This window comes from Oncorhynchus keta, chromosome 35 (genome assembly GCF_023373465.1).
Source record: "Oncorhynchus keta strain PuntledgeMale-10-30-2019 chromosome 35, Oket_V2, whole genome shotgun sequence".
NCBI classification, from domain to species: Eukaryota; Metazoa; Chordata; class Actinopteri; order Salmoniformes; family Salmonidae; genus Oncorhynchus; species Oncorhynchus keta.
The window spans coordinates 67431855-67540125 of record NC_068455.1 but is presented as its reverse complement, the minus strand read 5'-3'; the positions used below and the strand labels follow the sequence as shown (position 1 = coordinate 67540125).

General features: G+C 43.4%; 3 protein-coding genes and 1 non-coding gene across 8 annotated transcripts; 1 reads left to right on the top strand and 3 right to left on the bottom strand.

The window, feature by feature from the left end:
* Nucleotides 1–2173: 2173 nt before the first annotated feature.
* Nucleotides 2174–11747, bottom strand: LOC118368895 (microfibrillar-associated protein 3-like). The gene is made up of 4 exons (XM_035753359.2): nt 11483–11747; nt 10240–10660; nt 4319–4614; nt 2174–4120 (listed from the first exon to the last, which is right to left on the bottom strand). Exons 2-4 carry the CDS (start codon nt 10511–10513, stop codon nt 3452–3454), a joined length of 1239 nt encoding a protein of 412 aa, XP_035609252.1. The 5' UTR covers nt 10514–10660; nt 11483–11747; the 3' UTR covers nt 2174–3451.
* A 14546-nt stretch (nt 11748–26293) lies between these two features.
* Nucleotides 26294–33699, top strand: ino80b (INO80 complex subunit B). Of its 2 annotated transcripts, none has more exons than XM_035753357.2 (5): nt 26294–26841; nt 29438–29711; nt 29983–30137; nt 31607–31785; nt 31997–33699. In XM_035753357.2, the coding sequence occupies exons 1-5, from the start codon at nt 26799–26801 to the stop codon at nt 32462–32464; spliced, it is 1119 nt and encodes a 372-aa protein (XP_035609250.1). In that variant the 5' UTR covers nt 26294–26798; the 3' UTR covers nt 32465–33699. The 2 variants fall into 2 exon arrangements, with proteins under 2 accessions (XP_035609250.1, XP_035609251.1); XM_035753358.2 differs by having other exon boundaries at nt 26295–26841; nt 29983–30125.
* Nucleotides 33037–78961, bottom strand: intu (inturned planar cell polarity protein). 4 transcript variants are annotated; one of them, XM_052497362.1, is made up of 17 exons: nt 78424–78961; nt 73090–73673; nt 71831–71916; nt 55073–55279; nt 45427–45545; nt 44896–44985; nt 44437–44514; nt 44004–44187; nt 43305–43358; nt 42980–43042; nt 42075–42314; nt 41605–41819; nt 39567–39876; nt 39288–39382; nt 38909–39098; nt 35682–35806; nt 33037–34579 (listed from the first exon to the last, which is right to left on the bottom strand). In XM_052497362.1, the coding sequence occupies exons 1-17, from the start codon at nt 78516–78518 to the stop codon at nt 34468–34470; spliced, it is 2847 nt and encodes a 948-aa protein (XP_052353322.1). In that variant the 5' UTR covers nt 78519–78961; the 3' UTR covers nt 33037–34467. The 4 variants fall into 4 exon arrangements, with proteins under 4 accessions (XP_052353322.1, XP_052353323.1, XP_052353320.1 ...); XM_052497363.1 differs by having other exon boundaries at nt 35682–35803; XM_052497360.1 differs by lacking the exon at nt 78424–78961 and adding an exon at nt 77546–77862.
* A 2579-nt stretch (nt 78962–81540) lies between these two features.
* LOC118369356 (small nucleolar RNA U3) lies at nt 81541–81749 on the bottom strand. The gene has a single exon (XR_004822594.1). It is a non-coding gene; the product is annotated as a small nucleolar RNA U3 (small nucleolar RNA).
* Nucleotides 81750–108271: the final 26522 nt, after the last annotated feature.

The following is a 108271-nucleotide window of genomic DNA, read 5'->3' as shown; positions in this document are numbered from 1 at the left end:
ATATGTAAAGATTAAACATTTTGTTTAATTAAATGTGAATTGCAAAAAAAGTGACTGGGTTCTTAAATGTTTTAAACATTTAACAAGCATGTACTGAGGTAAAAGGCTGAACACACCTCAGTTACTGTCAGGCCGGTATTCTGCTATACAACTAAAATGTGTCAAGCTTTTCCAGTGACTGATTAAGTTGACGGTACAGTACACCTAGGAACAAATATCCAGATAATCTCTGTTCCCAGCAGTACACTAAACACCACCTATCTTTTCACTGGTGTAGAAGAGACAGAGAGCAGGAACACTGGTGTAGAGAGAGGATGGGTTCTGTCACCAACCCAAGGAGGCCCTATAGCAGCACCTAGATCTTCTGCACAAATTCTGTCAGACCTGGGCCCTGACAGTAAATCTCAGTAAGGCAAAGAATAATGGTGTTCCAAAAAAGGCCCAGTTCCCAGGACCACAAATACAAATTCCATCTAGACACAGTTGTCCTAGAGCACACAAACTATACCTCGGCCTAAACATCAGCACCACATGTAACTTCCACAATGCTGTGATCGATCTGAGAGACAAGGCAAGAAGGGCCTTCTATGCCACCAAAAGGAACATAAAATTCAACATACCAATTAGGATCTGGCTAAAAACACTTGAATCAGTTATAGAATCCATTGCCCTTTATGATTGTGGAGGTCAGAGGTCTGCTAACCAACCAATAATTCACCAAATTGAGACCATGTAGAATTCTGCAAAAATATGTGTACAACTTAACACCAAATAATACATGCAGAGCAGAATTTGGCCGATATCCGCTAATTATCAAAATCCAGAAAAGAGACATTAAATTCTACAACCACCAAAAAAGAAGCGATTCCCAAACCTTCCATAACAAAGCCATCACCTACAGAGATAAACCTGGAAGAGTCCCCTAAGCAAGGTGGTCCTGGGGCTCTGTTCATAAACAGACCCCACAGAGCCCCCAGGGCAGTAACACATTTAGACCCAACCAAATCATGAGAAAACAAAAATATAAAATTACTTGACACATTAGAAAGAATTTACAAAAAAAGAGCAAACTAGAATGTTATTTGGCCCTAAACAGAGTACACAGTGGCAGAATACCTGACCATTGACTGACCCAAACTTAAGGAAAGCATTGACTATGTACAGGACTCAGTGAGCATAGCCTTGCTATTGAGAAAGGCTGCCATAGCCGGTCTTGAGCCAGGTCAGCCTATGTGCACACTACCCACAACATGTGGAAACAGCTGCACTTCCTAACCTCCTGCCAAATATGACCATAGAGACACATATTTACCTCAGATTACACAGACCCACATCACAGCAACAATATTTGTGACCGGTTGCCACAAGGGCAACCACTGAAGAACAAACACCATTGTAAATACAACCCATATGTTTATTTTCCTTTCTGTACTTTAACTATTTGTACTAATGACATCTCTTCATTCTTCAGGAACTTTTGTGGGTGTAATATTTACTGTATATTGTTTGTTTCTCTATTCCACTTGCTTGAGAGAAAATAAACACTTGGTTAAAGAACAGAAAGAGGGCCTATGCCACCCAGACTTCCAACACAAACCAGTCTCTGTGAAGGCCTCCTTTCCTGTGAGAGTTGGAAGCAGTACAAAGCCTAAAGTCAGCTTCTAATGCCAGTCAGTTTACACTGTCAGCTCTCTCTCTCTCACACACATCTCCTATTACAGGGATCGTTCAAGCTCTGTCAGTCACTGGCCTAGGACTGGTTTTCCATTCAAATTCTTATCTGCTCTACAAGCCTTTGTGCCTGTCCTTTTAACATCCACTGGGCTATTTCTATGCGTGTGTGCACACTGCCCTCGGTATGCGTCACATTACGCATGCTTAGGTTAGTTTGCTTCCCTTGAACATTCCTTCCTGCCAAGATGAGCAGTGAGCTAAAACAAATGGTTTCTTGCTAGCTTGCGACCCATCTATAATGACCACCAAAACTATGGTTACAAGAACAAAATGGGTGCCTTTTGTTTTGGTGTAGTGGGAGCCGGCGAGGCTGATTGGGGGAATGAATCAGGTGACGATTAGGTGTCCTTGGTCCTCAGAGAAAGAGCGAGGGAGGGAGAGGCCTAGGATGGCCCATAATGTTTTGTTACTGCACAATTCAAACCAAACTGGAGGAAACCATGGTAACACACAGATTTTATTTTCACTTCAAAAAAAGAGAGCATAATTTAAAGCAGAGCAACATCAACCCCCACCCAGACTATTAAGCAGATAAAGTATTTTAGTCCTGTTAAAAGACTAATCCCAATACGTCGCACTCATTTCACATGCATCAGACTGTCAATGAAGCCTCTAATTTCAAACACGTACAGAGAGGAAGGAGGCTGGGGTTTGAGACCCAATTAAAACGAGATAAGAAAATTCACATATTACAAAAAGGAAATGGGAGAAAATAAGATGGAAATATTGGAAACACAGACCGTATAAAGGCGGCAACATTGTAAAACGTCTAACATCTAGGAAGTCAAAACACCACAGGGGCATCATAATAATAATAAATGTCATTTCTCAAAATGTTTCAATGAACCACACTAGAAGGCTATAGTGGCTATGCAATTGTTAATTACGTGCATCACAGACCAGAAGGCCTGAAACATCTAGGTCTTCAATCATCCCCTGAAATATTATTCGTGATCCAATAATTCAGCCGTTACAGAAGTTATATCAGTATATATAAATCACTTGTATAGAGTTTAACTGACTAAATTTGACTATAGACCACACTTTCAAATCCATATTTTTTCTCAGAGTCCAGCATGCATTTGACGTACTATAACATGACACTGAAACTTCAGGTCGGTTGGTTGTAACAGTGGTAGGATAATGTGCAGTCTTTTCAAGCTGAAACAAAAGAAGCCTTGGTGGTCTGTTTAGTAACAGTGATTTGCACAATGTCAGCTTGAAGAGCTAATTGATGAATTTATCATAAAACGGAATAATACTGCAAAGAGATAAAAGCATAACCGTCAACAAGTCGATCGTTTTTTTTCTTCCTGAAATCGATTGAGGAAATGCTTGAAACGAAAAAACAAACAGCTCTTTCGTCTGCTTACTAATACTAATTAAATGGCCCTTTACAATGCTTTATACTTACGCATATCGCTTGTTGGTTATCCTCTCCAGCCACAATATATTCAACATGAAGATCCATAAGCATGAAGGATGATGATTATACTCAATGTCTTATCAAGTTGATTTATTGGAATCCAGACTAGGTTATTAGAATATAATCCAGATGGACCTACATACGTAGTATCTAGGTTCCAGTTTTAAACTAGTTCTGTTGAGAAGTGAAATAAAATGACCTTTTCTTGACATATTCTATGTTTTTGAGGGTGGGGGAGGGAAATGCATAGGACAGGATCGTTCATCCCATTCTTTTTTCCCCTCCTGTTGTTTACACATAGCTTTCGTAAATCACCTGACCAGGCTGTAGCTTAGTAGTAACCTCTGGATCTGGCTCCCCCTCCAGCTCCACCCCCAATGCCGCCTCCTCCACTGGCTCCTGCTCCGGCTCGGAACCCTGCTCCTCTTGCTCCTCCTCTAGGTGCAGGGGAGCCAATGGCGGAGGAGATGAAGGCGTGGCCTCGGCCAGAGCCGGGGCCTCCATGGGCAGCGGGGGGTGGATGGACACCTGGATGGCGATGTGCTGAGGCTGCTCGTGCAACGACGCGTCGTCAGAATCCGCTGCAGGGGATCCAGAACGCTCCCTCTCTCGCTCCCTCTCTCTCTCCCGGAGGATGGTGAAGACGTCGCCGGGCCCCACCCCGACCAGGGCCCCCTGCACCAGGACCGCCCGGCATCCCAATGCCCCGCCCATGTGGTGCCCCTCTGGGGCCTGTCGGAGGAACGTGTGCCTCATCTCCTCAACCCCCACCACTTCCAGGATCTCCTCCATGAAGGTGCGGCAATTCATGATGAGCGGGGGCAGCGGGATGCTGCGGGCCAGCTCCTCGATGTAGCGGGCAAACTCCATGGTCTTGAACTGGGTCACCTTGGCCAGCTCCAGGGTCTTGGCTGACGTGATGATGGGGATACGCTTGGCGATTTCAAACGCCTTCTGGAGCTTTAAATAGGAGAGAATAGATTGGAATTTAACTTTATTGGACATTAATTATCATGGATGGAAATGTTTTGATTCTTATTTTATTAAAAACATCACCTATGTACATTCAAAACAGTTACACACTCACTCACCCACCCACAAAGTTACTAGCTATGTCTTTGTACGGTCCTCACAAGTATAGCCAAATGCGACACAAACCTTCTCGGCGCCCTCAGTGCGGAAGAAGTCGTTGATGGCCTTCTCAGTTTTCTTCAGGTGGCTGCTCATCATGCAGAGGCGCGTGATGTTGAGGATCATGATGATGGTGAAGGTGACGAGGCACACGACCACGTAGTAGGCCCCCAGGTCCCCGCTGTGCAGGACCACGCGCATGGTCACCGTGCAGTTGGCGCTGCCGTGCACGTTGGACGCCATGCATGTGTACTTGCCACGGTCGGCGAATGTGATCTCTGTGATGTTGAGGATGCCATCGTCCGTCAGCAACCACTTGTCACCTTTCGGAGGAGAAGGAGACAGACCGAGACAGTCATTTAGAGGACTGTAGCTTCAAAATCGGTCCCCACCAATTAAACCCAAAATTCACCCAAACCAACTGTAGGTTTTTCACATTAACAATGGTAAAGGACAGACTTAACTAGAACAGCTCATGATACATTGCTACAGAAAGAAATATCATACCATAGAACTATGTGTTTGATGCCATTCCATTAACACGAGCCCGTTCTCCCCAATTAAGGTGCCACCAACCTCGTATGATTCAAGGTTAGTGCAATATGCATTTCCTGGTTGCAAAGACAGCAGCCAGGCCCAGGCTATGCTAGACGGGAAGGTATCTACTAGTTTTTCCAAGACAGTCACATGCAACAGCTTTTTATAGCTAGCTACCATGCTTTCTGAGAAGGCCTTTGGGTTTGCACTGCATAGAAAGAAAATTAATAGAAATTCCCATTCAACCCCCCCACCCCCAAATTCTAAAATCGTTCTATTTTTATGCTTCCACTGTACTTCTTGGGTCCTGAAGCCACTTTATAGCTCTCCCTCATCACGTTACTTTTGGAATCAGGCTAGGCCACTAATGAAATGCATGTTTTTGGCACAGAGCTCGATTCATTCATTATCCCCCATAATCTAGGCCTATAAAGGACTCCTGTAATTAATTTATTGCAACAAATAGCGATTCATTAGGTTGCATAATTGATATTATTGAGTGATAATATTATGCCAACTGCAGGACTGTCCTCGAGCCTGCAATCCAGCAACCAGCTATTTTTAAACATACTTTGGATTGGAATCCTCGAACCCCCCGAAGCGGACCAGTCTTCCTTTTTATTAGTTACTGAGAAACCATCTTTGTTTCATTCGTCCACTGTTGATACAGTCCAAAAACATGTTGCATGTCAACAATCAAGTTTTCTAGATATAGAACTTTCAAAATACAGTGTCACAGTACGATGCGTTTTGTTCCTTGTTTATTTAAAATTCTCCATTCCAAATGGCACCCTATTCCCTATTTAGTGCACTACTTTTGATCAGGGCCTATAGGGCTCTGGTTAAAAGTAGTGCGACTTAATCATAATAAATGGGCCTTTGTAGTGCTTTTCAAGGACCCAATGTCGCTTTAAAATGTATAGAAATTAAAAAGAAAACAGGAGTCAAAACAAGAATAAAGAGAGGGTTGGGCTCAAAGAAGGGAAAGGGTAGGCCTTTTCAAAGAGGTGGGGCTATAGGAGGGACAAAGATAGTGATAAACGCCGAGTCCCAGATGGCTAGAGGGAGGGAGTTCCAGAACCTAGGAGCAAACCTGGAGAAGGTCCTGTTTCCGAAGCTTCAACCTGGGGATGACAAGGTGAATAGAGAATAGGGTGCCGTTTGGGATGTAGACTGGTCAATATTTAAATAGAGAGTGGGGCTGAGGGAAGCTGCATTCAGTCTGGGAAAATACCATGTGGTGCTTGCTGGTGAACAGGGAGACAAACGCCTGGAGCGGAACACGTACAAACAAGCTATCATGTAAATGTTGAACCAAGGAAGTAGCCAGCCACACATTAAAGCGTGTTACAAACATCTGTCGACTGTCGAAATTGGTTCGTCTTCCATTACTACTAGGCTACTGCTGATACAACTAATCTTGGTATAATATCCAATTTATTAAGAAACTCTTTTGTTATACCTATCAAGGCTAAATATCCTGAACAAAAATATTAACGCAACATGCAACAATTTTACTGAGTTACAATTCATATAAGGAAATCAGTACATTTAAATAAATGAATAAATTAGGCCCTAATCTATGGATTTCACATGACTGGGTAGAGGCCCACCCACTGGGGTGCCAGCCCAGACAATCAGAATACAGGAGTAATGAATACTCCTCAGTTTCATCAGCTGTCCGGTTGCAGGTCTCAGACAATCCTGCAGGTGAAAAGCCAGATGTGGAGGTCCTGGGCTGGCGTGGTTACATCTGGTCTGCAGTTCTGAGGCCAGTTGGACGTAATTCCAAATTCTCTAAAACAATGTTGGAGGCAGCTTATGGTAGAGAAATTCACATTAAATTATCTGGCAACAGCTCTGGTGGACATCCTTGCAATCAGCATGGCAATCGCACGCCCCCTCAAAACTTGAGACATCTATGCATTGTGTTGCGTGACAAAACTGAACAATTTAGAGTGGCATTTTATTGTCCCCAGCACAAGGTGCACCTGTGTAATGAGCATGCTCTTTTATCAGTTTCTTGATATGCCACACCTTTCAGGTTGGATTATCTTGGGAAAGGAGAAATGCTCACTAACAGGGATGTAATCAAATTTGTGCACAAAACTTGAGAGTAATACAATATTTGTTCTTATGGAACATTTCTGGGATTCTTTTTATTTCAGCTCATGAAACATGGAACCAGCACTTTAATGTTGTGTTTATATTTTTTGTTCAGTATAAATGTCATCCCGGCTATATTTCACCATGGTCTACATTGACCACTATTCTCCTGTCGCTGCATGAAGTGGCATCATCTGACATTGCGTTAGAACATCAACGTACGTAGGCATGTGGTGAGACAGTGGATGGATGGATGACTTCGCATCTCTCTCTCTCTCCAGATTCTGACAGCTCATCCTGAGTGGGTGGGTGACTCAGAAAGAGAGAGTCTATCACAGAATGCGAGAGAACATGAAACCAATTCTGGAGGCGAGTAGTGTTAGGCTTAAGACAGAGCATGAATAGACTAGTACACACACACCTTCGCTTCCCACACACTTAAATCCATCAAGCCTCCAGCCTCTCTGTCGTGTCTCTAAAAAAACTGAATGCGTAAAGGAAATGTACCGGGGAACCTGGACATCAATTTAATTCCATGAGACTAGAGAGACTAAGCGTATACACCCCTGCCCCCGTGTGAAGTGTTTCAAGGCTTCCTTCGAAAGTACGTCAGTGTGTGGAAAGCAAAAGCTCTCTAAAAAACAGGTGTTGACAGCTATAAAAGAAAAGTAATGCGCAACAGGGAAGAAACAACTGTTGTGTATGTCATAACAGGTCTGTGACAGAGCCTTGTGGAGCATGAAGTCTTCTACTGACTGGCTCACCGTCATCCATGAGTAAAATAGCCCCAGCTATGACCACAACAAACATCAATCTAAACATTGACAAATGTAATAATGTTGTTTGCATGCTACAGGTAACAGGCCCTAGTGGTTCAATAATGATTGTTGTGCCAGAGCAAGTTCCAACAGGTCTGTTCAAAATGGAACCCGCAATGCTCATTTAGCATTCCTGTTTTATAGCAGGTGACTCACACGGTTAAAAGCTTAGACCCAGACAGACAGTATTCTCTACATCTTTTCTACCCAGACAGTATTCTCTCTACATCTTTTCTACCCAGACAGTATTCTCTCTACATCTTTTCTACCCAGACAGTATTCTCTCTACATCTTTTCTACATACAGTATTCTCTCTACATCTTTTCTACCCAGACAGTATTCTCTCTACATCTTTTCTACCCAGACAGTATTATCTCTACATCTTTTCTACATACAGTATTCTCTCTACATCTTTTCTACATAGACAGTATTCTCTCTACATCTTTTCTCAACTCCCCCCAATCTCCTCTTTTCTCTTTCCAATCTGCCTCCACATATAGCAGATAGATTAGGACTGAATGAAAGAAATTATCCTATTAGTATCCTACCTGTTAGTATGCTATTAGTATCCTACCTGTTAGTATGCTACATGTTAGTATCCTATTGATATCTTACCTGTTAGTATCCAATTAATATCTTACCTGTTAGTATCCAATTAATATCTTACCTGTTAGTATCCTATTAATATCTTACCTGTTAGTATCCTATTACGCCCTCCCACCTGTTAGTATCCTCCTATTACCCCCTCCCACCTGTTAGTATCCCCCTACTACCCCCTCCCACCTGTTAGTATCCTCCTATTACCCCCTCCCACCTGTTAGGATGATCATATTACCCTCCCACCTGTTAGGATGATCCTATTACCCCTCCCACCTGTTAGTATCCTCCTATTACCTCATCCCACCTGTTAGTATCCTCCTATTACCCCCTCCCACCTGTTAGTATCCTCCTATTACCCCTCCCACCTGTTAGTATCCCCCGATTACCCCCTCCCACCTGTTAGTATCCCCCGATTACCCCCTCCCACCTGTTAGTATCCTCATTTACCCCTCCCACCTGTTAGGATGATCCTATTACCCCTTCCCACCTGTTAGGATGATCCTATTACCCCCTCCCACCTGTTAGGATGATCCTATTACCCCCTCCCACCTGTTAGGATGATCCTATTACCCCCTCCCACCTGTTAGTATCCTCCTATTACCCCTCCCACCTGTTAGTATCCTCCTAATACCCCCTCCCACCTGTTAGTATCCTCCTATTACCTCCTTCCACCTGTTAGTATCCTATTACCTCCTTCCACCTGTTAGTATCCTATTACCTCCTCCCACCTGTTAGGATGATCCTATTACCTCCTTCCACCTGTTAGTATCCTATTACCTCCTCCTTACCCCCTCCCGCCTGTTAGGATCCTACTAGTATCCTGTTAGTCTCCTGCCTGTTAGAATCCTGTTAATCTCTTGCCTGATAGTATCCTACCTGATAATTCTATCCACTAGTATTCTACCTGTTAGTATGCTAATTGGATCCTCCTACCGGTTAGTATCCTATTAGTTTCCTACCTTTTATTATCCTATTAATATCCTACCTGTTAGTATCCTACCAGTCCCCTACCTGTTAGTATCCTACCAGTCCCCTACCTTTCAATCTCCTATTAGTATACTATCCGATGCCATTCATATTTACTAACAACCTCCCTCTTTTAAGACCTATATTCAGCTCAATACTGTATTATGTATCTACAAACAGTTAGGTAGTGGCAGTGACCACCGATCTGCCTCCATATAGGTACCAGTAGATTGTTTTCTCTTTCAGTTGTAATCTACGACAATAGTATCCTATCAATGCCAGCAATATTATGTACTTTATCTAGTATCTGAAGTTAAGTAGTGGCTGTAACTTTTTAACTCTGAGGTTTTGAAAAAAAAAAGAGGGGACAGACCAGCTTGTTTGGTTTGTTATCATCATGGCTTTGGTGTATGATTATGCTTATCTGCTGGGTTGGCATTGCATAATCGCAGCAAATAATCCCCCTTATATATATATATATATCATCATAGTCTGTCATAATGCAACTACTCAATGTGACCTTCCTATGAAATCCCCCCACCCCTCTCTGTTCTTCCTCCCTCCGTTGTACACAGCACACTTTTTTTTTTTACTGTAGTCTACAAATGCTGCCCTTTGGCCATACAAAAACTTAAATACAGAGGGATTTAGTCAGTAGTTTACAGAGATTGAGGCGGTTTTAACTATAAAACATAATTCTAGCTTTTTTCATGACAGTTTGTGTTAATGCCTGTCATCCTCTGCGTCAGACGGTCTGCATAGTCACACGATTTATTTCATAATGCCTTATTATTGAAATAGAACTTGAATGGTAATGCCGGACACTGGCAGTTCAACTTGGTGTTGAGAGCTGCTGATTCTGTGGCTAAAGCCACATCAAGGACATTATTGATAACTGTACATTCAATTAGCTTGACTTACTTGTCTCCGTGTCCAGCAGGTCTCCATGCGAGTTGAACCACTGTATATTCGGTACAGGCTCTCCAGTGACGTTGCAATCAATCAGCGCGCAGTTACCTTCGCGGGCGATGATCTGGCTTACTTTCGAGAACACCAGGGGGACAAATCCACCATCTGCCACCGTGCCGTTTTCTGTGCTGTTTCTATCTGAAACCGCCGATAGAACCCCGGCGGTGTAAAGGCTGATAGTGGACAGTAGCAAGAGGCTAAAACCGTAGCCACTTGACCGAGTCATTTTTTCCCCTTCTTCCTGACGGTGGCTTTCCCCCGAGGATAGTTTGTCATGCCACTCGCGTCTTCATGTTCAACACATACTGGTTATCTCCTGATTGCGGTAATGAAAGGCAATTTGGTATTCTGCTCCAAATCTTGAAGCATTCCACTGGAAGAGGGAAACAATTAAAGAAAGAAAAGCACTCATGAACATTCTGAACAGTTGGTTTGTTTAGATAGTAATGATTTCTCTGCTGAACCAAAAGATAAGGCCAGGGACCTTCGGTTGGTAAATGACTCCCCGACCCAATAGTCTTTGACTCCGACAACAACAAAGAAACACTACCAAATACAATACGTTTTTTTTTTTTTACTGTAAAGCCAACAATGAATGTAATATTGTCGTTACAGCAACAGTATCTGTTAATGCATTGTTACAACATAGAGCTGCAATGTTACAGACATGATAGAATTATAATAATATTGACGCCTACATAATATTTATTTTCGGTCTATTTTTATTAGCTAACGTTAGGCCTAACGTATTGTCTAAAATCAGTTGCTTGATAACAATAAATGCTGTTAGTTAGTAGTATAAATATATTTATTTGACCGACAATTTGAATGCAAAAAAAGTAGCTAACCTAGCTAGCTATTCTGGGCTATTTGCAATAGTAAGCTAATATTGGTCTGGATGCAAAATAGCGGAGGCTTGCTAGCAATCTAACACAACGGGTTGGCTAACTAGCTAGCTTCTTTGATATAGCTAAACGGCCAAGTAGCTCGCCTAGTATAGTTCGCTAGTTAAATGTAATGTTTAATGTAGTAACGTTAGCTATCTAACAGAAAAATAATCAACCGTTACTGTAGCTAGTAACGTTACTAGCTACAGGGAATGATGAATGCTAACGTTAGTAGCTAACCATCTTCATAGCTAACGATAACGCTATCTCGATTAATAACGTTTTCCAACATCTGATTGCATACTTACACAATAGTCGTCCACTGTTATGTTTGCGGAGCTAGTTACTAAAGATGTTTTATCGTTATGCGGTTAAGAAGGAGAACGCCGTCTGTCTTTCGGACACCGCTGCGTTCCGCTATTTATTCGACATCCTCAAATCTCTTGTCTTTTGCTCAGCTGGCGGCTTGACACAACATTCGTTCGCTGCAGCGTTCAGCTTCCCTACCCTAGTCAAATTACAAGCAAGCAGCAAGAAAACTAGGACGGTCATTGGCAACGCACCAACTTTATTTGATCCGACCTGAAGGGGTGCACATGGCAATCATGAATGTGTCATTAGTGGAATTAAATGTAGCTAGAAAAGTATGATATTTATTTTTTTACCAATTTTTTTTTGTTGCAATAATTGAAAAGAACACCATCACTTCTTTTTATTTTTTATTTAAATAGGCAAGCTTGTTAATAACAAATTCCCTGGCCAAACCCAGACACTGTGCCAATTGTGCACCGCCTACAGCCTGGAATCAAACCAGGGTCTGTAGTGACACCTCTAGCACTGAGATGCAGTGCCTTAGACTGTTGTGCCACTCGGGAGCCCAAGCTTCTTCCAAGAACTAAAACACAGCAACTAAAACATGTCGTTTTTTCATGAATGAATGAAGTGCATTTATGAACTAAACTGTAGGCTACATTTAGGGCTTACTGCTTTGTGTCTGCCCTTTGTCTTTCTATGAAGTCTAGTACATTAACATACAGTTCTCCAGACAGTAAACAGAGGCCAGTGTCTCACTCTCTCTGAGATCCAGGCAGTTTTCCATCATCAACCACTGCATTGTTCAATCTGATGGATGTAACTACAGTCCTGAAGACTGACGAAGAGGCCAAATGTGGTTCTATTTAATCCTCGGCCTTCCCTTTGTATATATAAATGACCAATGAGATGAGTTGTATTCAGAACACGACTAATTTGAATAGGCAAAATAACTACTCTCTCCATCTATCCCTCTCTCTCTCCATCTATCCCTCTCTCTCTCCATCTATCCCTCTCTGTAGCTCAGTTGGTAGAGCATGGCGCTTGTAACGCCAGGGTAGTGGGTTCGATTCCCAGGACCACCCATACGTAGAATGTATGCACACATGACTGTAAGTCGCTTTGGATAAAAGCGTCTGCTAAATGGCATATATTATTATTATTATTATATTATTATTATATTAACTAGGATACAAACACATTAAATCAATGCTATCAGTAGCTTACTGTATACATTGCAGGCACACTCTCTTCACACATTCTCTCTCCACACACTCACACACAAACGGTTGTAGTTTAAAGAGAGCGTATAAAGTTCAGGTAAAAATAACAAACTGTTTGGCTCAACGCAAGTAGGTCATATCTGCCTTCCGGAGTGGATTATTGACCGACCTTGTCGGTGCTTTAAAAGCATGAATCAATCTCTGAAATGGACACATGCTATTAAAAGACTCCATTCATTAATCCATAACCCTAGCTATCTCGCATTAGCAAGCGTTGATATTGTGGAAAAAGTGTTAATTTCCCAATAAATATACACAGCAGAGTTTCAATGAACAGCAAATTCAATTCTAAGCAGGAGTGAGACATAGGGGTTGCTTCAGATGAAACACAAACACATGGCCAGCTGCCGAGGTGCCTCTCAAGTTAGAAAAACATTTTAAAACAATTAATATTTTTTTGTTCAGAAATGCTTGGCTCAAATAATGCTGATTTAGTTGCAAAGATGTTAACAGAGTTACACAGTGCTAGCTACTAAACTAGGCTGATGTCTGCCACATGGTGATTACATTTACAGTTATCTCCAAGGCAAAATGCGTATCTTGTCCGAGGTAAGTTAGCGTCTCTGTGATTCAAGTATGAATTAGTGTACAGTATTTGAAATATATATATATCTCCGTCAATGAAAATAGTTAATATTTTTGTTATCTGAAGTACTCCTTACAAAGCTTCCTTGATGAGTGCAGAGCCTCTTGAAAGCCAATGTAAAAAGAGAGAGAAGATATATGTATTACTCATTTATTGAATTCAAGTGTGCGTGTGTGTCTGTGTGTGTGTTTCTTCACCTCACCGATCTGTTGCGGTGTGGAGAGGGAGAAGGCCGCTCTGACATAAGGACAAGGGTCTGAGCTGTTGATCATGAATACACCTCTAGGGACGAGCAACATCTAGGACAACAGACAATATTCAACACACCAGGACCTACATACCAAATCTCATGACAGAGCCAAAACTGTGGTGATGGTGTGGTGATGAACTTATATCATAGCCCGGAGACTCCATTTGCCCTCACACTCTCACACACACACACACACACACACACACACACACACACACACACACACACACACACACACACACACACACACACACACACACACACACACACACACTTATCTTGAAGCTCAGAATTATGTGTCTTAAAACTGCTGCTTATAGATTCTGTGTGCTGATATTAGAGTTGTGCTTTGTTTCTTCCTCTCCCAGTCCCACTCTGCACATAACAAGCCTAATAATCTACTGCAAAAAGCTTAAATTGTTTCGTGCTGTGAGGGAAAATCCCGCATGTTAGATTATAAAATAAAATCTGAAAGTGTTCCCTGCTATTTTCACATAGAAACAGACCAATCGGAGTGGATTTGGAGTGTTCTCGTGTGGGAGGGGAAACGGTGGGTTTTTAAATCCGTTTGCCTTGGTGAATACTGGCTGTTTTCCATCCTATCCCACATCCTATTCCTGACAACACTAGCCCCGCCCTGCAAACCTCCTGCTGCTGATCATGATGCATGAGTAGAACTAGAAACCTAGACAACCAAATAGCACAAGACACACAGTAGGGTTACCTGTAGCCAACCTGTCCTTAATATCCAAAATATAGATCATTTTAATGACAGGAACCTCTCAAAGATGCATGACTTCAGTATAAATGGACAATTTTAGAACCCCAAGCATAATCTCATTCAGTCAAACAGGCTGTATTAGTTTAGTCAGTGTATGTGTCAGCTGTGGTGAGCCTGAGGTAAGGTGTGTGCGTGTGTTTGTTTGTGTGTGCACCTTCTCCTCCAGAGCTTTCTAAATGATTAGATGCTGGGTGTCTGCAATGCCCTTCAGTTTGATCCACAGGAACATGCCTGCAGCTGGAGTGCGCCACTCTGTCACATCTACACACACACACACGCACGCACGCACGCACGCACACACACACACACACACACACACACACACACACACACACACACACACACACACAGGAAAGAGAAACAGAATGGTTGGGTCTGGGTGCAGGGATTGTTTCTTGTATTATGCCTTTAGCAAAACGCTAATTTCTCTATAGACTTTTTTAGTTATAACCTTTTAACAAGCTCCTAGCACTGTGTTATGTGATGGCTTTATCATAATGTTAGGCTTTGATGGGTTTGGATTTCTGAACTTTAATAATTATTAATCATTAGTTGTAATAGAGACCTGAGGGGTGCCATAGCCGAGGGGCTATGCCAGAGGTGAAGGGTTATCTGTAGGGGAAGGTCCTGAGAATAGGAAAAGCAATCCCGTGGCAGGCATTGATAAGGGGAGAGAGCCATGGATTAATGATGAAGGGGGTCCAGGTCAGGTCAGGTCACGTTAAGGGAGAAAGAAAAGTTTATGGCCCATATCACTTAGTTTCCTGCCTAGCAATACAGATCCAACATCGCTAAACATTGTGTTCTGAGAATATGAAACATACTTATTCATGTCACTGAGGGAGAGAGGGTAATGTATAACGTTTACATTATGTCGGGATATGTTGTTGTTAGCCATCAGGGATCCTATAGGAGGGATCCTCTGGGAGGAGAAGAGACACAGCCTGGAACTAGTCACCATGACAGCCGTGAGTTGGGGAGGAGTGAGAACTTTGGGTTAGAGGTCAGGTCAGATGAAGTGAGGGAGAACAGATATCACTAAGGTTCTGTCTAGCAACAGAGATGTATTGGCTGTTCAGATGTGTAGGAGGAGACTCAGCATAGGAGAAAGGGTTAAATATCAATGCTTGTGTGAATTTCCTGAAACAACAGGGTGATCAAATTAAGACCCTACATCTGTAGGTGTGTTATTTATTCAGGTGACATTGGTATGACCTTTGACCTACCCATCTATGTTGTTGAGGACACCATCCTGACCCCAGCCATGCAGCAGTTGGGACACAATGAGCTGGAGAGGGGAGATGGAGAGAGAGATAGAGCGAAAGGGAGAAATCGAGATAGGAGACTGAGAACCAGGCCAGGGTGTAGTAGTCAAAGGTAGAAGTCACGACAATAAATATATATATATATATATAAAAATAAAAATAAATATACCAGGCCAGGGTGTAGTAGTCAAATGTAGAAGTCACGACAATCTCTACACCAATAACCAAATCTCGTGCGCACGCTGGCCAGCTACATTTGAATGTTTTGGTAGTCATGCGAGACTTCTCACCAGCCCCCACTGAGCAATAATGTAAGGTACTACCAACCTTTGAGAACTTGACCATGGAAAAGGAATATACAGTATAGCTATGTCATGACAGTATTTTTGATTTATTTTCTTCTCTCACATTGTAAACAAATGGAATGAACTCTTTCTACATTCCATATTGTCTATAACATTCCATACTTCTGTATCATGTACATGTACTGAGGAGAAACTGAAGTGACGATCAGACCGACCGATGTAATTCCATCTATTCTAGGGCGCTAGACAGTGTGCTTTAATCACACATCCTCATTTATCTATTCCCTAACTTCCTCCTGCGTGTGAGTGAATAACCCACAAGTGTCACGATGACATGCCGTTGGTCTACAAAGAGCAGGCAGTGACTGAGTGGGACTGGCTCTTCCAGCCAGTTCATGAAAGGTGAATTAGCATTGTGTTAACCTCGGTGATGACACTGATTAAACTACCAACACTTTCTGTCTACTCTCATCTACAGGGAAACGTGGGAGTGTCCGCCTATTGGCACACTATTCCCTACACAGTGCACTACTTTTGACCACCCTGGTAGGTGCCATTTGGGAGTAGGGTGCCATTTGGGAGGTAATTACAGACAATTATGTCACTAATCTATACTGAGAATGTTACAGTACATTCACACAATTAAATGGAACACTTGTAAATCTCTCTCTCGATGATTGCATTTGTCTCATTAAAACCCAGTCAAATGGTCTCTTCTGGGAAAAGCACTTTAAAAGGTTTTTTAATCTTGGTGCTATTCACTAGGAACCAAAGGGAAGCAAATGGACCAAAATGGGGAGGGACTACCTAAACTTGTCCAATAAGAAATGCTTGTTCTCGTTTTCTGTTGCGAAACATGTTCCGACGGTGTGCACTGATGAATATCACCCAGGAGCTTTCCAGTTTTGCTCTTATTACAGTCACAGGAAAGAAGACTCTTATGGTATTTAAAAAGTGACTCGAGACTAGACACAAAGTAGAAAATACAATCACATGAAATGAAAGATGGCTGAAGTTTTCATTACTACCTACCATGCATTTTAAAGGCGGGTGGTAATGAAAGTTTACTAAGACATGCATGCTACATGTACATAATAGTAGTTACTTGTTTATTTCTACATTTATTTTAAAGGGGATGGTGGGGTAGTTTACTACATTTTACATTTACATTTAAGTCATTTAGCAGTTTCCAGAGCGACTTACAAATTGGTGCATACACCTTATGACAACCAGTGGAACAGCCATTGCATCTTTTGTTGGGGGGGTGAAAGGATTACTTACCCTTACTTACCCTATCCTAGGTATTCCTTGAAGAGGTGGGGTTTCAGGTGTCTCCGGAAGGTGGTGATTGACTCCGCTGTCCTGGCGTCGTGAGGAGTTTGTTCCACCATTGGGGGCCAGAGCAGCGAACAGTTTTGACTGGGCTGAGCGGGAACTGTACTTTTCAGTGGTAGGGAGGCGAGCAGGCCAGAGGTGGATGAACGCAGTGCCCTTGTTTGGGTGTAGGGCCTGATCAGAGCCTGGAGGTACTGAGGTGCCGTTCCCCTCACAGCTCCGTTAATATAATAATAATAATAATAATAATATAATAATAACCATGGTCTTGTAGCGGATGCGAGCTTCAACTGGAAGCCAGTGGAGAGAGCGGAGGAGCGGGGTGACGTGAGAGAACTTGGGAAGGTTGAACACCAGACGGGCTGCGGCGTTCTGGATGAGTTGTAGGGTTTAATGGCACAGGCAGGGAGCCCAGCCAACAGCGAGTTGCAGTAATCAAGACGGGAGATGACAAGTGCCTGGATTAGGACCTGCGCCGCTTCCTGTGTGAGGCAGGGTCGTACTCTGGGATGTTGTACTACTAGGCCTACTTTTAAAGGGGAAGGTGGGATAATTTATTACGACATGTATTTTAAAGGGGGTGTTGGGGTTGGAAGTAGAGGTTCATTCACCTGTGTGAAGGTGCTGGTGTGCATCGTAGAAGCCTGGATGTGTAGTACCACTCTGTCCACCAGCAGCTTGGGCCCACAGAGCCTATTCTCAGCACACACACACACACACACGCACACACACACACACACACACACACACACACACACACACACACACACACACACACACACACACACACACACACACACACACACACACAAACACACACACACACACACACACACACACACACACACACACACACACACACACACACACACACACACACACACACACACACACACACACACACACACACACACGTCCCTGTGGTCCATATTGACTAATACTGAAGGGAACACTCTCTGCTTTTGCATCCTGTGTGTGTCTGTGTGTGTGCAATTAAATTGTCAAACATAAACTGGAATATCAAGGTGCCACTAACCAGCTGTTTACACACATTCTGACTTAATCCCTCTGTAAACAAGTTCAGACGTGTAAATAGACAACCACATAGCCAACGTGTCTCATTGAACACTCTGACCTCAGAGGGAGAGAGACTACTACAAAATAGTTACACTGATATAACTAGTAATAGTGTAATAACTGAAACTAAACAGTTATCTTTTTTAACGATATTTTTAAAGTCTTTGTATGTTTATTGGATAAAGGGAGATAGAGGTGAAAAGTAGGAGAGAAAGTGCTGATTCGAATCCATTCTGGCAGTGGTACAACTGACCTCTGCTCCAGAGGCAGCAGCATAGACCACTAGGCCACCCCAGACTACTGAACAGGCCTCTCTTGCCAAATAGATTGTTATCTCAATGAGATGAACCTGCATTAATAAAGGTTCAATGAAAACAGTTAACTTCCTACTTCCTCCCTGACTTCTAACCCCACATGGTTGCTTTGGAGATCTGACCGTGTGCCTCACCATAACGACAGGACCTTTGAGAAGGAGTCTGTCCTGATGATCCACCCGTCAAAGTCCATGGAGAAAACGTGAGAGCACCGGGCGACAGACAGACAGACAGGCAGACAGGCAGGCAGGCAGGCAGACAGGCAGACAGACAGACAGAAACACATGAGCAGCCTGTTTATGATATACAGTAGGGGTGATGCCAGTGCTGTGTCCCACTAAAACACACAAAGTCAAAATACATGAAACAATTACACCATTTTTACCTTTTCAAACTGTAGGAAGTAATAGGGGTCATCCTCGATAATAAGGAGGTCATACTGTCTGGCAAGCTGTCAAAACGAGAACAAAAGCTGATTAGTTCTGGTGAATTAGACCTTTAGGGAAATCAATTTTCCACTCAAGTCAGAAAAGAACAAGCACAATCATTTCGCTCCCATATGCATAAGTCATTGTTTCAGTGTCAGTAGTTTTTACTGGCCCTGTGACCTGACCAGGACCGTGTCAAACTCCAGTCCCGAGTCATAGGATGGTCAACATGAATCAGACCGTTAGGGAAATCATTAATGAGAACTAGAACAATGGATTAAGATTGGTTCCCTCTTTTCTTGGCTAATGCATAGCCCTGTTTAAATACTTTATAAATCCTTCCTTCCTTGTTTCCTTGAGGTAAGCACTGATTTATAACTGATTCAATAGGTGAAAGCAAGGTTACCAACTTCTTACTTTCACCAATTCAACCAATTCAAATCTGTGATTACTTCAAGGAAGGAAGGTAGAAAGGAAGGGTGCATTTTCAAGTATTTGAACAAGGCCTATATTCTCAGAAAAGGAGTGATATGTGGCACCACTTGTCCTCTTAGGGGATCCCTCTGAAAAGATAGCTCCAGATAGAACCATTTAAGATCAGATAGAACTCTTTCTGGTTCCAAATAGCACCCTTTAACAGGTTCTATTTGAAACCCAGGTTCTATTTAGAACACAAAAGGGTTCTCTCTGACCTGAAAAGGGAAGCCTATTTTCAAGGGGTTCTCCTACAGGGCTCCCGTGTGGTGCAGCGGTCTAAGGCACTGCATCTCAGTGCTAGAGGTATCAATACAGACACCCAGGTTTGAATCCAGGCTGTATCACAGCCGGCTGTGATTGGGAGTCCCATAATAGGGTAGCGCACAATTGGCCCAGCATCGTCTGGGTTTGGCTGGTGTAGGCCGTCATTGTAAATAAGAATTAGTTCTTAACTGACTTGCCCTGGTTAAATACAGGGACAATTGGTGTTACTTGGCACTTTTTTCTGAGAGTGTATGGGTCTGCACCTCCCTCTTCCTCTGGGTGGTCAAGGAGGCCCCGGTGGGGTTTCCTCCATTGGGGATGGTGTAGAGGACCCTGGGTACGGTGCTGTGTGGCTTGTGGACATCTGCCAGGTCCCAGCGGGACAGCACCTCCTTCAGACCCCCCAGGATCATACCGTGCTGATCACCGGAGGGAGGAAGGGCAAAATGGTGAACGAGAGGGAGAGGGAGAGAGAGTGGGAGGGGGACAGAGAGAGAGAAAGAGAGTAAGAGAAAGAGAAGTGCTTCTTACTGCAGTGAGAGTTCCAGAGTAGGTAGATGCGTGGAGTAGAACGTCTCCAGGATTGACAAGCATTTCAAAAACCTACCAAAAAAAGGGAAAATAATGATCCCGTACCCAGAATCAAAACATTCCCTTCAACATAGACAAAAGTATACTGAACGCAAATATAAAAGCAGCCTGTAAAGTGTTGGTCCCATGTTTCCTGAGCTGAAATAAAAGATCCAAGAAATGTTCCATACACACAAAAAGCTTACTTCGTTCAAATTTTGTGCACAAATATATTTACATCCCTGTTAGTGAGCATTTCTCATTTGCCAAGATAATCCATCCACCTGGCAGGTGTGGCATATCAAGAAGTTGATTAAACAGCATGATCATTACACAGGTGCACCTTGTGCTGGGGACAATAAAAGGCCACTCTAAAATGTTCTGTTTTGTCACACAACACAATGCCATAGATGTCTCAAGGCTTGAAGGAGCGTGCAATTGGCATGCCGACTGCAGGAAAGTCCACCAGAGCCGTTGTCAGAAAACTGAATGTTCATTTCTCTACCATATGCCGCTTCCATGTCATTTTAGAGAATTTGGCAGTATGTCCAATTTGGCAGTATGTCACAACCCCAGATCACGTGTAACCACACCAGCCCACGACCTCCAGATCCGGCGCCAATAATTAATTGCAATATGAGTGAAATTGAGTGAAATTGTTTTCCTTCCAAAAAACATTGTAATTAAGTTTGTTAGAAAGCAGCTTTTCTGTGTTGGAATGGTGTGGACGTACCCCAACATCAGAATGGTGTGGGCATCTGTCATGAAAAATATTAGGAGAATGACATCATCCTATATGAGGAAATAGAAAGCATTTTTTGAACAGTCTGAAGTGTTTTTTCTCCAATTTATACTTTGGCCACAAATACGAGTATAAGACGAGAGTCAACAACATTGCTTGGGTATGAGTTAACAGAATATAAACTTTCAAAAGTCAGATTTTCACTGGGACAGTTACTTTGACCTTTCCATTCATAGGGGCGAATTCTAAGTTTAGTTGAATTTTTATTTAAGTCAATGAGAGGCGAAGTGAAGGACGTGAAATTGGAGGTTAGGATTCATTCCATTCAGAATAACCTACAGTTACAAAACCTCACCCAATTCTCTTATCTTTTTTTGAAACAAGAAATAGGCCTAATCATTAATAATTACATTTGTATAGCAGCCAAGGTATGGATTAATAACATATTCAGTATTTGATGTGTGTATTGGATCCTGGGCTGCATAATAGGATGCCATTTGAGACTCAACCTTGGCTTTATTGTCCCGGCATCTCTTATCAGCTGTGATTGAACCAATGCAGACCACACACACACGCACACGCACACGCACACACACGCACACACACACACAGGTTGAGAGATATATAGACCAATACGAGACACTATTTATACAGATAGTAATAAAGCTAGATAAGGAGCCATTAGAGAGATAACCTCCCTTCTAACACTGCCATTGACTAGTATAGGTGTCATGTTGTCCTAACCTTTTCAATGTTGAACAGCACTGTGACAGGTCAACAGTTTAAACAGGCCAATGATTTTACATTGTAAACTTAGCCAATTCCTGACCATATGAATTGTGTGTTAGAGCTAGCCATGTACTATATATTATACTCTGTTTGTGTCAAGGGGAGATTTTGGAGGCTATGTTCTTGTTGACTCTCCTATATTGTAGCAATACGAGGGTAGCCCTGACCAGGACACGAACCAGTAAATGTCAACCCAACACCTTAGCCGTTACGCCAAGAGATCCGAACCTCTTGACGAGGTCACTAGGTGTTGGGTTAAGGTTGTTACAATATCATGCTCTGAAGAAGCTTCCAGGATCTTTTAGAAGACTAGCCCTTTCGTGGGCTAAAATACTTAAAGGGGGTGTGGTATATGGCCAATATACCACGGCTAAGGGCTGTTCTTAGGTATAAACCCCGAGATGCCTTATTCCTATTATAAACTGGTTACCAACGTAATCAGAGCATCAAAAATAAATGTTTTGTCATACCCGTGGTATATGGTCTAATATACCACGGCTTTCAGCCAATCAGCATTCAAAGCTCGAACCACCCAGTTTATAAATCATAATAAACAATATCCTGGTCAAAAGTAGTGCAGCATATAGGGAATTGGGTGTTGTTTCGTACACATGAATAAAATGAAATAAAATGAAATACATTGAACTATGGATCAAACCTGAAAACTGACAAAGAACCATGACTTACTCAACATTCGGATGATGGAGGGCTTCCGAGCTGCACTTACAGCTGTCAAAAACCGAGCGTTGTTCATGGCTCCTGTAAAATCAACACACAGGTAGGTTTCGAACAATTAACACTGACAGAGCAGTCTTTCCTGTGGTATGTCAACATTCCTGAGGAATAGAGATATACAATGTGACAGTGTACGATTGTTAACAGCAACACATGACATCATGCTGCATGATGACACATTTGACATAATTTACATTTGAGTCATTTAGCAGAAGCTCTTATCCAGAGTGACTTACAGTTAGTGCATTCATCTTAAGATAGCTAGGTGGGACAACCACATATCACAGGCATAGAAAGTACATTTTCCCTCAATAATGAAGCTGGGGGGGGGGCAGGTCGACGTGAGGAGGATAATTATCTAAGATACTATTTGAAGAGGTAGGGACATATGGACAGATAGGGTATTTACATGCTGTCTACTAATGTTGATTGTTGGGTCAAGTTACAACAAGACATAAAGACATAGTAAATACTGTTCACCCATCCCATGTGAATCATCTTCAGAAAAACGTGATTATGGTATAATGATGAGATGTGTTATACTATGTTTAGTTTGAGTGTGATATCCTTGGCACGTTGATAAAGTACCTTGTATGTTACTGGCAAGACAAGTACAGTAGTAGGTTGTGAACTAAACTCCTAAGTAGATAAGGTTACTATGTTGTCCTGCTCCTGCATACAGCAGCACTGGAGTGGATTATCTTGCAATAAAGGCAGCGCGAATAGAGAGCAATAGTAATGGAGTATTTTTGTAGGCACTAACTCTGCCATGGTTGGTTGGGCAAAGCCTATGGGAAATTGAATGGCGTTTTTGTAGGGGTTTTCGATAAATGCCAGAAACAAGGTCTGTGGTGAACACAGGCTGAGGAGAGTTTTGTTCTGTGAGATACAGTTAGAGGACCATTTTCTTTTCATGGGCCTGGTTTTATTTCTATAAGAGCATATCGGATGACTCTCATTCATATTCCAATCACCCAGTTCAATGTAACAGTGATAGGTTTAGGCTACTATGATACTCAAATTTTCCCTATATCCACCATGAGGTTGCTGCAACCTAGCCTATGAATGAAAGTTTACAATGTTGGTGCGCACACAGGCCGAGAGACAAATGCAAGGCACTCTTGCCTGCATCTAGCTGAAATAGGGTGTAATCATTAGTCCAACAGTTGCAAACAGGTATGTTTATCTCCGTTTTGTTCCATTTGCTTCCGTTTAAGAAACGTTTTTCAACAGAATCAGCAACATGAATACACCTGATCACGGGTTAACAGAGTTCACTCTCATAACAGTGTGAACGTTGTAATCATTTCAATTCAATTTGCTTTATTGGCATGACGTAACAATGTAAATATTGCCAAAGCTTACTTTAGAGATTTGCAATATTAACATTATAAAAATTATAAAAATAAATGTTGTCAACGGGACAACAGTAACAACAATAATCAAGGGTCAAAATAACCAAACGCTGAACAATAACAATAATAATAGAGGACATGTGCAGGCTAGTTTGTGTCACTCATCTTATGCTGCTTGTGGACTTCAATGCACAACAAATCAGCTGCATGTGACCAGGCGAGAAAACCTTTCCAAGCCAAACCTCTACAAACAGTTTACATCGTTGTCACCATATTAGCTCAAGTAACCTCATAGTCAGTATAGTTAATCTTTGAGTCAACTACTCACCACATGTTATACACCGCAGTGTTAGCAATCTGTAGTTTATGCTTTCTGTACTAGATTAATTATCTGATCCCTTGATTGGGTGGACAACGTGTCAGTTCATGCTGCAAGAGCTCTGACAGGCTGGAGGACGTCCTCCGGAAGTTGCCATATTTACTATGTAAGTCCATGGAAGGGGGTGAGAATCATGAGCCTCCTAGGTTTTGTAAGGAAGCCAATGTAACCAGAGGAGGATGGAAGCTAGATGTCTTCTGGCTACACCAGGGTGCTACCCTACAGAGTGCTGTTGAGGCTACTGTAGACCTTCTTTGCTAAATAGTGTGTTTCAATCAGTTATTTGGTGACATTAATATATTTAGTATAGTTTTATCGAAAAAGGATAACTTTTAAAATCTTTGACAATTTCAATTTTTATGAAATTCACTGAGGAGCATGGTCCTCCCCTTCCTCTGAGGAGCCTTCACTGATGAGATAATCTTCATCAGCAAACGACACTAGAATTTATGTAATAATAAAAAGACACAGAAAGCACAAAGACTTCATAATTCATAAAGCTCATGTTAACTGACTGATATGATCTCATAGAAGAAAACATATAAAATATCCTAAACCTGTGTTGACCTCAGACCTTATTTTCAGCATTTATCCCAAAACCCTTTTCCTTCCCCATTTATTTTTAACATAGGAATGGCTGAACGAACCAGAGGTAACTTATTTCCGGGTTTTAGGAATGTTTTATATATATATGGGGATACAACCATCCCAGCTCTACAGATTTTGCTGCAAAGAGACATAATCATTAGATCATTTGTTTTGGTACTGTCCATATGTACCTTGTTTTTGGTTGCAAGATCGGGAATGGCTGAAGAATAGCAACATTTATTTGGAGCTAACTCTGCAAATAGCACTGCTGGGTGATTTAAAAAGTCATAGTCAATCGATCAACAATATAAGACAACTCTTAGCAAAAATGTTTATTTACAATATGTATAATCTATGAGAATAGAAAGGTTCAGCACTTTTGTGAAACATCACAGGACAGTTGAAAAATATATGGCAAATAAGAAATATAAACTGAATGGTGTTCAGAGATAGATGGACGGGGTTGAGTCGAGCTGAAGGATGGGACTAAAAACAAACAAAAGATAACTATCTAAAATATTCTGTGTCCGTAAAATGTATATAGTATGTATAAGCTGGAAGTAGAAGCCTAAGAGTTGCTCACTATTAGTTTACTCCAATTAGGGGCGGGGTGGTAGGGTTAGGGGAAAATAATAAAGGAAAATATATATAAAATATTTACAAAGAATATATATGGGGGATTGGAAATTATGCAGACCATTAAATTGATTGAAGCCGCAATCTATCTGCAATATTAAAGAGGATCTACCCTCCCAACAACAACAAAAAAATATATAAATTAAAATAAAGAACATAATGCACGGATTAAACCTGAAATATAGTGCACAAAAATCATATAATAGGAATACATTTGAGCAGACGAACAACAGATTTATGTATACAACCACGTTTGTTTCATGACTGACCTTAAGCATTTGACACTTAAACGTACAGTGGCCACTGGATAATGTAGTTTTCACCGCATTAGTCCACTGGAGTCAAACCAAATCAAATGTTATTTGTCACATGCCCCGAAGACAACAGGTGTAGATCTCACAGTAAAATGTTTACTTTCAAGCCCTACATTACCCAGGGGTCAAAATAAGTATATCATTTTGAGATTACTGTACAAGTAATTAATTATACGTATATCAACTAACTGCATGATGCAAAAAAAAGAATCCCTGATAATAAAATCGTAACAAATGATCTCCGATAATTTAATACTGAACCAGATCAACGTAACAGTCAAGGCTAGACAGTACTTCCACCGCCGCACCGGTGGGTGGCGGCAGCGTACCCGAATACACGTAAATAATCATATTGAAACCCGCGAGGAAAATCTCCCATTGCTGCTAGCACGTAGCTAGCTAGCTATTTGTTTTGATTTCTCTGGCTTGTGTATTTTCAAATAATAACTCAGTCATTACTGTTCCGTTTGTACAAATAACTAGCAACTTAACCGAAGGAAAGCAGCTGCATCCGCACCGTGAATAAATTTGTGAGCAACTCATTTATCTAAAGGCTAATGTTAGCTACAGTAGATAGCTAATCATTCCATCTAGCTCGTCAGTTGTTATTTGTCACATCAAACGTGCTTGCAACTGCGTTAGCTAGCAAAGTAGATGATTTTCAATTTACCAGGCTAACAAATCGTGTGAAAACTCGAGTAGGTTGCTCGTGCGTCGAGAGGCTATCGCGTTTGATAACACGACTTTTCCGCATATAGCTAGATCAAGGCCAACGACCTTGCTGTGATGTAAACTTGCAGAACATCTTTGCTTGTTTTGATTTACATATAGTCGTTTTAATGGGGAAAAGGAAAGACATGATCCACCCAAGGTTTCTTTTAGGTGAGTTTTTATTTTACTGTTGATGTTATGCTCCCACGACGCAAGCATGGCTGTTTTTATTTTAGTCCCCACCCCCCCTCTCTGTTACTGATCTAACCTGTAATCATCTGGATACGAATGCCTGGTTGGTTGTTTGTGAATTGAAGATTTGACACCATCATATTCACTTGCCATAAGAAGCCATTAGGAACAGTCCAGAAGCCACTTGTCATTATTTTGAGTCATACATGGCATTATTATAATAATATATGCCATTTAGCAGACACTTTTATCCAAAGCCACTAACAGTCATGCGGTAGGGCTGACCCTGCTTAGTCGACTGGTCAATAAGCTGAGATTTCCTTAGTCAAGCATTCTCAAAAAAACTCCATGGTGCACAAGACACTTAACTCAGTGGACTAATCCATTGCGAAGGTCATGGGGATGGCACAGTCCATCACTCTAAGAGAACATTTATGCTTGATCCGAAAATGTGGTCCGAGGCGCCATATTGATGGTGTGACGCAATTGCGGGGAGGTATAAACACAAATTGACTTCCATCACAAAAGCTCTGCACTGCTCCGCGAAGCGCAAGAAGTATGAATGTCCTGACTTCTGTAGAGGCCGTATCACCGTAAATGTTGCACGGCCAATGCAGATTTCGGATTGACCATGCAGGGGCTTTTAAAGCCAATTTATGTTTGATCTGTGATTGCGGAGCCATGCAGAGGTCAAATCAAGCTCTGTACTGCATTGCTCTGTGCCTCTCAAATTTTGTAACAATGTGGAGAGCTCCGTATTGCTCCTCATTGACATTATTGGTTGACGGAAGGCGGGGTCAGGAGGTCCTGTATAAACACAAACTCACTTCCTTGACAACTTCCTTCCCAACACCTCTGCTCCACGAAGTGCAAAAAGTATATTTGCTCTGACTTCTACGGAGGCCGTATCGCAGCAAATGCTGTACAGCCACTGCAGATGTTGGACTGACCATGTAGAGCCTTTTAGACATGTGCTACTAAAATTGTAAATTGTTATATTATGTAAGAATAATGGTGTAACAAATGCGCTTTTGTCCTGCGTTGCATCACGTTTGCTGTCAGCGGTTCTGAAACTTAATGTTCAGTGCACTGTTGAATTGGCGCCTTTCCCTATATGACCTACAGTACCAGTTAAAAGTTTGGACACAACTACCTACTCATTCCAGGGTTTTTCTTTATTTGTATTATTTTCTACATTATAGAATAATAGTGAAGACATCAAAACTATGAAATAACATGGAATCATGTAGTAACCAAAAAAGTGTTAAACAAATCAAAATAAATATTATATTTGAGATTCTTCAAAGTAGCCACCCGTTGCCTTGATGACAGCTTTGCATTCTCTCAACCAGCTGCATGAGGTAGTCAGCTGGAATGCTTTTCCAACAGTCTTGAAGGAGTTCCCACATATGCTGAGCACTTGTTGAACTGCTTTTCCTTCACTCTGCTGTCCAACTCATCCCAAACCATCTCAATTGGGTTGAGGTCTCTGATTTTACTTATCAGTTATATCATGTTGTTTACACTGTTCCAAACGAGCAGAAAACTAATTTTGTAATCTAACAGCACCTGCTTGTCTCACATAATATGCACGCAGCTCTCGCTCCTATGCCTGCCCTTTTCTTGATCTTCTTCCCCTATTACAATTATTGTTATGATCATCATTATAATAGGTAATGTCATTATCATTAGTTGGTTTCTTGTCCTCTTTAGTCTTAGTACTGTAACTTACTTAGGCTTATTTCAATAAATAGGATGCCGTATCAATCAATGAATCGTTCGCTCATGTCATCATACAAGTCATTCACGCTTTGAAATGCAATTTAGCATTTTAGTTTTAAAATTAAATAAAAAAGGAGCGAAACAATAAATAAACCGCAATTCACGAATGCATGCAACTGTTTATAGTCTGCTGTAATAAATGCTTCATATTGACTGGTACATTTATACTTTATTTAGTGTAATTTACACTGTTCCAAATGGTAAGAAAAAAAATATATATTTTGATCTAAAAGCACCTGTTTGGTACCCGTGGTGTGTTACGGTGTTTGGAGTTGGTTATAACCAATTTATTAATGTGATTATGATAGGTCAGGCCCTATTAGTCAAGTTCATATAATGCATACATGTTTTACATAAAGAGAGTAGGGGTTGAGGGAAGAGGGAATGATGTTCCTAAACAAATTATGTATTTTTGGCCATTGGACTCTCCCTTGAGTCATTTGTGTGTCTTAGTTATTTCATCACACACTGCGCTTAAAGCATCAGACAAGCTCAGTGCATATAGTTGATTTATTCAAACACATAGGGTGTGTCTATATATGAAGAAAAAAACAACCGAGCCCGAGCCCATACACCAGTGGAGGCTGCTGAGGGCTCATAATAATGGCTGGAACGGAGTGAAACCATGCGTTTGATGTATTTGATACCATTCCACCTTTTCTGCTCGAGCCATTACCTCGATCCTGTTCTCCCTGATTAAGATGCCACCAACCTATGAACAACACTTCTAAATAGGCCTGATTGTGTTTGTATCTATTTTGTCTACATATTTATTGGTTATCTGTGACTACAGGTGATGGAGACCACCTGGGGTTACACAGCCTCCATAGGAGGAAACACAAGAAGCATAAGAAGCACAAGAAGAAGCATCACCGTGACGACGGGCACAGCTCCTACTCGGAGGCCCTGGAGTCATCTTCTGGCATCCTGATCAAGCCCCCCACGCAGCTCCGACTCAAACCCCCCACGCAGCTCCGACTCAAGCCCCCCACGCAGCTCCGACTCAAGCCCCCCACACAGCTCCGACTCAAGATCAAACTGGGAGGCCAAACGCTGGGGACCAAAAGGTGAGACCTCGCTGGCTTCTATTTTAAGTGACACAGAGACTACTGAGCTTAACAAGGGTTTCTCAGAAAACATAAATATCATGGTTTGCCCATTGCCTACCAATGGTTTTAACATGGTCTTAGTGCTAAAGATATTCTTTATATTTTGGAGAAACTCACCCGGGTCCTGATCAGTTCCTATTGACTTCTGATGCAAAATATAGGTCCAGCGTTCACGTGACCTGAAACTCTAACCTCATTCTCGTTCTCTCTCCTTTTCTTAATGAACCAGTGTGCCAACATTCAGTGTGGTCCCTGGTGTAGCCCGCTCCCCGTCTCCTCTGATGATCGTGGACGATGACGACGACTCGGATGATGATGACGATGAGGAGCCTTCTGAGGGCGTCCCACTCGAGCAGTACCGGGCCTGGCTTGGTGAGTGCCAAGGTCTGTCTCTTACTCTCATCATGTCCAATCAATATAAAAGTCATTTCCTGTTTAAACTTATTGATTTACTATACACAGTGCCTTTAGAAAGTGTTCACACCACTTGACTTATTCCACATTTTGTTGTGTTACAGCCGGAATTCAAAATGTATTAAAAAAAATTAAAAAACTCACCCATCTACCCAATAATGACAAAGTGAAAACATGTTTTAAGAAACATAAGTATTCATACCCCTGAGTCAATAAATGTTAGAAACACATTTGGCAGTGATTATTGTGAGTCTTTCTGGTTAAGTGTCTAAGAGCTTTCTACACCTGGTTGTTGATCATTGCTAGACAACCACCGAATCGTGCCATAGATTTTCAAGCAGATTTAAGTCTAAACTGTAACTCGACCACTCAGGAACATTCACTGTCTACTTGGTAAGCAACTCCAGTGTAGATTTGTGTTTTAGGTTATTGTCCTTCTGAAAGGTGAATTCATCTCCCAGTGTCTGTTGGAATTCTTACTGAACCAGGTTTTCCTCTAGGATTTTGTCTATGCTTAGCTCCATTCCATTTATTTTTTCTATCCTGAAAAACTCCCCAGTCCGTAGAGATTACAAGCATATCCATAACATGATGCAACCACCACTATGCTAGAAAATATGGAGAGTGGTACTCAGTAATTTGTTGTATTGGATTTGCCCAAAAACATATTGCATTCAGGACAAAAAGTTAATTGCTTTGCCACATTTTTTCAGTATTACTTTTTTTTGCAAACAAGATGCATGTTTTGGAATATCCTTTATTCTGTACAGGCTTCTTTCTTTTCATTCTGTCAATTAGGTTAGTATTGTGGAGTAATTACAACATTGTTGATCCAGCCTCAGTTTTCTCCTATCACAGCCATTAAACTCTGTAACTGTTTTAAATTAACCATTGGCCTCAGGGTGAAATCCCTGAGCGGTTTCCTTCCTTTCTGGCAACTCAGTTAGGAAGGACACCTGTATATTTGTATTGACTGGGTGTATTGATATAAAAGTATAATGAATAACTTCGCCATGCTCAAAGGGATATTCAATGTCTGCTTAGATTTAATGTTTTTACCCATTTACCAATGGGTGCCCTTCTTAGCGAGGCATTGTAAAACCTCCCTGGTCTTTGTGGTTGAATCTGTTTGAAATTCACTGCTCGACTGAGGGACCTTACAGATAATTCTATGTGTGGGGTACAGAGATGAGGTAGTCATTCAAAAATCATGTTAAACACTATTATTGCACACAGAGTCCAATAAGTCCATGCAACTTATTGTGATACTTAAACACATTTTTACCTCTGAACTTATTTAGGCTTGCTTTAACAAAGGAGTTGAATACTTATTGACTGAAGATATTTCAGCTTTATTTGTAATTAATTTGTAAAACTTTGGATCGCAGCCATGTCATTGTAATATCTTGACCATGCACTTGTCTGTTTCTTGTCTCTAGATGAGGACAGTAACCTGGACCCGTCTCCTCTGCCAGACATGGACTCTGACTCCCTGGGGGGACTGGGGGGGCCGGTGGACGAGGAGGAGAAGTGGCTGGACGCCCTGGAGAAAGGAGAGCTGGACGACAACGGAGAGCTGAAGAAGGAGGTCGATGAGTCACTGCTCACAGCCAGACAGGTAACAGGGTCCAGACAGGCCTAGGCTAGTCTGACATGTAGAGTTCTGACTTTTTCCTCCACCATGTGATTTAAGGTTACGATATGACCTGAGAAATTGCTAGTGGTTATAAACTTAGGTTACAGAAATGCCCTAACCCTATAGATTTAGGTCTACATTCTACTGTACCTGACTGTGTGTTTGTGTGTGTGTGCTTGCTTCTGTCTTACAGAAAGCCCTCCTGCATAAGCAACAGAACCAGCCTCTCCTGGAGCTGCCCATGGGCTACAAGGAGAAGGAGATGACCGCTGAGATGATGCAGAAGAGGGAGGAGCGTGCCCGCAAGAGGCGCCTGCAGGCTGCCAAGAAGGCAGAGGAGAACAAGAACCAGACCATTGAGAGGCTCACCAAGACCTCGAAGGCCAAGATCAAGAGCATGAGGGAACGCAAGTCCAAGCAGGCCCAGTGTCCCATGGTCCGCTACTGCGACTCAGCCCAGGGAATGGGGATTTCCTTTCCCAAGGGGGTGCTAGCCCCCACCCCTGCTCCCCCGTGCCCCCCTCCACCGGCACCGGTAGGGTGCGGAGTAAACGGGTGCAGTAATCTGAAGAGGTACTCGTGCTCCAAGACGGGGATCCCGCTCTGTAGTCTGGAGTGCTACAAGAAGAATCTGGTCCTTGTTGTGGAGAGAGCCACTTGAACTTGACCTCTTTGGAAGGTTTTGGCTTGCTGGCCATACAGACTCTAGGGCTAAATCAAAGGACAAGGTTGATATTTTTTATTTAGCAGATTATAAAAATGCTTTCTTTTTTTTCTTGATATGTCCAGTAATTGGTCATTTCCTCTGCATTTCTGGTGGCAAACTAATGACATAATTATGTGTACTTACAAAAGAGATGAATGTTGTTCAAATCAATGCATCAGTCAGTCAGTCAAATTTAGCCCTGATAACACGCATCATAATAATGGAGGCTACAGCCACATTAGCCAGTTTGTATTTCATTTCTAGTTCCTCTGTTTGTGGAAATCCACGTGATGTAGATTGTATAAGAATTTAACAAGGTAACCTTGTTTTGTGAAATGAATCAGCTGAAGTAAATCAGCTTTTTCCTAAAATTACAGTGCTCTTTTGCCTGTTGATCATGAAGGACTTTCATTTGTGTAGATATATCGTTAATGGTTTTGTATTCATTTAGGAAGCTGTAAAGCACTGTATAGCATCATGTTAACATGTTACACACTGTTTGATAAATTGAGAAAATTACCCCAGGAAACCAAAACAGGTTTTTATTTTAATCAACAGACTCAAAGGTGCATTTGTATCACAAATTATTTGACTTCTATGCAAAATACTGTACATCTTAAATACAATACCCCCCCACAATCAACAACATATAGGAATTTAACTCCACTTAAGGCGGTTGCCATGCCAATGTGGAGAGGCTAGCAAGCAAGAGCAGTCACATTATTTGGTCAGGCACACTTAAAAGGTGCTACACATAGGATTTTTGCACTGCAATTTCAGCTGTCAGATGTTTGAGCTGGTGGACCAAAACCCAAAGTAAAGGCTCAAGTGCAATTCTCTGCCATGTTACGGGGAAATGGGATGAGGGGGAGTTTTGTTTTGAATGCAGCCTTATGCTAGGTGAATTGCAAGATATTTCACAGCAATTTAGATTGTACAATGATTCCCTACACTATCCAGTGCTTGTTTTCACGCGAACAGTGTAGAATTTTTGCAACCAGGAAATGACAGAGCGATTTCCACTAGATAACACAGCCAAAGTCAGATGCTGCTCTGGCGGGCCAAAATCAATAGGCGAATATCACAGCCAATCATAACACTGGTGGGTAAGTAGTACTGTGAAACACTGTCATTCCACTATTACTGCAGATATATTATGGACATTTTCAGAAATTAAAAAGTAAAAATCCTATGTGTAGCACCTTTAAGTGAACAGCAATGTCAGAACCACTGAACTAGAATGAGATATTTCTACAGTCAGAACAGCAGCAAAATGCTTTCCCTGCAGCCTGTTTTCTGAGGTATTATTGAGTTTAGTGGCTTGTCCTACATGGCACACTATTCCCTACATAGTGCACTACTTTTGACCAGATTCAAAAGCTGTGCACTCAATACGGAGTAGGGTGCCATTTCGGACACAAAATTGTTGCATCCAGTAAACCCAGGGCTTCGTTCAGTAGGCAAGTGTAGTGAGACGTTACAGATAGAAATGCAATGAATAGAGCTGATGTGATTCCTTACAATAATATTCTACATATCAGCCATGTTTTTTCTATCTGAATGTTCCACAGCGTTGTCCCCTGCTGTTCCACTGGAGCTGGTCCAAGTCTAACAGAGAACAACCTTGGTCGTTCCTTTTATCTGCTGTCAGGTGATCAATGTCTGTCTGGAACAAGACAAGTCTTAGTTCCCGCAATATCTCAGACAGACAGTAAGCAGGCGTTGAGGTCGACTATGAAACGTTGAAGACCAGGGTCGTGTTCATTAGGGTGTACTGTTGTAAAATATTTTGTGACGGGAAACAAACAAGCGGTTCTTATTGGAGTTCAGGTAGCCCCTCCCTGTTTCTATCAGTTTTCTCCCATTTGATGCCTAATGAAAAGAACCCAGGGTTGTGCACCGCTGTCTGTAGGTAGTAGTGTTATCAGAGTTCATTAAGAGACTAGGCAGACGGCTCGTCACAAGGCCAGGCCGAAAGATAGGCGGAAGGCCATCTCCACGGGAACCTCTGCCACGGAGTCATGAAAACACACATAGAATTCCTGAGGGACGGGTTCTAGAAGCATCCGGCTGGAACACAGAGAGACAACAGAGCTTCAAAGTGAGAAAGATGAGGAAAATGGCAGAGTGGGTTTCTGGGGCATCCTAATAATATCTACATTCTCCTGAAGTGTGCACTTGTTCACTTCCCTTCATGGATTTTAAAGGAATTGACTGGTATATGGAAACGCTCTTCTGCCTACACCAATCCTATGCTATTCATTTTGTGGGGAATATTGAAAGAGTGCACACTTCAGGAGAAAGGAGATATTATTGGGCCGCACCCAAGGCAGAGGAGCATGGGTAGGCAGGACATAATTGCGAAGTGATTAAAAAAATTGAACAAAAAGCCCTAGAGGTCAGGAGAGTAGGCAATACAGGACCACCTTGATAAATTAAGAGCTCTCTGCCCAGTATGCGTCTAACTGCCACTGAAACCTAAAACCCAGCTGTTACATGGTGGTCTGCTACTCCAAGCCTCTCACTCAAAGTTAACTCCAGTGTTTTACTTCTCTTCTTTACTCTACCACCCAGACAGTTTTACTTCCCTTCTTTACCACTCAGACAGACCTCTCCGCCCGAGGGCCACCTGTAGTCTCACACACACACACACACACACACACACACACACACACACACACACACACACACACACACACACACACACACACACACACACACGAGGGCGTCCAAAATCAACAGCCCGAGACAGAACCAAAGTGCCATCAGTCATTTCTACAAGGACAGACCACCATCCCTACACTACAAACCCTACATTCATTACAGACATCACTCATAATGCTGCCAACGCACACAAAGCCATAATTCATAACACTGACCCTGTATAGCAACAGAGGCTAAATAAATATAATAGGAGACTCAATCATATACAGTGGAGTTGGGTGGGCTGCCACACTATGTAAGCACAGACACAGTTGGCTTAGTCTTAATTTGGCACCCTATTCCCCATATAGTACACTGAGCCGCTCTGGTCAAATCTAGTCTACAGCATATAGAGAATAGGGTACGTGAGAAGACAAAGTGTTTCCTCATATAGTATATTGGCTAGGTCTCTAAATTGTGCACTACATAGGGAACAGGGTACCATTTAGTATTTTGCACTGTCATATACCCTATCACCCAGTAGGTCATGGTGGGAGCAGGCTTCCTCTGGTCGGTCCAGTTCTCAGGTTTACACTGGAACAGAACCCCGTGTTCCTTCACTGGGCCCAGTCTGTCTGTACCCCGCCTACCCTGCTAACAGAGATAAAAACACATTTATATAGACAGAGAAGTCTATGATTTTATACATAAACATTTAAGTCATTTAGACACTTACATTTACATTTAAGTCATTTAGCAGACGCTCTTATCCAGAGCGACTTACAAATTGGTGCATTCACATGACATCCAGCGGAACAGCCACTTTACAATAGTGCATCTAAATATTTTAAGGGGGTGAGAAGGATTACTTTATCCTATCCTAGGTATTCCTTAAAGAGGTGGGGTTTCAGGTGTCTCCGGAAGGTGGTGATTGACTCCGCTGTCCTGGCGTCGTGAGGGAGTTTGTTCCACCATTGGGGGCCAGAGCAGCGAACAGTTTTGACTGGGCTGAGCGGGAACTGTACTTCCTCAGTGGTAGGGAGGCGAGCAGGCCAGAGGTGGATGAACGCAGTGCCCTTGTTTGGGTGTAGGGCCTGATCAGAGCCTGGAGGTACTGAGGTGCCGTTCCCCTCACAGCTCCGTAGGCAAGCACCATGGTCTTGTAGCGGATGCGAGCTTCAACTGGAAGCCAGTGGAGACAGCGGAGGAGCGGGGTGACGTGAGAGAACTTGGGAAGGTTGAACACTACCTTTGTTGTTACAACTCTAGTCTCGCATTGCCATACATCCCAAAAATAATCGTTGTCATACCTCCCTTGAAATTTGTATTGCAAAAACGGTTTGAATTGTTTGCTGGCTCCCAACTGCAAGATGTGTTTTTTTTTTTTGTACAATATATTTATTGGCATTTCTTTTTTTCTTTTTACAATTTAACAAGCATCAAAATATGACACAGATCATGCCCTGTTATTCCTCAACTGCAAGATTTTGATAGGATGTTAGATTTCAAGAACCCTCCCCCACACACCCATAGAAGGGGTGCTGTGTGTTCTGTGCATCACTGTTTTCCGTCGGGGTAGTTGTTCCCTATGCTAGTTTCAAGTGCTATTTTTTAAGTTATCAAGTGTGGCCGACAGTCTGCGATTTATATATATTGAAATTGAGAGTGGATTACGCTGGTAAAGTCAAACGTCCTAGCACCTTCTAAACCGGGATCGAACCAGGGTCTGTAGTGACGTCTCTAGCACTGAGATGCAGTGCCTTAGACCGCAGCGTGCTACAACCGAAAATATCGTAAAGATTGTCCATTATTTTGTTTTTGTAAGAACCAAAAAAACATGCAACGGGAGAACCTACTCAGGTAAGTAAATACAGTTTTTAAATGTTAAAAACAATGTATTATTAGCTAGCTAGCCTGCTATAGTAGGACACTTTGCAGGCTAACTCGACTGAGCTGTCATCTAGCTAACTTTGCACACTGTTTAGCTAAGTTAATCAAATGTCATCAGCTGGCTAAATTCCTATTAGATCCCTATCTTGATTTAATCAGCTGTCAGTAAAGGCTACTGGACAGGGCAGGTCATTTTGTGGGAGGACATTATGAAAATATTCTCCCGTTCCAGTCCCTAGAGAGGACAACTTTGAGGAGAGAGATAATAGCAACATAATATTCAGTGCTGTCTAATTGGAGTATTCTGAAGCCTGTTTCTTTGTGATGTTTTCTGTCCACAGATATGGGAAGCTGTGAAAGCATGTTTGCAGATTAATAGAGGTCCCAATGAATATCCCAAGAGACTAAGGGTATATCCTATATGTTAGCAAATGTTGTATACAAAATACAGTTAAAAATCACACACAATGTATAAACCTATTAGAATTGGAGCAGGGCAATCCTGCTAGAGGTCTGCTGGGTGTGCAGGGTTCTGTTTCAGCCCAGCAATAATACACCTGATTCAACATATCAAATCTAATGAGTTGATAATCAAGTGTGCTATTGCTGGGTTCGAATAGAAGTCTGCTCACCCAGTGGATCAGGGATCAGTGGAGCAAGGTTGGCCAACGCTAGTATAGGGGATGCGCATTACAGGTAGCATTGTATTTTTTTATACATTTCTGACTTACGGCACCTGGTATTCCCATGCGGTCTCCCATCCCAGTATTAACCAGGCCCTGAACAGGTGTGTGCTGCTACTTCTTATCACCCTGCTCGCTTAACCCGCAGCGATCTAATAGGAAGTTAGCTAGCTGATGACATTGAATTAACTTAGTTTAACAGTGTGAAAGGTTAACTCGATAGCAGCTCAGTTGAGTTAGCCTACAGCCGCAACAATGTGTCAGAGGAAACACTGTTCGACTGAGGTCCGGGTTCAGCTTGCAGGCGCCCTGCCCTGTCACAAGGAGTCGCTAGAGAACAATGTACCAAGAAAATCCCCACCGGCGAAACCCTCCCCTGCCCCGGACTGCGCTGGGCCATCCTATGGGGCTCCTGGTCACAGCCGGTTGTGAAACAGCCTGGGATCAAAACCCAGGCTGGAGTGGCGCCTCGGCACTGCAGTCATTCATTCATTCATTTTAGGAATGTTACATGCAAAATGATTGCAGTTGTTCCCATAGATAGACAGCACATGGTATCACTGACCCTGGATAAGCTAGCGACCGGACGAATACAGCTGACCTTTTAGGTCAATAATATGCTGTTTTTATAAAAACAATGTGTAGGCTTTATAATGTTGAGAGAAATCTAACTACCTAGGTAGCTTACAAGGTTAGCTGACTTTATCAAAACAAACCGCATTGTGGCTAGCTATTTATTGTCCCTCATGCTTTCCCTCAGGTCAGCATTGTAGGCCATTTCTCCCCTCTTGCTGCAGCTTTAGCACATCTCGAAATAACAGAGAAAATGTTGTCCCTACGTCACTAATTTGATTGGTTTGACGTGTTGCAAGGCGTCACTGATTTACAACGGGTTCCGACCCCTCTAGATGATTTCTGCCATGGAACATCCCCAGGCTTCCCATTATAGGGAAGCCTAGTTCGCGACGAGGCTATTACAACTCAGACACATTGTTACATATGAGAATGTGTGTGTGAGTGTGAGTGTGAGTGTGAGTGTGAGTGAGTGAGTGAGTGAGTGAGTGAGTGAGTGAGTGAGTGAGAGAGAGAGAGAGAGAGAGAGAGAGAGAGAAAGAAAGAAAGAGTGTGTCTGGGTATGTGCGTGCATGTACACACCCATGTGTGTGTGTGTTTCGTATCTCACCCTGGACGGTAGACTCTGCTGGAACGTGGCCCGTATGGAGAGGCAGCAGTGGTGGAAGTTACGTATGAGCTGAGGGTGGATGGAGCCGCTGAGCTGGGCCAGCTCCCTGTGTGTAGGAGCTATGAAGATGCCCTGTACTGTCTCCATCAGCACATAGTGGAACAGAGTGTTTTCTGCCCCAGATGTCAACCTGGGAACACAGCACAGAGAGAGAGTGGAATGGGATAGAATAGTAGAGAATGGATGGAATAGAAACGAATGGAATAGAATGGATGGAATATAAAATAATGGAATGGTATAGAATGATAGAGACTGGAATAGAATGGGGTGTTAGACAAGGATAAACTAACTTCTAACATTACTGGCCTGTTTCACTCACTTAATGGTGTGGTACATCTCCTCTGTCTCTCTCTCTGTCAGACTCTTCTTCAGGGTGCCCAGGTAGAATGGGTTAGGGTGCTTCATCTTGGGAATCTAGGGGAACAAATAGACAACAAAAGGTCCATTGGTAAATGACAAAAGCCATAGATTCCCACGCATACTGTGCTCACTAAAAACTATATTTTCCCCTAGTTGTGTATGCGTGTCTAACAAATGTAAGGTATCAAAGTCAATACAGCTGATGGAACCTTAGCAAGGGGGAAGGTTATGACGATACCTTGAAAATACTTCCACTGGCTCCACTCCCATCAGATCCACCCGAACCCAACGAGTCTCTCCGCCCGTCCAGCTTCCGGGCTGAGTCCGGGGTGGAGTGTGGACTGAGCCCTGTCTGCCCTCCTACACCCCCCTCCGGCTGTCCCTCGCTCCCACTATCCGACTGACTCCTCTGGGGGCTAGGTCTCCGGGCACCCCCTCCGAAGAGGCTCCTGCCCACTCCCTTCCCCCCTCCCTGGGCGGAGGACGGTGGCTTCACAGCCCCAGCCAGCTTACTGAGGACAGGGGACGATGCAGCCATGGTGTCCAACCTGAGGACCACAATGGAAGTAAGTATTCTGACCACTTTGTCTCATCCTGGAGGATTTTATACCAATGTCGGATCTTAATTTAATCACCCTTTTGCAGTATAACTTCCCTGCAATGCAGGAAATGTAAAACGTTTAGTGTAACAGTGCATTTGGAATGTATTCGGACCCATTCACTTTTTTCACATTTTGTTACGTTACAATCTAAACCCAATACTCGATAATAACAAATCAAAAACACGTTTTTTAAATTTATTTTGCAAAAAAAAATACTGAAATATCACATTTACACAAGTATTCAGACCCCTTACTCAGTACTTTGTTGAAGCACCTATGGCAGCGATTACAGCCTCGAGTCTTCTTGGGTATGACGCTACAAGCTTGGCACACTGTATTTGGGGAGTTTCTCCCATTCCTCTCTGCAGATCCTCTCAAGGTTGGATGGGAAGCGTTGCTGCCACTCCTGCGTTGTCTTGGCTGTGTGCTTAGGGCCGTTGTCCTGTTGGAAGGTGAACCGTCGCCCCAGTTTGAGGTCCTGAGCACTCCGGAGCAGGGTTTCATTAATCTCTCTGTAATTTCCTCGGTTCATCTTTCCCTCGATCCTGACCAGTCTGCCAGTACCTGCCGCTGAAAAACATCCCCACAGCATGATGCTGCCACCACAATGCTTCACCATAGGGATAGTATTGGCCAGGTGATGAGCGGTGCCTGTTTTCCTCCAGACGTGACACAATTCTGGCCAAATAGTTCAATCTTGGTTTCATCAGACTAGATAATCTTTTTTCTCATGGTCAGAGTCCTTTAGGTGCCTTCTGGCAAACTCCAAGTGGAGTGGCTACTGTCTGGCCACTACTATTAAGGCCTGATTAGTGGAGTACTGCAGAGATGGTTGTCCTTCTAGAAGGTTCTCCCATCTCCTCAGAGGAACTCTGGAGCTCTGTTAGAGTGACCATCGGGTTCTTGGTCACCTCCCTGACCAAGGCCATTCTCCCCCGATAGCTCAATTTCTTGGTGGTTCCAAACTTAATCCATTTAAGAATGATGGAGGCCACTGTGTCTTTTGGTACCCTTCCCCAGATCTGCGCCTCAACACAATCCTGTCTTGGAGCTCTACGGAAAATTCCTTCGACCTCATGGCTTGGTTTGGCTCTGACATGCACTGTCAACTGTGGGTTTACCACAGGTGGACTCCAATCAAGTTGTACAAACATCTCATGGATGATCAAAGGAAACAGGATGCACCTGTGCTCAATTTTGAGTCTCATAGCAAAGGGTCTGAATAGCTATGTAAATAAGGTATCTGTTTTTTATGTTTAATACATTTGCAAAATGTCTAAAAACAAGTTTTTGCTTTGTCATTATGGGGTATTGTTTGTAGATTGATGAGGGGGAAAAAGTATTTAATCAATTTTAGAATAAGGCTTTAATGTAACTAAGTGGAAAAAGTGAAGGGGTCTGAATACTTCCCGAAAGCACTGTATTCAAGGTTTAAAAAGGCTTCTGAAGTTTCCACTTTGAAATTTCAGACTTGATTTTCCTTTACGAAAAAGGTATCAACCCCTACAAAAATGTACATTAATTAGAATTCACATTTCCTGTTGCTGCAAACTTATTTTCCAGGTGTAGCAAACTGGCTCAAATGAAGATCCTAAATGTGTATGTGTGTTTTACTACTAAACTAAGGTTAATTTGTTGTAAAGTATTTAACTTAACTACTAAACTAAAACTAACCTGTCCCGGGCAGAGGAGGGGAGGAACCAGTCAGCACAAGAGAGGCAGGGTGCGGGCGGGGCGGCCAGGCGTTCCTCCATCCCTACGTCCAGCCCTTCCAGCTGCAGGAGGGTGGCCTTGACCTGGTCCACGTACACACAGTCAGGTCCCGGGGCCCCCAGGGCAGGGGACGCACAGCCCCCTGCCTCCAGGAGGACGCACTGCATGAAATGCCTCTGGGGGAGAAGGAGAGAGAATGTGTGGGTTCACAGAAGTGTCTGGGAGGAAAAGGGTCAACTCACTAGATGGAAAAGGTTGATAGGTGTCTAAGTTGATAATGGCAGCCATCTTGGTCAGGGATCAAGTCTAACTGGATTAAGATGCATTTCTTCTTTTTAGTAATGCAGAAGAAAATAATGTGTTTCTAGAATAAAAGCTTTCCAGACCAAGATGGCCATCCTTTAGTGTTCTATTTAATACTACGATCTTACCAGTCCCACTATGAGCAGGAAGTAGCGTCCCTGTGGCTGGCAGTAGCCGGGCCTGGTACAGTGGTTGTTATTGGTCTGTGTCTGGGGGTTCTGGGTGCGATGTTGTGGGAACACCTCTCTCCAGATGACCAGCTGGCCCACACGCTGCTCTGCTGCCAGGGGGAGGAGACAGTAGTGCTGGCAGTACAGACAAACATCCAGCAGGTCCTCCTTGGGGAGGTGGTTGGCTATCAGGTAGCCCTGTAGAGAGACAGAGAACACACACCCACAAACACACACACGTAGACAAACAGAACACACACACAGGAACAAAAGAACGCACACAAACACAGATCACACAATAAATATAAAACAGTGTTCATATTTTTAGTAACACAGGTTGCCTGATCTTATTAAAGAGCCACACCTTCTCTACACTTAAGGTGATGGTGATGGAGACTGGAGTCTACTGAACGACCTACATCTTCTACACATCATTCATATGCAAGCATTAGTTGTTAGGCTGATGGTGTGACATCCAGGGAATGAAGTAGTACAGTGTGTTATCCTGGGTGATATTATGCTGGTCCTTCTGTAGCTCAGTTGGTAGAGCATGGCGCTTGTAATGCCAGGGTAGTGGGTTCAATCCCCGGGACCACCCATACGTAGAATGTATGCACACATGACTGTAAGTCGCTTTGGATAAAAGCGTCTGCTAAATGGCATATATATTATTATTATATTATTATATTATTATATTATGCTATCTATATAATCACATTTAACTGGCTCTTTCTTCCTATCCATCCAAGGGTGTCTGTGAGGTGTTGGGCTTCACCGTGGGCCCAGGTGTCAAGTGTGTGTGGAAAGGACAGCGATCCAGCAGACAGGTGTCAGGTGTGTGTGTGTGTGTGTGTGTCACCCACCTTGTAGAACAGACAGGAGCCCAGCGTCACGTAGAGACGCCTCATGCCATAGAAGTCTTCTGACTGAGAGAGAGAACTATCTTCATTATCAGTTTCAGAAGGTCAGACATGAATGATTAAGTAGCCTGCTGCTCTCTCTCTTTCACTCACTCACTGGCTCATTAAATATCCACAGGCAGGTCTAGAAATAGACTCACCTTCTCCTCTCACTACTAGGCCCAACAGAGGGAAGGAGACAGCTGGTGGCTCTGTTTAATGAAATGGCACCCTACTCCCTATAAAGTGCACTGATTTGACCAGAGTCCTATGTAACGATTTGACTTACCATTTCTCCAAAATCTGACGATTCAAAGTCTGAGAGAACAGTGTCAACCTCCATCTGTGAATAGACAGACGATCAATAGAATTCTGACATACAATTGTAATTTTACAGCACAGATGTAGTGACTTATTTCTGCATTAACAATGGCTGCAGAGTCAACCATGCTCTGGAGCATCTCGCATTGGAAAAAAGTCTGAGCAGAAAACTGGTTGGCAGGATCCCTTGTAAATTTTACCGCCAGACAGCAGAGGGCAGCAAAGACGAGACATAATAAATCAATAAAGACATCCAAGATCATGGATGGGCAACTCCAGTCCTCAGGGCCTGATTGGTGTCACACTTTTGCCCCAGTCCCAGCTAACACACCTGACTCCAATAATCAACTGCTCATGATCTTCAGATTAGAATGCAATTAGTTTAATCAGCTGTGTTTTGCTAGGGATGGGGGGGAAAGAGTGACACCACTCCAGCCCCAGAGGACTGTAGTTGCCCATCCCTGATCAAGATTGCAAAAAAAGCCCAGTCATATTATAGCAAGAGCAAATTCCTAAACTTATCACTGACATGCGAGTCTAAAACACTTTTCATAGGACAAGAAAGGTAGTTAAAGCATGAGAAAGCACAAACACCAAATGGTGAAGACAAAAATGAACAGGAAGTGCTTCATCACATCCATGGCCCAAAGCTGTGGCCCATGCAGACCTTTATCTCAGGAGGCAGGGTGAGCCATCGGACCGCCGGCAGTCCGTCCAGGAAGAGAGTCTCCGAGACATCAGGGGGCGTGGCCACGGAGCTGCCACTCAACCTGGAGGGGTGGATCAGCTGCTGGAAGAACAGGCAGAAGAAATGGTCCAGTCTGGGGGCATGGTCCACCTGGCAAAATGCACTGAGGAGGAGAGGATGAAAAGATGGAGGGAGAGATGGAGGATGGGAAGAGGTGGAGGGAAAAAAAACTATTTAGGTTTGATGTAATATAACAGCATCAAATGGGAAGCCAGAAAGACTGGAACTGCTTGAACCGGGAAATCAAACCAGCGTCCGAAATGGCACCCTATTCCCTACATAGTGCACTACTTTTGGTCAAATTTAGGATGCATCCCTAGTCAATGACCAGGACTGGAGACCGTCAACAGACCTGCCCAGAGAGCCATACATCACGTTGAGAGTCCTGACCACACCTCCCACTACCGTCTGCAGAGAGAGCAGAGGAACCCTGAAGAAAACAAGAGAACATAACACACAGTCAACGAGGAGGAGGAGATCAAACATATTATTAGGGCACATGGTCAAGAAAAGCTATAACATTTAGCTGACATGTGATTGAGTGAGACGGTGTATTGAATATGGAAGTATGTATTTGATGCTATGATTGACTTCGGATGACTTTGATGTGTTGATACCACAGGAGGTTGGTGGCACCTTAATTGGGGAGGACGGGCTCTTGGTAATGGCTGGAGCCGAATAAGTGGAATGGTTTCAAATACATCAAACACATGGTTTCCATGGTTTCCATGTGTTTGATGCCATTCCATTTACTCCATTCCAGACATTATTATGAGCCATCCTCCCCTCTGCAGCCTCCACTGGTCGGTACCTCTCAGCAGGCAGGCCGATCACCAGCAGGTTGTTGCTCTCCTTCCAGTAGCCCACATGGACCAGCTGTTTACGGAGCAGGAGAGACGAGCTGATGAGAGGGGGATGGAGGGGAGGAGGAGAAAGAAAAAGAGAAGACGGGTAGAGTGCAGACAAAAAAAAGAGGGGGAACAAGACAGAAGAGGAGAGGAGGGGGAGGAGAAGGCAGAAGGTTAGAGCACAGAAAAGAAAGAGGGGAGAGGAGGAGAGGAAAGCGAGAGGAAGAACCAGTGCAGGAGAAAAGATAGAGAAGAAATATAACCATGGCAGGAATTTCCATTTTTAGTAGTTCGTATATTTAATTGGGGCTTTGTATATTCACTACCTCTGTGGCAGTCTTACCTGACTAACCTAACCCTCTATTTGCTGTTCCCAATAAACTTCTTCAGTATTTCTGGAGGCCACGGCAAACAGGAAGTGGACATTTTCTTATTTCCTTGGAATTCTTACTGAGTTCCCACAATATGTATATGATTGTACAGACTTTGTTTACCTGACGATCTGTCCCCCGGTGACATTCTCCAGCATGTCACACAAAGTGAGGAAGATCCCTCGGACTCCCTTCAGCTGGCTGGACGCCTCAGAAACAGGGTACTGGTACAGGATCTCTTGCTGAGAAAGTACACAGACAGACATTCTGTTAGAGAAGACAGAGCACGGGGCAGGCTCCCCTGTATTGTCTGAGCCGACTACTTCAGGAGAGGGCCGGGGGGAGTTTGGGTCGACAACTTTGGACATTGGCTGAGGGGAGGGGGGGTAAATGAGGAGTAGGGCCTCATAGCCCTGGAAACAAGGACAAAAGCTGGGAGAATCCTTAAAATGCCAGACATTCACCTCTGGGTCAACAACACCAACACTTGTACCACAGACAAAGTTATATTCAGGCAAGTTAGTTTGCTAACTCCTCCATCTTTCTTTGTAGTATACACCTCAGGCACTGAAACTATGATTGGTTTCCTAGTAATAAACATTTCTATCCAGCACAGTCTTCAAGATGCATCTTAATGTTCTGACCTAACAATCAGCTTCCACCATATTGCTTTCACCTGTCAAGTCCTCCTTTTTCCATCAAAATAAATATAAAAACACTCACACTGTGTGTGTACCCACAGAAACACAGATTTCAAAATGCACACACACAGGCTACACACAACAACTTCTGTCATTTCTCCTACTCTATAATCGGCGGACAAGCTGATGTGTTTTCGAATTCCAAGTTCTGAGAGAGAGAGAGTACTGGTGTAGAGAGAGAGAGAGAGTACTGGTGTAGAGAGAGAGAGAGAGTACTGGTGTAGAGAGAGAGAGAGAGACTGTACTGGTGTGAGAGAGAGAGAGAGTACTGGTGTAGAGAGAGAGAGAGAGAGAGAGTACTGGTGTAGAGAGAGAGAGAGAGAGAGAGTACTGGTGTAGAGAGAGAGAGAGAGAGTACTGGTGTAGAGAGAGAGAGAGAGAGTACTGGTGTAGAGAGAGAGAGAGAGAGTACTGGTGTAGAGAGAGAGAGAGAGAGTACTGGTGTAGAGAGAGAGAGAGTACTGGTGTAGAGAGAGAGAGAGAGTACTGGTGTAGAGAGAGAGAGAGAGAGTACTGGTGTAGAGAGAGAGAGAGAGAGAGAGTACTGGTGTAGAGAGAGAGAGAGACTGGTGTAGAGAGAGAGAGAGTACTGGTGTAGAGAGAGAGAGTACTGGTGTAGAGAGAGAGAGAGAGAGTACTGGTGTAGAGAGAGAGAGAGAGAGAGTACTGGTGTAGAGAGAGAGAGAGAGTACTGGTGTAGAGAGAGAGAGTACTGAGAGAGTACTGGTGTAGAGAGAGAGAGAGAGAGAGTACTGGTGTAGAGAGAGAGAGAGAGAGTACTGGTGTAGAGAGAGAGAGAGACTGAGAGTACTGGTGTAGAGAGAGAGAGAGAGAGAGTACTGGTGTAGAGAGAGAGAGAGAGTACTGGTGTAGAGAGAGAGAGAGAGAGTACTGGTGTAGAGAGAGAGAGAGAGAGTACTGGTGTAGAGAGAGAGAGAGAGAGTACTGGTGTAGAGAGAGAGAGAGAGAGTACTGGTGTAGAGAGAGAGAGAGAGTACTGGTGTAGAGAGAGAGAGAGAGAGTACTGGTGTAGAGAGAGAGAGAGAGAGTACTGGTGTAGAGAGAGAGAGAGAGAGAGAGAGTACTGGTGTAGAGAGAGAGAGAGAGAGTACTGGTGTAGAGAGAGAGAGAGAGTACTGGTGTAGAGAGAGAGAGAGAGAGAGAGTACTGGTGTAGAGAGAGAGAGAGAGAGAGTACTGGTGTAGAGAGAGAGAGAGAGAGTACTGGTGTAGAGAGAGAGAGAGAGAGAGAGTACTGTGAGTACTGAGAGAGAGAGAGAGAGTACTGGTGAGAGAGAGAGAGAGAGAGAGAGTACTGGTGTAGAGAGAGAGAGAGAGAGAGAGTACTGGTGTAGAGAGAGAGAGAGAGACTGGTGTAGAGAGAGAGAGAGTACTGGTGTAGAGAGAGAGAGAGAGTACTGGTGTAGAGAGAGAGAGAGAGAGAGAGAGAGAGTACTGGTGTAGAGAGAGAGAGAGAGAGTACTGGTGTAGAGAGAGAGAGAGAGAGTACTGGTGTAGAGAGAGAGAGAGAGAGTACTGGAGTAGAGAGAGAGAGTACTGGTGTAGAGAGAGAGAGAGTACTGGTGTAGAGAGAGAGAGAGAGAGTACTGGTGTAGAGAGAGAGAGAGAGTACTGGTGTAGAGAGAGAGAGAGAGAGAGTACTGGTGTACTGGTGTAGAGAGAGAGAGAGAGAGTACTGGTGTAGAGAGAGAGAGAGAGAGTACTGGTGTAGAGAGAGAGAGAGAGTACTGGTGTAGAGAGAGAGAGAGAGAGAGTACTGGTGTAGAGAGAGAGAGTACTGGTGTAGAGAGAGAGAGAGAGTACTGGTGTAGAGAGAGAGAGAGAGAGTACTGGTGTAGAGAGAGAGAGAGAGAGAGAGAGAGAGAGTACTGGTGTAGAGAGAGAGAGAGAGGTGTAGAGAGAGAGAGAGAGAGAGTACTGGTGTAGAGAGAGAGAGAGAGTACTGGTGTAGAGAGAGAGAGAGAGAGTACTGGTGTAGAGAGAGAGAGAGAGAGTACTGGTGTAGAGAGAGAGAGAGAGTACTGGTGTAGAGAGAGAGAGAGAGTACTGGTGTAGAGAGAGAGAGAGAGAGTACTGGTGTAGAGAGAGAGAGAGTACTGGTACTGGTGTAGAGAGAGAGAGAGAGTACTGGTGTAGAGAGAGAGAGAGAGTAGAGAGAGACTGGTGAGAGAGAGAGAGAGAGTACTGGTGTAGAGAGAGAGAGAGAGTACTGGTGTAGAGAGAGAGAGAGAGAGAGTACTGGTGTAGAGAGAGAGAGAGAGAGTAGAGTACTGGTGTAGAGAGAGAGAGAGAGTACTGGTGTAGAGACTGGTGTAGAGAGAGAGAGAGAGAGAGAGAGAGTACTGGTGTAGAGAGAGAGAGAGAGAGTACTGGTGTAGAGAGAGAGAGAGAGTACTGGTGTAGAGAGAGAGAGAGAGAGTACTGGTGTAGAGAGAGAGAGAGAGAGAGTACTGGTGTAGAGAGAGAGAGAGAGAGAGAGTACTGGTGTAGAGAGAGAGAGAGAGAGAGTACTGGTGTAGAGAGAGAGAGAGAGAGTACTGGTGTAGAGAGAGAGAGAGAGTACTGGTGTAGAGAGAGAGAGAGAGAGAGAGAGAGAGTACTGGTGTAGAGAGAGAGAGAGAGAGTACTGGTGTAGAGAGAGAGAGAGAGAGAGTACTGGTGTAGAGAGAGAGAGAGAGAGAGAGTACTGGTGTAGAGAGAGAGAGAGAGTACTGGTGAGAGAGAGAGAGAGAGAGAGTACTGGTGTAGAGAGAGAGAGAGAGAGAGTACTGGTGTAGAGAGAGAGAGAGAGTACTGAGAGAGAGAGAGAGAGTACTGGTGTAGAGAGAGAGAGAGAGAGACTGGTGTAGAGAGAGAGAGAGAGTACTGGTGTAGAGAGAGAGAGAGAGTACTGGTGTAGAGAGAGTAGAGAGTACTGGTGTAGAGAGAGAGAGAGAGAGTACTGGTGTAGAGAGAGAGAGAGAGAGTACTGGTGTAGAGAGAGAGAGAGAGTACTGGTGTAGAGAGAGAGAGAGAGAGTACTGGTGTAGAGAGAGAGACTGGTGTAGAGAGAGAGTACTGGTGTAGAGAGAGAGAGAGAGAGTACTGGTGTAGAGAGAGAGAGAGAGTACTGGTGTAGAGAGAGAGAGAGAGAGTACTGGTGTAGAGAGAGAGAGAGAGAGAGAGTACTGGTGTAGAGAGAGAGAGAGAGAGAGAGTACTGGTGTAGAGAGAGAGAGAGAGAGTACTGGTGGAGACTGTGTAGAGAGAGAGAGAGAGAGTACTGGTGTAGAGAGAGAGAGAGAGAGAGTACTGGTGTAGAGAGAGAGAGAGAGAGAGTACTGGTGTAGAGAGAGAGAGAGAGAGAGAGTACTGGTGTAGAGAGAGAGAGAGAGAGAGTACTGGTGTAGAGAGAGAGAGAGAGAGAGAGTACTGGTGAGAGAGAGAGAGAGAGAGAGAGAGACTGGTGTAGAGAGTACTGGTGTAGAGAGAGAGAGAGAGAGTACTGGTGTAGAGAGAGAGAGAGAGAGTACTGGTGTAGAGAGAGAGAGAGAGAGTACTGGTGTAGAGAGAGAGAGAGAGAGAGTACTGGTGTAGAGAGAGAGAGAGAGAGTACTGGTGTAGAGAGAGAGAGAGAGAGAGAGAGAGAGAGTACTGGTGTAGAGAGAGAGAGAGAGTACTGGTGTAGAGAGAGAGAGAGAGAGTACTGGTGTAGAGAGAGAGAGAGAGTACTGGTGTAGAGAGAGAGAGTAGAGAGAGAGAGAGAGTACTGGTGTAGAGAGAGAGAGAGAGAGAGTACTGTAGGTGTAGAGAGAGAGAGAGAGTACTGGTGTAGAGAGAGAGAGAGAGAGAGTACTGAGAGAGAGAGAGAGAGAGTACTGGTGTAGAGAGAGAGAGAGAGTACTGGTGTAGAGAGAGAGAGAGAGAGAGTACTGGTGGAGAGAGAGAGAGAGAGTACTGGTGTAGAGAGAGAGAGAGAGAGTACTGGTGTAGAGAGAGAGAGAGAGTACTGGTGTAGAGAGAGAGAGAGTACTGGTGTAGAGAGAGAGAGAGAGAGTACTGGTGTAGAGAGAGAGAGAGAGAACTGGTGTAGAGAGAGAGAGAGAGAGAGGGTGTAGAGAGAGAGAGAGAGAGTACGGGTGTAGAGAGAGAGAGAGAGAGTACTGGTGTAGAGAGAGAGAGAGAGAGAGTACTGGTGTAGAGAGAGAGAGAGAGAGTACTGGTGTAGAGAGAGAGAGAGAGTACTGGTGTAGAGAGAGAGAGAGAGTACTGGTGTAGAGAGAGAGAGAGAGAGTACTGGTGTAGAGAGAGAGAGAGAGAGTACTGGTGTAGAGAGAGAGAGAGAGAGAGTACTGGTGTAGAGAGAGAGAGAGAGTACTGGTGTAGAGAGAGAGAGAGAGAGTACTGGTGTAGAGAGAGAGAGAGAGAGAGAGTACTGGTGTGGAGAGAGAGAGAGAGAGCGTACTGGTGTAGAGAGAGAGAGAGAGAGAGTACTGGTGTAGAGAGAGAGAGAGAGAGTAATGGTGTAGAGAGAGAGAGAGAGAGTACTGGTGTAGAGAGAGAGAGAGAGAGTACTGGTGTAGAGAGAGAGAGAGAGAGAGTACTGGTGTAGAGAGAGAGAGAGAGAGAGTACTGGTGTAGAGAGAGAGAGAGAGAGTACTGGTGTAGAGAGAGAGAGAGAGACTGGTGTAGAGAGAGAGAGAGAGAGTACTGGTGTAGAGAGAGAGAGAGAGAGTACTGGTGTAGAGAGAGAGAGAGAGTACTGGTGTAGAGAGAGAGAGAGAGAGAGAGAGAGAGTACTGGTGTAGAGAGAGAGAGAGAGACTGGTGTAGAGAGAGAGAGAGAGAGAGAGTACTGGTGTAGAGAGAGAGAGAGAGAGTACTGGTGTAGAGAGAGAGTACTGGTGTAGAGAGAGAGAGAGAGAGTACTGGTGTAGAGGTGTAGAGAGAGAGAGAGAGAGAGAGTACTGGTGTAGAGAGAGAGAGAGAGAGTACTGGTGTAGAGAGAGAGAGAGACTGGTGTAGAGAGAGAGAGAGTACTGGTGTAGAGAGGTGAGAGAGAGAGTACTGGTGTAGAGAGAGAGAGTACTGGTGTAGAGAGAGAGGTGTAGAGAGAGAGAGTACTGGTGTAGAGAGAGAGAGAGAGTACTGGTGTAGAGAGAGAGAGAGAGAGTACTGGTGTAGAGAGAGAGAGAGAGTACTGGTGTAGAGAGAGAGAGAGAGAGTACTGGTGTAGAGAGAGAGAGAGAGAGTACTGGTGTAGAGAGAGAGAGAGAGTACTGGTGTAGAGAGAGAGAGAGAGAGTACTGGTGTAGAGAGAGAGAGAGAGAGAGTACTGGTGTAGAGAGAGAGAGAGAGAGAGTACTGGTGTAGAGAGAGAGAGAGAGAGTACTGGTGTAGAGAGAGAGAGAGAGAGTACTGGTGTAGAGAGAGAGACTGGTGTAGAGAGAGAGAGTACTGGTGTAGAGAGACTGGTGTAGAGAGAGTACTGGTGTAGAGAGAGAGAGAGAGTACTGGTGTAGAGAGAGAGAGAGAGTACTGGTGTAGAGAGAGAGAGAGAGTATTGGTGTAGAGAGAGAGAGAGAGTATTGGTGTAGAGAGAGAGAGAGAGAGTGGTGGTAGAGAGAGAGAGAGAGTACTGGTGTAGAGAGAGAGAGAGAGAGAGTACTGGTGTAGAGAGACTGAGTGTAGAGAGAGTACTGGTGTAGAGAGAGAGAGAGAGAGTACTGGTGTAGAGAGAGAGAGAGAGTACTGGTGTAGAGAGAGAGAGAGAGTACTGGTGTAGAGAGAGTACTGAGAGAGGTGTAGAGAGAGAGAGTACTGGTGTAGAGAGAGTACTGGTGTAGAGAGAGAGAGAGAGAGAGAGAGTACTGGTGTAGAGAGAGAGAGAGAGTACTGGTGTAGAGAGAGAGAGAGAGAGAGTACTGGTGTAGAGAGAGACTGGTGTAGAGAGAGAGTACTGGTGTAGAGAGAGAGAGAGAGTACTGGTGTAGAGAGAGAGAGAGAGAGTACTGGTGTAGAGAGAGAGAGAGAGTACTGGTGTAGAGAGAGAGAGAGAGAGAGAGTACTGGTGTAGAGAGAGAGAGTACTGGTGTAGAGAGAGAGAGAGAGTACTGGTGTAGAGAGAGAGAGAGAGTACTGGTGTAGAGAGAGAGACTGGTGTAGAGAGAGAGAGTACTGGTGTAGAGAGAGAGAGAGAGTACTGGTGTAGAGAGAGAGAGTACTGGTGTAGAGAGAGAGAGAGAGTACTGGTGTAGAGAGACTGGTGTAGAGAGAGTACTGGTGTAGAGAGAGTACTGGTGTAGAGAGAGAGAGAGAGTACTGGTGTAGAGAGAGAGAGAGAGTACTGGTGTAGAGAGAGAGAGAGAGAGTACTGGTGTAGAGAGAGAGACTGGTGTAGAGAGACTGGTGTAGAGAGAGAGAGAGAGTACTGGTGTAGAGAGAGAGAGAGTACTGGTGTAGAGAGAGAGAGTACTGGTGTAGAGAGAGAGTACTGGTGTAGAGAGACTGGTGTAGAGAGAGAGAGAGTAGAGAGAGAGAGAGTACTGGTGTAGAGAGAGAGAGAGTACTGGTGTAGAGAGAGTACTGGTGTAGAGAGAGAGAGTACTGGTGTAGAGAGAGAGAGAGTACTGGTGTAGAGAGAGAGTACTGGTGTAGAGAGAGAGAGTACTGGTGTAGAGAGAGAGAGTACTGGTGTAGAGAGAGAGAGAGAGTACTGGTGTAGAGAGAGAGAGTACTGGTGTAGAGAGAGAGTACTGGTGTAGAGAGAGAGAGAGAGTACTGGTGTAGAGAGAGAGAGAGTACTGGTGTAGAGAGTACTGGTGTAGAGAGAGAGAGTACTGGTGTAGAGAGAGAGTACTGGTGTAGAGAGAGAGAGAGTACTGGTGTAGAGAGAGAGAGTACTGGTGTAGAGAGAGTACTGGTGTAGAGAGAGAGAGAGAGTACTGGTGTAGAGAGAGAGAGAGTACTGGTGTAGAGAGAGAGAGAGAGTACTGGTGTAGAGAGAGAGAGAGAGTACTGGTGTAGAGAGAGAGAGAGAGTACTGGTGTAGAGAGAGAGAGTACTGGTGTAGAGAGAGAGAGAGTACTGGTGTAGAGAGAGAGAGACTGGTGTAGAGAGAGAGAGAGTACTGGTGTAGAGAGAGAGAGGTGTAGAGAGAGAGAGAGAGAGTACTGGTGTAGAGAGAGAGAGTACTGGTGTAGAGAGAGAGAGAGTACTGGTGTAGAGAGAGTACTGGTGTGAGAGAGAGAGAGAGAGAGAGTACTGGTGTAGAGAGAGAGAGAGAGTACTGGTGTAGAGAGAGAGAGAGAGACTGGTGTAGAGAGAGAGTACTGGTGTAGAGAGAGAGAGAGAGTACTGGTGTAGAGAGAGAGAGAGAGAGAGAGAGAGTACTGGTGTAGAGAGAGAGAGAGAGAGTACTGGTGTAGAGAGAGAGAGAGAGTACTGGTGTAGAGAGAGAGAGAGAGAGTACTGGTGTAGAGAGAGAGAGAGAGAGAGAGGTGTAGAGAGAGAGACTGGTGTAGAGAGAGAGACTGGTGTAGAGAGAGAGAGAGTACTGGTGTAGAGAGAGAGAGAGAGAGAGAGTACTGGTGTAGAGAGAGAGAGAGAGTACTGGTGTAGAGAGAGAGAGAGAGTACTGGTGTAGAGAGAGAGAGAGAGTACTGGTGTAGAGAGAGAGAGAATTAATCCCATGAAGAGTTGACATTCTATATAACTGGCACTAATACATAGTGTAACAATCATCCATTTATGTGTTGTTGTTGATTTACTAGCCATTCTGTTTTATTTAATTAAATGTAATAAACCGAAGATTCCACCATACAACAACAGTAGTGTTGTACCTGTATACATGATTACACAGTATGTACAGTTGAAATCGGAAGTTTACATACATTTAAGTTGGAGTCATTAAAACTTGTTTTTCAACCATGCCACAAATTTCTTGTTAACAAACTATAGTTTTGGCAAGTCAGTTAGGACAGGATATGCATCTGTATTCCCAAACTGCTCGTCCACACAACAACATACACGTTGTCTGTGGATGTAAGGCCAGTTGTACGTACAGCCAAATTCTCTAAAACAAGTTTGGAGTCGGCTTAACATTCAATTATTTGGCAACAGCTCTGGTGGACATTCCTGCAGTCAGCATGCCAATTGCACGCTCCCTCAAAACTTGAGACATCAAGTTTCCACCAGAATTTGCAAAGAAATTCATTAAAAATCCTACAATGTGATTTTCTGGATTTTTTCCCTCATTTTGTCTGTCATAGTTGAAGTGTACCTATGATGAAAATGACAGGCCTCTCATCTTTTTAAGTGGGAGAGCTTGCACAATTGGTGGCTGACTAAATACTTTTTTGCCCCACTGTATCTATGAGGTGTGAGCCCCCTACAGTGTAAAACACATTGAGTACTTGGAAAAGCGTCATATAATCCAATTAATATATTGTATTGAAGTCAGTGAAACTAACGTTAATCACTTCAATCCTTGTGCAATTATTGACATTTATTAATCCCATTACTAATGTAATGTTTTTTTATCGTCAGGGGAGATATTATCAAAAGGAACTAACTTTATTCTTCACACCTTTCCCCTGTTTCTATTTTTCCACTGTGTATGTGTGTGTTTGTGTGTGTGTGTGTGTGTGCCTGTACATTTTGGATGTTGTTATAAAGAGGCAAAGGCCCTGGATCTGAAAGCCTACCAGAGTGGTAGTTCTGTTCTCTAAAGCTTCTGCTTTGTGTCAGAAAACACAGTGTGCCAACAAGCTTTTTAAGTGCTGCGCTAAGGAATTTCCTACATGGGTATTTTTATATATATATATTTTTTTTTACATTTAATGACTCTTAATGCAGTCAAGTACTCATTTATTGAGTGCATAAAATGAACTGCATCCATGAGGTGCTCTTCGCTGGGTCTGAAGAAAGCACTTAGCTGACATTGAACTACAGTTAGACGCACAATACGTTTTAAATTTCATTTTGGGTTTTGCTTCTTGGTCGAATGTGTTCGTACCAAGCAGTGCACTATATAGGGAACAGGTTGCATTTCTGAGACCTACTGAACTGACCTCTTCCAGGGGGGAGTCGGAGTCCAGTTTGAGTGACAGGTACATGACGATGTGAGGGATGTGTCCTATAGACATCTGGAGCTCCACCGTGTCCTCGCCCCACAGCAGACGCACCAGCTGGCTGACCGGGGGAGAGGGCCTGAGCCTGGGGGCAGAGGACACGTCCACACACCCCCCTGCACTTGCTGTCACCAGGGTCAGTTTCACCTGGGCGAGAGGGCGAGAGAGAGAGAGGGCGAGAGAGAGAGAGAGAGAGGGCGAGAGAGGGCGAGAGAGAGAGAGGGCGAGAGAGAGAGAGAGAGAGAGAGAGGGCGAGAGAGAGAGACAGAGGGCGAGAGAGGGCGAGAGAGAGAGAGAGAGAGGGGCGAGAGAGAGAGAGAGAGAGAGGGCGAGAGAGGGCGAGAGAGAGAGCGAGAGAGAGAGAGAGAGAGAGAGAGAGAGAGAGAGAGAGCGAGAGAGAGAGAGGGCGAGAGAGAGAGAGAGAGAGGGCGAGAGAGGGCGAGAGAGAGAGAGAGAGAGAGAGGGGCGAGAGACAGGGCGAGAGAGAGAGAGAGAGAGAGAGAGAGAGAGAGAGAGAGAGAGAGAGAGAGAGAGAGAGAGAGAGAGAGAGAGAGAGAGAGGAGAGAGAGAGCAGAGAGAGAGAGAGAGAGAGAGAGAGAGAGAGAGAGAGAGAGAGAGAGAGAGAGAGAGAGAGAGAGAGAGCAGAGAGAGAGAGAGAGCAGAGAGAGAGAGGGGGGAATTGGAAAAGAAAGAAAGAGGCAGAAAGAAAGAAAGACAGAGAGAGAAGGGAGAGAGAGACAAAGCAAGTTAGCTATCCAAAGAGATCATCATCATATTTCCACCACATTCTACATAGTTTTTCCTTTCTGAACACTTTAAAAAAGACCCGTTGTGGGTTTGGCTACAGAACATAAGCCAGCAGTGAGTTTGTACGAGTCTGAAGAATCACTGTTGGCAAGAATCAGCATGGGAACTACACTGTGATCATAATATGGTCATAAACAGCATTTTATCCTGTTCATTAGGGCTGCAGCTTAACTCATGTGCTCCTCATTTCATGGTTTGGCCTGGCACTACAGGAAAGGGTTCAGTTAAATCCCGTATACAGAGCCATCAGTGATGTGATTTACTTAGGAAAAGAGGAAGGAGCGTAAACAGAATAATGTTGATTGTCAGAGAGATTATATTCCTCCTGACCACTGAAAGTGAAGCGACATGGGTGTGTGTGAATCAGAAACAGATCCCACCACAAGGCAGGCCCCAGAACCGTGACAGAAGAACATAGAGCTGCACAACTCTCTGTAATTCTCAGAGCTCATTCCACACTGTACAACACACACACACACACACACACACACACACACACACACACACACACACACACACACACACACACACACACACACACACACACACACACACACACACACACACACACACTTTACAAACCAACCCAGGCAGACAGGCACACAAATGGAAACACATACAGAAACAGTATGGTGGAGATTCATGCTTGACAAATTTATAGATGAATATTAATGTCTGTCATTCTCACATTTCAACACAGACCCTAAATACTATGGCCTACATACACACAGCCTCAAACTCAAACACACTGTACAAATGCCGAAAATAATTGTGTAGACACACACACACACACTAGATGCACATACGCACCGGGCTGGCTCTGGGAAGTAACCTGTCACCACTTGAGAGGTCTGCTAAGGATTTCTGGTTGACTTTAATCAAGACAAATCAGGACCAGAGACCAGATGTGTGTGTGTGCGTATAAGTCTTCAACACTGACAATGGTCTGATTATCTCTCCAAGAACTGTTCACTGCCCTCATGGATTACAAATGAATGGACTGGTGTCAGAAAAATGGTAGAAAGTCCATGCTTACACCAATCCAACGTTTTTGATTTGCGTAGTTTTTCATTTTGTTAGGATCCCCCTTAACCGACGCCAATGGCAACAGCTGGTCTTACTGGGGTCCGACATAACGGGAAATTACATTACAGACAAAATACTTTACAATTTACATACATTTAAAAACATGAACATGTAGTGTGTGTGCATCTAGCAGTTACACGTACATGTCAGTACGTACACACAAAAAGTAGGCCACATTGGGGGGAAAGAGGTGTTCCTTTATTTGTTTTTTGAAACCAGGTTTGCTGTTCGCTTGCACTATTTGAGATGGAAGGGAGTTCTATGCAATAATGGCTCGGTTTAATACTGTACGTTTCCTTGAATTTGCTTTAGACCTGGGGACTGTGAAACGACCTCTGGTGGCATGTCTGGTGGGGTAAGTGTGTGTGTGTCCTTGCTGTGTGTAAGTTGACTATGCAAACAATTTGGAATTTCTAACACATGATTGTTTTGTTACAAAAATAAGAAGCGATGTGGTCAGTCTTCCCTCGATTCTTAGCATGCATAGCATAGTATAGCATAGTAGGTCACCCCTGTGTCTAAGCTGGTACAGGCAACTCTGGGTCTTCCTTTCCTGAGGCGGCCCTCATGAGAGCCAGTTTCATCATAGAGCTTGATGGTTTTTGCGACTGCACTTGAAGAATCTTTCAAAGTTCTTGACATTTGCCGAACTGAATGACCATGTCTTCAAGTAATGATGGACTGTTGTTTCTCTTTGCTTATTTGAGCTGTTCTTGCCATAATATGGACATAGTCTTTTACCAAATAGGGCTATCTTCTGTATACCACCCCTACCTTGTCACAACACAACTGATTGGCTCAAACGCATTAAGATGTAAAGACATTCCAAAAATGAACTTAACAATACACACCTGTTAAATGAAATGCATTCCAGGTGACTACCTTGTGAGGCTAGTTGAGAGAATGCCAAGAGTGTGCAAAGCTGTCATCAAGGCTAAGGGTGGTTACTTTGAAGAATCTCAAATATAAAATGGAAAAAAAACTTTTGTTACTAGATGATTCCATGTGTTATTTCATAGTGTTGATGTCTTCACTATTATTCTACAAAGTAGAAAATAGTACAAATAAATAAAAACCCTTGAATAAGTAGCTGTGTCCAAACTTTTGACTGGTACTGAATTTAAATAAGGTATTTCTGTTTTTTTTTTTTAATACATTTGCAAAAATGTCAAAGTCAAGGGGTCTGAATACTTTCCAATAGCACTATGCGCAACTTCATTCAATTTATCGAATCAGTTATTGTTTTCTTGCTCAAACCGTGAACAACACCTGTCAAACTAAGACATTTCTCTCAAAACACAGGGATGTCTATTTTTTATTTATTTAACCTTTATTTAACTAGGGAAGTCAGTTCAGAACAAGGGCTAGGCCCTTTTTTTCTTCTCAATTTCCGCCTGACTGACGTGCCCAAAGTGAACTGCATGTTGCTCAGGTCCTAAAGCCAGGATATGCATATAATTGGTACCATTGGAAAGAAAACACTTTGAAGTTTGTAGAAATGTTAAAATAATGTAGGAGACTATAACACAATAGATATTGTAGAAAGAAAAACCAACCAGAATTTTTATTTTGAGAGTCCATGCTCTTACAATGGAAAGTATAGGGGCATACTGAATTCTAGCTCCCAGGATGCAATTCCTATGGCTTCCACATGCTGTCAGCAGTCTATGTTCAACGTTTCAGGTCTGTAACTTCCAAAACGAATAAGAAATATGAGTTTTAGAACAGGGACACAGTCTTGGAAATTTGTGTTTGGGCAAGCGATGAAGACACACCTGCTAAAATCGGTTTCCTATTGAACATACTTCTTTCCGTAAGAAATATTATAGTTTGATTACATTTAGGGTATGTGAGGAGTTAATAGAAACGTAGTTTGACTTGTTGAAACAAAGTGGTAGGTTTTCGGATTCCTTTCTCTCCATGTTGAATGAGTGGATTACTCAAATCGATGGCGCCAACTAAACAGACCTTTTGGGATATAAGGAAGGATTTTATCTAACAAAACAACACTACATGTTATAGCTGGGACGATTTGGATGACAAACCAGAGCAAGATTTTCAAAAAGTAAATGAATATTTAATTGCCATTTGTGAATTTATGAAACCCGTGTTGGTGGAAAAATATTTTAATATGGGGCGCCGTCCTCTAAACAGTCGCATGGCATGCTTTCACTGTAATGGCTACTGTAAATTGGACAGTGCAGTTAGATTAACAAGAATTTAAGCTTTCAGCCGATATAAGACACTTGCATGTACCTAAATGTTTAATATCCATAATGTTTATGATTATTTATTTGAATTGCGCGCCCTCCAGTTTCAACGGAAGTTGTCCCGCCAGCGGGACGCCGAGCCCAAACAGGATAGCAACATAGGAAAAGGCGCCAATTCTACGACGCACTGAAGATTGTTCCAGAACCGCAGACAGCGACCGTATCCAACCCTGCAGAAAGCTCATTTTATAAAATAATATTTGATTTATTAGTGTTGCACCATTATTTTTACATAATATAACCATATACAATTTCAGTATCACATTTTAGAGTGATGGACTGTACCATCCCTATGGCCTCCATAACAGAATCAGGTACGAATCAGATGTGTCTTGTGCACCATGAAGTCAAATGTCTACCGTTTGCTGATGATCTGGTGCTGCTGTCCCCAACCAAGGAGGGCCTACAGCAGCACCTAGATCTTCTGCACAGATTCTGTCAGAACTGGGCCATGACAGTAAATCTCAGTAAGCCAAAAATAATGGTGTTCCAAAAAAGCTCCAGTTGCCAGGACCACAAATACAAATTCCACCTAGACTCTGTTTCCCAAGAGCACTCAAAAAACTATACCTACCTCGGTCTAAACATCACCACGACAGTTAACTTCCACAAAGCTGTGAACGATCTGAGAGGGCCTTCTACGCAATCAAAAGAAAAATAACATTTTACATCCCAATTAAGATCTGTCAAAAAATACTTGAATCAGTTATAGAACCCATTGCTGACGTCCGGGGTCCACTTACCAACTAGGAATTCCCAAAATGAGACAAACACCAAATTGAGACAGCATGCAGAAATCTGCAAAAACATCCTTGTGTACAAAGTAAATAATAATGCATGCAGAGGAAAATTAGGAGGATTCCCACTAATGATCAAAATCCAGAGAAAAAGCTATTCAATTCTACAAGCATCTAAAAGGAAGCGATTCTCCAACCTTCAATAACAAAGCTATCACTTACAGAGAGATGGACCTAGAGAAGAGTCCCTTTAGCCCGCTGGTACTGGAACTCTGTTCATTAACACTAACAGACCCCACAAAGCCCCAGGACAGCAACACAATTAGAACCAGCCAAATCATGAGAAAACAAAAAGGAAAACAAAAACAAAAAGAAAACAAAAAACTTGACACATTGGAAAGAATTAACAAAAAATGCTATTTGGCCCTAAACAGAGAGTACACAGTAGCAGAATACCTGATCACTGTGACTGACCCAAACGTTGAAAAGCTTTGACTATGTACAGACTCAGTGAGCATGGCCTTGCTATTGAAAGAGGCTGCCATAGGCAGATCCGGCTCTCAAGAGAAGACAGGCTATATGGCCACTGCCCACAAAACAAGGTGGAAACCGAAACCGCAGTTTCCAACCACCTGCCCAATGTATGACTATAATAGACACACATATTTCCCTCAGATTACACACACACTCACAAAGAATCACATTTTGATCAACTCTCATATCTATTAGGTGAAATACCAGTGTGCCACCTCAGCAGCAAGATGTATGACCTGTGCCACAAGAAACCAGTGGAGCACAAACACCATTTGAAATAAAACTACATTTATCTGTTTATTCATTCTCTTTCATACTTAAACTACAGATTCAGTCACCTTGACTTTTTCCACATTTTGTTATGATATAGCCTTATTCGAAAAATGTATTAAATCGTTTTTTTCCCCTCAACAATCTACAGTCGTGGCCAAAAGTTTTGAAAATGACACAAATATGAATTTTCAAAGTCAGCTGCCTCAGTTTGTATGATGGCAATTTGCATATACTCCAGAATGTTATAAAGCGTGATCAGATGAATTGCAATTAATTGCAAAGTCCCTCTTTGCCATGCAAATGAACTGAATCCCCCAAAAACATTTCCATTACATTTCAGCCCTGCCACAAAAGGACCAGCTGACATCATGTCAGTGATTCTCTCATTAACACAGGTGTGAGTGTTGACGAGGACAAGGCTGGAGATCACTCGGTCATGCTGATTGAGTTTGAATACGAGACTGGAAGCTTCAAAAGGAGGGTGGTGCTTGGAATCATTGTTCTTCCTCTGTCAACCATGGTTACCTGCAAGGAAACACATGCCGTCATCATTGCATTGCACAAAAAGGGCTTCACAGGCAAGGATATTGCTGCCAGTAAGATTGCACCTAAATCAACCATTTGTTGGATCATCAAGAACTTCAAGGACAGCGGTTCAATTGTTGTGAAGAAGGCTTCAGGGCACCCAAGAAAGTCCAGCAAGCACCAGGACGTCTCCTAAAGTTGATTCAGCTGCGGGATCGGGACATCACCAGTACAGAGCTTTCTCAAAAATGAGAGCGGGCAGGCGTGAGTGCATCTGCACGCACAGTGAGGCGAAGACTTTTGGAAGATGGCCTGGTGTCAAGAAGGGCAGCAAAGAAGCCACTTCTCTCCAGGAAAAACATCAGGGACAGACTGATATTCTGCAAAAGGTACAGGGATTGGACTGCTGAGGACTGGGGTAAAGTCCTGGAAAAAAATCTTGTCCGGAGAAGACAAGGTGAGCGCTATCATCAGTCCTGTGTCATGCCAACAGTAAAGCATCCTGAGACTATTCATGTGTGGGGTTGCTTCTCAGCCAAGGGAATGGGCTCACTCACAATTTTGCCTAAGAACACAGTATATGAATAAAGAATGGTACCAACACATCCCCGAGAGCAACTTCTCCCAACCATCCAGGAATCGTTTGGTGACGAACAATGCCTTTTCCAGCATGATGGAGCACCTTGCCATAAGGCAAAAGTGATAACTAAGTAGCTCGGGGAACAAAACATCAATATTTTGGGTCCATGGCCAGGAAACTCCCCAGACCTTAATCCCATTGAGAACTTGTGGTCAATCCTCAAGAGGCGGGTGGACAAACAAAAACCCACAAACTCTGACAAGCTCCAAGCATTGATTTTGCAAAAATGGGCTGCCATCAGTCAGGATGTGGCCCAGAAGTTAAATGCCAGGGCGGATTGCAGAGGTCTTGAAAAAGAAGGGTCAACACTGCAAATATTGACTCTTTGCATCAACTTCATGTAATTGTCAATAAAAGCCTGACACTTATGAAATGCTTGTAATTATACTTCAGTATTCCATAGTAACATCTGACAAAAATATCGAAAGACACTGAAGCAGCAAACTTTGTGGAAATTAATATTTGTGTCATTCTCAAAACTTTTGGCCACGACTGTACACACAATACCCCATAATGACAAAGCAAAAACAGGTTTTACATTTTTTTGCTAATATATTTAAAATAATACGGAAAAATCAAATTCACATAAGTATTCAGACCCTTTACTCAGTACTTTGTTGAAGCACCTTTGGCAGTGATTACAGCATTGAGTCTTCTTGGGTATGATGCTACAAGCTTGTCACATCTGTATTTGGGGAGTTTCTCCCATTCTTCTATGCAGATCCTCTCAAGCTTTGTCAGGTTGGCTGGGAAACATTGCTGCACAGCTATTTCCAGGTCTCTCCAGAGATGTTCGATCGGGTTCAAGTCCGGGCTCTGGCTGGGCCACTGAAGGACATTCAGAGACTTGTCCCGAAGCCACTCCTGCATCATCTTGGCTGTGTGCTTAGCGTTATTGTCCTGTAGAAAGGTGAACCTTTGCCTCAGTCTGAGGTCCCGAGCACTCTGGAGCAGGTTTTCATCAAGGATATCCCTGTACTTTGCTCCATTCATCTTTGCCTCGATCCTGACTAGTCCCCCAGTCCCAGTCCCTGCCCCTGAAAAACACCCCCACAGCATGATGCTGCCAACATCATGCTTCACCGTAGGGATGGTGCCAGGTTTCCTAAAAGATGTAACGCTTGGCATTCAGGACAAAGATTTTAATCTTGAGTTTCATAAGACCAGAGAATCTTATTTCTCATGGTCTGAGAGTCTTTAGGTGCCTTTTGGCAAACTCCAAGCAGGCTGTCATGTGCCTTTTACAGAGGAGTGGCTTCCGCCTGGCCACTAACATAAAGGCCTGACTGGTGGAGTGCTGCAGAGATGGTTGTCCTTCTGGAAGGTTATCCCATCTCCACAGAGGAACTCTAGAGCTCTGTTAGAGTGACCATCGGATTCTTGGTCACCTCCCTGACCAAGGCTCTTCTCCCGCTCAGTTTGGCCGGGCGGCCAGCTCCACGAAGAGACTTGGTGGTTCCAAACTTCTTCCAATTAAGAATTATGGAGGCCACTGTGTTCTTGAGGACCTTCAACAATGCAGCTTTTTTTGAGCACCCTTCCCCAGATCTGGATGATCAATGGAAACAGGATGCTCCTGAACTCAAATTTGAGTCTTATAGCAAGGGGTCTGAATACTTATGTAAATAAGGAATCTGTTTTTTAGTTTGAATACGTTTGCAAAAAATTCTAAAAACCTGTTTTCACTTTGCCATTATGGGGTATCGCGTGTAGATTGATGAGGATTTTTTTTTGTTATTCAATTTTAGAATAATGTAACAAATTGTGGCAAAAGTAATGGTGTCTGAATACTTTCCAAAGCACTGTATTTGCACATTGTTACAACACTGTACATAGCCAATAATAACACTGTACATAACAATAACATTTGAAATGTCTCTATTCTTTTGAAACTTTTGTGAGTAATGTTTACTATTCATTTCTGATTGTATATTTCCCTTGTTCATTTCCCTTTTGTGTATTGTCTATTTCACTTGCTGTGGCAATGTAAACATATGTTTCCCATGCCAATAAAGCCCTTTGAATGTAATTGAATTGATAGAGAGAGAGAGTATAGCATCATCAGTAATACTTTACTATGAGGGTAGGCAGAGGGCATGGTGGTCCAAACCTTTATACAAACTGCTGCTACGCCCATGTAATAGCTACTGTCTACCATGCTCTACCTGGGAGGGCGGACGTTCACACACGCAAAAGTGCCAACATACATACAGCTGGCCAGCTGCGCGTGTTACCACACTCACAGAAAAACACACATACGCACACAGAGAGAACCACCACCAAAGTTTAAGTTTCCTCGGAGTATGCCAGTTCTACAGTAGCTCCGTCCTAAGCCGCGACAGACCGACGAGAGGCCTTGTTGTTTTTTCTCCTCGCATCTCTTCTCCTCTCATCTATTCTTCTCCTCTCTTCTCTACAGTGTAATTTGCTATCTGGCCGAGTCTTCTAATCAGCTGTTCTCTCAGTGACCACAGCGTAATGGTCGTTTTCCTGTGGTTATCCCAAACAACTACCTCTACCTCTGTCTCCCTCTCTCGTTGCAAACGCCATCACTCCCCAGACACACTGTCATTTACAAATTCCTCCTTCTCGAGGCCCTGTTTTGACCGTGTGAGGAGACGAATGAGCAAAAAGCTTGAGCAGTTTCCTGAATGGCGATCAAAGCACCATATCTCAGAATTGGATAGTTTTCCTCATGTAAAAAGGTGGAGATTGTTACCTACTATATAGGTTTTGACAGCTGATCGAAGCCAAATGGAATGGGAGAAGATGTCTGTACTCAGTGGTGAGTGCCATTCCACTCAACCATTCCTCCTACAATGGATTTACAGAGACTTAAAGACATCTTTGATCAAGGGAGCAAATTAAATATGGACAAACATAAAATTCCTAAAACAGTCACACACAGAGATTATAGATACAGTGCCTTCAGCAAGTATTCACACCCCTAGACTTTTTCCACATTTTGTTGTGTTACAAGGTGGGATTAAAATTGATTTAATTGTCATTTTTTTTGTCAACAATAAACACAAAATACTCTGCAATGACAAAGTGGAAGATCATTTTCTTAAATGTTATAATTTATAAAAAATAAAACACTAACATAGCTCGATTAGATAAGCATTCAACCACCTGAGTCAATACATGCTAGCATCACCTTTGGCAGTATTTACAGCTGAGTCTTTCTGGGAAAGTCTTTGCAGACCTGGATTGTACAATATTTTCACATAAAAAAATAAATGTATTCTTCAAGCTCTGTCAAGTTGGTTGTTGATCATTAATAGACAGCCATTTTCAATTCTTGCCATAGATTTTCAAGCTGATTTAAGTCAAAACTGTAACTAGGCTACTCAGGTACATTCAATTCAATGTCGTCTTGGTAAGCAACTCTAGTATATATTTGGCCCTGTGTTTCAGGTTAATGTCCTGCTGAAAGGTGAATTTGTCTCCCAGTGTCTGTTGAAAAGCAGACTGAACCTGGTTTCGCCTGAGATTTTGCCTGTGCTTAGCTGTATTCCATTTCTTTTCATCCCCAAAAAACTCCCTAGCCCTTGCCGATGACAAGCATACCCATAACTTGATGCAGCCACCGCCATGCTTGAAAATATGAATAGTGGTACTCAGTGTTGTGTTGGATTTGCCCCAAACATAACACTTTGTATTCAGGACATAAAGTGAATTTGCCACATTTTTTTTTTGCAGGTTTACTTTAGTGCCTTATTGCAAACAGGATTCATGTTTTGGAACATTTTCTATTCTGTACATGCGTCCTTCTTTTCACTCTGTCATTTAAGTTAATATTGTGGACTGACTACAATGTTGTTGATCCATCCTCTGTATTCTCCTATCACAGCCATTAAACTCGAACTGTTTTAACTTAAGGTATAGGGGGCAGCATTTTCACTTTTGGATAAATAGCGTGCCCAATTTCAACTTCCTGCTACTCATGCCAAGAATATAAGATATGCATATTATTAGTAGATTTTGATAGAAAACACTCTGAAGTTTCTAAAACTGTTTGAATCATGTCTGTGAGTATAACAGAACTTATGTAGCAGGCAAAACCCTGAGGACTAACCGTTCAGAAGTTTTTTTTTTCTTTTAGGTCTCTGTCTGTTCACTGGGTTCTCATTGGGAAACGATATTTCTTAGGAACTTGTTTTCAGTTCCTACCGCTTCCACTGGATGTCACCAGTCTTTGGAATTTGGTTGAGGTTACTGCAGAACACTGTTGAGAGTTGCGCAAGACTTGAAAAGTAGCTTGGTTTGTTGTCTTCCTGTATTGAACAGATCGACCCGTCTTCAATTTGATCGATTATTAACGTTTTAAAATACCTAAAGTTGTATTACAAAAGTAGTTTGAAATGTTTTGGCAAAGTTTACAAGCAACTTTTGAAATATTTTGTAGTGACGTTGCGCAATTTGGAAGCGTTTTTTTTCTGGATCAAACGCGCCAAATAAATGGACATTTTGTATATATGGACAGAATTAATCGAACAAAAGGACCAATTATGATGTTTATGGGACATATTGGAGTGCCAACAAAAGAAGCTTGTCAAAGGTAAGGCATGTTTTATATTTTATTTCTGCGTTTTGTGTAGCGCCTGCAGGGTTGAAATATGCTACCCTCTTTGTTTACTGTTGTGTACGAGTGTAGCTACGAGTGTAGCTTTAATTTAGTATCTTACATGTATGATTTAATGAAAGTTAGATTTTTATGTAAATTTATTTGAATTTGCCGCGCTGCATTTTCCCTGGCTTTTGGCCAAGTGGGACGCAAGCGTCCCCTATACCATAAGAAGTTAAAGTCACCATTGGCCTCATGGTCAAATCGGTTTCCTTCCTCTCCGGCTACTGAGTTAGGAAGGACGCCTGTATCTTTGTAGTGACTGGGTGTATTGAGACATCATCTTAAAAGTGGAATTAATAACTTAACCATGCTCAAAGGGATATTCAATGTCTGCTTTTTTTCATGTTAAACACGATTATTGCACACAGAATGAGTCCATGCAACTTATGTGACTTGTTAAGCACATTTTTACTCCTGAACTTATTTAGGCTTGCCATAACAAAGGGGTTGAATACTTGACTGAATACATTTCAGCTTTAATATTGAAATAATTTGTTAACATTTCAAAAAATATAATTCAACTTTGACATTATTGGGTATTGTGTGTAGACCAGTGACACAAAATCTTGTTTTAATATATTGTGGTATCCCAGGAGGTCTACCCCGGGGGATGGTAATAGAGGGGAGGTACGTGAGGCGACATTGGCTCCCTCTGCTGGGAATACGGGAGCTGGGCACCCCGACACGGACAGCTTTAAGTGGAGGTAATTAGAGGAAACTGCCAACCAGCCATGGAGGCAAATAAAAGGAGCACGGTGGCACACCGCGACAGAGAACGGGGAGAGGGGCCGAGCCAAACCTAAGTGATTTTCTTTGTTATGTTTATTTTCTGTCTTAGTAAAGTTGTTTTTGCGGACTAAAACCTCTCAGTCTCTGTGTCTATCTCTGCCCGCTCAACCCAACACCCCACAGTTTACAACATATGGTGGAGAATGCGGGTATCTCAGTAGCTTTGGGTGCCGTGGGGTCGAGCGTACAGAGATTACCATGGAGGAGCTGGTGGCTTAGTTCATCCTCAGCCAGCAGAAGGCTCTCCAGGAGCAAGCGTTGGAGGAGCAGCACCAACAAAACCGCAGACTGGTAGCGGCGGTAGCCCAGTTGAAGGTTGGGAGGGCTCAGGAGTCTGGCCCGAATCAGTTCCTGGTTCCGTTAAGGGAGGAAGATGACGTGGAGTCATATTTGTGCACCTTCGAGAAGACGGCACAGCGGGAAGGATGGCCCCAGCCCAAGTGGCCCAGCCTTTTGGCACCCTACCTCTCTGGGAAGGCCCAGAAGGCCTACTTTGATTTGAACACTGACCAGGCCGCAAATTATGAGGGACTCAAACGGGAGATATTGAGCCGTTATGGGTTCAATCTCGCACACCGTGCACAACTGGTCCACGGCTGGGCCTTTGACCCCACCCTTTCCCCCTGTGCTCAGATGAGCGACCTGGTGCGCCTGACCAATGGCTGTCTACTGACTAAAGTACCGTCCCTCCAGATGCTCAACAAGCTCATCCTGGATAAATACCTTCAGAACCTGCCATAAGAGATGACGAAGACGGTGAGCATGCAGAACCCCCAGAGTCTGGAGGAATTGCTGACCACGGTGGAAATTCACCAGAACACCCAGGACCTGCTGAGAGGCCCGAGCGGAGAGGAGACGCGGTGAGGGGGGCGGTGAGCTGGGGCACCCCCAGCTCTGGGGTAACCTGGATGGCGAGTTACGTCACCTCCTGTTGGGCGCACACCGAGACAGCCACTCCGATGGTTCCTGTACGAATCGATGGCATCGACATCAGCACTCTGCTGGACTCCGGCAGCATGGTGATCCTGGCCCACCCGCAGTGGCGCACATGAGAGGGGAAGGAGAAACCGGGGGACGAGGAGGTGACGGTGTCCTGTGTACACAGGGACATGAAGAGGTACCCAACGGTGCCAGTGAGGATAACCACCCCAAGGGGGGAGTGACAGATACGCATGGGAGCTGTCCCTAACCTACCTGTGTCCATTCTCCTCGGTCAAGGCTGCCCTCTCTTCCAGAACCTGTGGAGGAGGGACCTGGGGAGGGGAGCACGGGTGGTGTGAAAATAGGAAAAAGGACGGTGGCCTGTGCAACCCAATCCCGCCACGAGAGGTGTCCACTGGGCCCAAGTCGGACCCAGAGGACGGAGACCACCCCACTCCGGCAAGCGAGCCACTGTGCGACGAAGATCTCAGGCTACCCTTTATGGAGGTGGAGGCCCTAGATGGACCTCCCGACACTAGAATCCTCACGGGTCAGTTTGGGACGGCCCAGTTAGAAGACCCCAATCTCCAGAACGCTAGGGGCCAGGTGATTGCGGTGGATGGCGTACTGTTACCTGGGATAAGTGATTGGCGCTACCCCCATTTCGCAATCAAGCATAATTTATTGTATCAGGTAGTAAAGCATAATGGGGAGACAAGACTTGTTACTCATACCCAGCCAGTATGTTAGGACTGTGTTGCAGCTTGCCCTCATCCACCTGCTTGGGGCACACCTGGGGATGGAGAAAACCAGGGAGCGGATCGGGAACAAGTTCCACTGGCCCGGAGTCAAGCGCGCCGTGCAGGACTACTGCTGTAGTTGCCTGGAGTGCCAGATCACAGCCCCGAGGATGCATTATCGAAACCCTTTGGTTTCCTTTCCCATTATAGGAGTGCCATTCAAGCGGGTGGAAATGGATCTGGTGGGTCTGTTGGTGAAGACCATGAGGGGACACCAATACATCCTGGTCATCGTGGATTACGCCACGCGGTATCCTGAAGCAATCCCGCTATGCACGGCGGCAGCAAAAGGTATTGCACGGGGGCTCTTCCATTTATGCACTATTGTAAAGTGGCTGTTCCACTGGATGTCATAAGGTGAATGCACCAATTTGTAAGTCGCTCTGGATAAGAGCGTCTGCTAAATGACTTAAATGTAAATGTAAATGTAGCCGGGTGGGTATTCCGCAGGAAATCCTGACGGACCAGGGCACCGCGTTCATGCCTCGGGTGATGAAAGATGTCTGCAATCTGTTACGAATAAAACAGGTGAGTACCAGTGTGTACCATCCAGCCCACGACAGGCTGGTGGAACGCTTCAACAAAACTCCAAAACAGATGCCTAGAAGGTCGCCGAGAGAGAAGGGCCCACCGAATGTTCAGTGCGCGACGTACCCCAAGCATCCACTGGGTTCTCCCCCTTTGAGCTCCTGTATGGTCATCGGCCCCTCGGGCTGCTGGACCTAGCCAAGGAGGTCTGGGAAGAGCAGCCAACCCCCCATCGCAGCATAGTAGAACATGTGGAGAAGATGAGGGAGAGGATGACGGCGATTTGGCCAGGGGTGAGAGAGCACATGGCCCAGGCGCAATATACCCAGGAGCGTGTCTACAACCGGGGGGCCCAACAACGAGAATTCCAACCAGGTGAGAAAGTCTTGATGCTGATCCCTACAACAGAGAGTAAATTCCTGGCTACATGGCATGGGCCCTACAACATCGTTGAGCGGGTTGGCGACGTCAAATATAAGGTCCACCAACCGGGGCGGAGAAAACCCCTCCAGCTTTACTATGTGAATTTACTGAAGAAATGGCACGCACGCTGTGCGTAACATGGACCCGGCCACAGCAGGGCTCGCCCTCGGTCGAAGTTGCAATGGGGGAAGACCTCAGCCCGACCCAACGACAAGAGCTCAGAGAGTTGGTCCAGCGGAATACGGCCGTGTTCCCCGAGGTGCCGGGGCGTACGGATCTCGTGGAACATCATATACACACCCGTACAGGAGAAAAAGTGCGTAAATGGCCATACCAGATACCGGTAACCCAGAGGGTGGCGGTCCAGCGGGAAGTGGCGACAATACTAGAAATGGGGGTACTGGAGGAGTCACACAGTGAGTGGTCTAGCCCCATAGTGCTGGTTCCGAAACCGTCCGCTTCTGTAATGACTTCCGGAGCCTGATCAAGGTCAGTAAGAGAGACGACGTTGGCTCCCTCTGCTGGGAATACGAGAGCTGGGCACCCCGACACGGACAGCTCTAAGTGGAGGTAATTAGAGGAAAGTGCCAACCATCCGTGGAGGCCAAATAAAAGGAGCACGGTGGCACACCGCGAGAGAGAACGAGGAGAGACCAACACCAAGCCACAGTAGAGAAGGACCGAGCCAAACCTAAGTGATTTTCTTTGTTATGTTTATTTTCTGTATTAGTAAAGTTGTTTTTGCGGACTAAAACCTCCCCGTCTCTGTGTCAATCTCTGCCCGCTCAACCCAACACCCCACGGTTTACCACAATATTTTAAACTCAGACTGTAGCACAACAAAATCTGGAGAAAGTCAAAGGTTGTGAATACTTTCTGAAGGCACTGTACACTTAGCTTGGTTTGGTTCATTGATTCATTGTGCAAAGCAAGATAAGTATCTGGTATTCGTACTTCAGATCACACACTTTATCTTGAAATTTCAAGCACGTCTCTCATTGAGGTCAATTAATGATTTAGCTCACTTATCTCAGCTCTGAATCAGGACAACTCAAGGCATTCTAGCCTTATGAATGTGTGACTTTGGTCAGAGCTACAGTATAGCATCCATTGGGTTTATGCTAACATCCTAGCCCTCACTTTTAAAGTGTGGGGCAGTGGAATGATCCAGACACACAGTCTTAGTCTGCCTTGTGTGTCTGTGTATGTGTCTACCCTGCGTATTAGTGTGTGTGTCTGCCTTGTGTGCACCTGCCTGCCATGAGTGTGTAGAAACCAGCTTCTAACACTTTTGAGCAGAGCAGACGTGTTGGTTCGAAAAAAGGAGTTTGTCTGTAATTGAGTTCATGTGGAGGACTTCCCTTTCTTTGGCTGCTGTTGCTGTTTCAGAGGCTACGTCCCAAATTGCACCCTAATCCCTACATAGGGCAATACTTTTGATCGGCGCCGGGTGCCATTTGGAACACAGAGACGTGTATGTTTTATGTGGTCTTTTCATGAAGAAAACCAAGAGCTGAGAAAGATACATGATCATGGAGGTCAAATCATGTGAATAGGGCTCAACAAACAACATCTAATCTGGTCTTCGGCATATTTTCGCATTGTGGAAGCAGCATTACAGCTAATAATACACTTACCTCAGACACAACACACAACAGCGCATACTTCCCTTTAACTACTGTTCTTTTAATATTGCAGTAATGAGTGGGGTGGGTGGTCTTGGAAACACACACACCTGTGTAGGCCCAGGAATGCAGGAGAGAACCCTCTCAATGTTCTCTGTGGTAACATCCACATCGTCCACTGCCACTAGGTCGTCACCTGAGGAGGAGAAAAAGGAAGTCAATGCATAACAGCAGCATGTTATTAACGTAGATAGCAAAAAACAAGCGTCAATAGTGATATTTCTGCAAACGCAGAAAGTCTGTACTGTAGGCTAAGCAAATGAATGTACAGTTGAAGTCGGGAGTTTACATACACTTAGGTTGGAGTCATTAAAACTAATTTTTAAACCACGCCACAAATGTATTGTTAACAAACTATATTTTTGGCAAGTCGGTTAAACAATTTAAACGCAATGCTACCAAATAATAATTGAGTGTATGTAAACTTCTGACCCACTGGGAATGTGATGAAAGAAATAAAAGCTGAAAAAAATTATTCTCTGTTCTATTATTCTGACATTTCACATTCTTAAAATAAAGTGGTGATCCTAAATGACCAAAGACAGTGAATTTTTACTAGAAATTTGTAAAAACTGAGTTTAAATGTATTTGGCTAAGGTGTAAACTTCCGACTTCAACTGTATGTATGCGTGTATCTTTTTGACCCTGTTTTTAATGAGCTGCAAGTCGAATTCCTAACAACTTTGGTTGGTACGGCGAAAAAGTATTGTGTCATCTGTTTTCCAAATAGTATGGTTTTAGTGGAGGAGCACAGTCTGGAGATATAGTCCACAGATATAAAAAGAGCCAAACGTGCTGTTTCGTTTTGTATATCAAGGAGTTTCACCTGCCCCTGTGCAGACCTCTATCCATTCTTATCTCCTTAACAAAGACTTCACCTCAATTATTTCAGGTATTTAACGAGTCTAGGCTAATTGTTTTAGCATGGAGTGGTAGGCTACATGAAAGGCATGACTTTAAACACTAACTCATGTGGAGTTTCTTTGCATTCCTTGGTCTGCCCAAAGCAACTGTGTCGACGTCAGTCTCCACAAACATAAGAAACAGTTTGCTGTAAAACAACTTTATAAGTACTTAATATCATGTCAATAAAAAATGTCTTGCAGTCTTTCTGGGAGTTCTGCCAGTGCCCATCCAAAAGTCTGGCAATGTGTATATGACAGGCACATTAGGTGAGTCTGAAATGGCACCCTTATTCCCTTTAAAGAGCACTACTTTTGACCAGGGCGATTATGGTCAAAATCAGTTGGCTATATAGGGAATAGGGTACCATTTCGGACATCCCCACAGTGAGGTTTTGAACACTCACCAATCAGTATCTGTGTACACTTGATGGCGGGGCTGTTGGGCACCAGGCCGTGGACGGTGATCCTCTCCCCTCTCCCCCCGGCAGGGTCTCCCTGGCCCCAGGACGGGCGATGCACCACCCCCAGCAGAGCCTCCAGTAGACCCCCTCTCTCCGGGGGAGGAGGTGAGCAGCTGCCCAGCCGTTTGGGGTTCAGGTAGACACACACCTCTTTCAGATGCTGCTGCTGGACCACCAGCCCCGCCCTCTGCCCCGCCTGGTTTTTCAAGATGGACGTCGGAAGCGATGACGAGTCTTTGGCTCCTCCGTCGGGCCCACTCCGCTGGGATGGCCACCTCTTCCTCCGTAGGATCCTGGCAAGTCTTTTCAGCTTGGGCTCTCCTTTGGTTGGAGTGCCATCAGAACGCTTCCTGCACTCCTCGCTGATGATCTCCGCCTCCTTCTCACTGAAGTGCACGTGATTGGTGGGGAGGCCATTATTGGCGGCGGCCTGAGCTAATGCCGCCTCCTCCTCGCCCTCGCTCAGCTCCAGGTAGAAGAGCTCGCCGTTCTTCTGGACGTCGTCCAGCCATTCTGGCTCTAGGTCGCTGGGAATGAACAGACAAAAAGCATAGACTGAGTGAAACTGTTTGAGAGCAGAGTCAAAAGTGATGGTTGGCCTGCCCAGTAAACCCATCTGATAGGGACTGTCAGGTTAAGAACTACAGTGTAGAGGCGTAAGGCTCATTTGAGGATTAAAAGTGCATATATTCTAATCAATTTAGAGCACATTGGCTTTCATCACAATATGTCAGATTAGCCCTTGTCGACTTCAATCCCCATCTAAACAGGAGTCTTGTATGATGCTATTCAAATGGGTTAGTAACACAATTACACTACAGTGTAACAAGTGAAACTCTGTCAAACAGCCAGAAAGTCTGATAGCCCATCTTGTATTGTGTTCTGGGTCAGTGTAGAACTCCAGTCAAGGAGAGAGCGATGACTGAAAGGCACATTTGCAAGAGGACAACCACCATGTAGGCTACAGGTGTAAAGTTGTATGACATACATTGTTGTTTTAATTTAATAATACTTCAAAACAACTACATTTACAAGACGTTTTATTATCCCCTAATCTTCTCTCTCACTCATTCCCAGGGGAGTGCATTTCTGTTCTAATTTACCGTGTGGCATTTGGGGGAGAAAGAAAACAACACGCCTGGAGAAAGACTAGAAATGGCATTTTTTTGAGACAGGCAGAGACAAGGAAAAGGGAAACCCACATCACCGCCCCGAGAGAGAAAATGCCCTAACTCGGCAAAATGAAAACCTAAAAAAATTCAGCCAGGCATTTTTTTCTGTCGGTCGGTCTCCCTCTAAATGAAGCTGTGCTGCCTCTGTGGTAGACTCTTGGAAAACACATCCATAAATTCACTAAGGATGGTAAATAGCATATAATTATTTATGAAGGTTAAGTTTCCAAATTGGAATACATTTTGAGTTCTATCAAACTTTGATAGAAAAGAGGAGGAGAGTAGTATACTAGGCCCAGAATAGTGCAACTACACTTATGGTTCCTTTTACTTTTGCCTCATCCATCTCTTCTGTTTCAATACCACGTCTGCATCCCCAATGGCACCCTATTCACTACATAGTGCACTCCATTTAATCAGGGCACATAGGATTCTAGGGAAAAGGGTGCCATTTGGACGCATTCCATGGCTTACAGTTGAGTTCTACATTAATTGAGTACAGATGACGACCTTCTTTGAAAGGTGACATGGCCAGATAGGATAGCAGAGATAGTTATCTGTTCATACCAGTGCTGCAGTGCAGATAGAGCTCTGGTCCCTTATCCTCAAAACATCTCAGAGTAGGAGTACTAATCTAGGATCAGGTCCGAACCAGTCCATATAGTGTCATTCATGATGATCTAAAAGGCTAAACTGATCCTACATCAGTACTCATACTCTGAGAGGCTCTTTGGATACGGTGAACACAACATTTAAACATAGTTGCCATGGCGCCCTAAAAGCAGCCTAAGCACAGAGCTCCTGTAAATGTGTAGCTACATATTTAGTTATATTTTAGGTGTTTTTAATTATAGAATTTGAATCAGCTCTTTTGTTTTTGTTAACATAAGAGTTTTTATTGTATATATACAGTCTCTGCTGTTTTTGAGCCACGGATTTCCATATTGACTGACAGGTTAACACGTTTTGGCTTGGCTAGCTTTTTGTTTGAAAGAGTCGCTTGAAGCCTAAGAAAGAGGACTACAGCAGTGCTAAGGCAGAGGGCACGTAGTGAGGACGACTGGCTACTATTCTGAACTGTGAGTGGTGATCTTTCTGGCGCCCAGACCTGATGAAGCATCAGCTACACAGAATGGAAGAGAAGTCCAGTAGCTACAAGATCATCAGCAGACTCCATCACCATCATCAACCATGCAGCTTTCAAAGACTTGGCCTCTATTGATTGATCTGTCAGGATATATTGCTTGTTTGTTTTTTGCTCTTGAAGCACTTTGAGATTCTATGAAAAGCGCTATAGAAATGTAATTAATTTAAAAGTTTATAATTTATCTCATAGAATCCATATACTACACAGACGTTGTTAGGTGAACATAGCATAGTATAAGTATTTATGCTGCAGTAGTTTATGTGTCGGGGGGCTAGGGTCAGTTTGTTATATCTGGAGTACTTCTCCTGTCCTATTCGGTGTCCTGTGTGAAACTAAGTGTGCGTTCTCTAATTCTCTCCTTCTCCCTTTCTTTCTCTCTCTCGGAGGACCATGCCCCAGGACTACCTGACATGATGACTCCTTGCTGTCCCCAGTCCACCTGACCGTGCTGCTGCTCCAGTTTCAACTGTTCTGCCTTATTATTATTCGACCATGCTGGTCATTTATTAACATTTGAACATCTTGGCCATGTTCTGTTATAATCTCCACCCGGCACAGCCAGAAGAGGACTGGCCACCCCACATAGCCTGGTTCCTCTCTAGGTTTCTTCCTAGGTTTTGGCCTTTCTAGGGAGTTTTTCCTCGCCACCGTGCTTCTACACCTGCATTGCTTGCTGTTTGGGGTTTTAGACTGGGTTTCTGTACAGCACTTTGAGATATCAGCTGATGTACGAAGGGCTATATAAATACATTTGATTTGAGCATAGGCCTACCTTGCTTTATTATAGGAATGCATGCCATGAGCTTAATGAAACAGATGTTGATACTGCAAAGCCATCCACACATTGGTGAAGAATAATAGTAGCCAGTAAGCCACCTCTAGACCACTTTACAGTCAGTGTGCATCCTGCTTCACCTGCCAAGTCGCTTCCAGTGAGCTGCCTCGGTTGTCAAGTTATAAAGTTGAAGTGGCAACTGATGAAGATGACTAGACAGCTAGACAGCGGAGGTTGCAAACAAGGACTGCCCCCCCCTTCTCCGTGGCCAACATGAGTAAAACATTTAAACGTGTTAACCCTCGCAAGGGCCCAGACGGCATCCCTAGCCGCGTCCTAAGAGCATGCGCAGACCAGCTGGTTGGTGTATTTACTGACATATTCAATCGCTCCCTATCCCAGTCTGCAGTCCCCACATGCTTCAAGATGGCCACCATTGTTCCTGTTCTTGAGATAGCAATGATAACGGTACTAAATGATTACCGCCTCGTAGCACTCACTTCTGTCATCATGAAGTGCTTTGAGAGACTAGTCAAGGATCCTATCACCTCCACCTTACCGGCTACCCTAGACCCACTTCAGTTTGCTTACCGCCCCAACAGGGCCACAGACAATGCAATCGCCATCACACTGCACCCTACCCTGTCCCATCTGGACAAGAGCAATACCTATGTAAGAATGCTGTTCTTTGATTATAGCTCAGCATTCAACACCACAGTACCCTCCAAGCTCATCATCAAGCTGGGGGTCCTGGATTTGTGCAATTGGGTCCTGGACTTTCTGATGTGCCGCCCCCAGGTGGTGAAGGTAGGAAACAACATCTCCACTTCGCTGATCCTCAACACTGGGGCCCCACAAGAGTGCGTGCTCAGCCCCCTCCTGTACTCCCTGTTCACCCATGACTGGTGGCCATGCACGCATCCAACTCAATCATCAAGTTTGCAGACGACGCAACAGTAGTGGGCTTGATTACCAACAACGACGAGGTGAGGGCCCTCAGAGTGTGGTGTCAGGAAAATAACATCTCACTCAATGTCAACAAAACATTCACCCCTTTAGATTTGTGTGTATTATGTAGTTGTTGGGGAATTGTTAGATTACTTGTAAGATATTACTGCACTGTCGGAACTAGAAGCACAAGCATTTCGCTTGCATTAACATCTGCTAACCATGCGTATGTGACCAATACAATTTGATATGATTTGTATTTTGCAAACAGTCAGGCATCCCTTCAATACCATAGCCCTATCAAAAATAGGGTTTATTTTTGGAAGCAACAAGCAATAATGTACAGGGTTATCTTACTCGGAGTAGTCGGACTGACTGTAACTTGATGTTGATTCACTATCATTCCCGTTGTCATGCAGTTCCTCCCTGTCGTCGCCCTCCCGTCTCGGGTGCTTACACGCAGCTGCATGGGGCTCGAGCATCCCGCTATAATCTTTAGTAGTCATAATTCCATTCGTTAAATGTGTTCGACAAGATGATACCGGTCATAACTCTAAACGTAAAGCTAATACTTTTGAGCTACTTTCTACTTTGTGAGCATCGGCAGTCTATCGCCATGTTGTCTGCATACGGGCTCTTCAACTATGCCACGTGACGCAAATTGTCTCAGTGTGGTTGGCTGATGTTCACGTTTCCCTGACAACATGGAAGCTTTCCGTCAGCGGGGTAGAAACAGACAATAGGCGTGCAATAAAAAGAGGTTGACTGAATAAATGTTTCAGTGTAACAACGTTAATAGTAACAAAAATGTAAACTACGGTTAAACTCTTCTTGACTATGTATGCCTAACTAAGCGAAACATTTGTCTGAAACGCTCTGGAAATATGAGATACAAATGTATCTCAAATGTGCAAAGTATCTAATAAAATTACAAACGCAGCTAAATCAAAAATATTGCGACATTTTAACAAGCTATCTCCCCCTGAATAGATGGGCAAGAGCACCAATTATGTTTAGTTCGCCCCCTCCCCACGAACTGCACCAGATCTTTAAATCCCCTTTAAAATCTAATATGTCATTCAGAGTGCTTTGGACTTTGGACAAAGCAACAACAGTCAAACAAAAGTGCAATGAATGCGAGAAGAAACACAAATAAAGTGCAAATAGTTTACTTGACATTTTCATATCAACTCTCTTCGTCATTGCCGTAGCATAGCATGTATCAATATACTGACCTGTAAAGAAGCACCCTGCGTATGGAATCAAAATCCTCAAAATTATTAGAGAACGACCTGGACGTTCCCCTATCTGTAGCAATATTAAACATCATCTATGTTTCATGGTTTAACGGATAGGGTGAGTTCAGCACAGATCATCAAGGCTTTCCGATAAAACATTTCCACTCCGGACAAAAAGTCATGGCTCACGGCTTGGGATGAATAGTGCCGTTTTGGACCAGTCGTCTGCCAGCAGGCGTTTTCTACATGTTTAAATGCAGTTTACATGTTTAAATCCTATGTCTTGGTCCGGTGGTGAATGTAGAATCCTTTCCCTAGTCCGAAAGAAAACCTAATGCTGCTGTCGATCCTAACAAAAATTCGAAACTTCTCCTCACGATTTCTCACGTCAATCACTGAGTCAAGGATACGCAGTTCGCCTGCGGATGCGTTTGAAAACGAAAAGAAATCCGCCCTGAATACTTCTCCAGACTCCAGTCCGTAAGCGAGCGCAGGGCAACACATGCACGAGTTGAACCGCTTCTGGTCTAGCGGGTGTACTTGGCAGGTGGCGTAAAATGCCGCCTCTTTTGCTCAATAGATCAAATCAAATCCAATAGTATTAGTCACATGCGTCGATTACAACCTTACAGTGAAATGCTTACTTACAAGCCCCTAAACAACAAGGCAGTTTAAAAAATACGAATAAGAATAAGAAATTAAAGGAACAAGTAATTAAAGAGCAGCAGTAATATAACAATAGCGTACAGAGCCAATGGAGGTTAGTGTTATTAATTTCCTTTGTTAATATGGACAATTTTGATCTAAATTGCTTTTGTTTTATAGAAGAGTACTGAACTGCATGGCCTCTATTGGCACATGTAAAAGTGTCCCATACAATAAGGAGATTTGCTGTACCTATGTTATGTCGAAAAAGTCAGTTATAAGTTCTTCTCTCCAAGTTATATATAAGTTGTCATGACGTAGGCTTTGATTACATTTCCACTATCCTCGCCCACGTGGAAATTCTGTAAGAGTAATATATATGCCAATTATGTGATGATCTGACCGCATTCTGTCCCCTGTCAACCCCTTTTTAAGTTTTGGTGCCAGAGACAATGACATAAGAAAGTAATCAAGACGACCAGCATGATTAAGCCCCCGCCATGTATATCTCACTAGGTCAGGGTATTTGAGTCTCCATATATCCACTAACTCCAATATATCCAAGACATTCATGATTTCCTTAAGTGCCTGAGGGTGACAGTTTGTAGTGTTATTTCCTTTACGATCCATTGAGGTATTTAAAACCGTATTAAAACCCCCCACCATAATAATAGAGTCTAGTGTTGCTTGTAGAGTTGATACATTCTTACATATATTTTCAAAGAAGCTTGGATCATCATTATTTGGATCATATAGGTAAATAAACCATATCTGTTTATTGCCCAATAACATATTTAAAATAATCCATCTTCCTTGCTGATCTATTCAGCCAATTTGCACATTTGGATCAACATTACTGTTAACTAATATCATCTCCCCTTTTGAATTTCTTTGCCCATGTTCAAAATATATTTTGCCCCCCCCCAGTCCTTTTTCCACAAAACTTCATCTAAAATTGTTGAATGAGTTTCCTGTAAACAATAGATATTATATTCCTTCTCTTTTAGCCAGGTAAATACTGATCGTCTTTTCTTATTATCTGCTAAGCCATTACAATTATAACTGTGTGTTCTTATTTCACCACTTACCATAATGAGACACAAGTTTAAACTCTATTTATCAAAATATATGTTTGTAAACGTACCATTAAATAGTAACATGATGATTGAGTGTCTGTATACTGTAGCTGTACCATGATATTTGCATTGCTACTAAGTAAACCTCCAATTGGTCCCAGCTATTCCACCCGCTAAAAGCCCTACTCATCCTGAGTTGGGTTGTCATCCCAATGCCCGACAGACCACCCCCAAACCCCCAGATCCCATAGCCACGGAGAGTCCGGGATCCGTCCTTCGAAAAGAGCACATATTCCCCCCCACAGAAAAGAAGCAGATCAACCACCCAATGCATGTCATCGGCAAACTTAATGATGTTGTTGGAGTTGTGCCTGGCCGTGCAGTCTTGAGTGAACAGGGAGTACAGGAGGGGACTGAGCACTCACTCCTGAGGGGCCCCTGTGTTGAGGATCAGCATGGTGGACTTGTTGTTACCTACCCTTACCACCTGGGGACAGCCCGTCAGGAAGTTCAGGATCCAGTTGCAGAGGGAGGTGTTTAGTCCCAGGGTTCTTAGCTTATTGATGAGCTTTGAGGGCACTATGGTGTTGAACGCTGAGCTGTAGTCAGTGAATAGCATTCTCACATATGTGTTCCTTTTGTCCAGGTGGGAAAGGGCTGTGTGAAGTGCAATAGAGATTGCATCATCTGTGGATTTGTTAGGGCGGTATGCAAATTGGAGTGCATCTAGGGTTTATGGGATAATGGTGTTGATGTGAGCCATGACCAGCCTTTCAAAGCACTTCAGGGCTACAGACGTGAGTTCTACGGGTCAGTTGTCATTTAGGCAGGTTACCTTACTGTTCTTGGGCACAGGGACTATGGAGGTCTACTTAAAACATGTTGATATTACAGACTCGGACAGGGAGAGGTTGAAAATGTCAGTGAAGACACTTGCCAGTTGGTCATCGCATGCTCGCAGTACAGGTCCTGGTAATCCGTCTGGCCCTGCGGCCAAGTGAATGTTGACCGGTTTAGAGGTCTAACTCACATCGGCTGCAAAAAAACATCCAAACGGATGGCACTGTGATAGACTTCATCCAATTTACTGAATAGAGTGTTGGAGGCTATTTTGTAAATGACATCGCCGAAGTCAAGGATCGATAGGATAGTCCGTTTTATGGGGGTATGTTTGGCAGCATGAGTGAAGGATGCTTTAATTTTGGATTGAAGATGCTTAATGTGAGTGTGGAAGGAGAGTTTACAGTCTAACCAGACACATCTCTGTGTAGCTACGAATATACTATACAAGCTTTGTTGTAGGATTTACACCTTATTTGAGTCTCATATATTTTGTAAAAAAAAAAATATATATATATTTTTGACTTTCTCAAATATACAAGGCTACCCTAACTCCTCTGATCATACTTCCTCCATATCCCCAGAGAAGACATGGAACGTCATCAAAAGCAGTGATCAGAAGAATTAACTCTTCAACCTCTGCCCGCTTGGCGCTCAGAAAAGAGTATCAAATCTCATCATCATGGATAGCGAGACCATTCAATTTATAAACACAATTCCCAAGTACAAAACTATAGAAAAGATCCCTGAAAATATAGTATTACTGTATAAACTCTTTTGCACCAGCTCTTGTACCACGAGCATACTCTTTTCAGTCATGGTGACAACACCAACTCTGAGCAGTACACATAGAGTAAGACACTGAAAAAAACGTTTTGTTATTTTTCCTCCGAAAAAACATCAAAATTACTCACTACATTAAGGATAAAAGTCACATTTTTCAAATAACCACAACGCACAATACGCACAATAGGTTCAATGGTTACTGAGCACTGTTGACAATGCTGGTAGTCAGCATGGTCGTTAGGTCCTTGTTGGGAGTGAATCAAAATGTGGCTCGGATGGCTCAGTCATAAGGTTGCTGCATACTTCAAAATGAATATCCTTAACCAATAGTACTTTTTCATAAAGAGATGGGGTAATTACATTTGAAGTTTGTTAGCGAAAAGCATGAGCTCACACTGAGGTGATAGTTGCCTAGTTAAAAAAAAAAGCAGGTGTATGTATGTATATTAAACGTGTCCGGCTTGAAACGGGAGATGTTCTTCTTCTTTGGTATCATGGCGTTCGTAGATTTGTTTGCGCATGCTGCCATGTACTTTGCGGGAGCGTGTGGTCGACCACGTTACCAAAGAGTTTATAACCCCAGAGGCGCAACATCGCAAGACTTCTGGTAACGCTTGCGAACTGACCAAACTGAAATGGCCAGGATTTAGAGTTTGAGAAGTCAATGAAAGAAGTGAAAAGTTATTCCTTAGTTGTTATTTTTTTCGAAATCTAAATGCACAATTTAGATTAGAGCCAATGTCATAAGGAGGTGAACACATTTTTACTCCAATCTCGTGAAAGTGTGAAACTGATACGTTTTCATTTTTGTCAAGTACTATTTTATATCGAAGAAGTGCCGTTGATTTGACAACTGCACACGCGCAGTTCAGCGTGAGACTAACGTTAGCCCGGAGATTAGCTTGTCAGCAATGGCGAAAAATCATTCTGTCCGTCAACATATCAATTTCTCTCAGAGATTATCAACATAATTTTCCTAGACTTTATATGGAAAAATAAACAACACAAATTTAAGAAGTATGTAATATCAAACTAAAGACTTGATGGTGGGCTTGAAGTACTAGATTTAATTGATATCAACAATACAATTAAAGAAAATTGGATAACAAGACGTATGCTTAGCTCTAAATCTATATGGTACTTAATTCCCTGTCACATTTTCATGAATTTCTGTGGTCTTCAATTTTTTGTGGAAGTGCAACTATTCTCCATTAAAATTACCCATCAAACTGTCCAAATTTAATGTACAGCCCTTTTAGTCTGGCAACTATGTTATGTCCACAACTTCTCCCTACACAAAGCCCTTCTGTGGAACAACAAAGACATTGTTGTTGAAAACAAGTCTTTGGTGTTCCCTAAGTGGTTTGAAAGAAATATTATATTTGTGCTTGATTTATTTGATAAAGAATGGAATATACTCTCTTATAGAAAGTTCTTACAAACATAGAACTTCCCAATGCGTTAGAAATGATGTAATACTATAAGCAAAAAAATACCTTCAGGATTTATTCAATTAATTAAATCTCATTTGTGTTTGGAGAACATGTCAAGATAGATGCACAATTTATGTTGGAAGGTTTCCCCCTGCTGGATAAGAAATGTAATAATACATTCTTATTAAGATACATATTTAACTCCAAGAACAAGAACTCTCCTAGAGGGACATTCTTCTTGGAATGCATATGTACTGAAATTGAATGGAAGGAACAAAGCTTGGTTTCTCCCTCCCAAATTTGGTATATCAAATAAAGTAAAATAAATTAACTTTAACTTTAACTTGCACAAAATACACTCTTGCAATAACTTGTTGTCTTGGATGACATATGCCTTTTCTGTGATAAAGAAGGGAAATTCTTATTGTAACTCATTTTTTTACGAGTGTGACTCTGTGAAGTTATTTTGGAGCGAGTTAAATAGTTAATTTTTTTATTTATTTAATAAGACCCTTGTATTTACAGTGAAAGATGTAATATGTTATTATTCAAATGAAAACAAAACAACTGAATTAGTTGTGAATTTCTTTATTCTCTCTGGTAAATGTTGTATACACAAAAACAAATAGTTGAAATCTGTCCCCAAATGCAATATATTTTTACTTGAAATCCAATATTTAATAAAATCTCTAGAATTAGTCAATAACAAAACAAAAAAACACTATTCTTACAACTCTATCACAGGTTTATACAATTGTAACCCCTGACCTTATTTTATTATAGGGACTTTAACTTTTGAAACTCAATTCATGTGTAGTGATTTTTATTGTATTTTTTTACTTTGTTATTTGATGTTTCTTTAGAGAAAATATACATCTAGTGCTGTCCTATGTTTTTTTTGTTATTGTATTGTAATAAAACAATAAAATAAAGGTCGCCTACAAGTATGATCGGGGACTTCTATTGCAGAAGCCGTTTTAACCTATCTTCATACTGTACTGTCTTTGAAGTTACATTTTGTGATATTTCAGATACCTCCTGTGTCTGTCAAAATTGTCAGACTGCAACAAAACTTCACAAAATTAGCTATATAGTAAGTCAAATGTACTCAATGTTTGAAATGCAACTGTTTGACTGGCATCATCAGTGTTGGGGAAGGTACTCTGAAAATATAGTTTTCACACGGGAAGAAGTTAAGCTAAACTAAAGCTAACCTTATGAAAAATATAGTTTACTTAACTAAAGTTACTTTGAAAAAGAAGTTCACTACATTCAAACTACTTGGTGATAAATTATCATATCTATCTGAAATGTCATAAGATAGATGTGACTATTTTCAAATCCACATTAAGAAAATATGCACATTTTCCCACCAGTAGTGGGTTTCCACCAAATTGACTTGTTGCGGATTCAAATCGAATACTGTGCACACAAAATGTACTTTTTCGCTTAAGGTTTCATATACCAAACAAAAATGGAAAGTTCAAAGTGTTTCCATCGCATTTTCAACCCTACTGATAGTTTTGTCACAATTGTCTTTGCTTTTAAGTAACAGATGTACCTACTCTGATCTTGACAAGTGTGCTCTAGCCAACAGCCCACAGATACAGCGGGTAGGCTAGTCTACATGATGACATTAAAGATAAGATAATATTTGTATTTGTCAAATGGCAGTCAAGCATCGATCATCATGTCACCAGACCCTCAATATTTATTGGAAAGGAGCATCAAGCTCATCACCGTGCACTTTCACCACCCTGTGAAGTTCATCATAATTGATTTATTCTGTATCCTAATAAACTGCATGGTTTCCCGAGGGGTAGTGGGAGGACCACACGCCACATCATTGCATGACTCCAAGATGATGGTTACAGTGCATTCAGAAATTTTTCACACCCATTGACTTTTTCCACATTTTGATGTGTTACAACATGAATTTAAAATGGTTTAAATAGAGATTTGTTTTGTCACTTGCCTACACACAATAACCCATAATATCAAAGTGGAATTATGTTTTTAGAAATGTTTACAAATTAATTTAAAATTAAAATCTCAAATGTCTTGAGTCAATTCAACCCCTTTGTTAGGGCAAGCCTCTAAGTTCAGGAGTAAAAATGTAATAAGTTGCATGGACTCACTCTATGTGCAATAATAGTGTTTGACAATATTTTTGAATCACTACTTCATCTCTGTACCCCACACATACAATTATCTGTATTAGAGATGAATAGAGATGAATGTACTTTGGTGTGAAAAGTGCAAATCAATCCCAAAACAACAGCAAAGGACCTTGTGAAGATGCTGGAGGAAACGAGTACAAAAGTATATATATCCACAGTAAAACGAGTCCTGTATCGACATAACCTGAAAGGCCGCTCAGCAAACGTCTCCAAAACCGGCATAAAAAAGCCAGACTATGGTTTGCAACTGCAAATGGGGACAAAGATCGTACGTTTTGTAGAAATGTCCTCTGGTCTGATGAAACAAAAATAGAACTGTTTGGCCATAATGACCATAGTTCTATTTGTAGGGAAAAGGGGGAGGCTTGCAAGCAGAAGAACACCATCCCAACCGTGAAGCACGGGGGTGGCAGCATCATGTTGTGGGGGTGCTTTGCTGCAGGAGGGTCTGGTGCACTTCACAAAATAGATGGCAACATGAGGAGGAAAATTATTTGGATATATTGAAGCAACATCTCAAGACATCAGTCAGGAAGTTAAAGCTTGTTCACAATTGGGTCTTCCAAATGGACAATGACTCCAAGCATACTTCCAAAGTTGTGGCACAATGGCTTAAGGACAACAAAGTCAAGGTATTGGAGTGGCCATCACAAAGCCCTAACCTCAATCCTATAGAAAATTTGTGGGCAGAACTGAAAAGGTGTGTGCGAGCAAGGAGGCCTACAAAACTGACTCAGTTACACCAGCTCTGACAGGAGGAATGGGTCAAAATTCACCCAACTTATTGTGGAAAGGTTGTGGAAGGTTACCCGAAACTTTGACCCAAGTTAAACAGTTTAAAGGCAATGATACCAAATACTAATTGAGTGTATTTAAACATCTGACCCACTGGGAATGTGATGAAAGAAATAAAAGCTGAAATAAATAATTCTCTCTACTATTTTTCTGACATTTCACATTCTTAAAATAAGGTGGTGATCTTAACTGACCTAAGACGGAATTTTTACTAGGATTAAATGTCAGGAATTGTGAAAAACTGAGTTTAAATGTATTTGGCTAACGTGTATGTAAACTTCCGACCTCAACTGTACATGCGTCCATCCTAAATCAGTTGCCGTAGAGGAAGGAAACAGTTTAGGGATTTCACCATGAGGACAATTATGACTATAAAACTGTTAGTATTGTGGAGTAACTACAATGTTGTTGATCCATCCTCAGAGTTAAAAGAAGGAAGCTTGTACAGAATATAAATATTACAAAACATACATCTTGTTTGGAGCAAATCCAATACAACACATTAGTGAATACCACTCTCCATATTGTCAAGCATAGTGGTGACTGCATCATGTTATGGGTATTCTTGTAATCGTTAAATACCGGGGAGTTCTTCGGGATTCAAAATAAAAGTAATGGAGCTAAGTACAGGCAAAATCCTAGAGAAAAACCTGGTTCAGTCTGCTTTCCACCAGACACTGGGAGATTATTTCACCTTTCAGCAGGACAATAACCTAAACACAAGGCCAAATCTACACTGGAGTTGCTTACCAACAGTGAATGTTCATGAGTGGCCGAGTTACAGTGTTGACTTAAATCTATGTGCAAATCTATGACAAGATCTGAAATTGTTTGTCTAGCAATGATCAACAACCAATTTGTGAGAGCTTGAAGAATTTTTAAAATAATAATGGCCAAATGTTGCACAATCCAGGTGTGGAAAGCTCTTAGAGATTTACCCTGAAAGAATCACAGCTGTAATCACTGCCAAAGGTAATTCTACAAAGTATTTACTCCAGGGTGTAAAAACGTATGTGTTTTTTCCCAATACATTTGCAAACATTTCTAAAAAAAGTTGTGTAGTTCCAATAATTAGCTACACTGTTACATGGCAACAACAAAAAAATAATGAACTATATTGAAAACACAATAGGGCTGTCCCGACCCACAAGAAAAATATTGGTGACCCCAAAAATATATTGGTGACTGTTCTTTCGACCAATCAATTGGGCGAAATGTTAACACTTGTATTTTTCATATATATACACATCCTAGGTGTTCTAATCAAACTATATGCATTACGCTTGTCTGATGCTTTAAGCGCACTGTTTGATGAAATAATGTAACAGCGTTCTTCGTTTGTAGAATGAGAGTCGGACCGAAATGCAGCGTAGTGGTTACTCATGTCTTTAATGAAAGGAAAAAAGCGATACATGAAATAACTATACAAATACGAAAACAACAAACGGAACGTGAAACCTATTACAGCCTATCTGGTGAAACTACACAGAGATAGGAACAATCACCCACAAAATACAAAGCGAAACCAGGCTACCTAAATACGGTTCCCAATCAGAGACAACGAGAATCACCTGACTCTGATTGAGAACCGCCTCAGGCAGCCAAGCCCATACAACACCCCTACTCAACCGCAATCCCAATAATACAAAAACCCCAATACGAAATACAACAACATAAACCCATGTCACACCCTGGTCTGACCAAATATATAACGAAAACACAAAATACAATGACCAAGGCGTGACAAATAATTAAGACATGTAAATTATTAGAGTGTCCGACCACAATGGATTTGATTGTGCCTTGCCGGGCTCAGACTGTATAAAAAGAAAAAGACAGCAAATGACTGTGTGACGAGCACCCATTGTCTCGGTCTCCACCCTGCTGCAGCGACCAACCATGTTGCTGAAGCTGCATCATAATTACAGCCATTTCTGACTGAATAGGTATTTTACCAAAATACCTCATTTGTTTAGGAAAAACATTCCCTATTCCCTCAACCCTTGCTCTCATTACGTGACATAATGTATGCATTACATACACGTGACCTCTAACATATCATAATCGCATTAATAAATTGGTTATAACAAACTCCGAACACTGTAACACACGTGACAGCAAAACGGATGCAGAGGACGTAACAAATAAAATCTAAGCGTGTGAATGGAATAAATTTGACTAGTTGTAGGAAACACTGGATATCAAGAAATAGAAGGTAAGGAGCTAAACAGGCGCTGTTAAATTACAATATAATTTGTCTGACCCTTTAGACAATGTAAACAACACTAAATAAATGATAAGGCTACTAGAGTCTGTTGTAAGTTAGATTTTGTTGTTGTTGTAAAACCTTTATTACAGCAAAAACTAAAACATGATGACATGGACGAATGAATGATTGATTGATACAGTAGCCTATAAAACTATTGAAATATAGGTAAGTCAGTTACGGTATTAAGACTAAACCGGATGCGCTCTTAGGCCTACATCTCGATGGTGGCTTTACAAGGCTGCCATACTAAGCCTAATAATGATAATGACGTTACTTCTCATTATAATGATGATAATCATAATAAAAACAATAAGAAGGAGATCAAGAAAATGGACGATTATTATTATTGTTATTATGAATATTTTTTTGTTTGTTGACAATTTGTAACAGTGTAAACAACACTAAATATATCATAAGTAATACCAGAGAGGCTGTTCTAACGAAAAAAAAGTGTAAAGCATTTATTGCAGTAAAACAAAGAATTAAAACAGCCACATTTGCAAAATTATTTATCTGACATGTGGTTGTGTGAGGCTTCGAGCTCACGGAATCTGTAGGCTATTAAACAAACACTCAAACAGGCAACAGAAGCAGGATCTGTATTATTTCTGTAAATATATATATATATATATACAATCAATCCAATAACCTCCGTTCTAAAGAGGGTTTCTGAACCAGTAGGATTAGGAAGGACAGTTGTTGGTATCGTACATTGCATGAATCGTCCACACGGTGGCAGAAGTGTCCATTTTTGTTTACCTGCTGGACAGGCAGAGGACCTCATGCAGAAATACTGGGCATGCATCCCAAATGTCACCTTGTTCCCTACACAGTGCACTACTTTTGACCAAACAAACTGTATTGGGAATAGGGTGCCAATGGTGATGCACCCAGAGAGATAACTCAAACAAACCTCTGGGATTTAGGGGCGGCAGGTAGCCGAGTGGTTAGAGCGTTGGGCCAGTAACTGAAAGATTGCTGGATTGAATCCCTGAGCTGACAAGGTAAAAACCTATTGTTCTGCACCTGAACAAGGCAGTTAACCCACTGTTCCTAGGCTGCCATTGTAAATAAGAATTTGTTCTTAACTGACTTGCCTGGTTAAATAAAATGTTGAGGTTAGGTATTGTTCAACTGTGATCTTACAGTAGGTCCCATGCTTGAGATATAGGAGTTAGTTTCCCATAACCACAGGTTTAGGATCCAATTATACCCCTAACCACTAGGGGGATGGGAAATTGATTGTACAAAACATGACATAGACAGACCAGGTGAATCCAGGTGAAAGCTATGACCCCTTATTGATGCCACTTGAGTCAATGTAGATAAAGGGGGGACACAGGTTAAATAAGGGTTTTTAAGACAATTGACACATGGCTTGTGTATGCGTGTCATTCAGAGGGTAAATAGGCAAGACAGAATATTTAAATGCCTTTGAACGGGGTATGGTTGTAGGTGCCAGGTGCACCGGTTTGAGTCTTTCAAGAACTGCAACACTGCTGTTTCTTTCACACTCAACAGTTTCCTTTATAATAATAATAATAATATATGCCATTTAGCAGACGCTTTTATCCAAAGCGACTTACAGTCATGTGTGCATACATTCTACGTATGGGTGGTCCCGGGAATCGAACCCACTACCCTGGCGTTACAAGCGCCATGCTCTACCAACTGAGCTACAGAAGGACCACATGTATCAAGATCGGTGCCTAACCAAAGGACACTCAGACAACTTGACACAACTGTGGGAAACATTGGAGTCAACATGGGCTAGCATCCCTGCGGAACACTTTTGACACCTTGTAGTGTCCATGCCCCGATGAACTGAGGCTGTTCTGAGGGCAAAAGGGGGTGTTCCTAATGTTTTGTACTCTCAGTGTATATCTGTTCCTATATCAGTGGTTAACATGCAGGGACTTCTTCTGTAAGCACATGGTGTTACTAAAAAGCCACTATGACCTACTTAGTGTAAGTTTTGGTTCAATAAATAAATGAAGAGGGTTTGCCGGATGACCGCAGTTCTATGCTTATTTTGTGAAATACTTGAAACAATACACTTGTGAGTATCTAAGATTCCTTCAAGTCTCTCAGTGCTTTTATAAACGAGCCTTGACATTGGAAAGTGTCTGATGTTTATTTTAAAAAATATATAGATTTTTTTATATCATATATTTATGCAGCTAGATTGCACATGAACTGATCATCCTGTAGTCTAGTTGCCAAACTAAGGTTGCATGAATGGAGTTTTCGTTCCTGTTACGAGTCAGTCATTTTGAAAATGTATTATTTTTACTTCCTTTCAGCATTAATCAAACCTGTATAGTCTGAAGAGACTGGAGACTGGCGCTCGGCGATTCAAGCGCGGCTGGGAATTCTATCGACAGAGCGTTCGCCCTTAGTTTAGGGATTCCCATTGTTCCTGTGGTTAGACCTTTCCCGGGACACGCTCTGGATAGTCGACCATTAGGGTCCGGGCTAATCAGGGAGTCCACCATCTCCCTGGCCACGGTGACGCAGGGGAGTCACGAGGAGAGAATCAGTCTCTTCCTCATTGACTGTCCTGCTTTTCTCGTGGTACTAGGCCTTCCCTGGTTGGCTAATCTTGACCCCACCATTTCATGGCAACAGAGGGCTCTCACGGGATGGTCGCGAAAGTGCTCAGGGAGGTGTGTAGGGGTTTCCGTTGGTGCTACCATGGTGGAAAGTCCAGACCAGGTCTCCACCGTGCTCATCCCCCCAGAATATGCCAATTTGGCTCAATTACCACCCCATCGACGGGGAGATTGTGCGATAAATCTCCTGGTAGATGTTATACTTCCCAGGAGTTACGTGTATCCTCTGTCGCAAGCGGAGACGGCGGCTATGGAGACATATGTCTCTGAATCTCCGTGTCAGGGGTACATTCGGCCCTCCATTTCACCCGCCTCCTCGAGTTACTTTTTCATGAATAAGAAGGAGGGATGTCTGCGCTCGTGCATTTACTATCCAGGTCTCAATCAAATCATGGTGAGGTACAGTTGCCCGCTACCTCTCATCGCCACGGCGATTGAGTCAATGCACGGGTGTGCTTCTTCACTAAACTGTATCTCAGGAGCGCTTACAACCTGGTGTGTATCTGGGAGGGAGACGAGTGGAAGACTGCGTTCAGTACCACCTCGGTGCATTATGAGTACCTCGTCATGCCGTACGGGTTGATGAATGCTCCATCAGTCTTCCAATCCTTTGTAGACAAGATTTTCAGGGACCTGCACGGGCAGGGTGTGATGGTGTATATTGATGACATTCTGATATACTCCACTACATGCGCCGAGCATGTGTCCTTGGTGTGCAAGGTACTTGGATGACTGTTGGAGCATGACCTGTACGTCAAGGCTGAGAAATGCCTGTTCTTCCAGCAAGCCGTCTCCTTCCTAGGATATCGCATTTCCACATCAGGGGTGGAGATGGAGAGTGACCGCATCTCAGCCGTGCGTAATTGGTAAAGGAGGTGCAGCGGTTTTTAGTGTTTGCCAATTACTACCAGAGATGTATCCTGGGTTTTGGCGAGGTGGCTGCTCCAATTACCTTACTGCTGAAGGGGGGTCCTGTACGTTTGCAGTGGTCGGTGGACAGGGCTTTTGCGCACCTAAGGGCTCTGTTTACCTCGGCTCCTGTGCTGGCCCATCTGGATCCCTCTTTGACGTTCATAGTGGAGGTAGACGCATCCAAGGCTGGGATAGGAGCCGTGCTCTCTCAGCGCTCGGGCACGCCACCGAAGCTTCGCCCCTTTGCCTTCTTCTCGAGGGTTAAAGCTTTGAAGGCGTGGAGACATTGGCTTGAGGGGGCTAAACACCCTTTCCTCGTCTGGACTGACCACCACAACCTGGAGTACATCTGGGCAGCGAGGAGACTGAATCCTCGTCAGGCAAGGTGGGGCCTGTTTTTTTTAACCCGTTTTGTGTTCACCCTGTCCTACAGACCAAGTTCTCAGAATGTTAAGGCAGACGCACTGTCCCAGCTGTATGACACAGAGGAGTGGCCCATGGATCAGACTCCTATACTCCCGGCCTCCTGCCTGGTAGCGCCGGTCATGTGTGAGCTGGACGCGGACATTGAGCAGACATTGCGTACAGAGCCCGCTCCCCTCCAGTGTCCCATTGGGCATCTGTACGTTCCGTCTGCTGCCCGTGACCAGTTGATCTACACGTCACCCTCCTCTGGTCATCCGGGGATCGGTCGGACGTTGCGCTGTCTGAGTAGGAAGTACTGGTGGCCTACCTGGGCAAAGGACGTGAGGGTTTATGTTCGCTCCTGCTCAGTGTGCACCCAGTATAAGGCTCCTAGACACCTGCCCAGAGGTAAGCTACATCCCTTACCCGTTCCACAACGGCCTTGGTCACACCTGTCGGTGGATTTTCTAACTGATCTTCCTCCCTCACAGGGAAACACCAAAGATCCTGGTCGTTGTGGCTCGTTTCTTTTGTCCTGTCGTCTCCTCCCTCTGCCCGGTCTCGCTATGGCCCTATAGACTGCGGGGCCTTGTTTACACACGTCTTCCGGCACTACGGGGTGCCTGAGGATATAGTGTCTGATTGAGGTCCCCAGTTCACTTCGAGAGTCTGGAGGGCGTTCATGGAACATCTGGGGGTCTCGATCAGCCTTACCTCAGGTTTTCACCCGGAGAGTAATGGGCAGGTGGGCAGGTTTCGGCCTGGGGTACTAGCCGGTTCTGGCGCCATGGCATCAGAGTCAGACCGAGGCTCCTGCGGTGGACGACTGGTTCCGGCACTCGGAGGAGACATGGGAAGCCACCACGTCACACTTATTTTCCACCATCATTTGCAAATAAATTCATAAGAAATCCTACAATGGGATTTTCTGGATTTCTTTTTCTCATTTTGTTTGTCATAGTTGAAGTGTACCTATGATGAAAATTACAGGCCTCTCTCATCTTTTTAAGTGGGAGAACTTGCACAATTGGTGTCTGACTAAATACTTTTTTGCCCCACTGTATAACTGTTGTACAACAATGTTTATTAATAAAACATTTGTGCATATTTCAGTATTACGCAGTAAAATAGTTTTTGATGAATTATAAGATGTTTTCAAAAGGTTTGTACTAAAGATTTAGAATTAAATAAAGGAATTTAATGAGGTATCTCACCTTTAACGAAGGGGTTCTGTCTTTTTGCCCTATTAACATGCCTGTCCCAGAGAAAAAGGCTTTTGGGAAAAGACGTGCTCGTGCGCGTGTGTGTATGCGTGTGCAGGCTTGTATGTGTGTGTGTGTTTCAAAAACAAAGGAGGGTGGGGGTGTGTGTCTCGGCACGGGGCGTTTGAAACCATAGACTTCTCAATGATCTGGAACAATACACAAGAAAATGGAACCTGAGACTCTACGGCTTGCCAGAGGTGGAGAATGAAGATGTGCGAGGAGAGGCTATCCGCATCTGCCAAGAAGTTTTGCCTGCAGAGGTAAACAAAGTTGGGGATACCATCGATGTTGTACATCGCCTCGGCAAGAAGCAACAGCAAAACGATTCAAGACCCAGGGGTATCATCATCCTCTTCGCTGCCAGATTCTACCGGGATGGTGTCTGGAAAGCTGCTAGGAAGAGAAGAACGCCTTCCTTCAGATCCATGGTATGCGTTTCAACGAGCATCTCAGCCCGGAGGACATAGAAAGAAGGAACAAGTCGTGGCCAACGATCAAGATAGCACGAAATGAGGGAAAGGCTGCTTATTTCGTCGGAGGACGAGGTTTCATCAACGGTTCAGAAATCCACATTCCCCCCTAAAATCTCACCAGAAGGAACAGGTTGATGGTTTCAGCCATGGTATTCTCATTTTCCTTATGTTGTTTACCTAACAGGCATCAGGTGACTCTTTTTTCAGGAATACTCAGGTATTTCAATTCATTAGTTTGTTCTTGTATGACCAGAATACCTATTTTGTTTACAAACTTACGAAGTTTGTAAAGTATGTATAACGTAACTAAGATACTGTTTTAAAGGGCATACAGGTCTGCTCTGACTGTACACAGTTATTGCTCTATTTAGTTATTAATACTTATTTACAAAAAAGGTCTTTGGAACGTTTATATGTAAAACATTTTTTATTAAATTATTTTATGATCAGTTTTCATATGCACTTAACATAGTAGGTACGCTTTTATTTAAATTATTATTTGTTGTTGTGAAGAGATTATAGAGTCTATCAAACATCTAAAGAACAATAAATCACCAGGTGTTGATGGAATTACATCAGAATACATACATACATCAGTCCTATCTCTCCGTACCTGTTTTTATTAATCACCCAACTTCTTGCAAATTCTTTAAATAATAGTCATGTACAAGGTATTTCCATAGCTGGTAAAGAAATTATTATAAGCCAGCTGGCTGATGATACTGCACTTTTTCTGAAAGATGCTAACCAAATTCCCATATCGATCAATGTGATACAATCCTTTTCCAAAGCGTCTGGTCTATATCTTAACATGAATAAATGTGAACTCATAGCTGCCATAGATTGTGTGACACCTTCATATTATGGTATTTGTCACGCCCTGGTCGAAGTATATTGTGTTTGTCTTTATTTATTTGGTCAGGCCGGGGTGTGACATGGGTTTATTGTGGTGTGTTTTGTCTTGGGGTTTTGTTAGGTATTGGGTGTGTGGCTTAGTGTGGGTATCTAGCAAAGTCTATGGCTGTCTGGAGTGGTTCTCAATCAGAGACAGGTGTTTATCGTTGTCTCTGATTGGGAACCATATTTAGGCAGCCATATTCTTTGAGTGTTTTGTGGGTGATTGTTCCTCTCTTTGTGTTTGCACCAGATAGGGCTGTTTCGGTTTTCACATTTCATTATTTTGTAGTTTCTTCATGTATAGTTTTTTCCTTCATTAAAATATCAGGAATCATCATCATGCTGCATTTTGGTCCGATCCTTGCTACACCTCTTCGTCAGAGGAGGAGATAGAAGAAAACCGTTACAGTAAAAGAAGAACTTACATATTTAGGCATAACCATTACAAAGGATCAGAAGTCTAGAGGCTTACTAAATGTTAACCGTCTTATTAAAAAAAAAACAGAATAAGCTAAATCAATGGCTACAGAGGGACTTATCTACATAAGGTCCCACAGATGACAATGTATGTCAGAGCAAAAACCAAGCCATGAGGTTAAAGGAATTTTCCGTAGAGCTCTGAGACAGGATTGTGTCGAGGCATAGATCTGAGCAAGGGTACCAAAACATTTTGCCAGCATTGAAGGTCCTCAAGAACACAGTGGCCTCCATTATTCTTAAATGGAAGAAGTTTGGAACCACCAAGAAAGAAGGGCCTTGGTCAGGGAAGTGACCATGAACCTGATGGTCAATCTGACAGAGCTCCAGAGTTCCTCTTTGGAGATTGGAGAAACTTCCAGAAGGACAACCATCTACGCAGCACTCCACTAATCATGCCTTTATGGTAGAGTGGCCAGACGGAAGCCACTCCTCAGTAAAAGACGCATGACAGCCAGCTTAGAGTTTGCCAAAAGGCACCTAAAGGACTCTCTGATCATGAGGAACAAGATTTTCTGGTCTGATGAAATCAAGATTGAACTCTTTGGCCTGAATGCCAAGCATCACGTCTGGAGGGAACCTAGCACCATCCCTACAGTGAAGCTTGGTGGTGGCAGCATCAGGGATGTTTTTCAGTGGCAGGGACTGGCATACTAGTCAGGATCAAGGGAAATATGAATGGAGCAAAGTACATAGAGATCCTTTATGAAAACCTGGTCCAGAGTGCTAATGACCTCAGACTGGGGTGAAGGTTCACCTTCCAACAGGACAACGACCCTGAGCACACAGCCAAGACAATGCAGCAGTGGCTTCTGGACAAGTCTCTGAATGTCCTCGAGTGGCCCAGTCAGAGCCCGGACTTGAACCCGGTCAAACTACTCTGGAGAGACCTGAAAATAGCTGTGCAGCGACGCTCCCAATCCAACCTGACAGAGCTTGAGAGGATCTGCAGAGAAGAATGGGAGAAACTTCGAGCTTGTAGCATCATACTCAAGAAGACTCGTGGCTGTAATCGCTGCCAAAGGTGCTTCAACAAAGTACTGAGTAAAGTGTCTGAATACTTATGTAAATGTGATATCTCCGTTTTTGTATTTTTATAAATGTGCTGAATTTTCTTTAAACCTGTTTTTACTTTGTCATTATGGAGCATAGTGTGCATAGTAGATTGATGAGGGTAGTGGTTACTCATGACTTTAATAGAAAAAGTGACACATGAAATAACTATACAAAATACAACACAACAAACGGAACGTGAAACCTAATTACAGCCTATCTGGTGAAACTACACAGAGACAGGAACAATCACCCACGAAATACACAGCGAAACCAGGCTACCTAAATACGGTTCCCAATCAGAGACAACGAGAATCACCTGACTCTGATTGAGAACCGCCTCAGGCAGCCAAGCCCATACAACACCCCTACTCAGCCGCAATCCCAATAATACAAAAACCCCAATACGAAAATACAATAACCCCATGTCACACCCTGGCCTGAACAAATAATTAAGAAAACAGAAAATACTAAGACCAAGGCGTGACATACTCATCCTCTGTGTCCTGCACCTGACTCCGTCCCAACTGCTGCACATCGACCCTTGACCCCAGCATCTTCACAAGGTCCTTTGCTGTTGTTCTGGGATTGATTTGCACTTTTCGCACCACAGTACGTTGTCTCTGATTGGGAACCATATTTAGGTATCCCTTTTTCCCTCCTTTCTTTGTGGGAAGTTGACTTTGTTTAGGGCACATAGCCTTTGAGCTTCACGGTTTGTTTTTGTAGTGTTTATTGTTTTGTTCGGCGTCATTTTGATTAATAAAAGGAAAATGTACACTCACCACGCTGCACCTTGGTCCTCTCCTTTCAACAGCCGTGACAGAACTTCCCACCACCAAGGGACCAAGCAGCGTGGTAAGGAGGAGCAGCGTGTTCAGGACTCCTGGAAATGGGAAGAGATCCTGGTGGGAAGTATCAGTCCACGGAAGGAACTGGAAGCAGCTAAAGCTGAGAGGCGAAGTTATGAGGGAACACGGCAGCCCAAAAAAATGTTTTTTGGGGGGGGTTACACGGGGAGTGTGGCAGAGTCAGGTTGGAGACCTGAGCCAACTCCCCGTGCTCCTCCAGTCCGGGGCCCTCAGCAACGAGGGTGCCCAGTCCGGGCCCCACAACGAGGGTGCCCGGTCTGGGGCCCGCAGCAACGAGGGTGTCCAGTCAGGGGCCCGCAGCAACGAGGGTGCCCAGTCCGGGGCCCTCAGCAATGAGGGTGCCCAGTCCGGGCCCCACAGCGAGGGTGCCCAGTCCGGGGCCCGCAGCAATGAGGGTGCCCAGTCCGGGGCCCGCAGCAACGAGGGTGCCCAGTCCGGGCCCCACAACGAGGGTGCCCATTCCGGGGCCCGCAGCAATGAGGGTGCCCAGTCCGGGGCCTGCAGCAATGAGGGTGCCCAGTCCGGGGCCCGCAGAGAGTGTCCCCAGTCCGGGGGCGGCGGCGAGGTCATCCACACCAGACGAGTCACCAAAGCGGGGTGAGTCAGAGGTGGAGGGGTGAGCCACCTGAGCCGCCGCCGCGGATAGATGCCCACCCAGACCTCTATAGGTTCAGGTTTTGCGGCCGGAGTCCCCACCTTTGGGGGGGTGTACTATCACGCCCTGACCCTTAGAGAGCCTTCTTTATTTGGTTTGGTCTGTAACGGCGTTCGTCTGTTGAAGAAAGAGAGTCGGACCGAAATGCAGCGTGTTGGTTACTCATGACTTTAATGAAAGAAAACGCGGTACATGAAATAACTGATACTAAATACAAAAACAACAGAACGAAACGTGAAACTAATTACAGCCTATCTGGTGACTACAACACAGAGACAGGAACAAACACCCACGAAATACAAAGCGAAACTATGGCTCCCTAAATACGGTTCCCAATCAGAGACAACGACAAGCACCTGACTCTGATTGAGAATCGCCTCAGGCAGCCAAGCCTAACAACACCCCTAATCAGCCGCGATCCCAAATACTACAAACCCCAATACGAAAACAACATATAAACCCATGTCACACCCTGGCCAACCCAAACATATAACAAAAACACAAAATACAATGACCAAGGCGTGACAGAACCCCCCCCTAAGGTGCGGACTCCCGGACGCACCTCAAGAGCATAGGGAGGGTCCGGGTGGGCGTCTGTCCATGGTGGCGGTTCTGGCTCGGGACGTGGACCCCACTCCATTAATGTCCTATTTCCTCCCCTTCACGTCCTGGGATAATCCACCTTCTCCGCCGACCATGGCCTAATAGTCCTCACCCAGATCCCCACATAACTGAGGAGCAGCTCGTGACAGAGGGGCAGCTCGGGACAGAGGGGCATCTCAGGACAGAGGGGCATCTCAGGACAGAGGGGCATCTCAGGACAGAGGGGCAGCTCGGGACAGAGGGGCAGCTCGGGACAGAGGGGCAGCTCGGGACAGAGGGGCAGCTCGGGACAGAAGCAGCCCGGTACTGAGGGGCAGCCCGGTACTGAGGGGAAGCCCAGTACTGAGAGGAAGCCCAGTACTCAGAGGAAGCCCAGTACTGAGAGGAAGCTCAGGCAGGTAGTAGGCTCCGGTAAATCCTGGCTGGCTGGCGGAACTGGAAGATTCAGGTTGACAAGCAGATCTGGACATCATCCAATGGACATCATCCAAGGCTGTGCAGCAAGCAACATCAGCCCTGAGACACCAAGACATTGTGGGGAATATCCAGCATGGAAGAGGAGGCTTTGGCCTGGCAGCAAGCAAACCAACAAGGCAACAACATCTGAACGCAGGAAGCTGGTGGTCGAGGAGGTGCGCAGACAGGAGGAGACTGCAAGAAGTGCAAAGGCTGTCTCTCTTGCTAAACAAGGGCAATGGACGCGGTGGGAAGGCCTGGAGAGGAGAAAGATCAACTGGAGTGAGCTTTGGCAAATGGAGGCAAGCAACATCAGCTTCATCATAAGAGCTGTTTATGATGTGCTTCCATCACCAAAAAATCTACATCAATGGTATGGCGAGGACTCGACCTGCCCCCTCTGCCCAGCTCCAGCGACTCTCAGGCATATAATGACAGGTTGCAAGACCAGCCTCTCACAAGGCCACTACACCTGGAGGCACAATCAGGTCCTCAAGAGCCTGGCTGCAGCACTTGAGACCAAGAGGAGTGCAACCAATTCATTACCTCCAAAAACAAGCAATCCCGTCAAAACAACAACATTCATCCGGGAGGGACAAAAAAGCTCCAAGCATCCTCCTACGAAACCAGAAACTGGACACCTAGCCATGGCCCGGGACTGGAAGATGCTTGTTGATATTGGCCAGCAACTCATTTTTCCACCTGAGATTGCTTCTACCAACCTTAGGCCAGACATGGTACTCTGGTCCCCTTCACGAAAGGCTGTGTACATCATAGAGCTCACAGTCCCCTGGGAAAACTCTGTTGAAGAGGCCTACGAGCGTCAGAAACTGCATTACACGGAGTTGGCAGCAGACGCAACTCAGCGTGGCTGGAATGCAAAGGTCTGGCCAGTTGAAGTGGGATGCAGAGGATTCGTGGCTTCTTCCATCATCAGGTTGCTGAAAGAACTTGGAATCCATGGACAGGCTCTGCGGCAGACCGTCAGAGCAGTTTCTCAAGCAGCTGAAAGAGGCAGCCAGTGGATCTGGATCAAACGGAAGGACCCTTGCTGGGCTATAACTTCATGACCCCCACCCCCACCTGAGAACCCAATTCAGATCCCTCCAACTTGAGGAGGGCATATGAGGTATGCGGTCAGCTGTATGGCTGGCTCAGGGAAGAGGACGCCCTGCCTTGCATAGTCCCGTGGGACATCTTAATTGGGCATGGGACACAAGCTAAGGCTTGATTACCCTTTAGCTGGCCATCTTTGATGAGGGTGTTTAGTGATTAAAGGCCGAAACACCCACTGATTCGAAGGCACACTACTGAGGATGTGTCCCAAAATTGACATCTTACCCCAGTCTAAGAAATAAACCTCCCATGCCACTCTGTCAACATCACGGCAAATCTCATGTGAGTGCATTCCATCTATTGGCACAATGGACAGTTTTTAACATCTCGTCCCGTGTTTTATGATTCCACACCACCTTTGCACCACCCAAAGGTCCCCTGCCCTCTCCTCTTCTCACTGCTTTCCTTCCATTGAAATGAATGGGAAGCGGTATTTCACCACACGGCATCCTGTGCTAGTGTATCATGCCTGTTAAGCCCCTCTGACTCCACCTACAGTCTACCTTCATCTCAGCACTACTAGCATTATTTACCTGATTCCACTAATCAAATCATCATCAAAGCTTTGATTAGTTTTTAGTGCTAGCTTCAAAAACTAAGATGTGCACCCATTTGGGTCCTCAGGAACAGAATAAAGAAACACTTGTCTCACCAATTGGGCTGCTGATGCAGAGTAACCTTGCAACAACACTGTCGTCTCTTCACTCAGACATCTGGTAAGCAAGACGAGCAAAACTACAAATGAATCTGGTTGAAGCAGAGATTACAGCCTCAAGTCTTCTTGGGTATGACGCTACATGCTTGGCACACCTGTATTTGGGGAGTTTCTCCCATTCTCTGCAGATTCTCTCAAGCTCTGTCAGGTTGAATGGGGTGTGACACTGGGGTGTGACACTGCACTGCTATTTTCAGGTCTCTCCAGAGATGTTTGATCGGGTTAATTTCCGGTCTCTGGCTGGGCTGCACATGGACATTAAGAGACTTGTCCCGAAACCATTCCTGCATTGTCTTGGCTGTGTTCTTAGGGTCATTGTTCTGTTGGAAGGTGAACCTTCGCCACAGTCTTAGGTCTTGAGCAATATGGATAAGGTTTTCATCAAAGATCTCTCTGTGCCAAACCATGACTTGGTTTTTGCTATGACATGCACTGTCAACTGTGGGATCTTATGTGTGCATTTCCAAATCATGTCCAATTGATTTTACCACAGGTGGACTCCAATCAAGTTGTAGAAATATCTCAAGTATGATCAATGGAAACAGGATGCACCTGAGCTCAATTTTGAGTATCATAGCAAAAGGTCTGAATACTTTTTTTATTAAAAAAAATATTATATAGATTTGCAAAAACGTGTAAAAAGCTCTTTTCGCTTTTGTCATTACGGGGTATTGTGCGTAAATTGATGATGAAAAAAATATATTTAATCCATTTTAGAATAAGGATGTAACGTAACAAAATGTGGAAAAAGTGAAGGGGTCAGAATACTTTCCAAATGCACTGTATATAGTATGATATTTTTTAATATTTTTTTTTATTTGAGAACAAGTTCTCATTTACAATTGCGACCTGGCCAAGATAAAGCAAAGCAGTTCAACACATACAACAACACAGAGTTACACATGGAGTAAAACAAACATACAGTCAATAATACAGTAGAAAAATAAGTCTATATGAAATGTGAGCCAATGAGGTGAGATAAGAGATGTAAGGGCAAAAAAAGGCCATGGTGGCGAAGTAAATACAATATAGCAAGTAAAACACTGGAATAGTAGATTTGCAGTGGAAGAATGTGCAAAGTAGAGATAGAGCCAGTACATGTCCAGGCCCGTCTGAAGTTTGCTAGAGAGCATTTGGATGATCCAGTAGAAGATTGGGAGAATGTCATATGGTCAGATGAAACCAAAATATAACTTTTTGGTAAAAACTCAACTCGTCTTGTTTGGAGGACAAAGAATGCTGAGTTGCATTCAAAGAACACCATACCTACTGTGAAGCATGGGGGTGGAAACATCATGCTTTTTCTGCAAAGGGACCAGGACGACTGATCCGTGTAAAGGAAAGAATGAATGGGGCCATGTATCGTGAGATTTTGAGTGAAAACCTCCTTTCATCAGCAAGGGCATTGAAGATGAAACATGGCTGGGTCTTTCAGCATGACAATGATCCCAAACACACCGCCCGGGCAATGAAGGAGTGGCTTCGTAAGAAGCATTTCAAGGTCCTGGAGTGGCCTAGCCAGTCTCCAGATCTCAACCCCATAGAAAATCTTTGGAGCGAGTTGAAAGCCCGTGTTGCCCAGCAACAGCCCCAAAACATCACTGCTCTAGAGGAGATCTGCATGGAGGAATGGGCCAAAATACTAGCAACAGTGTGTGAAAACCTTGTGAAGACTTACAGAAAACTATTGACCTCTGTCATTGCCAACAAAGGGTACATAACAAAGTATTGAGATAAACTTTTGTTATTGAGCAAATACTTATTTTCCACCATAATTTGCAAATAAATTAATTAAAAATCCTACGATGTGATTTTCTGGATTTCTTTTTCTCATTTTGTCTGTCATAGTTGAAGTGTACCTATGATGACAAATCCTGGCCTCTTTCACCTTTTTAAGTGGGAGAACTTGCACAATTGGTGGCTGACTATATACTTTTTTTGCCCCACTGTAGGTCTGCAGCAGTTTGGGTCAAGAGTGTCCCCCCCTTTGAAGAGGGGAATGACCGCAGCTGCGTTCCAATCTTTGGGAATCTCAGACGACACAAAAGAGAGGTTGAACAGGCTAGAAATAGGGGTTGCAATCATTTCGGCAGATAATCTTAGAAAGAAAGGGTCCAGATTGTCTAGCCCGGGTGATTTTTGCAGCTCTTTCAGAACATCAGTTGACTGGATTCGGGAGAAGGAGTTATGGGGAAGGCTTTGGCGAGTTGTTGTGTGGGGTGCAGTGCTGTTGACCGGGGTAGCCAGGTGGAAAGCATGACCAGCAGTAGAAAAATGCTTATTGAAATTCTCAATTATAGTGGATTTATCGGTGGTGACAGTGTTTCCTATCCTAAGGGCAGTGAGTAGCTGGGAGGAGGTGTTCTTATTCTCCATGGACTTTACAGTGTCCCAGAACTTTTTGGAGTTTATGTTGCAGGATGCAAATTTCTGCTTGAAAAAGCTAGCCTTGGCTTTTCTAACTGCCTGTGTATATTGGTTTCTAGCTTCTCTGAAATATCACGGGGGCTGATCGATGCTAATGCAGAACACCATAGGATATTTTTGTGTGGTTAAGGGCAGTCAGGTCTGGAGACAACCAAGGGCTATATCTGTTCCTGGTTCTATATTTCTTGAATGGGGCATGCTTATTTAAGATGGTGAGGAAGGCTTTTTTTTTTAATAACCAGGATACCCCGGCCAGGTCAATTAGAAAGGCCTGCTCACTGAAGTGTTTCAGGGAGCGTTTGACAGTGATGAGTGGAGGTTGTTTGACCGCTGACCCATTACGGATGCAGGCAATGAGGCAGTGATCGCTGAGATCTTGGTTGAAAACAGCAGTATTTAGAGGGCAAGTTGGTTAGGATGATATCTATGAGGGTGCCCATGTTTACGGCTTTGGGGTGGTACCTGGTAGGATCATTGATAATTTGTGTGAGATTGAGGGCATCAAGCTTAGATTGTAGGGTGGCTGGGGTGTTAAGCATGTTCCAGTTTAGGTTGCCTAGCTGCATGAGCTCTAAAGATAGATTGGGGGCAATCAATTCGTATGTGGTGTCCAGGGCGCAGCTGGGGGCAGACGGTGGTCTATAGCAAGCGGCAATGGTAAGAGACTTGTTTCTGGAGATGTGGATTTTTTGTTTGTTTGGGCACAGGGCTGGATAGTAAGACATAACTCTGCAGGCTATCTCTGCAGTAGATTGCAACTCCGCCCCCTTTGGCAGTTCTATCTTGTCGGAAAATGTTGTGGGGTAACGGCGATTCAGAAACCTAGCTGGGCCATCGGTAGCAAGCTAGCATAGGATGGAGGTCTGTTTTTAGCCACCTCGTGCGTTTCTGTCGGTAGATTAGTGGGTTCCGTGTGGTAGAGGGGACCAATCCAATTGGCAAAATAGATATAGTTATAGTGACCCAAGATAAATTGTCTGATAGACCTATTCAGATAGCAGCGGGCCGCAGATGGGCTTTCAGGTAACGTCACGACGGAGGGGTCAGTAACTCCCTCGGGCAGATAACGTCGGTAGTGCAGTCGTGAAGGCCCGGTGGGGCTCTGCATCAGCAGTAAAACGGGTCCGGATAGGTGATTGTAGCCCAGGAGTGGCTGATGAAACTCTTCAGCTGGCTAGCTCCGGAATAATTGATGTTTGCTCCGGGATCGAGGTAAGCCAATAGTCACACGGATAGCAGTTAGCTAGCTGCGAGATCCAGGTGTAAATGGCCAGAGCTTGAAATCCGGGGATATGGAGAGAAAAATAGGTCCGGTATGTTCTGGTCTGAGTTGCGTTGTACAAAACTGGCAATAGCTTTTCGAGCTAAAGGATAGCTGATGACCACAAACCGTGGTTAGCTGAATACTAACGTTAGCCAGTAAACTGGCTAGCTTCTGGCTAGCTTCTGGTTAGCTTCTGGCTAGCTTCTTTTGTGGATTTCAGATTTGAGGTAAATAATATATATTTTTTCATAAATTGGTGAGGCGGGTTGCAGGAGAGTGTTTTGAAGTTGAGTTTTTGGAAAAGAAAATATATAAAACGTGAAGAAAGATGTAAATATATATATACACGGGACACGACAAGACTAGGACCAAGGATGTCTGACTTATACCATCTTGATATAAGATGAGATATGATAGATATGGTGGTGTGGGTTATAGTATGATATGGTGGTATGGTATATACACTGAGTGTATAACACATTAAGAACACCTGCTCTTTCCATGACATAGACTTCCCAGGTGAATCCCTGTGAAAGCTAAGATCCCTTAAATCCACTTCAGTGTAGATGAAGGGGAGGAGACAGATTTTTAAGGGTTGAGACAATTGAGACATGGATTTTGTGTGTGTGCCATTCAGAGGGTGAATGGGTAAGACAAATATTTATGTGCCTTTGAACGGGTTATGGTAGCATTTGCCAGGCGCACCATTTTGAGTGTGTCAAGAACTGCAACGCTGCTGGGATTTTCATGCTCACCATTTTTGCTGTGTGTATCAAGAATGGTCCACCACCTAAAGAACATCCAGCCAACTTGAAACAACTGTGGAAACCACTGGAGTCAACATGGGCCAGCATTCCTGTGAAAAGTTTTGGAAACCTTGTAGAGTCCATGCCCCTGATGAATTGAGTATGTTATGAGGGCAAAAGGCGGTCCAACTCAACATTAAGAATGTGTTCCTAATGTTTTGTACAGTCAGTGTATATATGATATGGTACAGTCTAGTAGAACATGGCATATAGGGTATGAAATCTGATGATATGTTATGATATGGCGTAGAGACAAACTTGGAAAAACAGGTATGCTGTTTAATTAAAAGTTTAATTAAATGAAATTGACCAACAGTACAGCCATAGAGCACTGCTCAAGGTGTGATATGTATATATCAATTTTTTTGATTAAGTACACATACAACTAATTTTTGAGCAGATTGTTGAGAAAACAAGTAATCTATGTCCCATAAATGTTTGCTTTATTTGAAAAAATAATACATGACTATAAATACATCAAATACAGGTTTTATATCAACAATACTATTACATTATTCCATCAGGTCTATACTGTATAAATATAAAATATAAATACCTACATATAATAAACACATTAAAAGGACAGCCACTTTCTAGGTCAGTGTCCCCATCACTGTGCCAACTCATTGATTGAAGTCTCTTTGGACCAGAGGAAACAGTGGCCCCTACTGGCACTCCAACACCACTTGTTCTGGTTACGATCACCCATTCAAGACTTGACTGGGGCCAACCCCACTTCAAAGATAAGCCAGCAGAGGGGTTGCAGGTTGGCACAGCCTCCAGTGCCAGACAAAGAGTGATCAAGTGCTAGTGGTGGTATGTTGGGAGAGAGTCTCAATGGAACGTTGATTCTGACGTTGTTGATTTCTGTAGGAGAGAAGGTGTACTGATTAACCCTCTGAGATACATGTTAGAATCCATAAGCTTCATGGCAGACTATATTTATGGCTGAATAGATCCTGTACTCTGTTAAGCTTTATGGAAGAATACATTTTCGTCAGAATAGAGAGTGTACTCTGTTAAGCTTTATGGAAGAATACATTTTCGTCAGAATAGAGAGTGGACTCTGTTAAGCTTTATGGAAGAATACATTTTCTTCTGAATAGAGAGTGTACTCTGTTAACTTTCATGGAAGAATATATTTTGGTCAGAATAGAGAGTGTACTCTGTTAACTTTCATGGAAGAATACATTTTGGTCAGAATAGAGAGTGTACTCTGTTAACTTTCATGGAAGAATACATTTTGGTCAGAATAGAGAGTGTACTCTGTTAAGCTTCATGGAAGAATATATTTATGGAAGAATCGATACTGTACCCTACCCTGTGAAGCTTCAAACCATATGTATTTAGAGGAAAATACAGGTAACTGACAAAATAAAGGAAACAACAACATAGTTTTCTCTTAATGGGGCGTTGGGCCACTGCGAGCCAGAACAGCTTCAACGCGCCTTGAGATAAATTCTACAAGTGTCTGGAACTCTATTGGAGGGATGCAACACCATTCTTCCACTAGTAATTCCATCATTTGGTGTTTTGTTGATGGTGGTGAAAACACTGTCTCAGGCGCCGCTCCAGAATCTCCCATAAGTGTTCAAATGAGTTGAGATCTAGTGACTGAGACGGCCAGGGCATAAGGTTTACATCGTTTTCATGCTCATCAAACCGTTCAGTGACCAGTCGTGCCCTGTGATGGGGGGCATTGTCATCCTATGGGTGAATAACCATGGTAGCCAAAATAACTGGACCTGCCCAGCATTTTTATCAAATTAAATAAAAATGATAAATATATGTACTCCACCATTCAGAAGTTTGTGGTCACTTAGAAATGTCTTTGTTTTTGAAAGAAAAGCACAGTGTAGACATTGTTAATGTTGTAAATGACTATTGTAGCTGGAAACGGATGATTTTGAATGGAATATCTACATAGGCTTACAGAGGTCTATTATCAGCAACTATCACTCCAAATAATAACATCATTCTGACTTCATAAAATAGCCTGTGCAATAAAACATCCATAAACTCACACTTTGATTTGTCTTTCAATCAGTGTTTTGGCAAAATTCCCATCTGGGTCGAGACAGAGCGAACCCCTGGTTTTCAGTGTGACACTGATAGCGAGAGAGAGAGAGAGAGAGAGAGAGAGAGAGAGAGAGAGAGAGAGAGAGAGAGAGAGAGAGAGAGAGAGAGAGAGAGAGAGAGAGAGAAAGAGAGAGACAGAGAGAGAGACACAGAGAGAGAGAGAGAGAGAGAGAGAGGGGGGGGGGTGAAAAAGAAAAAGAGTGGGTGGGTGGGAGGGAGGGAGGGAGGGAGGGAGATGTTCAATTAAATGAATAATTGAAATATATTTGGAAAGCGTGCATCTAATTGTCTTACAGTACAGTACGGCACAGTATGGTATAAAAACTCACATGACTTCTTCCTTAGAGCAGTGTGAGCGAGGACGGTAATAGGTCAGTTTCCTGATTAAACTGATATTCACCCCCCCTGTATGTACTGTAGGACAGCGGCATCGAGGATATTGTATACCTCTCCCTGTAGAGAAAAAACAGAAAGTCAAACAAACACTTTGGTCTCCCTCTACATTCATAAACAATCCCCTAATCTAGTTTTAGGCGGGGTTCGATCTGAAACCATGTTACAGCGAGCTTGAGATTCAAAGGTAATTTCCAATTGATATTTTTTTCTACCATAAATATGATCTCAGCCAACAAGGTAACATCGACAATGTTATACGGATTGTATCCCGGACTTAAAGCTTTATTGTAAGTGTCAAGAAATGAATAACATAGTTCACATCCATAGTCCACAATTCT

Coding starts and splice junctions, on each gene's coding strand:
- LOC118368895 (XM_035753359.2), bottom strand. CDS start 10,513: ATGACTCGGTCAAGTGGCTACGGTTTTAGCCTCTTGCTACTGTCCACT. Junction 4,615..10,239: donor CCTGCTGGACACGGAGACAA/GTAAGTCAAGCT, acceptor CTCCTCCGAAAG/GTGACAAGTGGTTGCTGACG. Junction 4,121..4,318: donor GCACTGAGGGCGCCGAGAAG/GTTTGTGTCGCA, acceptor TCCTATTTAAAG/CTCCAGAAGGCGTTTGAAAT.
- ino80b (XM_035753357.2), top strand. CDS start 26,799: ATGGGGAAAAGGAAAGACATGATCCACCCAAGGTTTCTTTTAG. Junction 26,842..29,437: donor CCACCCAAGGTTTCTTTTAG/GTGAGTTTTTAT, acceptor CTGTGACTACAG/GTGATGGAGACCACCTGGGG. Junction 29,712..29,982: donor CAAACGCTGGGGACCAAAAG/GTGAGACCTCGC, acceptor TTAATGAACCAG/TGTGCCAACATTCAGTGTGG.
- intu (XM_052497360.1), bottom strand. CDS start 77,694: ATGACTACTAAAGATTATAGCGGGATGCTCGAGCCCCATGCAGCTGCG. Junction 44,188..44,436: donor ATGTATGGCTCTCTGGGCAG/GTCTGTTGACGG, acceptor TCTCCTCCTCAG/TGCATTTTGCCAGGTGGACC. Junction 35,807..38,908: donor AGCAGAGTCTACCGTCCAGG/GTGAGATACGAA, acceptor TATCTCTGTTAG/CAGGGTAGGCGGGGTACAGA.